General features: G+C 38.7%; 1 protein-coding gene across 1 annotated transcript; it reads right to left on the bottom strand.

Moving 5' to 3' along the window:
• Positions 1-13,536: 13,536 nt before the first annotated feature.
• On the bottom strand, positions 13,537-73,971 carry CALB1 (calbindin 1). Its single transcript, XM_063451267.1, has 11 exons — positions 73,815-73,971; positions 73,277-73,353; positions 69,282-69,356; positions 38,001-38,081; positions 37,161-37,217; positions 34,486-34,563; positions 29,468-29,523; positions 23,904-23,943; positions 23,764-23,817; positions 17,452-17,523; positions 13,537-17,071 (listed from the first exon to the last, which is right to left on the bottom strand). Exons 1-11 carry the CDS (start codon positions 73,891-73,893, stop codon positions 16,958-16,960), a joined length of 783 nt encoding a protein of 260 aa, XP_063307337.1. The 5' UTR covers positions 73,894-73,971; the 3' UTR covers positions 13,537-16,957.
• Between the last annotated feature and the right edge of the window lie 60,842 nt (positions 73,972-134,813).

Below are 134,813 nucleotides of genomic sequence, written 5' to 3'. Positions count from 1 at the left end.
TTGTGCTCTAGGTAGACCTTCAAAGTCCTTGTGATGCTAGTTTACATCACTAACAATGATAGTTATGGTATAACCGAGGCCTGGCATAGGCTCCACTAAGCATACAGGCATGGGACCAGATGGCTCAGCAGAAAAGTAAAGCTAATTGGTTTAGGAAGACTTTGATTTCAGCCAAGTATATCTTTTAATTATTCAGGTTTTACATGCTTCAGTGCAATTAGCCCAGACAGCCACGTATTTGTGTCAAGACGGATCAGAAACAAACCTAGTTTGTATCTATATCATGGGATTGCAGTTCTTCAATTCAGAATAATGAACAACGCATTGTACTCTTTCCCAGAGCATCCGTGATGACCACTAATGGCAAAACAATTTCCCCAGAAGGAACCACAGTGACTCAGCAACTACACTTATGTTACTTCGCTTTGATCATTAATTTCATCCATTCAATAAATCTCTATGAGGAGATGCTGATTGGCGCAGTGTGCCGTTTTGTTGTGCATGGGCAATAGCCTCCCAATGTTTTCCTGTGGGAAAGCACTTGATTGGTTGAGATCATCATAATTGATGATCTCAGCCATGGAGGCTATGGTGAGACCAGTGTGGTGAAACTGTAAGTTTAAATACCTTTTAGCAATATTCTGGGGGGTGGGCTAAACATGCACTCCAGCCCTATAGTGTTCCTTTAAATAATATCTTGTATGGAATAAGGCATTCTCCTTCCTACTCATTTAAACGAAGACCCTGATAAAAGGTGAAAAGCTAAGGACGAGAAACAAATCCTCATGGAATAATGACTGTCACTGTCACTGAAAGTGAATCAGTGCTCTTATATCTCACTAAGGAGGACGCAGCTGTTAAACTATTAAAGTTTTCTAATTACGGGGTTTACGAAACTGATATAAATATGTGTGCTGGCGAGTTCTCGTAGAATGACACTATGTTATTGTTCTCATTTCACAATACAAATATATGCAGCACACAGGGGCCGTCGAAGGGACATGGACGTCCCGAGCGCGCAGCCCGCATATTCAAGGATTGCCGAGAAAGATCTGATATACTGACCACACAAACTGAGAGTTGGTGAGGCGATCATCTGTGGATCATTACCATTGTATATACAAATATTATGAACTTTACCTTATACAAGGGAGGATTCTGTGTATATAGTTGTAAATAGCTCATGTATATAGGATGAAATGTATGTCACCACGATAAAATACTATACCTACCTTTATAAGCATATTTAAAAATAATATTAATTATTAAAAGTATGAATTAATTGCATGATTATTGAGTGCGGTATTCATATTTATTTATGATTGAGATTAGGAGGTTGTTTTTGGGTTAACCTTGAATACCTGCACCCCACGTAATTGAGTGCCAGCACATTTTGTATTTTTTCAAATATATGGACACATTTAAGACATTATTTCTGCTCATGCAGACATGGAGTAGAAGGTATAAATTAAACCATTATTTTTATTTTTAGTTGTTAGTTGGCCATTAAAGTTGGTGCAAGAAGGTTATTCCGTTATAATGCTTCTGTAATTTTATGTAATAAAACCATTAAGCAAGTTGGCATATGTTAAATGTTTTTGTTTAATATTCTCTTACCACTTTGCCTTCAATAATCTTGCATCGGAGCTCCCCACGCTTTTTAATTATAAGCTTAACACTATGTCTAACTCTTAACATGTATCGGGTCCGTGCACTGAATACAGAATGCGAGAATGTGAAAATCCAATTACATTGAAAAAACTAACTTTTTATAAAAATAAAAAAGATGACTGATTTGTGTCAATTCATCATATTTGTTATTTTTGGCCAGCTTAGGCTTATGTATAACTATTTTTTATTTTTAAGATTTCTATGAAGTTCCTACTTTTCAGTGTACCCAGAAAGTCTAATGGAAACAAAAGTCTGTCAAAATAATGCATTTATCAGTTTTTGTTTCTAGAAAGGGGGAATTACAGTTTATATTTAGTAAATCGTTTTCAGGATAGTAGGCTTTGGTTTATATGTTAAGAAAATGCCTTAGAGGCAATGAAACCATTTCTTCCATGGTTTTATGACTGCTAAGGAGTCCATACAAGGGCATTGCTAGGTTCCAGAAACACTTGGGGCTGCATCGAGGCTGAGGGGGCCCATTGGTTATGCACTTAGGGCCACCCGATGGACATGTGTCTTCAGATGCCCGGTTGTGTACTGAGCCCTTTAACAGCACAACCTGGCCCCTTTAATAATGGCAGCCAGTGCTGGTAGGAAGTGAGAAATGGTCGCTTCCTCTCAGCTAACAGACTGAGTCATGCGGGAGATGGGGGCACGGTCTGGGAGAGCCTCTGACTCCCAACAGGTTCAGCCAGCAGACTAGACCCAATTGAAGCCACACTGCTGCACTCAAAATGTAGGAAACAGAAAAATTGCTAAAAATGTATACATTTTGCATGTGTGTCAGTGTGTCTATCATTGTTTCTGTGTCGGGGTACTTACCTAATCGACGCACTGATGGGACTTTCCTGAGCGAGCTACAATTGGAATTACTGCGTCCCAGTTCACTTTTGCTTGAGACTTACATTCAAGCTTCCCAATGCACCGATTGGGAGGCGAATGCTCTTAGGCTGCCTGATAGAGAGAGGGATGCTGCCCACTCGCCACGTCCCTCTACCTATACTAATATGAACAATTTGTGTGTCTGTGTGTATATATGTTTGTGTATGTGTGTGGTAGTGTACATGTTTATGTGCTTACATCTCAGCATTCAAGCTCCAACACTAAACATGAACACGCCCCTGCATTCAAACATAAACACTTCATACATACACCCCCAGCAATCAGTGGTAAACACTACACACAAGTAAACCACTGCTTTCAAATGGCAACAGTAGATAAAAACACACAACTGTACACACAAATACACCTCTACATTCACACACATACTTCATGAAAAAACATGCTTACATTCGAACACACAAACATTGCTCAGTACTAAATACAACCATGCAAGGGTGAGCAAATGGTAGATCCACAGCTGGCAAAGCATTGTGGGAGATTATACGACAGATGGGATCTACCTTTTGGCCATCCTCGCGATAGGAGGGGTACAAAAAATGTTTGCAACAGAGTCCTCTCTACTTTATTTCTGCCACTGGTTCTACAATAACAGACAGGTGGAGATATGTCATTATATATTCCTGTCTTTTTATGTTATGTCAACTCCTCTTTACCCATGAAATGAAAGCATAGTTGTAACTAAGTGTTATACAAACCTATCTTACCAGCTAGGGCCTAATTAATTGATGGGTGTGCAGCAAAGTTATTCCAACAGTCATCTGTGGACACCACCACCTCCCATAAGTAGCCTAACAGTATTCAATAACAGCACTATACAATGATCTTTCTTTATATCATAGCCAACTGATTTAGGAAGCAGCTGCCTAATGTAAAATAAAATGAAAAAAAAAAAAAAAGATAATATCCTCTTTCTAATTCCACCAGCTGTAGAAATCCGGGCCTACAGAACCCTATATACTGAGCATCAGCCTCCAAAGTCCCGTCCTTTAGCAATGTCTATGCAATGTCCATACAATATGTGTAGTGTATTTTTTTCTGTCATATGGTGGCAGTCACATATGGGTTTTGCTCCTCCCTGTGGACAAGACTTTTAACAAGCTTATTAAAAAGGATCCTCCCCCTTTGGGTATAAAGGCTCAGACCGCAAAACCTACCCCAGTCTTCTTTCTTGTCCCGATAGGGATGGACAGGACTTCGTCGTTGGTGAGACACACAGGTTGCTGTCTGGGGGATCCGGTCCGAGAGCTGCCCGGGTGGTAAGCTGAGTGGCCCATGCTCCGTTTTCTTAATCGTTACGGAGCATACTGAGGTCTGTAATTTATGCCGAGAAAGTTTCCGGCAAATACTTCCGGGAGGCGGAGCTCGCTCTGAGCAAGCGCACAGCGGTGGAACGCACGCCCGGGTGGTGTTTGCGTTCCACCTAAGCTTCCGGGTGCGCAAAGACGCATGCGCAAACGGAAGCTTAAAGAGATATTGCAAAAAAAAAAAAAAAACGCGAAAATTTGAATTTAAAAGCTGTGCTAGTACCCACTGACAGCATGATGCAGATCAGAAGAGGTACGCCGTGTCACCTGCCCCCCCACACGGCTCAGAGGTATTTTGAGGTAAGATTTACAGAAAATAGATCTTTACTTTGAAATACTTTCTGAAGGAGAAAATACTTTCTAAGGAGTATCCGTTTAATTTTTACAGATATGTCTAGTCCACCTGAGATGGATAAAGAGAAACTAACTCCCACGCCTAGAAAGGCTACGGTGAAGTCCAAACATATTGTTTGCAGCGAATGTGCAACTCCCCTCCCAGACGGGTCTAGGAAGAAAATATGCAGTCTGTGTACTGCAAACTCGTTGGAAAGAGAGAAGCAAAAGGATATGCAATCTTTCCTATCCTGGTTCCAGGAGAGTTTGTCCCAGACCTTGGACACGATTAAGGATTCTAAGAGGGTAGAAGCCCCCAGTCAACGAAAGATCAATAAAAGAAAAAGAGTTTCCTCATCTGGATCATCTTCAGGGGAATGTTCTTCTTCTGTCGAATCAGAGGATTCGGGTTCCTCATCCAGTGAACCAGTGGGTTTTCCATCAGAGGCAATCCGTAAATTTGTTAAAGAAGTGAATCTGACCATCCTACCTCAGGGAGCAGAAAATCCTAAGAGAGGTTTTTTTGTACAACAGAGCCTAGTTGATTCTATTTTTAGGGAATGGAAAAACCCGGAAAAACGTGCCTTTATTTCCAGACACTTCAAGGACATCTTTAAGCTGGCTAGCGACGTTATGTGGGAAGATCTCCCAAAAGTCGATGTTCAGGTGGCACAGATTGCCAAGAGAACCACGATCCCTATTGGAGAAACTGCAGCATTAAAAAATCCCATGGATAAGAGAGCCGAAACCTCGTGTAGATGAGCTTATCAGACAGCCGGTTTCCAATGTAAAGCCCTTCTGGCAGGGGCAGCAGCAGCCAGAGCGAATGAAGTTTGGCTAAATCTAGTACAAGAAAATTTTTCATCTGGCCAGGTTGTTGATCTTAGTCACATGTTTCAGAACATGCATTTAGCGAATGAATTCCTTTTGGATATGTCAGTAGAAGTGATAAAATTGGCCTCCAGGATCATGGGTTTGACTTCGGTGGCAAGACGTGCCCTATGGTTGAGGTCTTGGTCGGCAGATACGGCGTCCAAGGCAGTCCTTTGTGAACTTCCTCTGGAAAAGGCTAAATTGTTCGGCGCTCCCTTAGAGGAAATCATACGTCAGATGTCTGAAACCAAGAAGGCACTTCCTCAGGATCGAAAAATTTCCTGGAGAGCAGGCTACAGGAATTATCAATCCAGGGGTAGACGACCCTTTCAGGAAAGACCACACTATTTTCAAAGAAAAGAAAAGAACCGAAAATTTGAACAGAGTAACGAAGTCAAGAGAAGCTTCAGAGACAAAGGGAAGCGTTTTTGACGCCAGAGGTGTAGGAGGACGACTCCAATATTTTTTACCGACATGGGAACAGACCACAAAGGATCCTTGGGTTCTAAGGATTATCCGAAAGGGACACAAGATTGTTTTTCTGGAAAAGCCAAGATCAAGGTTTCTACTTTCATCCTACCAGTCCAGAAAGAAATCTCGAGCTCTAGATTGTCAGACCAGGCTGCTTCTTCACAAAAGGGTAATAGAAAGAGTGCCACAGAAACGGGAATTTCGAGGAGTCTATTCAAGACTGTTTCTCGTTCCAAAACCGGACCACTCATTTCGGCCCATTCTGGATCTGAAGAGGATAAATCAGTTTATCCCTTATCACAGATTCCGTATGGAATCAATCGCATCAATTTTTCCCCTATTGCAAAACGGAGACGTTATGGTAAAAATCGACTTAAAGGATGCCTATCTACATGTTCCGATAGCCACTACTTCAAGGAAATATCTAAGATTTGCAATAAGAAGAAGAAGTCACACCGTTCATTTCCAGTTCAGGGCTCTACCTTTTGGTCTGTCCTCCGCTCCAAGGATCTTTACCAAAATCCTGTCTCCTCTAACTGCTCATTTAAGGGAAAAGGGTGTTTCAATTGTCCCATATTTAGACGACTGGCTACTGGTGGCACATACCGAAGATCAACTGCACGAGGATCTGCGGATCACTATAAAGTTTCTTCAGGACCATGGTTGGATTTTGAATCTAAAAAAATCAGTTTGCATTCCAACAAGAGTAATAGAGTTTCTCGGGTTCAAGATCGATTCAACCACCATGTCAATTTTTCTGCCCAGACGGAAGAGAATAAAGATCCGAAGATCGATTTCCAACCTCCAGAGAATGAAAAGTTGTTCATTCAGAGAGGCCATGAGTGTGTTAGGGCTTCTTACGGCCACTTTTCCCGCAGTCAAATGGGCAAGATCAAAGGTCAGACCTTTACAGTGGAACATCCTGACGTCTTGGTCAAAGAAGGAGGAAGATCTAGACGAAAGATTCCTACTGTCCCCTCAGGTGAAAAAGCAGCTAGATTGGTGGATAACCTCAGAGTGCCTGTTAAAAGGCTTGTCCTTTCTACCAAAGGTCTGGCTGATAGTCACCACAGACGCTTCAAACTCAGGTTGGGGAGCCCACTTGGGTTCCACCATGTTCCAAGGAAAATGGTCTTCCAAAGAAGCAGAGGAATCCACAAATTTCAAAGAATTGTTGGCGGTTCTGTATGCTCTTCATCACCTCAGACCTTGGTTACTTCAAAGAGCGGTCAAGATACAGTCAGACAATCGTACGGTAGTCTCTTATATCAATCGACAGGGAGGAACCAGAGCGAGAAGGCTTTACAGTCTTTGTACAGCCGTTATGGAATGGGCGCAGCGAAATCTGGAAGACATTACGGCGGTCTACATAAGAGGCAGCGACAATGTTATAGCCGACGATTTGAGCAGGGGAAAGTGGGACCAAAAGGAATGGTCGCTAAACCCGGACGTATTCAGAATCCTAACTGGGAAATTCGACGTACCAGAAGAAGATTTGATGGCAAGAAGATCAAACAAGAAGGTTTACCACTTCGCCTCCCTATTCAGAACGGATCAACCCAGTTGGATAGACGCTCTATCAATAAGGTGGGATTTTCAGCTGGCTTACTTCTTCCCACCTCTGCCCCTGATCCCAAAGGTTCTCCTCAAGATACGAACAGACAGGGCAAGGATATTGGCAATAATCCCTTATTGGCCAAACAGAGTCTGGTTTGCCGCCCTAAAAGAGATGACCATCAGCTATTGGGAACTTCCCATTTCAGCTCATCTCATTGTGAACAGGAACCTACCCTTGAAAGTACTAGAGATGTTCAGATTGACGGCTTGGCTACTGCAAGGCTGATCCTTCGAAACAAGGGATTGCAGGATGAGAGAATAGCTGTCTTACTCCGCGCCACTAGAGTATCGACTTCTAGGATATACTTTAGAATTTGGTCCAAGTTTCTGCACTGGTGTAGGGATCACCGGTTCCCGATCTTACAACCATCAATTGATAACATTCTTCAGTTTTTGCAAGAAGGCTTTGACGCTGGCCTGGGAGTCTCAACTCTCAAGGTCCAAATATCAGCTTTGAATTTTTTTCTTCTAAAGGATCTGGCAGCAGATGTTTTTGTCAGAAGGTTTTTTAGGTCTATCAGCCTCAGGAGGCCTCCTAAACGATCAGTGTTTCCATCATGGGACTTAGCCCTAGTCCTTCAAGCCCTTAGTGCTACCCCGTTTGAACCTTTGGAGGAAGTTCCTTTAAAAATTTTATCTCTTAAGGTTTTGTTTCTGGTGGCCATCACCTCAGCCAAAAGAGTGGGAGAACTTCACGCCCTATCCTCCTCAGACGAATTCACTATTTTCCATGAGGACAAGGTGGTTCTTTACCCGAGACCATCTTTTCTTCCTAAGGTTTTATCTTCAAAGAATGTGAATCAACCTATTATTTTACCTTCCTTTTTTAGTGCGCCCTCATCCCTTCAAGAACACAGATGGCAAAAGTTGGACGTAAGAAGAGCGTTACGTATATATTTAAACAGAACAAAGGAATTCAGAGTGTCGGATCACCTGTTTGTTAATTTTCAGGGTCACTTAAAGGGTAAGGTATCTTCCCGTGGTACTTTATCTCGTTGGCTTATTCAGGCTATCGATTTGGCATATTCTTCCTCAGGTCTTCAGTCGCCTGCTGCTATCAAGGCCCATTCTACTCGAGCTATGGCTACCTCATGGGCAGAAAGAGCACTTGCATCTCCAGAAATCATTTGCAAGGCAGCATGCTGGTCATCTTACAATACCTTTATCAAGCACTACCGGCTAGACATTTTCTCTGCCTCTGAAGCTGCCTTTGGGCGTAAGGTGTTACAAGCCGTCGTGGCATAGGTCCCGCCCAGAGGGATTCTTGCTATATCCCATATGTGACTGCCACCATATGACAGAAAAAACAGAAATTTTTACTTACCGTAAATTCTTTTTTTCTTAATATGGTGGCAGTATTATAACCCTCCCTCTTTATTAAAGTAATTTTGCATTGGATATTGGATTTGTCTGGTTTCTTTACTTGTCACGTACTGGGGTAGGTTTTGCGGTCTGAGCCTTTATACCCAAAGGGGGAGGATCCTTTTTAATAAGCTTGTTAAAAGTCTTGTCCACAGGGAGGAGCAAAACCCATATGTGACTGCCACCATATTAAGAAAAAAAGAATTTACGGTAAGTAAAAATTTCTGTTTTTATTTCTATTTTTAATTTTTAATTATATCTGCTGCCTCAGTTTAGTATTTTTTAATTTCAACTTACCTCTGTAATTGGAAGAACTTAAGTACAGCAATGAATTTGTGGGCAATTTAAATACAGTTTCGTGTGTTTGAGATATAATGTATAAATTGATCCCTATAGAAGATCAATATGTTGGGGAGCTGGCAAAAGCATAAAAAGGTTGTGCGTTTGAGATATGTGCAAATTCTTACATTCTGCATGGAATACAGACATTTGTCAGTCCATTTTTGGCAGGCATCAAAATGGTCAAAATCAAATTTGCCGTTTGCACAATTATGCAGCATAATTGGAATTTTATGTCACAGTCACAGTGTAATATGAAATCATATTTGGGTCTAAGTAATTAACCCCAATCAGAGTCATTGGGTGCATGGTAATCTTACATATGAAATTAAACATTACTTTTTCCATATGTATAAATAAATATATAAATACCGATAGACAGACATTAAATACACATGCATAGGATAGATGTTAAATGAATATCTTTATTAATCTAGTGACATAGATACAGAATAATTATTGTTTTATGAGTTCCATTAGACTTGATAAAATAAGAAGACTCCGTAAAGCTTGTTGGCCTGAAATTCTGTTAGTCAATAAAGCAAGATATAACCAGATCTTTGGAGTAATTATATTTTGGCATCTCCATTTCGTACAAATGGACATATGTTCTGTTTAATTTCCTTGTTTAGTTTGCACATGTATCATTTCAATTGACCAAAAGTGAAATGGTTAACGTCTTCCCAAAAGCAATCACTTTTTGTTAATGATATATTCATTTGGGTAAAGCAAGGAGTGTTTTATTTAGTGAAATACCTTGGTGGATTTCCAAATGTAGGACAGAGAAGTAGGACGGTAAGATTTAGGATGAATCAACATTAAAAAAATCATCTAGGCCAGTGAATATAATATAATGCAAAGAATGAAACAATGATGGTTCCGGTAGGAACTAACAGGACTCTAAAATGTCAATTCAAATTAATACATAACATATAGAAGCCAAGCTGTTGTAGAAAATAAGCTCAAGCAGCATTTATAATGTTAAATGAGAAGAAAATGTATGAAATTAAATGAGTAAACTCGACAGAGAAATGTTAAAAATAATATTAAAGATCAAGATATAATGGGTTATTCAATTATTAAAAATCAAGATACACTGGGTTATTCAATAAAGTGTGAATTACTAGGTTTTCAAACCGAATTTTAAAGTTTTAGCCCAAATAGCCAAATTGAAAAAATTCTAGTCATTTAATATAATGTTTTTCAATTTTCCCAACAAATCACGCTTTAGTGAATAAACCTTAAAGTGTAAGCTCCTTTGATAGAATAGTAGGTGTTCAACATGAAGAAAATTGACTTCATCCTAAAATGACAAAGCTGCTGTGTAATGTTCTGGGAGAATGTAGTGTGCAGTCAGAATATGTAAAAAAATAAATACATGGCCAGCGGATGCTTTTGCTGTGAGCTCCTCCAAAACTCCTATAAAACGAGGCGACATCCCTGAAACTTAACCAAGCAGATTGTGTCCTGCTACCGACACACGGGGTGCCCTCGAAACTCAACTTGGAGCCGCACTTACTGATCCGGGGGCCAGATACAGCTCCTGTTGCCTGCTCACCAGTGTAGTCCCACGGAGGCAGGATACGGCTGATCCTCCAGCGTGGGGCGGCGGGTGTACCACAGCTAACCCGTTCCCCAATATAGACAAGGGGGATATTATCCCGGTCCCCACAGGGGGTCAAGCAAACACACACATACGGCAGCACCATGACAGCTCCTGTAGCTACCACAAGCCTTATGCTACTCTCAAAATGGCCGGCGAGCCTGAAAAGCAGACTGAGACGAACTGGCAAGACAAGTTCCTAGCCGCCTTTTATAACATATGTACGGCTTTATGGGCTCAAATTGAATCCCGAGCAGCACAAAAACCACTACCCGCAACTTTAAAAGCACAGCCTGTGACAAAGGACTTTGCAACAAGGCCAGAATCTCAGCCGGGGAATAAGGTGGCGCATGGCTGGCAAAACTCAGTTACCTTTGCCACACGACGGAGCACCGCTGAAGCCTGGACTGCATGCTCTTCTTCTGAGCCGGGTGCCCACCTGGAAATACCCCTCCTCAGGCATTCATACACCCAGGGAGAAGACCGAGTTATGGGAAAACCTTGGGCCCACGATCCTGATGATGGGATCAATGGACATGTGGCAAGGGCCCACATCAAGGCCTCGGGCCAAAGACACGTGGCACGCAGGTGGCACAAACCCACAAGACGCCGGTGATGGAGCACGGTGTGGAGGGCCAAGCAACGACACAGAGCTCCCAGCTACCCTGGTAGAGCTCTGCAGACCCATGGCTGTGCTTTGGGCCAGAAGGACAACCCCACACAGCCCGATGGACTGGCTTCCCCTGCCGACAGCACCATCTTGCCCTCCGGCATAGGCTGAGCTCCCATGTAGACATGCTGCGAGGCTTAGTCATCCTACATTCATGTGTCATTAAGTATCTATCTTCAAACTAAGCTAGCCTTGAGTTCTTACCTTATCATGATTTGATTTTATAAGTGTAAACAGTGCAGGGCTTACTTTAAGCTGCAGCCCCAGTAGAGAGTGGGTGTGTGGGGCCTCAGTGGTCTATATATCTTGTTTGTTTTGATCTTTATAGTTAATCCTGAAAAGCACAGTTTAGCACGGTTCCTAGTTTATATTGTCTTATGCCTGATTAGCCATTATTCATAATGATAATACTGTGTAGTTTTAAGCAGAGGCGCACTTGGTCAGCCTGATTATTCCCTTATTAATTAAAAAGTCCCCTGGAAGACCCTTAATGGCGAAACGCGCGTCGAGACGTTATTTGTATGGTGTGGCTTCTATGATGAGAGAAGACATGCTTTAATATATTCAGACTATACCACCCATACAAGATTTATCATTTTATATTTATTTATTTAATTTGCATTTTTCCTTTTATTCTTTATTCCAGTTTTCGTTCTGTGACTTCTAAACATCCTGCATTTACTCTACTTAGAGGAGGGAAATGGTTATTAGTGTTTAAGGGGTGCCTTCAAAGGAACAGCAGAGTAGGGAAGCTAGTCTCTCCACTTTTAGCTTTCTCTCCTGCCTATATATACAATCTTTTGCAGGGCTTGCCGTTCTGCTAGTATTCATGTGTTACTTTTGCTAGCAGTTACATTTGCTGTTATTCTGTATCTACTTTTTGCAGTATATCCTCTATAATTACTTTATTTTTTCCTTATGTGATTTTGGAGTTTTATTTACTCCTATCTAAGCAGGAGCCATATTGACTCTGCTTATTCTTATTTTTTTTTATTATGACATCAATTTTTTTACACTGTATTAATTAAAAGTTACGTTTTATCTGGGTTACTCGGCACTCAGAAGGGTTCACCTACTAAATGGTTCACCCTTTTGTTCCTTCTCTCTAGTCTTTAGTTCCCTTATTAATGATTCCACAAACACGTGCGACCTCTTAAGATACCACGCAAATGTGTCCTCAGATACGCTGCCTGATTTTCTGTTCTTCTGAAATTAACCCCCTTGTCTGCCATTTCCGAATCCTGCTTAGCATGTCATTGCTTAACAATGCTCTAACGGTCACCAACCTGGGACCTCCCTGGGGGCTTACTCTTGTCCCCAACCGTTTTCTTACTAAACTCATTAATTTACCATGTCTTTAGCATGACCACTTTACAACACCTATTAATGCATATCTAACTTGATAAAACTATATCCTTAAACACATAAAATGAAGCAGTCACTCATGAGAGAATGTATCGCTGTTATTGTATACTGCATATGTGTGCATTTTTGCTGATATATATATATATTGATTATTTTTTTCTTCCTTTCTGTAAAGTACTCACATTGCTTCAATAAAACAAAGATTGACAAAAAAATCAATAAATTAATAAATACATATACTAGCAAACTAATCAAATAATTTATTGGCATTGGAAACTGATGTGCAAAATACTCAATACAAATACTGTTAGCTTGCCAATGTTTGGGGCTTTTTTCCATCTTTGCTCCATTACAGTACAAATAAATGTATTACAAAAACACCTAGCCAGAGGCTTATTTAGGTTATGCGAAAATGCATGTTGGCACCTCCAAATTGTCTTACACCCCCCTTGTGTCTATTATTCAACCCTTGCCTCTATGTGCCCTGATATGCCTCCTACCCAGTCTTGAGTGCCTTTTCCCCTTTGGGTCTCTTACCCATCTCTTACGTCTTATTCCCCCTGGCTTCTACATGCAAAACCTGTGTTATAGACCCACCTTGTGTCTCATATGTCCTCTTGCATATTTTACGCCCCTCTTGCATCTTTTATCCCCTATCTCTTATGCCCCCATTGGGTCTCTTAATCAACATTTGTCTCTGATCCCCATGTGTCTCTTATCCCCCTCTTGTGTCTCCTGTCGCTCCTCTTGTGTAACCTATATTGATTTTGTTTCTTTTACCCCTGTTCTTGTGTCTCTTACGAATTCCCCCATGTTTCAAACCCCTTACTGTGTCTTCTATCTTCTCATTGTGGCTCTTGTAGAAAAAAAACCTGGCATATAGTATATATTCTTGGCACTTTGAAATGCCATTTGAGCATTTTTACAGTACACTGGGTAGGTTCAACTATGCATACTTCTTTTCCTTATAAATACCACAATACCCACAGCAGTATTAAAAAAAGAAACACAGAGTACAAATCGAATATTTTGTGCGTTGTCTTTAATTTGAGAATACAGAGAACATGGTGTAAAAACATCAGTTCACTAGAATAATCATCACAATCTGCAAATCAGTGCAAATTATCTAGAAAATGGATTGATGCCGGTCATTCTGCACATTGTTTGCATGAGATGTTTATACAGTATCTTGAATAGGATAGTTTATATGTTTTAGAGTGCAGCAGTAAGTCAGTCTGACATTCCATTGGCACATACATGTGTTTGCCTTAGTCCTTTCAGTACCAGAGCTGTGCCGTTTAAATTGCACAATAACGAGCCTAGCGCACTTCTGGGCCTGAAAGGATTCACGTTGAAACACTAGGTATAGAAATCAAGCATCTCACAAATCTATACTTACTGCACTGTGTGCTGTTCTCTATAGAATAATAATGGAAACATTATATATTCCTGCGTAACATGCATAAATAGTGATTGTTTCCAACAGCCAAATGAAAAACCGATAGAAGTCTTATAGATACAACATCGAGATTTTATTCACTAAATTGCAAATCATGGTGAATTCAGAAATGATTTATATAATTAAGACCAAAATAGCTGAATTAGAGAAAATAATTCAGTTTAACGATGTGAAAATTTTATCCATCTCGGCTATTTTAGTCTAAATTTTGACATTCAGTCCTTCAAGTCACTAGAATTTGCAGTTTGATGACCTCAGAGTGTTTTAATATCCCCATTGTTAATAGTATGAAATATTGTGTTTCTGATTTGCATTTGTATTATAAATAGATAGTAAGTGGAGTTGATTTTAATTAATTATTCTACACACATATTTTCCTGCTTAATCTGTGAGTTTGACATTTAAAGTACAGTGGAGGTAACTCGCTTTATGGTAATTATAGACTGGAATTGCCATCGTAGTTGCAAAATAAGGGAAAAAATATCCAGGTCGGGAAACGAAATCTGTGCTGGTGGGTTTGGGAGTTTTTCAACTTGACCATTTCAGCCTAAATTTTTGAAGGTTGGGGATTACTCACTAGACACTGAACTGTACAGAACTGAAAAATTAATTGCAACATTTTGACAAAAAGTGATGATTTGGAAACAATCTCCCTCTCATCTGAAGTCAGAGCTTTGCTATTTTAGCTGAAATTTAGAAATTTGGTTTTAAATCCTTTATAATTTAGGGATTATTAAATAAACCCATTTGGGTCTCAGCTATCTGTTTAGTGAATAAAGCATCACTGTAATAGAAGGGATAAGTGAAAAGCCATTCGTTGTGGAAATGTTACTACCTATAACTTAGTACAAGAATTATTTATGTGGACCAAGGGCCCTAAATTCTCTTCATCATCATAGTTGAATGAAATATCCTTCTCAGGTAAAAACTGGGCACTTTAATGCATTTGATTGGCATTAATGGTAAAACAAGCTATCTTCGTCATTATCTGTTTTATTCATTGATAAATGTAAAAATTGTTTGTATCCATTCCAGTCAATTCTTTTTTTAATGAAATGCACTTAACAAAAGGCACAGCCTGGCATACAATGTAAATGATGTAAATAAAATATTCCCATGATGCTATATATTGTGGGAAAGGATGCGTGAGTGCACATGTGCATGTCTGGTGCATCTTGGGTAAATAGTGGTGCCTGCACTTGGATGTTCAGTATAGGTATGTATATCTTATACATACACTACATACCCCACACTAATAAATTGTATGGCTTCAGTACACTTTGCTAAGATGAGGGATAGAGAGACTGTCATGGCCACAACCTGACAATTACCAGGTTATAACCAGAACTGGCATTTTATAAAAAAAACCTTGACAGGCACAGATATGGGATATTTACATGCAAACCTTGTAATCTTGTGTATATGATTTTTGTGAGTGTTAGGCAATGGTATTTTTGAAACTTTAATTTCACTTGATTTGTTTCATAAATGTAGTTGCCAGTTCTTTACTTAAGCTTTGACTTTGGGCATTCGGCCTCATGGTCATCACCATAGCCTTTAACCCTTTGGTGTCATCAGCAGTTCAAGCCATTAAACATAAACAAACAACTACAAACAAAATAGATAAATGATACAATTCTATCACACTCATTGAATAACTGGTAATTACATAACACGCATAGTACTTACAAAACAGCCATAATTGAATGTGGTACTTTATTACTACACAGTGAGGTGACAGCTAAAGATTCAGGCTCAGCTGACAAAAATATTCAAGAGAACTTTTCCACAAGTGTTATGAATAAACCTATTATAGTGAATTATTAAAAAAAAATATCACAAGTCGCTCAAAAAAACATGTAAGGGTCCTTGTAGCAAAACACTTCGAATCTCACATTTTCTGCAATACATGATGTGAATTACTTTGGTATAATTGTATTCTAGTATGAGACGATCAGAGTGACTAGTTGAATAATTTCACATAATATTATTCTCGGTTTCTTTAGAAAAACAAAATAAAAACATAAGCTTAGGTGACAACAGACGTTGCAGACATGGACCTTAATTTTATTATTTTTGGATAATCTTTTCAAATTTAATATTTTTGGATAAACTTTTAAAATCATCTAATATTATGAAAAAAATATTTTAAATTGTGTAATGTTTTAATAGTTTTTTTGTTATATTGATAAACCTTTTATACATTATCCATTTTTGATATTTTAATATTTTTAAAAAAAATATTTAGAAAATGTGCCATGTGTCCAGAAAGCTTGATTGGACAAAAGTAATCAGAACTGGTGACTTCAATGAAATAGGATCGGCTGCTTCTGGGGGACTGTCCTGGGCGCAGGAATCAAGGTAAGGGTTTTTACTCATTTGAATGAATTATAAAAAAAGTGGAGGGGACCAGTAATCGAAACATAAAAGAAAAAAAATCTAATTAAAATATTTTTTTGTGTGTGTTTTTAGACTGTTTCTTATGGAATAACCCTGAAAGTCTACCAGCTTTCACACCTTGGCACCTTCCAACTGTTTTGGAAAAACAACTACCATCACCTTAAGCCAATCAAAAGCTGGCTTTCAGTAATAGGAGTTGAAGCTGATCAAAAGGCCAGCCTTTGTTTGAACTCACTTTGCTGGCATACCTCCTATCCGATATTCTAGTAGCGTGCCCAGCATTGTAGCTGCCTTTTTGATAGTGCAGAGAACCCTATATTGTGTTTTCCTTATAATGTCATCTTGAAAACGTACATTCCAGATCTAAGTGTAGACACTCTTTTTTTTTTATCACCTTGCTTATAGTTACAAAAACTGTACATTACAAACAGTATAGAAACAAACAGAAAAAAATTGCAGCACATTCTGGCTAATTATCTATATGCAGTTAGATTTACAGATAAAAAAAGAACTAAGATAGAGCTTTAAATCCTCATAGTGCACACTAGATACAGTAGATCACCATACGTAGGAAGAATTCGGTGTTGCTAGTTTTCATCTGCGCAGAGCACTAACGCCAGTTCTGTTCTGTAGAGTTTTCCTCCGTCAGATAAAGCCATGATACTTGTCTTGTATGTCGAAAGGCAGTTGATGTCTAGCTCCTATTTAAAGAACAGATAATTCTTTGTAATCCAGTTTACTTAACCAGATGATCAACCCAATTTACACACAAATCAAGGCGAAATGTTTCCAGTTAGGATGGAAGTCGCCCTTTTGTAATCAGTGCTTTCAAACTGATACATTTTTGCCAAACTCATTTTAAAAGGTTGTTTTTTTCGAGTATTTGAAAAGCATCTCCAAACGTCCGTGACCAATGTATTCACTGAAGGATTTTCATCCGCATTACTGCGGCTAAGGAGATTTAATGTGTTTCAGCAAATTACGGCCAGTTTGCTCTTTATCCGACTTTCTAAATTAGCCAGATTTTTGAAACCTAATTTAAATCCAAATTATCCCTTCCAAAAATAAAGTCAGTGATTACCTTTTTGTTCTTTTCACAAAGATCTTTCAGCAAGGCGTCCAATTCATTTTCATCTATGTAGCCGCTCCTATCCTGTATGGTAATAAATGAAGCACATTCGAGTTATGAAAGACTTGAATTTAAAGTGCTTGATGCATATTCCATCTTTTGGAAGTAAAAAAAAAAAAAAGAAAAAGCCTGAATCTTCTTTAAAAGAATGTTGGATGATATTTTCAATGAATTTATTTTATATGGTATAATGCGGATCTAACCTGCGGAACGTGGTTGACAGATAGAAGGAAAGATTCCAGGCTTACATAGAAAATTGCATATTCATTTTCAGTAATCTAACTTTCTTTTTTATTTTCCAAAGTTGTTTTTTTTTTAATACTTTTTTTTTTGTCAATCAAATTTTATTGAAGCATGAGGTTGTGGTACAGGCGTCAACATTTGTATGTGCATTACAGTAACAAACATAGTAAGTAGTCTTGGTGTTCTGTCATACGTTTCAGAATAAGTGTTACCGTAGATTCCATGTATGATTGCGGTGTTTCGTTTTAAGTTGAGAATAAGGGGACAAGTACACGTATACAATGTTATACATACGGATTGTGTTTGAGAAAAATTGGCTGGTCTTACCCATTGAGCGTTGGATTGGCATCTTTGGGAGTCCAGATGAGTATATACGAAGGTGTTAAGTAGGTGAGTGCAATAATAAGGTGTACTTGTTAGCCAAATAGCGAAGTCGTAACTGCCTCGCTGCCACTGGGTGTTAAGTAATAGAAGAAGTATAATGTAGTGTGTTCCCCCACCATCATCCCTCCCTCTCCCCATGAGATTGTCCCTATTTCGTTGTGTCATGTATTACACCATGCCGTGTAAAAGTGAAACATTTCAACAGGAGTCTGGTGTGGCGTTACTGTGTCATCCCACAACCCGGCCCCAGCGTTGTGTCTACAGTTAACTGAGTAGATAGCGTAATACTTTTATTTTTAAACACCTCTTTAGAAAAAAAAAAAAGGATGATTTTTATGAGTTAAATGTTTTTTTTTTTTTTTTACCATGGTATCATTTGCTTAGAAGTTAAATAGTTAGGGTTTCTCAGCATATAATGAATTGTGATGAAATGAGAAACAAATTTGATGAATGTAGGGTAAATTAGCCAACCCACGAATATAATAATTTTGCAAAACCTCACAGTAAACCAGGACAATCCCAATTTCTCATACAGTTTCCCTTCATTGGTCTTGCAGCAGGAATTCCTTTGGGATTCTGATCACCTCTCCATAACCAAATATGGCATCAATTTAATTTTGTTGGATAAGCTTTCCAAATTAGTTCATATTTTAGATAAATGTTTATCAAAATACATTATACTGCTTTGCCCTTATCTAAAATATCATACTCTGCTCAGGACTAAACATATTAAACTACCACCTCCAGTGGGACCTGAACTACGCCTGGTCAGACACGGCGTCACATTAAGGATCCCAGTGACGCAGCGATCCAGAAATGTGCTCCACTGGTGGATGGAGGATATGACATCATCAAAAGGAGACGGAAATTACATTGTGCCCACAATGAATAGCCAGAAATTGGAAACATTTATGTCTTATTCGTAGAAGGTATAAAAAACTCAATATGGAAGGAATAAGTCCGCACTGTAAAAAGGCTTTTTGGTAGCCGAAACACGTTTGCTGTATACTAATAGACTTGTGTATAGATACTTTCTGCTTGTTATCCTGGGTTACTATTAGGTGGTGAAGGGGATTTTAAATTATATTTTAAACCCATATAACCATTCTTGTTTTTAGTACCAATAGACTATTTTATGTTTGTTTAAGAAATATGTTTTGTGAATCCTCTGAATTCTCCTGTATTTCATCTTTGGTACTGGATCTTGTAGCCAGAATTGGCACCCTTGACCCTATATACAGAGCCTGGCACTGCTCTGAAGCAAATGAGTGATATTACACCCTATCCTTTAACCTTATATATTTAACAGTTCACTCTATGTCAGGGTTCCCCAACCCAGTACTCGTGGACCACCAACAGTCCAGGATTTATGTATGTCCCTGTTTTATTCCAATTGAGATACTGACAAAACCTGAACTGTTGGTGTTCCACGAGGACTGGGTTGGGGAACATTGCTCTATGTGGTATATATATATACACACTGAGAAAATAATGCTATCTGTTGCTATGTTGACTAACTAAAAATGTCAGCAAAATAGTTCTGTCAGTATGGAAACCTGCAGGGCCATTGGGTGAAGCAACTGCTCTTTAATCAAAACTTAAACATTATAAAGAAAATTATAAAACAGTGCGATTTTCACATAAAGTATGCACAACTATGTCACTGAGTTCCTTTCCCCATCAGAGACAAAAGTCACTACTCTGGTGACATCTTAGGAATGCGTAGAAGTAGATCTGGGGCATTTAGAAGAGGGATCAGCCAGGCCCAGAGTCATAAGAAAAGTAGTAGCCTCCGTTGGTGTGTAGCCTTGGAATGTCTTTCCCTCTTTAGTCACCAAGATAGTCCACGGTAAGCAAGGTCAAGCAAAGTCAAGAAAGGTCAGCTTCTAGGAGTTTTTTTTTGTAATGGGATGCATGGATCACTGCCATTGCAAAGTTGATCTGCTAATATCTTGAAAGAAGATAAGTCTATTTGTTTAAAATTCATAAGGCGCTTTGTCCCGCATAATAGACATAAAGAATTGCTTATCCATGTAGTTTGGCATTTCAAGATGACACCTCGAGAGGTATTATTGTGTGCCTGAGGGAATTTAGCTATCCAATAAACTCTATCAAATAGAAATTGCTTAGCCAGCCTGGCAGGGGTTACTGATGCTATCAGTTGTTGCATTAAATGAAGTAACTCTTCAGGGGCAAAAGAGTCCGCAACTCTGCAGATTTTAATATTTTTTCACCTGCCTCTGTATTCTAGGTTGTCAATGCAAAGTGAAAACATGGCAATTGATGATGGCAGCCAACTGAAACGGACGCACGATCAATGAGCTCCTCGCTCACGGCTACTAAAAATACATATTTGGGCTGGAATAACGAGCCACGAATTGAACCCACAGACCCACCAGAGGCATGGGGCGAAAAACAAAGAAGCAAAAGCCAGACAAGCCCAAATCGGGACCCGACATCGGAGATTTATTCCGCCAGGCACAAGGCACACATGGGGCCAAGATGAGCTAAGCCTAGACGAGTGAACCAGCGGAAGGTTCGCCCCGTTAGCACTCCCACCCGCACCCAAAGGGCCACCTAAACCGGTTACCACGGATACGCTGAAAACCATGCAGTGTGAGCTGCATCGGGTGCTCCAAGCTGATGTGGCACAGCTCCGGATGGAAGTGACAAGGCTGGTGGGACGCATCAGAGCCATCGAGGCCTCCTCAGACAGGCAGGCCCAGGTGATGGCAGATCTGCAAAATGAAGTACAAGCGCTCAAGCAGTGTCAAGTGAATACAGACCAACGCTTTGCAGCCCTTGAAGACCATAGACGCCGCAACAACCTCAAGATTCGAGGTGTCCCTGACAACATCCCGACAGAGGAATTCCCACACCTGATAAGGATGCTCACGGGGGCACTACTAAAGCCACAACAGGCGAAGGCCATGAGCTTTGAGGCGATCTTCCGTGTCCCTAAACCGAGGAAGGCTCCAGACACGGCCTCTAGGGACCTAGTGGTGAGGTTCCGATCAGGAATGGACAAAGCGGCCATACTCAAAGCCCTTCATGGGAAGACACCATCCAATTTTGAAAACGCCAACCTGACCTTCTTTGCTGACCTGTCCCTGCAATGGTGCAGGTCCCTACAAGCGTTCACGACACTCTTGAGGCGAAACGAAATAACCTACAGATGGAGCACTCCAATTGCCCTACAGGTCCTGAAAAATGACCTGACCCACACAGTCAGAGACCTGCCAGAAGCTTTGCAGCTGTGCCAACACTTGGCTTACCAGGGAACTCTCTCACGCCTCCAGCACAGACGGGCGCGAACAACATCAAACACAGATGGGACCCATCAAAGACCACGCCGTTCGTGCCTCAGAACAGACAGCTGAACAACCCGCGATAGCTCCATCCTCAACAGAGGCACTCAACACATTCCGCAGTGCCCTACTTCCTCAGGATACGCCACAGCCGCGACCTGCAGCTGAATCTGCTTACCACCAGACTTTTATTTGTTATTTTTTGTTTGCTACCATTGACTTTTCTTTCATACCTCGTTGCCAGACACTACTCTACAATCTAGCGACCCTGCCAAACTTGGGTTCACCCAGGCCCATCACGTGGGACTTCGGACGAGTTAGAGATAAGCAGGCCGCATAGGCCCTGCACCCCTTTACGCCCAACCGCTTATGGACACTCCTTACCGCTGGGACAACTGACCCATCGCCAGCAAATGTAACACTGTCTTTCACACACCCGGATTGAAGCCCAAGGGTCGCAGGACCAGAGCTCACTGCCGCTCTCCATGACAGCACCTAGACCCTCCTGGCAGCAGGACACAAGACTTGTAACCTCTCAACCGACAACCCTGATTACCAAACGAACTGGAGGGAGCTGCACAGTAAACCGGGTTCACATTGACTCACGGTAACCTCTACGCTGGCCCTTACATGCCCAACCGCCTACGGCAGTCAGTACACTACATCCTGAGACTTCCTGCCCACCATGCAGGCCCACCCACGAGGATCCCTGATGTGGATCACAGTTTCTAACAATTTATAATTGTTTTATAGATATATAATTGTTAATCTTCGTGTTGATACTTAAATAGCTGGCATGCCACGGAAAGAGGTCAACCCTGACAACACAACATGACATACGAGCCTAGACAGAATCCCATACCTGGCCCATAGCCATAACGGACCTCTCCCCCCCCCACTCGCCCCAATTCCCGAGCCCACTCTAGCAGCACTAGACGACCGACACGAGTTCACATACACAACTTCTAACTGAAGACCGCACCATAAGCCAAGATAGGATGTTATTGCTTGACAATCAGAGATAACTCCCTGTCATAGCCAAATAAGACAGATTGCACTGCCCAATGCTACCCCACTGGCAGCACTATCCTGGAATGTTACGCTCAGACAAAACACCCAAGCCCAGGGAGGGCTTATTCACTATAGCTCGAACTATGACCCATCCGTGTTTATTACACTACACAATTCACTCATTAACTTGCATTTAGTATATTGCATGACCCTACCGAATGCAACCAGCAAACCAGTAATCGTGCAAAATATACAAAAAATGTTCCTACCACTGTTATTATATATTTTAAAATTGTCTCTATCATTACCTTGAATGTAAGCATTGTATTGCGAATCCTTTGTCACAAGCTGTTGGGGCATGACAAATTGCGTGTATTTTTTCTGCACTACCAAAATAAAGAATTTTAAAAAAAAATGGCTTGAGTAGGCCTGTATTTGATGAACCGTTTCCTCCAATACAGCTAGTTCCTGTCTAAGGTCGGGAACATCTTCTTCTGTAGATTTTATTCAGGTTGTCACAGTTTGAACCTCTGCCTTCACAACAGCCAACCCGGCTGCAAATAGCTTCTACATGTCTGCAAATAGTTGTTTAATATCCTGCTTAATAGCTGTGGTGTGGCCATTGTGTTCCATTATTGCTTCGACCTCTATGACCGATGTATTAAAGGTCGGCCTTTATCCACCGTATCTTCATCCGGTGGTGAACTACAGGCCTCAGGATCTACTGAGCTTGTAGCCTTGTGATACAGAGTACAATGGAGCTTCTGACCAATGTCAAAGTCTTCTTAGTGGAGGTCTGTGGAGGTTTCTGGGATCTTCTACCAAGCTCTTGGTGGAGTGGGCAGGTAAGTAGTTACTCCAACCTGTGTAGATTTGAGGAGATTCGGCCGGTCCTCTAAAGCCACCAGCGTGCTGGGCCTTGGGAGTCTGGTGCCGGATGTAGAGAAAATTAAAGGCTTCTGCTTGTTCCTTGTACTATCCCGAGTGGAACCCAACAATGTCTCAGGTAGATGAGGTAACTAGTCAATGTAATCATTCAGATTGGGGTTGAAAGGTCTGTAGCTAGGAGAAATGGCGCCAATACTTGTGTGCTGCCGTGCTCCACACCCCTTATAGAACTCTATTTTGTTGTTGAAAAACATATACTGATTGGCTAGCAGGCATTGCAGAGAATATAATATAAGCAAAATATTGAAAATACAAAACACTAATTTCTATTTGGCTTACATACAACCACTATATCATTCCCTGTTATATATCCCACATTTTCTAATCATATAGCTTTAACAGTTAGTAGTGTTAGTAGTCACGATCTTACCTGATCATATAACTCAAATGCCTTATTGAATTCCTTTCCACACATTTTGACACCCTGAAAAGAGAACATTTTAAATTTTGTAAAACTTACAGGATTTGTTTTTACAAAAGCTTTTCACTTAAAGTAAATCCTTCTCATACCTGGAATTTTAGGAGGAAATTCTCTTGCACAGGAAGTAACCTATGGGGAAACATAGAATACTAATTAGTAAATCTAATAGAAGAAGAAAATGAAGCCAAATTTAACATCACCTAAAGCACGCATGCTGATAAAGTAATTAGCATGGAAAATTAAAGCAACCGTTGTTGAGGTGTGGGCAGCCACCAGGCACTCACCATGGTGATTATATTCAATTATCAATTGGAAAGGGGTTAGCTATTTTTTCCCCAAAGATAGCAGCAACGTGTGTTTACGGAGTGTACAAGGATATAGAGGACACTTGAGTGTTTTAATGTTTTTTGCGGCAACATGACTTTACAAGAAAGTAATACGTTTATTCATAATGAAATTACAAATCCAATGTATTAATATTAAAGGATTAATCAACCCAATAGAGGTCATGTATAGAAAATAAGGTCAAGCAAAGTACTAAAAGTTCTGACAGGGGAGCAATCAACAGTAACATTCAATATTTAGAACTTGGCTCCGTAACTTTTCATACATAACCTGGGGGTACAAGATTTACATATTTTCTTTATGATGCACCAAATCCATACTTACATAGTTTATAATAAGCTAATCTCCATGCAGTTTTGGAACTTAGTTGATTGTTACAATATTTTATAGAGAAAATTGCTATTTGCACTTCATACTGTGGGGTTTTGCATGAAAAGCACTCACGAGAATATGTAGCATTTATACACATTTTATTTAATCATGAAAGTTTTTACATTCTCATTACAGGAATCTCAAAGCAAATTCCATGATTATTTGTTTTTGATCTTGCGGTATTGACTGATACACACTGCTGAGAGTTCCTTTCATACACAGTCCCACAGCCTGAGGGACCCATAAGTGCAAATAGCTAATTTTTTACTTATTATAGCATCAACAACATTCTAAATCCCTTGTGGGATGTGTTACGTGTGACATCATGCATGTATAATAAAACCCCAATATCCCCCTCTTGAAAAATCAAAACTAAATGTTGGCAATTCTCTTTCTCTTCATCTTTGGCAAAAAAAACAACAAAACATGATTTTGTCAAACTATGACAACATTGGCAAAAATACGAAAGTGTATACAAATACACATCCAAAGAATGGGTAGAAAATAGTATTGTTTTTGGAGGAGTGTTATATTTGTCCAAAAGTAAAGAGAGTGCAAGTGTAGGTGAAGAATTAAAAATCGGAATGATCTGACAGCTCTGCATTTCATTCAGTGGGTGTATGACAATAATTAGTGAATTTGCTTTACGTTCCCTTATATTCAAAGCCTAATTTCTGTCACAACCTGTGTGAGTGTGCTTAATCTCTCCTCATTCTAGATATTGCACTTTCAGTTTGTGATACCAGTTTCTGGTAATGTAGGCTTGTATTTCTAAGACCTAGTGTTTGTACCTAAGTGAGCTTGTGAATCAAAGTCTGTAAATGGCAGCACGGTTATGCAGTCAGGGAAGGTACAGATTAACCTCTAATAGCATAAGCTTATAAAATAAAGAGATTTCGAGGTTGTCAGAACTCACTGCCATTGATTTAGCCCTGGGAGAGCTCCTGTGGCTGCTTAACACCTGCTGTGAGTATATTAGAATTATATACACTGCACAATAATTACAATTACTAATTGATTCTGAATTCATGGCTTTACCATGCTTACTTGACTCCCAGGAAATTATTTTCTCACCATACCTGCTCATATTTATTAAACAGTACTGGCCAACACTCAATAATGCTAACAAACATACGCTTGTTAGCGTTATCTCACAAACATAGTTGTCGAAGAGCCAACATAGTTTTTCTAATGTACGCTAACATTACACAAGGACAAACAAATGGGACGAACAATAACAATATGCAATAAGTGCAATCAATGTTTTATTATAGAAACAAGCATCCTCCAATGCTTAGCAAAAGCAATTCAAATGATCTTCATTTCAGTAATAAAAGTACTAGACTATGGGTGATATGGCTGAGGAGGAAGAAAGCAACGGAAATTAGCATTGCTCACGTGGACACTGAAACTATAAAAAGGCACTTAAAGCTTCGAACAGCATGATTCCTCGAGAGCCATTTAGGTTTTTTTTAATAAAGAGTAATTACTAGCCACAGCATGGAACCGTCTCCTTCTTTAAATGGCCTGTTGGTTTATTGTTAAAATATTCGAAATGCTCCACATATATAACCCGAATTACTTGTGTTTAAAAAGAAGAATTTGAACCGAATTTAAAATGAAAATTTTCTTAGGTGTTTTGTAAATATCTGTTAGCCATTCTCGTTGTTTCCTATATTGCACATTTTATTTTATATGTAAATAGCACATTTACAGAAATTATTGTTTTATGATTTGTAATTCATGACATTCTATGATTTCTTATGATATAAAAAAGATATTTAGATCAGATTTGCTTTAATAAATCAAATATTAATGACCCACAATTGGAAATAAACACATTAGTAATAAAAAAAAGGATTTACAATATCAGGAGCTCTCCCAACTTTTGAGGGCCGCCCAATGGAACTGCAATATGACGTCATTTAATACCAACCAAACAGAAACTATATGGCTTTCAGAGGAGGTTGGAGGTTGACCATGGACCCTCTATTATGGTTGAAACTGGACTCCTCGGGTACTATGGCTAAAAATCCAGATAGTTATAAAGATTTTGGAGTTTCTATATATTGTGGTTGGACTTGTGTTAAATGTATTGAATGTCCAGTTTGCAGGTTCCCTGTCTCCCCCATCCCTGCCTTGTTTTTTTTTTACCAGGAGGGTGTTGTCCCATAGTTACAAAGTAGGGCGTCCAGACCAGTTCAAACGTACTGCCCCGATAATTCCTTAAGTTGCCCTTGGTTTGACATTATTGATATATATAGAAATGGCCATATACCCTACATATTTGTAGCAGTCCTGGTATAATTATTAGCTTCCTGAGATGCCAACAGAAAGTGAAACTAATGTCTGTGTTTGAGCATAATGCTCACATACACTAGGTATGAATATATAATCTGTTTGTAAAATGCAGGTATTTGCAACTTACTAACATACCTACATGAATCCCTGTATTGCTCTGAGTTACATCAGAGACCTCCCCTATAAATTTTGGAATGCAGTGATAATGTTTTGCTCTTTGAATCTTCCTTAACTGGGAGAGTATGGATCCCTTATGGAAATATGTGTTTCTCTACATGGAAAATCATCCAAGTAAGTAGGGATTTATGGGATAAAACTTAAATACATCTTTATACACGAATCTGGTAGAGATGGGGTTCATTTAAAAGAACAGTATGGGCACCAACACTTTGGATGAACAGCAAGATTTTATTTATAACTATGTAGGGGAATGCAATGATTGTAATATTATTGCTAATTTCCACCTAAGAATGTATGGAATCAGAAGTTAAACTTGAAACCAGTTTTCCATTTAAAACTATGTTTGAAAATTGTGTTTATATTTTGCCTTACTAGAACTATTGGGCATTAACCCTGGCAGGTGTGAAATTATACAGCAGCTAATATGTGACAATCACTTGTAACATATCTGGCAAGACAAAGAAAAGTGATATTTTGTTTAATATTGATGTAAAAGCTACAAAGATACCGAATATGACCAGTGATCTCTGGCAGTGGTTCGGTTTTCAAAAGTTTTCTGTGTACAGTGCAATGCGACTTTTATTGCCCCAAGTCTGTACTACACTGATAATGCACTAATTGTCCTCATACAAAACCATTGCTTCACTCTGATTGGCTCAGAAATGGAAACTTGTTGAAATCAACAAACATAAGAAGAAATGAGCAACTAGCAGCTGAGGAGCTGCTAGTTTGCAGAGAAACACATAGACAAAATTAATTTACATTTGAAATTTCACAAAACTATTTATGTAACTGCAATATAGTGATGGAAAAGTAGCAAATACACATAGCTATAAGGGGGTGATATTTAGCACCCGTAGTCCCTTAATTAATGGAGACAGTTCCAGCATAGAATGCAGACATGTAGAATACACATGTAGTTAATATACAGCTAAGCAAGCACAAATTTTCATTAGAATAACACAAAGAGGAACATAAGAAATTTAATGTCTAGGGAAGAAAATATATTTATTTTCATTCTATGCCGTAATAATTTTCCAATAACCGTCAGATAAAAATTCTGCTCTTACAGACTACAACTAAAGGTTTTAAATTCACCACTGAGAAAAATAAGAACAAATAACAGAAATGATGAAATAACAGTAAGATATATATGCTAAAATATCTTATTTATAGTATTTACCATATTCATCATCATTCAAATAATTTTTTATTCAATGCTTTCAATTGGTAAAGTGTTACTTAATTGGGGACATAAATCACCCAGCTAATATATTTAACAGGCAAAAAAGAAGCCCCTGGTAACCTATCAATAATCAGTAATAGAAGTGCTCCCCTCACTGCTCAGAGCCCAAAATAACAATACTTATATATCCTTAGCTCCACGTGTTAGTCTGAATATTAGAAAAGTAGAGGGTCAAATTCTGGTTGCTGCTAATTTACTAATTGAAAAATATTGCTGTCCCAACTAAAAAAGGAATTCATTTTGCAAGTCTCTCTAAATTGCAAATATGCGATGATGGCCTTGGACTAGCACTGGGTGGGGCAGGTGACCTGGGATGTATGTAAGATGTGGGAATAGTTTTTTCCGAAAGGGATAAAGAGAGATGCCAAAGACGAGATCATTGTGTATGTGAGGCAAATTAAATCTCTTATCAAAACCCACTTTTATTTTTAAATGTAATATCTTGCTGCTGTGGTCCAAGGTATATACTAGGTGAGGTAGTTTTGGTCTCCCACCTACAATAGCTTTTGATTTCCACCATGCTGTTGACTTACTGACTCTCCTTCAACGCCATATCCCCTTCCCCTGTCTTCCCCTAGTTTAAGACACCCATTATGGTCTTTTGTGCTTTTCTTATTACACTTTTGTTTTATGTGTGATTTAACAGCATATACAAAGAGAATCTTTTAGAACATTGCTCATCTCAGTTAAGCTGTGAGGTGGAAAGACACATACCTCAATTGGGAGCTTTAAGTATTCACTAAACATGGAATTGTTTGAAATTGACTAAAAAAAATAAAATTTTAGGCTGATAAAGCTGACTTGTAAAACAGCTGAGTTGTAGAATTTCTCAAATTTGCGTTATGAACAAACATTTAAAAGTTCCCTTGTTAACTCATGATAATCCACAGCTCAGTGAAAATCTCTGCTGGTGTTGTTAAATATAGACCTGGCATACGGTAAAGTTCTAAGTGCGTTCAGTGTGAAATATCATAACTGATCGCACTTATCATAAGGTGATTGATAAAACAATTAACAGAGAATTATGTATAATTACTCAATCATGTTAAGGAGGATAGAGGGAAAAATCTAGTTGTAATAAATGTTACAAAATGACTAATTATCACGTCTTTAATAGCAAACTATAACATTACATGAATTAGTGAAAGGTATACATCGGCAGAAGACAAATACAAATATCAATATTAAATATTAAATATTACATCTTACCTTGCCATTTCCGTAAGACCCAGTTTTCCGTCATTATTGGTATCAAACATCCTGAGCTATGAATGATGAGAATAAAATGATAAAAGTATGGATAATTTTAATAAAATATTTGTCAGAATTTTGACATATAACGATGGCCCACACTGACTTGTAAAGATGATAGTTAACTATAAAAACCGTACATATATATCATAAAGTCATGAATATATATTTTTTCTATGCATCATTATGATTCTATGCATATTATCTTGTGACCTATAATCAATATAACTGCGCAACATGATATTTCAGGATCACAGACATTGCAGCTGGTGATTAATTAGAACTCTATTTTACCACCAAGTTCCATATTCCAAGACAGACTTTGTGATATTGGAAAACTTTTAGATATCACCATTCTTTTGGGGCATGTTCTGTTAAGGTCGAAGGGGCTCAAGGGGGTGTTTCAAGGAAGTAAATTTGACAAAAGTATATGATTCATTTTAAATTATTGGAATTGGAGTACTATCGTTTATTTGATGTAATAGATTTTATCTCTGGCACTAAAGTGGGTAGAGAGAACTGAACATAAAGCATATGGGCCTCAAAAGAGAGAGCTGGACCTCATAACAGGGACCTAATGAAAATAAAAAAATCAGGCCCTGAAATTTGGTAAAGGTTTTTCAGTCTCAGGGTAGGTTCTACAGATAGTGATTGATCTGCCCACCACACCAATTACGTAATATAAATAATCCGTTGACGGACTCTGTTTTCTAGTACTCAAAGGTCGGAAGAACTCGTCAGCTCCAGGCTCCATTCACCAAAATAACCCACATGTTATATTTTAAAGAGCATCACAACACATTTTTTTTTTAAAAAAAGGTAATATAGTTTAATTTAAATTGTATATGCAAAATGTGTTATAGTTTTTTTTACGAGAATAACTATTAGACTTTTCTTCCATTTGCAATATAATGAAATTCTCAAACACAATGTATTTGAAGATCCCCTGGGCATAATATTATATAGTACCACGGGCATTGGGGAAAATATAATCTGCACCAAATACTTTCCCAACTATCCCATCAGAAATAGGATATACTCTTATTGTAATGTTAACAGAAGCTTTCAAGGCGAAGATTGCATGGGAGCTCTTGGAACAATATCACCAGGAACAAAAACTAATTTCCAGGAATTATTGGATAAATTAGTTTATTTCTAAATTGTCCATCCTGTTTCTGTAATGCAAAGCAGTTAATGTAGACACTCATGTTCTTATTGCTATATCACTCAGCCTAACACTACAAAATGAGTTATTGCAATGTAGAAAACACAAGGCTCCATCAGGGGTCATCTGTTGTAGCAACCATCATTTATGCTTACTTATCTCTGCTATAAAGATAACCAGGGCAATTCTTGTACGAATTGCAGCCAACTGATGTGAACTAAATGACTTCCATCTTGACACAGAAAAGAAAAAACGAACCCATTCACTACTAAAAACTTATAACCATACCATAAAACCAGCCATTTTCTATGTATATATTTCTGTACAGTAAAGGAGAGGGTAGAGAATACTATAGAATGAGGCCCAGTGATGGCTTGAAGAAAATGGTAGGAGGGATTTTAAAATAGATAAATATACAAAGCAAAATAAATCTTTCCCTTGTATATATGTAGTATGTAGTACAAATACAATGGAATTTAGATTGACAGTAAGAATTCAACAGATTACGGAGATAGGATGCATTATCCTAAACGTATATCAAACAAGTAAAATATAGCATTGCACGTTCTAATAAGGATATATACCTGCTTGATAACCATATTCAATTTTTATAAACATTTTGCACTTCAAAAACGTATATTTTTCTAGTACTTTATTTCCATTTAGCCTTAGTCATTTATCACTTTCATATTATTAAAATTATATAGCCAAATCATCATCTTTATGTTTGATAGTTATGCTACTAAATACCTCTATGATTATGCTATTATCTTCAATTTCTTTCAGAACCTGCTACAACAAAAGGTGTTGATGCCTTTGAAGTGTAGAATAAGATTTAGCTATTAACCAGAATTACATTTTTTCACTTTGTATCGTGTTTGAACATTTTAACCATTCCTGCAAAAAAGGCAGAAGTATGAAGATACGTTGAAGATCCAACATTCTTGAAAGATGTTTTAAATAAATAGACATAAGGAAGGACAATGGCCTGGGAAAATGTAGTTAAATGGACGTAAAAGAGGATTTTAAATATAGATGAACGGCTGATGAAATTATTGGGGGAGATATTAAAAACATGGGGGAGGCTCTGACGAAAACGGTATTTAGTTATCTTTGGTAATCTTTCAGAACTTATTCTCTAAATGATTTTTATTCATGATTTACGAGGCCAACATGCCCTGATTTAAGCCGGTACTGTCCCTTTTTCACAAGGGTCTGCAGCTTTGGGAGGAGCCAGTGACTAATTCAATTTCAAAAACTACTAGCAAACTTTCAGAATATCAATAAATACAAAGATGAAGGAAAAACCTTGTGAGAAAAGACTATTTTACAAGCTACATAATACTGACAGTTATTCTTGTGGAGACGGCATTAGACTATTATAGAAATAAAAGTTTTACTCCTCATATAAATAAAGCCGGCACAGCTCTAATGAAATGTATTTAACGAAAAGGTATAATATATGATTAAAAAGTGGGACTTTGCCAGATTGAATAAAGCACACGGGTATTATGTGTTAAATTATGCTGTTCCTTTGAAAGTATACACAATATGCTTCTCGAGTCTCCTGTGTTTTTTTTTTTCTCTTTCATATTACATGCATTTTTCACTCATTAAGAATTAGGGCACTTAATAATAGCAGAGTGAGCCTTTCAGATGAGACTATAACAGCCCGTAATGACTTTGCCTTTGGAGCTGCTGGCTGTATAAAAGACATTTCTGACTGCCTCTATTAACTTTTAGCACATGCATAGCAGATCACTTCTAAATCTATAAATGTGATACTATTATTAAACTTGGTTGCCCATAATATATCATTTTATCCGTATGATGAGGTCCATTTAATGAACAGACCAAATTAATGTGTCAGCTTGAATTTTTTAATATTTCATATCGGCTCCATGAAAATTATTTTTTTTGTCACACAGCATTAATGTACTCTAACATGTAGATGTTATCGATGTTGGAAAATTCTCTAACAAAGAAGGACATTTACCTGTCGTGACTGTAGTTCACTCTACAGTCATAAAAAAAAGTACAGTAGATGCCCAAGTACTTTTTTTGTTGGACAGGAGGACTATATTTCTTAAACTTTTCTAAGAATCCAGTTCTCAGACCTATCTATATGGTGTCCTGTCATTATGTGAAGAATGGGTCAGTCAGTCCCTTCCAAAACATGTTTAATAAAACAGTGTGGCATGGTGGTGACGATATAGTTTCTTCACAATATGCAAGTAAATTCTTTTACTAGAACAATTTGCCACCGTCATTGTTTTAGGGAATGGACTTTGTTTCAAAACGTTTGACATACTCAGAATAAAGGTATGCAAAATACAACATTTGGTGCCTGGTAACAGCACTTTTTAAAAACTAATGGGTTGTTTATGTGTTGATATTTAATTTCATGAAGATTGAAATTTTATCAATTTATCAAAGAGAGAGCAGAGCGTACACAACAAGGAAAATGTTGCACAAGCGAATAACATCCTGATGGATCATTCTACCCTGATGGTCATGATGGAACCAGGTATCCTCTACTCCATAAACTAAAATATATTCAGGGTATATTCAGGCAAGACAAGCAGATGCTACTGATTTAAATATTTATTATGGGACCAACAGTCCTAAACCACATTCAAGCTCAGGGAGCCTGGCTTAACCTTTATATTTACATCTTGCACATTAGCCTTCACATTAGGCTCTTTGAGCTAAAACATTGTAGTTTGGGAATGTCTGTCCTACAATTAACATTTACTTTTGATCTTCTTATGTTATGTTCCATAAGTAAATGAAGCATGATCTTGTAGGAAGCATAGAAACATAGAATGTGACGGCAGATAAGAACCATTCGGTCCATCTAGTCTGCCCAGTTTTCTAAATACTTTCACTCCCTGGCCTTATCTTATAGTTAGGATAGCCTTATGCCTATCCCACGCATGCTTAAACTTCTTTACTGTGTTGACCTCTACCACTTCAGCTGGAAGGCTATTCCATGCATCCACTACCCTCTCAGTAAAGTAATACTTCCTGATATTATTTTTAAATCTTTGCCCCTCTAATTTAAGACTATGTCCTCTTGTTGTAGTTTTTTCTTCATTTAAATATAATCTCCTCCTTTACTGTGTTGATTCCCTTTATGTATGTAAATGTTTCTATCATATCCCCCCTGTCTTGTCTTTCCTCCAAATTACATGTTAAGATCCATGCAGGTCCATGTCCATGTTGGTGATAAATAATACCATATTCAAGAAACTGAGCTATAGTCAATTGACTACCATGTAGTACTGTGGAGTTCATTTAGGGCTCTATGAGAACACATGAGTGGAGGTATTGCTCTATCCCCAATAAAAGGTATGGGCAACCTTTGGCACTCCAGATGTTGTGGACTACATCTCCCCTAATGCTTTGCCAGCATTGTGGCTATAAGAGCATCATCATGTTCAGGATCTTCATAATACTCAACCATCCTTTATTTAGCATCACTTTATCAGGAAATTCACAAAATAAGGAGTTCAATATTGCATAATTTATTTACAATGTATTTCTTCAGTGAAATAGTACTGGATATATGAATTAACTAAAACCCCCAAAAAGTTACCTATGCACTACCTCCAAATCCCAATGCTCATATAACAGGAATGTGGAATAACCCACCAGGAAAAATATTACAGTTTGTGCAGATTATCACAGTAAGTAAATTGAAACAGTTGAGTGATGGACAGAGAGCTGATGTTAACGTAAGACGAAACACGTTGGACAAATGAATTGTTTTTATTCTACATTGCTAATCATTGCTAAGGGCCATTCTTACCATTGTTTGGGTATATTCCTCTAGTTTCGATTCTTCAAAAGGTTTGTTGGCCTTCTTTAACAAGTCTTTAAGAAAGTTCTATTAAGACATAATAGAGGGAATAAAGGGAAAGATAACCTTGTAAAAAAAAAGCAGAACAAGCACAGTACAGCAAACATGACATTAAAGGACCACTCTAGGCACCCAGACCACTTCAGCTTAATGAAGTGGTCTGGGTGCCAGGTCCAGCTAGGGTTAACCCATTTTTTTATAAACATAGCAGTTTCATAGAAACTGCTATGTTTATTAATGGGTTAAGCCTTCCCCCAAATCCTCTAGTGGCTGTCTCACTGACAGCCGCTAGAGGCGCTTGTGTGATTCTCACTGTGAAAATCACAGTGAGAGCACGCAAGCGTCCATAGGAAAGCATTGTAAATGCTTTCCTATGCGACCGGCTGAATGTGCGCGCAGCTCTTGCCGCGCGTGCGCATTCAGCCGACGGGGCGGAAAGGAGGCGGAGAGGAGGAGGAGAGCTCCCCGCCCAGCGCTGGAAAAAGGTAAGTTTTACCCCTTTTCCCCTTTCCAGAGCCGGGCGGGAGGGGGACCATGAGGGTGGGGGCACCCTCAGGGCACTCTAGTGCCAGGAAAACGAGTATGTTTTCCTGGCACTAGAGTGTTCCTTTAAGGTAAAGGAAGTATCAGCAAAACCTGTTATGTTCTATCCTTTTCAGAACAGAATAAAATGAAACATTTGCTTTTCAAAGAGCAACCAAAAGATAACCAGAAAAAGATCACAACTGTCAAAAAAAATAAAAAAAATAGTGTTTGCTTTTGATATAAAATTGATTGTAAAAAATGTGTTAATGAGTCCATAATAAAGGCGTGCAATGGCAAAGTGTTTGTGTACGAAGCAAATAGACATCTATTGAAGCCGCATTAATTGTGCAGGAAGCACATAGACATCTATTAAAGCCACATTCATTTTGTTTTATCCAAAGAAGGGATTTAACCTTATATATTTTGGCTACTATGAGTAATATTTTAGGATCTAGAGCTTCTTGGATACTATGATTTTTTAAACTCAGGTAAAGTTATCAAAAACATCTCTATAAAGTCTCCTTTGAAAGACCAACCATAAGTGCTTTATTGGTGAGAGGTATTCTATATTCATTCTAGTTTCGATGATTTACATGAGAAATCAGCACTCTAATAATTAAATTATGAAACACAGGTTTGCTTCCTCCTTCCTCAGGAGGGATAACGGAATTGGCAAATGTGCTATACTTGAGTGCTCCTGCTTTCTCTCCCATTCCTCCTTAGAGATCTCACATCAGATCCGCGTTCTTCCTGAACTCTGTTGCAGTGTGTGCAAACATGCGCTATCATGGAGGCTTTCCAAACCTGTCTCTTCAAGGTAAGATCTCTTTTTAAATACACCCTCCAATTACAACATGCAGCAAATAATGTATTCATGTTTTCACGTTTGTTATATGTACTAAGTAGTGATTTCCCCTTCTATTTTGGTGGGGAGTGTTCCTTTAGTAGTGTTATTGTTATATTATTATTATTATTATTTATGAAGCGCCAACAAATTCCAATAGGTGTGTTCTTTAGATTTTTTTTTTTTTTTTTGTATATCCTCTCTTGAACTTTTTATGGAAAAAGTAATCAATAGACTTTTGAAGATCCATGTAAATCTACTAATGAAAGAACGATCCGTGATCTCTCCAGAAATATTACAATGTTGTAAGGTTCTTTATTAAAAAATAAATACAAATACTACTGTGAATCTTTCCTGTATACTAATCACCTGTTTCTACAGACACAATGTACTATTCTTGAATTTCTTTCAAAATGCTTAAATATACAACTGACTTTGACAGATGATGTCAGTATACAGTTGGTTGCATTGCTTTGTCACAGTGCCACCCATGTAGCTTTACATAAAGTATCAGATGCTTCAGTTAAACCTGTGTGTATTGTCATGGAAATAAAAAAACAAAAAACGATAAATTCAGGATTTAAAGAATACACAGCCTCCAATGAATTTTTAACCACATCCAAAAATACATTTCTAATCTCTCTTTCCTTTTCTAATACTGCAGGGAAGGGATGTGACAGGTAGAGGAGGGGAAAATGTGTTGACCCCCAATTCCTTTATACAATATGGAGATTCTGAAATTATTCAACAAAATAATAATAATATATTTCACTTAATGGCCAGCAAACTTGTAAAATGTTTAAACAAATAATATACAATATAATTTGCTCTGTGATAATCCTTAAAGGAACACTCCAATCACCATAACAACTTAATTTACATGAGGCTGTTATGGTGCCAGAGGCCCTTGGGCACTATCTTCTCGAATGGTTTACCAACAAAGGTTGGCTCCAGCACCAGATATTCAATTCGCCCGGTTGCATCTGGCTTCTAAAATTGAGTTTTGGGAAGCATGGAGTGCCACCAGGAAGGAGCGCTGCGGATTGGTAGAACAGTCTGCTGAAGCACTAAGCCAATCAGTAGCTCTATATTCATAAAAAAAGGTATGTACCTTTACACCTTTATAGCATTCACTTTGATGTCTACAGAATAGAGTATAAGCTTTGAGCTCTCGCAAAACAAATTTGAGAAGCTAAATATGGAAAGCATAACAATGCCTTCATAACTATACATTTTACAGTTCTGTTTGTGTTACCTTAAGTTCATCATTTTCTATGAAACCGCTGTGATCAGTGTCATATCTCCTCCATGTCTGCAAAGGAAAAACACTCTTAACTTCACAATAAATCAAAAGATTTTGTGATAACATGCAGTAGAAGAGGGAGGTGTAAGGAGGATATTTGTGAAGTGTGAAAAGTTCAACACTTAAAAACTCTTCTACTATTTTACAGAAAATATGATGGTTTTGCCCCATTTGGTACAGGCCCATTCAGATTTTAATGACTAACCCTGCAGTTATGTTCTGATTTGTCACCAGACATGCAACGCAAGAGAAATGTTAAGGGAATTCATGTTTGACTGCTTTTTGCAAAAATCTATAATGATTACAAATATTTAATTAAATAAAACAAACACGTCCTGTGACAACCTATAAACCAGCAATGTGGACCATCTTACTCTCTCACAGCAAAGGTGGTACTGTGAAGATTTAAGGGGAACTCTAAGCACCATAACCACTACAGCATAACTGAGTAAAACTGGGAAAGATACAAAAAATGTTAATCTGAACACAAGAATAATGTTCATTGAGTTGTAGATTGCTAAAACCTTTGCAAATTCCTTTCAGATGTACTCCCAATAAATACATGTATGAAAAATATGGATGCATGTATTCATTGGGGGGTATATCTGATAAACAGTGATTTGGCCATTTTTGCCCATTTAGTCAGTAGAGTGACCCTTTAATCCAAAATAACACTTCATAAGCAATAACCTTAACATAGAATAAGCTTTCTAAGTACCATAAGTTGCACTGTGGAGATATTACATAAGACCTTGCAGATACATGTAGACTTCAAACACTGACTTGACATACCTGCATGAACTCCTCACTTGACTTCAACTGCTGTCGAAAAAATAGTAAGAAATTCTCTTCAGTGGGTAAGATCTGAGCAAGCTGAAAAATAAAGAGATGGTAGATCACAAGAGGGAAATGTGCGAGTTGCTTATAAGAACTTTATTTCTGTTTTGGAACACTGTGAAGCAATTCTTTGAAGATCGGCACATACAGAACTGTTTGACGGCGAATCGATTGCTCTTGCCATGAATGAGAAAAGTCTCTATCCTTTTTTATTTTAAGGACAGTAAACTGTATTTCAAAAATGAATCGGATTGTAGATCGTTAACAGATGGACAATTCTGTTTTCCTATCACTGCTATAAAAACGTTAACATAATTTAAAAAAATGTAAAGAGACGATTTTTCCCCAAGAAGCAAAAAAATGTGTTCTGTTTAAGTACAAATATCCCTAACTAAAGGGTCAAATTTTAGAATGCTGAGCAACATACTCCTGACGAAGGCCTGACTTTAAATAATTACCGACCAAAAATATGAAAAGGTGATGGAATTTGATATTGTGCAAATGAACACAAAGTGTACTTGCTGAAGCCACGTAAAATGCTTAATAAACCATCTGCACCAATTTATCCATCTGCAGACAGGTGGATGAGTATTAACTTGTCTACAGGGTGACTTATAAAGGGACACCGAGTAGTTATTGATTCTCTAGGGAAAAAAAATATAAAAATGCATATATACAGCCTTGTTTTTTTTTTAATGCAGAATATGCCATTGGTTCACAAACTTTAATGGACTAAGGTACACTTCGATGTAAGAAAATGTTTCCAATGCACTCTTTTTTCTGTTTTTACTTTTATCAGCATATTATAAATGTCACATTCAACCTTCCTAGTGAGATATGCACACTTCTAGTACAAATATATTCTGTAAATAGATAGTAGATGAAGGATATTTCATATAGGTTGGGGTGTAAAAACATGTTACCATGTACACAGTATTCACATAAAGTCAGGCATTCACACAGAATTGCATACTTGATTATGTACATCCAATGGCACAACATGCACAATCATTCACATTTTATACAGGACAATACAAACATGCACACTACATTTAGCACATACTTTCACACAGCACATCCCAGACACACACGCATACGAAGGCTAGAAACAGAAGTGCTCATATGTATTTACATATTACATGCAAATATATATATTTAAGCAGTAACATAAGTTGCACTGCACATTTTAGAGGGACCTTTTATTGTGGCCAGCCTAAGGCACACCTGTGCAATGATCATGCTGTCTAATCAGCATCTTGATATGCCACACTGTGAGGTGGATGGATTATCTTGGCAAATAAGTGCTCACTAACACAGATTTAGACAGATTTGTGAACAATATTTGAGAGAAATAAGCCTTTTGTGTACATAGAAAATGTCTTAGATCTTCGAGTTCAGCTCTTGAAAAATGGGGGCAAAAAGTGTAGCATTTATAATTTTGTTCAGTGTATATACGTGCATAAACACACAGCATGCAGAGGCAAAAACATACTACAAACAGACACATACACATGCATTGACACACAGTCATTGAGTGGGAGAGTTGAGAGGTCTCTGGCAAATATGTGTACATATACTTTAATCTGTTAATCTGCCCATGCAGGATTGCATGCTTATATTCATACACCCGCACACATACACAGAAGCAATCAGCTACATACATATAGGAAGGAAATGTGTATTTTCAGAGCAAAGTGCTAATTTTGGATCAAGAGACAGAAATGTTGCATTTTTTAAATGTCTAGAGTGATAGTTTCAGATATAACATTATATACCATATTATTACACATTTACAATAAAACACCATAGTAATTAAAGCTTTGATAAATATAACCCATGTTAATTCCAGGGCAGGATTGCTGACTACATTGTATGGGATTTTAGTCAACAGCATCTGCGCCAGAAAGGTAAACCTACAATATATCTGGAGAGCTCTCTTAATATCCATATCCAATCTACAGAGCAGCAAAGATTCTATATGTGTTATACCTTAGGAAGTTGCTTAGTAAAGCTTTTGAATCTATCCACACACACACACACACACACACACACACACACACACACACACACACACACACACACACACACACACACACACACACACACACACACCATGTATAATTCCTCTGTCCTAAACTCTCTGCTTCACCTTTGTCAGATGATTTACACTGTAACCGTTAAAGATGGAATGGTGCCTGCCTTTGCACTTTAAGATAAACATTATTTGTTCGTAATCGATTTTCTTGTGTTTTTAATTCATTTAAAATATGGGTTAGGACTATATTTGCATTTTTTTCTATTTGCTATATGCTACAGGTTCAGAACAAACATGACCTTCGGTGAACTCGTTAGATACATATTTGAGTCAAATGGCAAACAAACAAAGTCACAAAGGAAGCTGTTTCATCAATGTTGATTTCCACATCATTTGCATAAAATCATTGTGAATTGAGAATTTGCATGCTACATCACAAAGAGTAATCTACATTTTAAGTTCAGCGTCTTCATTCCAATCAGTATCAAATTTTTGTCCGTAGAATAATTTAAGCAAAATATTTATTGGAAGCAATTTAAGGTGAGCTAACACACATGCAAAACATTAAACTGTAAGGATACCTAAAATATTTTTGCAATAATGCAGAGACTGAAAAATCAATGAATCAGGGCTAGTATATATTTGAGTACATGTAATAATACCGTTCAGGGCCGGATTAAGAGCCCAGTGGGCCTGGTGCTGACAATTGTGATGGGCCTAATTACAGAATCTTACCGACAGAAAACACTAAACCAGGTACCTCCCAAGCGTCATGTATCTGGTGGAGATGGTGCTGGAGGGAAACTGACAGGATATAGCTATCAGAAAACACATACCCTATGCTAATCTCTTGCTTTCATCTTTCAAGTAAATCCATACCTCCAATAGCAGTGTTTGGTGAAGCAGGATTTCGGGGGGCGGGGTAAAAGGGTGGGCCACTGATGTAAATCATGTAACCAGAACAGCCCAACGGGGCAAACATGCCCCAAAACAGGGAGTGTCTGCACAAAGAATTAGATGGTCAGCCTGGTGTGAATGCACGTCAGACTACCTGCCAATCGTGCAGGGTGACCAACCAAGGGCATACTGTGCAGACAGCACCTTGAACTTGGCATAAATGTGTCTAATGATATGCTGGCTGCATGCTTTCTAAGGACTGACCCCTAGCACTCGCTGGTCCACTCTTCTCATAACCTTCTTACTAGCAGGCAGAAGCTCACGTTATACAGGCTGGGACAGAGAAAAGGTGTATGTAGTGAGTGTAGAAAAAATTTAACATGCCACAGTGTTAGAGAGACTGAAGCAGCAAGAACTTTTGCATAGTGCACAAAGTCAGCTTTACCTTAACTAATTTCATTGTCATCCAGTCCACACCAGTTTTGTTCCCCTACATGCCTCTTACGTTTCCATGCTTAACTAAGCATGTGAAGAGTATAACAAAAAAATCCCATTATAATTGGTAAAGATACACCATACAACACTTCAGTGCTATATTTCTCTCCCCTTCCCCTTATTCCATTACAACACAAACAGACTCACTGATAATGAATGCTGACTGTCTGGATAAGCTGATGAGCTCCACTGGCCATGTGCAGAATTCAGGTTGTTTTTTAACTCTGTTCCAATAGCGATCAACTCAGATATGCTCAGATATTGTTCAAAAGTCTTACTGAAAAGCTTTACTTACAAGGAATCCTAAAGTTGTGCACTGAGTTTATAATGCAAAGGTTGTGAGTTTAATTCTTGAATGATAAGGTTTCCATTTTCTGCTCATTCTGTGCACATCAGATTCTGAGGCTGTGAATTGAATCCCTGCATTGTGATGTTTTGTTTTGTTTTCTGCTCCTTTGTTTTCACAAGTTTCATGTATTTGTTACAGTTATATTCTCTTAATATATTTAGTAAATATCTGTATTGAAACTTGGGTAAACTATGTCACTAACGCACCCTACTTCAAGAGCGTGCGTGATGTAGTTGTGGTGGTGAAAGAGTTAAAGTTCACTATTTGCCTGCACTAGCCCGGAAGTAATGATAAAATGCCACTTAACACCACCCACACTTAACCATATTAATATAAATATTACTATTTTAACGCTGCCTCCACCAAGACAATTTATAAATGGGGTACCTTGGTCCCCCAGGTAACTTAATAATAAAACCCCACCAAATTAAACTATGCAATTGCAAAACACTATTTAGTCTCTTCATGTAACGTGATTCTTTACCAGACAAAGGCAGAACTTAATAATAGTCACAGTGCATATAAAAAATAGATGATAAACAAGTTATTTACACCAACAACTGATAAGAACAAAAGGGATAAAATAACAGAAGTCCTAATCACTTACTCAGGTTTTCAAAGTAAAACTTCGGCCTCTGGTAGGAAAGATGGTGACTCACTCAAAATTTGATTTTGACCCCAAGCAAGTACAATAAACACTTCAGTATCACTAGATATATACCCTGTGGATTACCAAGCCTCTCTTCTCTTATGTACTTTCCACAGAAATAATAATTGCATCAAGAATTTGTTACAATTTTTCCATTCCATAGATAAGTCACACTCCTTACTTGTGACCCAATATAGCGGACATCACAATCCCTTCCCCTATTGTTAAATTACGCAAATCATGTTTGGGCTTGATTAGAAGATTGTGCTTGTCCCATTCTAAATATAATAGAAATGAGGTTTAATTATTAATCTGTGGGTAAGTATTAATGTTTCTTTTGGATATGATACTGGAACACAAGACTAATGGCTATTAACATATCAAAGGAATCAAGTAATCAATTAGGAGGTACAGGCCATATGGCTAAAGCCAGCTAGTTTACATTGGAACTAGACATCCATGCATCTCAAGTGTAGAATCTCAGACCCTGCAGAGCCTTTGATAAATCAAAGGATCAATCCATTTTGCAAACCATCTGCCCCCTTCACATTTCTATACCATTTACATTATCCCTTCTGTCATCTGACCTTGCAACCAAGTGGCCAATTCATATATGCACTACACAAATACCAATAAATGGCAATACTCTATTGTGCAACAATGAAATTTTGCACCCTTGGCGTGACAAACTACATTTATTAAACCTATTAATTTTCTATTGTGTGAACATTGAAGAGTGAATAAAGTATTTACTGCCTGTAACACATTTAACCACTTTTGTTTGCATCTGTTTTAGCACAAATTATAATAAAAACAAGAAAAAATATTGTATATCCATAACAAGATTTGAATCCTAGTCAGCTACATACATGAAAACCACTAAGACATAGAGAAACTGACACAGCTCTACCCCACTAAGCCATAGAGAAATACATAAAGTCTTCTTTTTTTAAATTGGATTTTTCCGTGCTGACAATTGTAATAATTCCATATTTAATATAATTTATTGTGTCAGAGCAGGAATGTATAACTCAATAGCCTAAGCAATTTCCTGCATACTAAGTAACACATAATTATATGTTAAACCTTTTCAATGCCTTGGGCATGCCACTCACATTTCTTCACAATGTGCTGCCCATATCTCCTGCAGGTAAAGGGTTAAATTAATTAAATAAAGATTTTTTTCAAGTGGTCTGGGTGACTTTAGTGGCCCTTTAAAACTTCACCAGCTGAAAGTGAGTAATGTATAATCAGCTTATTTTCAAAACAGCTGCGTTAAGGACCTTCCCTGGTTCTAACGGAAAAAAATATACGGTATGTATAATGGTGGTACACTCAGTTCTGTGAAGAGCTTAAATGGCATGCAGTAGCGTGATACCTCAGGATAATACCGTGAATTATATGAGTTAAATATTACACTCACAAACACAGAAAAATAAAAAGACTTGAAATTATATAACTTTTCCAATTAGATCTTGCGGAATTAGACAGAAGGGAATTAACCTCCAATAAAACGAACACAAGGCAATGGTGTAGGATGTTAAAATGTATAAAAGAAAAAAAAATACATGTAATATAGTATCATATATTTAACATTTAATCTCTAATAAGCAAATATGTCTGAGACATTTTTAGTTGAAAAACAAAAGAAAATAAACTGACTGAAATCAAAACGATATTTTAATTGGTTGTTTGAGGTTTCTGCGAAATTAAAATACATTTGGTCAGTGACCAGTAAACCCAGAACTAAGAATAAACTAATGGCAGTCCACAGTCTGATTTCTTATACTATACTTAAACAGGACAATTTTTTAGGACAGGAACTACCAGGCATACCTCAGGTCATCTACAGAAAAGGAAGGAACTTCTCAATTTATTTAACACCTAGCTTGTTTAGGGATAAGAGCAAAAAAAAAACCAAAACAACAATTACAAGGAAGGGATTTTAAACTTGTGGAAAATGTAAGGTGTGCAACTTCATACCTATTCTCTCTCAAGTACCATTACTAAAGAGAATTTTAAGAATCAGGGGAAGGAGAGACGGGTTCTTCCACACATGTCGTGTACCTCCTCACATGTGGGTGTGGTGCACAATATGTGGGAAGAAAGGGGGGGGGGGGTGGGAGGCCAAAAACAGTTTTTTTGGAGTATATTAACAATATTAGTAAAAAAAAACCTCACTACACACTCCATCCCTGTACATTGTAACACATGCCCTGTGTTTAAATTGGAATATTTATTTCGGATTATTTTAGAACAGGTCATCGTGGATGTGAGAGGCGGTGATATTACAATGAAACTTAGACAGGGAGGGATTTTGGATACACAGATTGAAAGCAAATTAAATCAAAATCCACATTCGGCCCTAATGGTTGAATTTGTTTTCTATAATTCATATTTTATTATTTTTTTCATATATTTTTAATATATGTTTTATACTTTTTAATATTTCTATTCTTTACATATATATATATATATATATATAATTTTTATATTTTTATTTTTATTTTATATGTGCATATGTATTCTATTTATATGTACATTTTGTCATCACATATTCTATATTTTTTGTAATCAATCTGTGCCTCCAATTGCATACATCACCCCCCTTAGCTTTTTCAACTTACCTCTTATTCTTATACTTTTCCACTTATATCTATTGTATTACTAACAATATAGTATTTTGGGATGTTTGTATCTATGCCACCATTTAATAAGTCTTTGTAATATTACTAATAGGTTTTTATTTTGCCTTTCTGTTTTATTATGGGCATGCATTGTCAAAATGATAGACTTTATGTGAAGAGAGACCGATCATAATTATGAAGGCAACCGGCGCACCATGTGAAACGAATTTGCATCCCAGACACATATTGCAGACGTCACTATTGATCGCCGCCCGAGATCCATCACTTCCGGGTTGGTGAAATGCGTTTGGTTCCAGGGAAGCCGGCCGGCTCCTTTTAAGGACATACCAAATGAACTGATTGGCAACATATGTAAAGAAACAAACGGATTGGCGGAGAGCTATTTGCAACAACACTGAGGGACTTTAAAAAAGGAGGTTTGGGTTCCCCCATGGACTACAGCACTCATGCACATTATAGCACTTTTACTCCTGATGACGTCTAAATAATTAGACGAAACGTGTAGAGTTATCATTTTTTATTATTTTGCATGCTGTTTTATTGTTCACTCACGGTACCTGGGACGATTCCAGCACCCTATATCGTTGTGATCAGGACTGGGGACTACAGTAATATACTGATGGGCGTTTTATCTACTTATTTCTTGTAAGTGTAACCATTACAAGTGTGTATTTTACTTTACATCAGTGTTGCACTATGTTGTTTTTAATTTTCTCTTTATGAGTCATACAACATTTGAACATGCTTAATCTGCCGGAACCTACAAACTTTTGATGAGCCTGAATTATTCATAACTCTGTGAGTGCAACCTTGAATTCTGGAGATTATATATATTTAAACATTATTACCCTATATAGTTTTGTTCTTCATTTTGTGTTTTTAGGTATATCCTACTTTTGCTATTTGTATTTAAGGATTGAGAGGAATCCATTATTATACATTGTATTTGAAAGGGGTAATTACCTTTTTGCATTTACTATATTCACACTGCACCTTGGGTGGTCTATATATTCACCTTTTAGCTTGGGACAATGTTACCAAACATTACACAATAGAAACTATGATAGTTATTCTTAAATTTTATCTGTACCTTAAATGCTTTTATAATTATAGTGTTGTTTTCTGAAACATACACAACACACAGTAAAACAATATATCCATAACACGGAATAAGAAGGAATTACATTGACCTTATTTCATGGAGATGTTTTATTTACATCCTGAATATTGACCTGTTAGTGACCAAATACATATTTTTAAATGAAAAGAAAATACAGGTCATAGAAGCTCTGATTGATTTTGTCTTGCAGGCTAACACAAATCACCCAAGGCTACCTTCAAGGACACACTTTTGCATTGCTGCATCATTCTTTTTTTTTTTTTTTTTAATATTCAGTTGTTTCTAATGATAGAAGCCCTATAAAATAAGATACATATGATTAATTATTAATGCGCAAAACACAATCCCCAATGTTAGTCAAAAACATTTCATCGTGCCAAGTTGAGGACAGCCATAGTTAAATTTCTATTTAAATCGGTACTCTCAAATAAATATAAATTAGTAGTAATTTCTTCTTTAGAGAAGTTCAAAATAATTTGAATTTACCAAAACCATACCAGAATTTGAGTATATGACTTAACCATACCTCTTAACAGACCCAGATCTGATGGGACCATCTCAAATTAGGGGTTTGCACCTGCCATCCTGGGTTAGACTCCTGGTGTCTTGCATCTGGGGAATCCAAGAAACTGTCCCCAGCAAGTGCAACTCAAGCACATTATCAGACGCACTTGTGCTGTGTTGAATGGTGTCAAGGCACGAGGACCATTCACAGAGCACCCCAGCAGCAGTCTCTGGCCCACCAACCCTCATTTCCGATTCTTACAGGGAAAGTTAGAAGGTATGCTTAGATACTTGTGAATTCTTACACAAGGCTTTCAAATTGCAGCTTTGGACTTGTTTGGAAATTGGAGATTTATCCACAGGCACAGCATGCATCAGTCACTGGACATAATAAGGGGGTATCAGAGTCTGTACAGATGTTTAAACAGCTACTAGATGCATACTTGCAAAAACATAATATTCAATTATATAATTTTTCAACTGTAGGATAATAGCTTCTTGATCCAGGGATATATCTGACTGCAATTCTGGGGTCTTTTTTCCTAGTTTGTTGCAAAATTGGAAGTGCTTCAAACTGGGTTTGTTTGCTTTCTTTTGGATCAACAGCAAAAAACAGATGGGAGGAAGGCTGGACTTGATGGACACATGTCTCCATTCAGCCTTTGTAACCATGTAACTATGTATTGATAATTTGACACGATTATGATGAGCCAATACACTTATTCCAAATCATACCCACCAGTACACCTCTGCACTCCAACCAATCTCTCAACAGGCTCAGTCGTGCCTCTAGCACACACATCTTACAGCATAACAGATAAGCCTTCTACGCACAACATTAATTTACTTTCATTTGAATGCACTATTAAGATCTTCCATAAGTAAAATTGCAAGCTATGCCATTTTATAGAATAACATTGTTCTTTTCAGTGCTCAGTAATATTGTATATATCACAATACATCATGATATTATATACTCTGCTTTAATGTTTGTTTAACGTTTCAAAGAACATGTGATGGCTTACACACTTTAGTTATAATGCAGTTATGAATAAAATGATTTCTGTAAATAAGCTGGCTTATAAGATAAGCAATTACAGTGAGACAAAGCGAACAAAGGGAATACTCAAACCTCATTGATTTGAAAAAAGTAGATTTTGCAATACATAGTGAAAGACTCAGTAACCGTCTGACAAAGGAAAATCTACAAAAAACCACCTGTGTCCACATAGTACAACACACACATGTCTACATAGTCAGGCTACCTTCCTTCAGACAAACCAAAACCCAATCTTCACCACCAGAACACCCAGGCTCACACGCTGCCCCTCCAACTCCCTGGCTGAGATCATCAAGATTGATGATCTCATAGGGAAGCATTGGAGTGGCTAGTGCACATGTGTGGCAAAACGCTGCGCTGCACCAATCATAAGCTTCATTTGACCTATAACTGACCTACAACGGACCTTTAACTTTGTTACAGCTGAGGAAGCACCTCTAGAGGCGCACTAATCGTGCAATAAAATTATTGCTGTACTTGCAAAGCGGTAATGTTTTTAGTTTCAAGATTAGAACGACAAGGGGATGGTACACAGATCACTTCACTGAGATGAAGTGGTGTAGTTGTGTATATAGTTACTTTAATAATGCATTATTCCATTGGAGATATGTCTAAAAAAAAAAAAGCAGCAGAGTTCTTGTCTGAAGCCTTTACAAGCCCTCCCCTTCTAACAACGCCCGGACTTTTGTGGCTGTCCTATCACAGACTTTATAAGAAGTCTTTGCAATGCATGTGCTCTGAGCAATTGCTGCCTCTTGAGTTTAGCACCACTGAGCTAACCAACCAGGAAGTAAAAGGACCCGATGTCCGATTGTTAGCCAGAAGGGTGTAACACAGTTAATTCATAAAAGTGCCAATTTCTGTTAAAATCTGCACTTTTTAGTTCAATAAAAAGATGAGGACACACTCTTTAGGCATCAAGCACTTCAACAAGCTAAAGTACTTTAGGATTCCAAAGTGTCCCATTAAGCTGGAAGGAGTTATCCAGAAAACATGATTGTGCCACCAAATTCAGGGTAATTTTGAGCATTTAACATAGTTGTAATTACACAGAGTAAATATCTATATTGCATCAGCTTCTGTACAAAAATGACTTTCCATAAGTGAAGATCAGGTTTCCGCTGTCACTTTAGAAAATGTTTTTGAAATCTGTACACCAAATGCGCTTTGGGAGGTTATTTTACTGGGTCATTTATCTGGGGTTGTCCCACGTGTAACTCTATGTCACATGATGCAAAGAGTATGATCTCAATGTCCAGGCATCCGACATCCATGAACACACAATAATCAATCCCTGACATATACTTAGATACTATAAATTATAAATAATATATGCTACTAAATTAATTTTACTCTACATTATGGCATTCCAGCAATACTGAGATAAATGCAGCTTCCTGTTTCAGTGAAATAAAACTCTACTTGGAATACAAAAATGCATTGATTTTACTAATGCTCCCTAAAAAGAACATAATACATTAAATGTATTTGTTTCATTAAACATGAACATAACATGAAATTGAAGGGAAGTAACAAATTAAAGTGCTTTGTCACTGAAGGTCACTGAAAGATCAGGCTGCAATTTCAACATTAGATGTACTTATCCTCATTGCTCTGCCTACATTATTAGCATGGTTATTGAAGCATGATCTTAGGAAAGCCTGTGATCAAACCTTCAATTTTTAAACATGAAATTACCGTTATATAAATGACTGAAAGGTTGATGCTTTAATGGGTATTTGTCATCCCCTGAGGTCAGCTTCAGGTATCCATACCTCCCAAGTGTCCTTATTTAGGAGGGACAGTCCCTATTTTTATCCTAAATACATCTATCCCTTTTTTCTATCCCAATGTCCCTCTATTGTAGGAGCTAAGAATACTTGGTGCTTCTTATTTTACACCAAAGCTCCATAGCAATAATTTACACAGTAATGAGTCTTTAAATTACAATAAATCGGTTTAGAAACCAGTGTTAAAAAAAAAAAAGAAAGAAAGATAAATATTATTTGTTCTAAATTACATTTTAGCTAACAACATTATTATTAGCATTTCATTTAAAATTCATGAACTGTTTGGAGGTATGGGTATCTATATAAATGTAATTTTCACATTGTGCTGTCAACAGGACCATTCACCGGAGCTTCCACCATGGGGGGTGATCATGCCACAATGTCATAATACATCCAATAATACACACCAAGTCATTGCGGTCATTATATTAAAAATATATTCAGTATATTAACATGCCTACTGGTGAGCAGTCAAAGTAGGTGTCACATGATAAAATATTATATGTTGTGTAGCCTATAAACATTCCATTTACCATGTTCTAATGGCTAAAATATTTAGTATTAGATTGCATCTCTTACCTGATATTGTGTCAACAAAATCAGTTTAAAACAATATTTCCAGAATTTTTAATCTAACCTAACTAATTTTAGCTCTTATTAAAAATTGATCATCTGATGCTTTTTAAGTAAGGAAATGACCCAATCTCATCCTAGACCCTGCACATATAAAACCCATTCACACCTCCTGTCACTATCTCTCCTCCTACTTCTAGCAGCTGGTGATGTCTCACCCAACCTGGGGCCCTTCACCTTGTCTGCTCACACTAAGACAGCCAGAAACCACACAAACCTCATCCACATACCCTGCAGTTTATCCTCCTTTACCAACATTCAGTGTGCACTCTGGAATGCCCATCCCATCTGTAGTAATATTAAATCAACAGCTATACACGACCTCACTCACGACATTGGCTCTCACTGAGACCTGGCTGTCCCCCACTGATACCGCTACTCCCGCTTCTTAATGTTTAGGTGCACTACAATTCTCTCACACTCCCAGACTGTAAAGAAGGCAGTGTGGGAACCCTTCTCTCCCCTCAATGTACCTTCCAACCTATCCTCCCTGCACCTGCCCTTTACTTCCGTTGAAGTTCACACTGTCCGCCTTTTTAAGCCCACTCCTTTAAGAATTGCCATCATCTATCGTCCCCCACCCCCCGTCATCCTAGACTATTCATTGAACACTTTTCTTCCTTGCTACTCCACTTTCTCTCCTCTAGCATTCAAAAGACTTTAACATCCCAATCAACAACCTCAACTGCCCTGATGTCCCCGTCTGCTCTCTGTAACCTCCTCCTTTGGCCTCATGCAGTTGTCTACTTCAGTAACTCATACAGCAGGAAACACTCTTGACCTCATCTTCACCAATCTCTGTTCCACCTCTAATCTCTCCACTGTTCCATTTCCTTTGTCTGACCACATTTTACATCAGAATACCCCATACCCAAAATTCACCACCCTCAACTCTCCAGTCTCGCAGAAACCTCAACTGCCTTGATCTCCAGCAATTCTCCACCAAACTCCAAACTCTCCTCTTACCCATCTCAAATCTAACTTGCCCTAACTCTGCAACCTCACTCTACAACTTAACTCTCTCCACTCAACTCCACATGATGGCACCTCCTACAATTAAACGCAGCAAGTGCCCCCAATTACAACCCTGGCCCACCAAGCTGACCCGTTACCTTCAAAAATGTTCCAGAACTGCTGAATGCTGTTGGAGAACGTCTCACTTTGCATCTGACTTCCTCCCCTATAAATTTATGCTGCATTCCTATAGCCTGGCTCTTTCCTCTGCAAAAGTAAATTACTTTAACACCCTCATAAGTACACTGTCCTATCAACCCATATACCTATTTCACACTTTTGAAGCTCTTCCTCGCCCTTTTACTCCCCCTCCTTCTACCACCTTGTCCACCATAAACTTTGCATCTCACTTCACTGAGATCTCTACAATCAGAGAATAGTTCTAATTTATCTCGTTCCCCTACCAATACATCACTCAACTCCACTCCCTCCACCATTCTACACTCATTCGCACCTGCTACAGCAGAAGAGGTTTCTGCTTTGCTCCGGTCCTCCCGCCCCACCACCTGTTCCCTCGATCCTATTCCCTCATATCTCATCTGCACTTTGTCTCCCTCTCTTGCTCTTCCTCTCACTAAAATTTTCAATCTCTCCTTTTCCTCTGGCACATTTCCCTCACCTTTCAAACATGCAACTGTAAACCCGATTCTGAAAAAGCCCAACTTGACCCCAACTCCCCATCCAACTACCACCCTATCTCGCTACTGCCTCCAAGATCCTCGAGAGAGTTGTATACACCAGATTGACTGACTTTCTCAAATCCAACTCTTTGCTTGACCCCCTTAAGTCTTAATTGAGCGCTGGTCATTCTGTCGAAACGGCTGTGACCATAGTATCAAACGATTTAATTGCTGCTAAATCTCGCGGCCATTACTCTATCCTAATTCTCCTTGATCTTTCTGCTGCCTTTGACACTGTTGATCATCAACAGCTTCTTCACATTCTCCATAATTTTGGTCTACGGGATACTGCTCTCTTCTGGTGCTCCTCCTACCTCTCCCAGTGCTCTTTCAGTGTTTCTTTCTCTGACTCTGCCTCTTCCCCCCAACCACTCTCTGTTGGCATCCCCCAAGGTTCTGTCCTTGGTCCCCTACTGTTCTCTATCTATACTGCCTCCCTTGGTAAACTCATCAGCTCCTTTGACTTCCGCTATCATTTCTATGCGGATGACACGCAAATCTACCTGTCCTCTCCTGATCTCTCTCTGCCCATCTTGACTCGTTTTTCTGACTGCTTCTCTGCGATTTCCAACTGGATGGCTTCTCACTTCCTTAAACTCAACCTGTCCAAAACAGAACTTCTGGTCTTTCCTCCCTCAAGTGTTGCTACTCCCGTGTCTGTCTGTCTCCAAGTCAACGGCTCTACCATCATCTCTACCTCGCAGGCTTGTTAGCTGGGTGTTCTTTTTGACTCCAACCTCTCCTTCACCCCTCATGTCCAATCAATTGCCAAATCCTGTTGCTTCCATCTCAAAAACATAGTGCGCATTCGCCCCTATTTAACGCCGGATGCGGCTAAGGTGCTGGTCCATGCTGTTCTCTCTCGCCTTGACTAATGCAATCCCCTTCTTAGTGGTCTTACGTGTTCCCAGCTTGCAATCTATAATGAATGCGGCGGCAAGGCTCATTATCCTGTTTGCTCGCACCTCCCACGCCTCCCGCTCTTTCAGTCCCTGCATTGACTTCCAGTTAGATATAGGGCTCAATTTAAGATTCTGGTGCTTGCATACAAATCCCTACATAATGCTGCTCCAACCTACCTATCCTCCCTAATTCACAAATATGTCTCGTCGAGGCCGCTGCGCTCTGCCAAAGACCTACGTCTATCCTCTATCCGTACTCCCACATTTGATACTCTTCTGTGGAACTTCCTTCCCTTCTCCGTAAGTCTTTCACCCAGTGTCCACTCACTCAAAAAAATCATTGAAAGCTCACTTCTTCAAGAAAGCATATCAATTAAACTGTTACATATTTACATAGTTACATAGCTGAAAAAAGACTTGCAGCCATCAAGTTCAGCCTTCCTCACATATGTTTTTGCTGTTGGTCCAAGAGAAGGCAAAAAAAACAGTCTGAAGCGCTTCCAATTTTGCAACACATAGGAAAAAATTCCTTCTTGACCCCAAAATAGCAGTCAGATGTCTCCTTGGATAAAGCAGCTATTACCCCACTAATTAGAAATGATATCCCTGTATCTAATGGTTTTGCAAGTATTTATCCAATTGCAGTTTAAACAGGTTTTTATCCCCCACCCCACATGACTCCTCTCCGGCAACTGTCAAAAATTACCTACTAAGCCCTCAGTGAATACTTTTCTAACAACCTACTTCGTACCCCTACTTTTACCCTTTGTGTCACTATACCCCCCACTCCCTCTAGCATGTAAGCTCATGCTTGAGCAGGGTCCTCAACCCCTTCTGTTCCTGTATGTCCAGTTGTCTGGTTACAATTACATGTCTGTTAGTCCACCCATTTTACAGCGCTACGGAATCTGAAGGCGCTATATAAATAATAATAATTTAAAAAAAAAAAAATAATCTAGACAATGTGTAACATTTGAAGCCTCTCAGTGACAGCTGATGATAAAGGCTGCAAAGATAATTGAGCTAACCAGCCAATCACAATTTGTGATGGCCACAGTTGATCTGATTAAGTTAGTTATGCAGTGCAGGAAAGAAAAAAAAATGTTTTAATGTCTAAAGCAGCTCTTTCCAAACTCGTTGAAATCTGTTTTTTTTTTTTTAAAGAGACTCTTTGTGAATAGATGTTAAATGATGGTACAAACAATTGATCTACAGTAGCTCAAAAGAAGCAACTTAATTGTGGGTTTTCAAAACTGAACAAACTGTATTTACTTTTAAACACAGACCATGACCATGACCTATTTATAGGATTTAAAGCTTTGAGCGAAATAAAACGAACAAAAATCAAAGCCTTCATTGAAAACTATTTGAGCAACCTAATTTTCCCATACATGAAATATATCCCACCCTTACCTCTGTGTCACTTTACCCCACTCTCTCTAGAATGTAAGCTCGTGCAAGCAGGGCCCTCAACACCCTCTGTTCCTGTGCGTTCAACTTGTCTTGCTACAAATACATGTCTGATAATCCACTCAGTGTACAGCGCTGTGGAATTTGTTGGCGCTTTATAAATAATTATAATAATTAGGTTTGTAATACGGAATTAGGAAGCACTTCCAGCTCTTAACTGTGTCAGGGAGCAGAGGTCTTAATGAGAACATCTGGTCCCCCTAAATGAAAGGAAATACAATATGAATTCAGAAAAATCTAATTATACCTTTGCGATATCAGGTATGGGGCTGATAGTAAATGTTATAACCATGACCTAATTTACTGTCTCACCAGCTTTTTATTTTGCCTCCATCCGGTCTGGCAAAATAATGCACCTTGTAATTCTACAATTTAAATCACAATGATAGTCAATGGTAAGTTACACACACATACTATACTGCACCTAACATTTTATTTTTAATGATAATCAAAATAAAGACAGTTTTTCTTTAAGCAAGCCAATATTTAATTTTTATGTTCAACATGCCAATTTATATAGGGCCTAGAGAAAGATCATCATCTCTCAGTGAGGACCTGTTTACCTGTGTAGTCCTGTTAAGCTGTGTTCTTGGCTGATACTACTTATTGAACAAGTGTCTAACTTAATCTCTTCAAGAGTTTTCAGAGCACATCATCCCTAGAGATGTGTATACTAGACTTGTTTCAGTCTAAATTCGGGCCGATTGGGTGATTGGTTGAATTCCCAAATCCAAGCCGAAATGTTCCAGAATCACAAACCAAACAAGACTCACAGTGGCTTAGCATATACATTCTGATGCATGATTCTGCCCTAATTCTGCCCATGAAACAAATGGAACAAACAGTGGCAATGGACAAACAGCTTTGGTTGTTTCGTGATTCGACGTTCCTTCCGTGGTGCTAAAGAAGTCAGGACTGGTAGGACAAAAGATGATTGATGTCTTGGGAACAGTCACTAAATATTTATATTATTCACAGATCAAGTGAGAAGTTACCAACAGAGGGAAATAAAGAGGTGCACTAAAAATAAAGAAAATTTATTTTATATATTTATATTATATATTTAATAACTATGTGGTATATAAATATTGATTTTTAATTTTTTTTTTTACTGCTCCCCCTGATTTTCTCCCTATTGGATACTTTTTCTTACTTGAGCTACAAATCAAATGGCAGGAAAATGCTCCTATCAGTGTAATGCAAAATATATACATGATGTTTATAGTATGTATATATTTTGCAGTACACTGATTGGCCCAATTCTGCACCATTCCGGCACATTTGATTTGTTTCCCGAATCAATTTTTTGTTGCCAAACCGACATATGTCTGCTGTTATTTTTTGGCCAAGCACAAATCTAGTGTATTTTGAATCTCAATAAAGTATGAGGGGTTTCCTGGACTTCAAGAATTTCCTTGTGTATCTGTGCATTGTGGGGGCCCTCTTTGTTCAGAAACACCACAAATCTGCTAAGACTCATCCAAAGCAGCACAAATTCGAGACGCCACTTATTTGCGCATGACACTGATTATTGAATGTATACTAGTTTTTGGTTTCCTGCATGATGTTTGGTTGGATGAACCATGCTTCTAAGAAAATAAAATTTAGGGGACAAGAGTATCCAGGAGTAGACCCAGGAAAAACAATGAATCCTCCAAAGTACCTTGTATGACCAGTACATGACCTCAATGTCCACACCCAATAAATGTCTAGGAAATGTGTGTCCCTAGTCTGAAATAACACTGGGCAAAAGAGTTAGTTTGGGTTTAATGAACGATTGAAGTCTACCAATAAGAAAGTAACTGTTAGATAGGAGAAACACTGATAGCCAAGAAGAAAGGGGTCAAGTTCACGAACCAAAACTCATAATCCGTGGAGACAATTTGTGTGGCTAATGTCAGAAATCGATTCTGCAAATTCTGCTTATTAAATTAGTTTCTTTTAACTGCATTTTACCGCCTGGATTCTGTGTCAGAGAATTAGATCTGTTTCTCATAGACCATTAGGAGGAAACTAGATCCAAGGTGCATAAAGGGATAGACCTGACCACTCTTACATTTATAACTTATATGACTGATAGTTTGGGTTTACAGCTGTAGGTATGTTTGCAAATTTGTAGTTAAAAGTAACTAAGAAAAGGCAAGAAAAGGCAAACAGTGGTAGTGGAGCTCCTTGCACAACAACCTACTTAATTAAACAGCGTATGTTCATTTGGTACTTGAAGGGTCTTTTTGAATAAGGGTGTACACTGAGTTAGTTTGTTTTGTCCATTTACACAGGTTAGAAAAGAGGCAAGAGTAATGAATTTGCGAGAAATGGGAGGGTACATTTTCTGCTAAAAATAAGATAAAGTAACTTACAGTAAGCCTGGGCTAAATGGGTGAAATATTGATGGTCACATTAAAAGTGCAACAGAAATGCACTTCCCTAGGCTCCTAATCCTGTTTGAGTCCCAAAAGCAACACTGGTGTATTTCACGTAATTTCCAAAACTTTTTATGCCATTAACATTCATTGGATTTGTTGTTATATCACCAGCTTACATTTTGGTGAATTAAAGGGACACTATAGTCACCAGAACAACTACAGCTTATTGAATTTGTTCTGGTGTGTAGAATCATTACCTTCAGGCTTTTTTTCTGTAAACACTGTCTTTTCAGAGAAAATGCAGTGTTTACATTACAGCCTAGTGATAACTTCACTGGCCACTCCTTAGATGGCTGTTAGAGATCCTTCCTGGGTCATGGCTGCCTTAAATGCATCCAAACATTCAGTGTCTCCTCCCTCTGCATGCAGACACTGAACTTTCCTCATAGAGATGCATTGATTCAATTAATCTCTATGAGGAGATGCTGATTGGCCAGGGCTGTGATGAATCATTCTGACTCTGCCCCTGATCTGCCTCTTTGTCGGTCTCAGCCAATCCTATGGGGAAGCACTGTGATTGGATCAGACTACCACTTCTGATTATGTCAGCTGACTGCTTGGTTTTCTGAGTCTAACAGCATGCAAAGTTACAGCTTCAGGCTTGAATACAGTAAGATTTTACTACATTTATGGAGGCATGAGGGGCCCAGGGGGGCTAGATGGTGGTTTTAACACTATAGGGTCAGGATTACATGTTTGTGTTCTTGACCCTATAGTGATCCTCTAAGTTCTAGAAGCATCAATTCATTATTTATGTTATCATTAATCACTATATCAAAAGCTGGTATTAATTAAAAATGATAGAAAATAAAACTTTTGTAATTGGCAATACTTTCTTTGTTGGTAAAATGTGCTACATAAATGAATAACAATATTTTGTTAGGAGATTTTACTGAACAAGATGATGTTGTGTTAGCAGATCAATTCAAGCCTTTTCAATAAAAATCAATGAATTAGCAAAAGGATATGCTCTTTAGTAGTTATTGTATACTCCATAAATTCTCAACAATGTAAGTAGAATACTTTCTAAAAAGCACTGATGCTATAGGCACATTTTTAAGTTCTTTAAGGCACATACTCTTTTGCATGTGCTTTGCTTCACGATCATCGGTTGAGCTGTAATAATTTTTAGATGAATATTGGAAATGAAATTGAGATGGGGAATGGTGTGCATACAAAAGTATGTCGGCAGACTCAAATACTCAGCTGTGTTGAATCAAGAGGGGGTGGGCAACAAAAATGGCATTTCAGCATGGTGCATGTGCTTGTTCAAGTAATGCAAAGTATGTTTTAAAGAAAATGGAATTAGCCTTAATGTCAACATTTAATGTACCGTACCAGAAAGTAGCAATGATGTGTTATTGTTTTTTTCATTTTTGGGGGTGAGGATTATCCTAAAGTGAGCAGTGTACCCACCCATATTAAAAGAACTGTCCTGATGGCACAGTTACGAGTTGTCAAACCCAGAGCTGTAACTACAAATCTGAGTCGATCTCAGATATGCCAACAAGGAAGGAAGCGTAAAATGTGAGATTTGCGTAATCAGATACACACATATATTGATACCTGGCCTTATTCCACCAAAAAGATAGATCATTTCCAGGTCACTTGAAATCAAAGCTTGCTTATCACTGCTATCTTTGTAGTTATGCCGTTGTGTAGTATGCTTCTGCTCTTTAATAGTTACGTATCCTATGGTTGTTTGTCAAGAAAACTGTCACTGACAAAAAATATCTAGTAGGTACGTCTATAATGAGATGCATTATAGTAGTGCGATTATCTGCCTACAATACCAGTTACAATTACTTTTAAAGCGACACTATAGTCACCAAAACAACTTAAGCTTATTAAAACAGTTTTGGTGTGTAGATGAGTCCCCTTCAGTCTCACTGCTAAATTCCCTGCCATGTACGAGTAAATCACTATGTTTATGCAGCCCTAGTCACACCTCTATGTACGTAATGTGCACAACCTTCCTAAACCCTTCCTGTAAAGTGAGATCTAATATTTACACTTCCTTTATTGCAAATTATGTTTAATTTAGCATTTCTTATTTCCTGCACTGTTAGTAGCTTGCTAGACCTTGCAGAAAACTCCTGTGCGGGTTTAAATGTCAATTTACAGAGCAGGTGATAAAAACTTCAAAAGTAAGTTAACATCATGCAAGCTGTGTCAGTCACAGCAGGGGGAGGTGTGGTTAGAACTGTATGGACTGAAACAAAAGTGATTCAACTAATAAATGGCAGAGAATTGAGCAGTGAGACTTCAGTGAGATCTATACACAAAAATGGCTTAATTAAGCTAAAGTTTCTTGGTAACTATAGTGTCCCTTTAACTCTAGTATGACAATGCATTTAAATGATTGCACAGTTTGGTTTGATTAGTAATTAGTACTCTTTTTAGGTCCATCATGGTGCCTCCCTAGTGTCAGGATTACGAGTTGATCCAGCACGCAGAACTGTATTACACCTAGGACTAAAGGTAACGTCTTACCGGGCCTTAGAATGACCGGACTTAACATACCAGAGAATAGTCAGAATACTTGCCGAGGTCGGGGACACAGAATGAGACAACACGATGAGGGAAAGCCAAAAGTCAAGGATACCAGAATACAGGGAAGTCAAAACGAAGCCAAAGTCAATAACCAGAAATAAACGCTCAGGAACACACTCCCGGACAACCACTAAGGGAAACCATGACAGGGCAATGAGGGAAGGCAAGAAAGGAGTTAAAATAAGTCTCCTTTAAATACGATTGGCCGTACCCAGCCTATGACCCCCTTCAATCTAGCTTCCGCCCTCTCCACTCTACAGAGACTGCCCTTATCAAAGTTACTAACGACCTAATCGCAGCTAAATCCAAAGGCCACTACTCCATACTAATTCTTCTTGACCTCTCAGCGGCCTTTGACACCGTTGATCATGCTCTCCTTCTTCAAACTCTTCAATCGCTTGGTCTCTGTGACTCTGTCCTCTCGTGGTTTTCCTCTTATATCTCCCAACGCTCATTCAGTGTCTCTTTTTCTAATGATACCTCCTCCCCTCGTCCTGTCTCGGTTGGATTCCCCCAAGGCTCCGTCCTTGGTGCCCTTCTATTTTCTCTTTATACTGCCTCTCTTGGCAAACTTATTACCTCTTTTGGATTCCGCTACCACCTGTACGCTGATGACACCCAGCTATATCTCTCCTACCCGGACCTCTCCCCTGCCGTCCTGCAACGTGTCACTGCTTGCCTTTCTTCCATCTCTGACTGGATGTCCTCCTGCTTTCTGAAACTCAATCTCTCAAAAACTAAGCTCCTTGTCTTTCCTCTTCCTAATACTGATCCTCCTCTTTCTACTCTCTAATCTTTTCCATCCTTTCTCCGATCATTTCCTCTTCTCTTCCTCTTTCCTACTCTGTCTTTCTTTTTTCCATCTATTTTTAACTAGTAACCTAAGACAAAGTAGGGACTACTCATTATTATGACCTGATAAAAAATTACCCTTGTTATGACCCAAACACAAAACACAAAAACTGTTTCAGAATTGACAAAACTTGCTTGGTTATTTAATCATCAGCCACTCACCAAAATCCTTCTATTATCTCCACTCAAACATACATCAAAACCATATATAAAGCAGAGACCTAGAATTAGAGAGGAAAGGTGTTTCCAGTGACCAGGTTGCATTCCTCCTCTGGCTGTTAACCCCATTTCACATGCCCAGGCGAAAACTAGCCTCCATCCATGTACGAGGAAATATCACTAGAACTATAATTATGCTTTGTATTGGGTATAGTGCCTGTGTAATAATATCAGTAACCCAATACTGTATGAATATTCTGAGCATATTCTTCCTTACTTTCTACACAAAAATAAAAGTGGCACAAGGGAAAAAAAGGAAAATGTAATACTTTTTATTTATTTAATTTTTTTTAGCAAAAATGTGTTTCAATATTAATAAAAACTACACAAATGGTATTGAACAGAAAAACTGATGAAAAAAGGCAAAAAGGGAAAAGACCTTCATAACAGATCGTTCACAACAGTAAAAGTCCCCAGAAATGTGGTGCTTGTCCAATGGCACTTTGATACATGTCCCTCTAACTGTCTCATCATGAACATTGTCTTTCTGAACTTAATATACTCATAGTACTTTGACTTTTACCTTAATGTTACTTTACGTTGCCCTTCCTCGAGGCTGACTTCTTCAAACTTTAATATATAACACATAAACATAGTCCCATTTTGAGGAACAAAATGAACTGGACAGTTGACTGCACAACTGTTTTTGGTTGTATTTGTTGATGCATCTTTATTTCATACACCTGATCTAAGGAAGGTTTAGAGAAGCTTCTAAGTGTGTATTTGTATGTGATGTATGTCACTGTTATCTCTTGTCACAGGAAACAAAAATGTCAGTAAAGTAGGCCAACATGAGGCTGAGCGTGAGAATAAAAGATCAATTCTTAGCTCATTGTTAGGAACCAACAAAGAACTGCTGGGTTCTTGTGTATCAAACAACCTACTAGTCTACAGAAGACTTCTGTAGTGGGTCTGTATTGTGATTTAAAAAACAAACAAACATTTTACACAGTTTTTAACAGAACAGGAACACTCTCCATAGATAAAATTATCAAGGAACGCCAAAAGGGGGAACACTAAATCGGCATAGTCTAACAGGGTATAAGACAGAAACTATCTGTAAGTCTCAGAAGAACCAAGTAACAATTTCCTTAAAAGCACATTAGAACCCATAGAATTCTGGAACAAAGGTATATGAACAAGTGAAATGATAATGATTATAGCAGAGAGAAGGAACTGGACAAGAATGGACAAAGAAATGCACATGATATAATCTAGAGCAGGGATAGGCAAACTTCGGCACTCCAGAGGTTTTGGACTACACCTCCCATGATGCTTTGCCAGCATTATGGGTGGAAAAGCATTATGGGGGATATAGTCCACAACATCTGGAGTGCCAAAGGTTGCCTATCCCTGATCTAGAGAATACCACCACATCTGTGAAACAAGGCAGAGGTACAGAGAGTGAACACAACACCAGACAGACTATATGAAAAATGTGTTTAACATTTAAGTAAGTAAATCACAATTGCAAATTTGACTACAAAAGTGCAGAGCACTAGCTAGATTGACAATTAGAGGTGTGTATCAGCCATAGAGAGGTCTGATAGGTGAGCTTTAAAAATAAGCTTTAAAAATACAGGATCTAATGAATTTTAAAGAAAAACAAACTAGTTGGTGCTGAATTAAGGATCAATCAGCAATCATTAGAAACGAAAGAAAGTCAAAAGGAACCGTTTCAAAAATAACCATATTATATGCTGCACACAACCAAACTGTATCAGTATGGGGAGCAGTGTAGGACGCTGAAAAATAATTAACAATGATGGTATAACAAAATACATCCAAAATACCAGAAAAAGACAGCCTCAAAATGAATAGTGGTGAGATTAGCCTCACCACTTCTGTGACCAATCTGAACAACAACTGTATATTCAGAGTTTCATAAAGATGTAATGTATGTCAGGCTTCAATTTACTATTTTTTATGAATGATTAACCTACAAAAATATATAATCTGGTGTAAAAAGCCAAAAGTCTGGAGTTTTCTATATTCAAACATGTTTAAGGTTCGGAAAAAAAGGAGGCATTCAACCCAGAATGTCTGTTGTCAATTGTTAAACAGGGTAGGAGATCAGAATGGTAAGAGCAGCTTAATGTAAAAGGCATTTGGGGAGATTTATCAAAGTGTTCTGTTCTAAAAAGTGGTCTAAAGTGCTAAAAGTGGGGGCAATCTCCATAGAAACCATTGGAAACAACTGGCACATTCCATTGGTGACTGATCCCCTTTTACTTCTTTGCACCACTTTTTACAACAGAACTCTTTGATAAACCTCGCTCATTAGGTCTGAGGAACACAAAAAGTGGGACAGCCTGTGCATGTTCTCCTCGACCATCAAACCAAAACATAATTTAACTTTATTAACACAATTCTAAACTCAGAGAATAACATAGGGGTCTATCCACTGAAAATCTCAACTGTGAAAATCTGAAATTTGAGCGAGAAAATCTAGGCTACCAAGCTATGTGAGAATGTTTTCAATTCAGCCATTATAGCCTATTTTGCTATTGACTTTCCAAATTGCTACAATGTGAATTATGGTGAATTAACCCTATACATGTATTCTTCATTCATCACCCAAATGGAGATTTTACTTCTTAAAGAACAATGAAACAACTTTTATGACAGCATTTTAAGAACAACTGGAGCTGCTCTGAATGCAAAGTCTGGCCCTACTCATTATTAGATGCTACATTTTATATGTTCCCCCTTATTTTTCACATCCCTTGCATGTGTATTATATGTTCAGTTTTAAAGGTGTGTATGTGTAAAATAAATGTGTGTTTAATTCCTGTGTGAATTAGATAAGCCATTTGTTAGCTGACATGAATTGTGCACGGACTGCATACATGTTTTATTTTTTTTTCAATTTGATCATTTTTATTTTTGCTTGTAGCCGCCTTGAGGCAGAAACAGGTTACAGATTAGGCAGTGGCATGTCTCCAAAATTCACATCACATGCTGGTACACACGATTGTGTTAAATAAGACAAACTGTACACAAGTACAGCATATTACAACTAAGATTTTGTCGTAAAACAAACAGAAAACAGATTGATACAATTGGCATTCCATACATTAATCTATTCGTCTATGTAATTGCTATTGAAGTAGATTTGTTTAACCCCTTAAGGACACATGACATGTGTGACATGTCATGATTCCCTTTTATTTCAGAATTTTGGTCCTTAAGGGGTTAACCTTGTCTGACTCCATACGTTTTACTTGCCAATTGGTGTCTGCTGCACTGTACACACTATATAGCAAATTATTTAAGCATAAGGAACTGACTTATCAAATTAAATCCTGTTCCCCAGTGACTATATTGTGTGACTCGACAACCAATGACTTCCTTTTTTTTCACTTAACCTAATCCATCAGTAACTAGATTATTCAATTTAGTGGGCAATTGGGAAGGAAGGGAGGAGGGGGGAGTCAGGAGTGGGGTGCATAGTATTCAACAAAATAGGTACCCAATTATTAATGCCCCAAGATTTAGTGCCATGTGTTGGATCCCATGATAGTCTGTCCAATGGATTATGTGTCAAATGGACCATACTGTCTCAACCAAAGTGGTGTTGGTCTATAGGTAAATGCTTTTAAAACAACATGTACTCAAACGGGTGCAACATTCTTTGCCACAAATGTGTCCCTTGCCTGTTTGACTCATTATTCACTTCTATTCTGATCTGTTTGTGCACCATCCCCTCGTAAGACCAATTTAATGAGATCTGATGTGACTGCATGAATTATTGATACATTATCTGACAAATTGATTTACCGATTATCCAATCTATATGTATAGAAATGGAAACCATGAGTTACATGGCAATCTTAGGACTCGGTGTTAATTTAGAACACTGTTTTTATTTGTGAGCCATCATAGTTTGATGTTAAACATTAAATGTATATCGAATCCAGCCCACGAACGCTCTAATTCATTCTACTCTATCCAGCCACTGTGCCCTCTAATCCTTGTTACCCATTTTACTGAATCTAGTTACTATGCCCTCTTATCCACATTACCCATTTTACTGAATCTAGTCACTGTACCCTCTAATCTATTTCACCAAATTAGTGCACTGTACTATCTAATCCATTTCACCAAAGTCAGGCACTGCACCCACTTATCAATTTCACCAAATTCAGACACTGCACATCCTAATCCATTTTACTGAATCTTGCCAGTTGAGATTACAAAACATTTTTCAATTACTTCAAGATGAATACAAAAAACATTCTAGGTTATAGTGAAATGAAAGATAGTAATCTTGTGAAAAGTCAGCTTGGCGCAACCATTTTTCCCTAAGAAAAGAAAAATTTTCGGGGTTGCCGAAATTTTAGTTCGGCAGAATTTCTGAATTGAAAAATGAATTTGGGAACCAAATGAAACAATACAAAAGTGTATGAAAATGGCCAATCTGTGCGACAGATATACATAACATAATATTATGCATATATTTGGCAGCACACCGATGGAAGCATTTCCTGCCATCTGATTCACAGATCAAGTGGGAAAATATAACTAATACGTGAAAAAAGAGGAAGCCCAGTAATAAAATCTATATTTATATACACATAATATATAAATATCATTTTTTTTACTACGCGGTCTTTTTTCCCTCTGTTAGTCGCTTCGCATGTGATCTGTGAATAAAATCAACATTTACTGATCATCTTTTTTTCCAGTTATCTCTTTTTTTGGCACAGTGGACAGAATGACAAAGCAAAACGAACATGCACGGCCATTGTACGTTTTAGTTGGTTCGTGATTTGGGTACAAATCATCTGATTGGCCCAAATTCTGACAAATATTTAAATCTATACATTCAGATTTTTATGCTTAGAAAGTAGGGCAAATTAAACATCTAATGAGGTAATTAAAATTATTTTGAAATCGGTTAATGAATAATTCAGGTTCTACTTCATAGCAGAGATTCTTCAAACAAGGAAATATAAGGGGACTCAGCATGTTTCTACGGCTCCATTATAGTGGGTGGTTTAGCGTAATGGGAGTTTTAAAGGGTTATTTAATAAAGTGAAAATTGAAAGGAACTCAAACTGAATTCAAACTTAATTTCAAATGTAATAGCTGAACTGGAAAATGTATCCAAGTAAATTGTGCTTCCAGGCTATTTTGACCTTAAATGTGAAATTCACTTTAGTACAGGCATCTCAAACTCTGGCACCCAGATGTTCTGGAACAACAACTCACATGATGCTCTGTCCATCTTTTGCATTCAAAGATTTCTGGGAATTGCAGTGGGACAGAATTTAAAATCCATGCTTTAGTAAATAGCCCTATGAGTCTATGAAAGGATCATTTTTGAATTTATGCTCAGTCAGCCATCATAAGAAATGCAATCAACAACAGTTAGATCTCTAATGAGGTTTGGTACACTGTATAAAAATAAATAATTAAATGTCTAACCAAGTAACCAAGAATTGTCTAGCTGGCACTATGCATATAAGGTATTATTTACTTAAGATAAATATTTTAAACTAGATACCTCATTCGTCACAAGCAACCTTAAGTATCACTTTACTGCTATCGAAATCACATATGTCTAGGGATTAAATGTTACATTTCAGAATGAAAACAGCTACAGTGTGTTTATATATCACCTTCATTAGAAGCTTCAATACCAGACAGAGAAAATTACAGACTCAACCGCATACGTGATCTAATCATCATCACAGCCAGTAATTTACTGTATACCATAAAATTATCTTCAGATGTAAATGTGTGCTTGTTTTACTGCAAGCCATTGCACTTTCAAGTAAACATATCTGTACCTGAAATCTCTTCCCTTTCAAAGGTGATTTTAGTTTTGAGAAAAGCCAGATGTTGCAGGGCACCAAATCTTTCAACAAATTCTTGACCATCTCTCAAGCGTTTGTGCCACACTTCTATTTGTGCTCACTCAATGTATCATCCTCGAAAGCCTTCTGAATCATCTGATTAATTTCCACGGAGGAATGTTCAAGATTAATGCAAAGTTTGATGCAGATTTGTTGCCCTACTTGCTTAGTCATTTTGAATGCGACGGCTACACAGTACACAAGATCACTCAGCGACCTTCTAGCGACCCACTGACTAGTACATTGAAGTCATCATTGTTCATCCACTACACTCTCCTTGGCTGCTAGGTTACACCGATGTCAAGCAAACCATTCTCACTATATTAACAATGGCCGGGGTTTTCCGGACAGGCCTTGTGTGTGTGTGTGTGTGTGTGTGTGTATATATATATATATATAGTATCTCACAAAAGTAAGTACACCCCTCACATTTTTGTAAATATTTTATTATATCTTTTCATAAGACAACACTGAAGAAATGACACCCTATTACAATGTAAAGTAGTAAGCGTACAGCCTGTATAACAGTGTAAATTTGCTGTCCCCTCAAAATAACTCAACACACAGCCATTAATGCCTAAACCGTTGGCAACAAAAGTGAGTACACTCGTAAGTGGAAATGTCCAAATTGGGCCCAAAGTGTCAATATTTTGCGTGGACACCATTATTTTCCAGCACTGCCCTAAACCTCATAAGCATGGAGTTCACTAGAGCTTCACAGGTTGCCACTGGAGTGCTCTTCTACTCCTCCATGACGACATCACGGTGCTGGTGGATGTTACAGACCTTGCGCTCCCCCACCTTCCATTTGAGGATGCCCCACAGATGCTCAATAGGGTTAAGGTCTGGAGACATGCTTGGCCAGTCCATCACCTTTACCTTCAGCTTCTTTAGCAAAGCAGTGGACTTCTTGGAGGTGTGTTTGGGGTCGTAATCATGTTGGCATACTGCCCTGCAGCCCAGTCTCCGAAGGGAGGGGATCATGCTCTGTTACAGTAAGTCACAGTACATGTTGGCATTCATGGTTCCCTCCATGAACTGTAGCTCCCCAGTGCCGGCAACACTCACGCAGGCCCAGACCATGACACTTCGACCTCCATGCTTGACTGTAGGCAAGACACACCTGTCTTTGTACTCCTCACCTGGTTGCCGCCACACATGCTTGACACCATCTGAGCCAAATAGGTTTATCTTGGTCTCATCGGACCACAGGACATGGTTCCAGTAATCCATGTCCTTAGTCTGCTTGTCTTCAGCAAACTGTTTGCAGGCTTTCCTATGCAACATCTTTAGAAGAGGCTTTTTTCTGGGACGACAGCCATGCAGACCAATGTGATGCAGTGTGGCGTATAGTCTGAGCACTGACAGGCTGACCTCCCACCCGTTCAACCTCTGCAGCAATGCTGGCAATACTCATACGTCTATATCCCAAATACAACCTCTGCATATGACGCTGAGCACGTGCACTCAACTTCTTTGGTCGACCACTGCGAAGCCTGTTCTGAGTGGAACCTGTCCTGTGAAACCGCTGTACGGTCTTGCCCACCGTGCTGCAGCTCAGTTTCAGGGTCTTGGCAATCTTCTTATAGCCTACGCTATATTTATGTAGAGCAACAATTTTTTTGTTCAGATCCTCAGAGAGTTCTTTGCCATGAGGTGCCATATTGAACTTCCAAAGATGAGTATGAGAGAGTGTGAGAGCGATAACACCAAATTTAACACACCTGCTCCCCATTCACACCTGAGACCTTGTAACACTAATGAGTCACATGACACCGGGGAGGGAAAATGGCTAATTGGGCCCAATTTGGAAATTTCCACTTAAGGGTGTACTTAGTTTTGTTGCCAAAGGTTTAGAAACTATAGGCGGTGTGTTGAGTTATTTTGAGGGGACAGCAAATTTACACTGTTACACAGGCTGTAAACTTACTACTTTACATTGTAGCAGAGTGTAATTTCATCAGAGTTGCCACATCAAAAGATATAATAAAATATTTACAAAAATGTGAGGGGTGTACTCACTTTTGTGATATACTGTAAATAATACTAATATAATACCAATGAAATATTAAATCATTTGAAAAGCTAAGCCTAAACTATTAAATATTATGTACGTTTCTCGATAGCTCCTAGGAGTTAACCCTGGGGCAGGCAACCTTCAACACTCCAGATGTTCTGGATTACATCTCTCCTGATGCTTTACAAGCATCATAGTTGTAAGAGCATCACGTAGTCCACAATACCTGGAGTAACTAAGGTTGCCTATACCTTGGGTTAGGTAAAAAGTAATGAGTAACATGAGAAGAGGTCTTAATCACTTTGAGTCTGGTTCACACTTTGATAGTCCTTAATGGTTCTTACTACACTACAACAAAAAAAGAATGTAGGGGTGTATTGGGTAAAAAAAAAGAAGAAAGTATGTAAAGGAGGCCTTTAACACTGTTACAATGGGATGGATAGCTAGATAGATAGAACAAATATCAAAATTTCTTACACTTTTTAAAATTGTACTTATATTAAATTACGTTTTATAAATTAATATTTGGTGTGAAATGTTTTTGGGATTTTTGTTTCTCCTGAACAAAATGATACATAATAAGCGGGGTGCACTTAACGGAAAAAAGGTAAGTTATGGTTGAACAGACATATAGCTCAAACTCTAGGTTTTGTTTTTGTCCGAACTTGCCCTAGAACAACTGGTTAGTTCCCAAGAACCAGATATACAAGATTTGGTAAAATCAGAGCCATTGGTGCTATTTCTTTACTAATCTTTTGAAATATTGATCTATAGCCCGGGATATAAAACTGATCTTTCAAAGCATGGATTCATGAATTAAATATAACACTCCAGCAAAAATAAATATATATATATATATATAATTTTTCACAAAAATAAAACAGTTTTTAGCAAATTTTAACATAGCAGATGTGAAACTGAAAATGACTTTTGGGGATATTTGAATTACTCTTGTTAGATAGCTACAGCTATAAAATATGTTAAAGAGACATTTTTGATAGTTGTACCATTGCCGTATATATATATTATTCACACAATTCTTCTATCTAATTCAAAACCTACCTCTACTATCCCAATCTTGGCATCACTCTTCTGCCCATATTGATCCACAAAGGCCTTCATTTTGTCTGATAAATCCTGAAATAATAATAGATGATTATATCAGAAAAACTATTTTAGTATTATTTATTGCACACAAACTATTTTTCAAAAAATTTAGTAGCATGCAAACGAGTTCTTGTGCCACACACCGCGTAAGGATTTAAGTAAATATTTATCTCACATTAATTTACTAAATGGGGAATTGTGGTTCATAAACCATGTATATAGCGCTAACATGTTTTACGTATTTACAGGATAAAACAGTGGAGATATAAAACAAAAATAATTGACAAACAAAATAATGTTGGCAAAGAAAAAAGGTGATGACAACCATGCTTAAACACATTTAACCCCTTAAGGACACATGGCGTGTGTGACATGTCATGATTCCCTTTTATTCCAGAAGTTTGGTCCTTAAGGGGTTAAAGGGACACTATAGTCTCTAGAACAACTACAGCTTAATGTAGTTGTTCTGGTGTCTACAGAATGTCCCTGCAGCCTTTATAGGCAGTGTTTACATTACTACATTACTCCCTAGTAACACCTCTAGCGGCAGTCGCTCAGACAGCCACTAGAGGTGCTTCCTAGTCCAGTGCTGCAACAGTGGGCACCACTGGTATTCAGTGACTCCACAATCTGCCTGGAGGCATTGGATGCTTCCCATAAATGTGCATTGATTTGATGCATCTCTATGAGGAGATGCTGATTGGCACAGCGCAGTGTTTTGACGTAAATGCACAGTTGCCTCCCAATGCTTCTCCATGAGAAAGCATTGAATTGTCTGAGATCATAAGCCATGAGGGTGGGGCAAGGCGGATCCAGTCGCTGCAAGACCTGCACAGTGTTGCAAAAAAAAAGTGAGTAAGATCATCCTTGTAATGTAAAGACTATAGTGTTCCTTTAAATTAATAGTGGAATTAACCAGAGAATTATGGTAAATTGGTACATGAACTGAATAATGTTTGACCCAAATTGGCATTTTTTTTTTTTTTTTTAAATGACAGCTTGGTGAAATTTCTCTTTGGCTGTTTAGTGAAATACCCCCATCATTAATGGTGTTCTTTCAGCATATTCAAGATATGCAGTGTACTCAGCAAAATAAAGTTATTTTACGTTTTATTATCACCCAAATTGTTTGCTGCTTTGGCATTTGAATATAAATTATATTTTTATACGCAGCATTTCATTTGACCTTAGCATAATGAAAATCTAATTACATTATTACATGTCACTGGTTTCGAATTGAATGGTTATTTCCTGATCTGGGTATTATCAAGATAGAATGCTTTGTTCCGAAACCTAGTTGCAATATTTCAGAAGGTTCTATTGTGTCCTTCTCCTTACAGCTCTGACTATTTCCTTTTAACATTGCATTTCTTACTGTTGCAAAGCCCCTTATAATAACCTCTTCATAAAGAGTATATCTAACTGGAAAAGGCCACCTGGTAGACAAAGATTAAAGAAAAATATGGATGAAGGAACCTCGTTTCTCAAACTTTGAATTAATCATCAAGGCCACCCATGCAGCCAAATGCTCTCATCATATACCGTGTGCACCTTTGAATCATATTTCTCAGACAAATATGAACATCTCAGCTTCACTGGCACTTCTGAAATGTATATTAACTGATGGTATCCAATCAATTTGAGGCATCTCCTTCAGTTGACAATCAGCATAGTGTTATGATAGATACATGCTGCAGTACTTCAGTAGTTAGTTTGCTGACCTGAACTATGTACTTTTATTTATTAATTTTTTTTTAATATAAAACTCGTTTCATAATTGCCAGTTATACAGACTATATGTTAACCTTTGTGTCCCCCAAAATGACTCCCTTCTTAAAATGCAAATGAAAACTGTTAGTTTTGCCAATACACATGTAAGTGTTGCACTTTTTATATAAGACCAAAATCACACAATAATGTTAACAAGACTCAATTTAAAAACAATAATCACAATCAAAAAGATGCACACGTTATATTATTTCTCTTCTAACTGCACAGTATATTTCATATAGAGTATATATAATCAGAACCAGCTTGTAGCTACTGCGGCACCTACTGCATCAGTGCATCAGTGGAGAGGTCACAATGCAAGGTTACACAAACCAAAAACCATTCCCCTACTGCATTGCTTTACAATATTTTGCACATAAACTTTATAAAACAATCTGACGCTACCAGTGCATTATAAAGTAGCCACTAGCCATGCATGTGGAGATTTATACTACGCATGTTATAGTGTGTGATTGTACATGTAGTTTTATTCACTTTAGTATTGATCTTATTATTTTGATTCACTAATTATAGACACCTATCCTCTCTCTCGTATACACTCTTTGTCCTCTCTCTCATACACTCTCTCTCAGTATCTCTGTCTCTCTCTCATTCTCTCACTGTCTCTCTCTCATACACTCTCTCTGTCTCTCTCCCCTCTCTCTACACACTCTCTCAGTCTCTCTCTGTCTCTCTCCCATACACTCTATCTCAGTCTCTCTGTCTCTCTTCCATACACTCTCTCTCATTATCTCTCTCTCTGTCTCTCTCTCCTCTCTCATACACACTCTCTCAGTCTCTCTCTGTCTCTCTCTCATACACTCTCTCTGTCTCTCTGTCTCTCTCCCATACACTCTCTCTCTCATTATCTCTCTGTCTCTCTCTCTGTCTCTCTCTCCTCTCTCATACACTCTCTCTCAGTCTCTCTGTCTCTCTCCCATACACTCTCTCTTATACACTCCCTCTCCTCTCTCTCAGTCTCTCTGTCTCTCTCTCTTATTCTCTCTCTGTCTCCTCTCTCATACACTCTCTCACCTCTCATACACTCTCTCTCAGTCTCTTTCTGTCTCTCTCTCCTCTCATACACTCTATCTATCTCTCATACAGTCTCTCCCTTTCACATACACTCTCATCTCTTACACACACACACACACACACACACACACACTCTTACTTTCTCTCCATCTCTCTCTTGCACATACTCCTACTTTATCTCCATCTATCTATCTCTCTTACACACACACACACACACACACTCTCTCACTGTCTTTCTGCATCTCTCTTTATTTCTGTCTATCCATAGATGTACAGTGTAACATCTTATAATTGCATTGAAAGTAATAAAGTCTAAACAGAACTTTAAAAGCCACAATACAAATACTTTGGTAAATAATGCGAGATTTTAACAGCAATGGAATAGCTTTTTTTTCTAACAACATGGGATTTACAAACGGGAAAATCTAAATTGGCATTTCAGAAGCAGTACTGCATAAATGCAATCTATACAACTTTACTAATGGATAATTAATCATATTGTTCAAGTAAAACTAAAATCTGACATAAAATTCATGAATTGGGATTATTTCAGTTGAATACCCATGGAAACTATTTAACCCTTTGAGTCTCAAACGTGTTTCATCTTTTTGTTCACAAAGAGTGGTGAGGAATTGGTTAAATAAAATTAAGTTAATACAATGAAAAACAAATATTCACGGAAAATATATGCCATCAGATATTCTGTGTAGCTTTATTTCAACCTCTGGGCTGAGGAATACATTCTGGGTACTGCTATGTCAGATGTAATCTGGTGACAAAGTAAATGCTGCTGGTAATTCTTAAATCGATGCAGAGTTAAGTCTGCTTTGCTGGCTGCAATCAGCCTGCCAATATGCAGCATTGTATCAGTGGCCCCCCCAGACACTCACTGCATTACTTAATAAGAAGCAGATTACAGGTTTCAGTACATCCATTGGGAGCAGAGATGATCAGAACACAACAAGTGATAAAGAGGGAGATACTGAAACAGACACCTTGGATGCCAGGGTGATATACATAATAATGCATTCCAAGTTCATCTGGCAAGGTTGGGGTTAAGGATAGTCTATAGATCCTGCACTGACAGCTGGTTCATGGAAAGCAGAATTTGCATTTTTCTTTTACTAGAAGAGAGAATCACATACCAGTCCTGCTTTCTTCCTGGCTTGCTGAAGCTCCTCAATAAAGTTCTGCAGCTCTTTGCCTTCAATGAATCCATTGCCTGCAATCAGAAACCAACATTGATACTTTATAACGGGAGAGGTTCCAGTCCTGGAAAACACACACACACAGCGACAAAAGTAGAACTGGCCAGCTCAGCGTCCTAATAATGGGTTAATGGCTGCAATCCTGCCCTCTGAGTTTGGGTTGGAGGTAGAGATTTAACACATGTAACGCTCAGCCACACAAAGGAATGGATCGCACTGCAAATGCTTGTTATAGAGTTGAGCAAAATAAATAAATAAATAAAACCCTATATATATATATATATATAAAAAGAAAAAAATTAAGAAAAAAAAATCCACTATTGATAATTAAAAATGTGATTAATAAATGGCTTTCAGTGCCAGGGCATCATTTCAGACTGGCAGTGAAAGGGTTACTTGCTAGATAGAAGGTAGTTTTATTTTATTTTTTAAATAAAATGTAAGTAGTCTATTTAGAATGAAGGTATATATTCACCATCAGTGTCATAATGACGCCAGATTTCAAGAAACTGTGTAGCAGAGATTTCAACTCCTTGCAGGTGAGTCTGTGCCATGTTGTATCTGAGCCAGGAATATGTCTGGAGCTGTCCTCAGTGCTGATCCACTTGAAGTTAGAAGCTAAGACCTGCAGCCTGCTGGTGTATATATTGGGAGTCTGTGGAGCAAGCACACTCCCCCTGCACCTTTAAGACCGCCCCATGCCGCACCTCTGCACTCACAGAGTCTCCCCAGTCCATCCCACCAGCCATATCTCCATTTACCTCACCTTGGCTAGGTGAACTGGGCAAGATGTTATCTTGACCTAATGACCTCCACACAGTATATACAGCCTGCAATTTCCACTGCACTCTGCAATTATACAGCTGTAATAAAAAAAAAGAAATATGACATGTGTCACAGTCACATTATGTGTACAGCAATATGGAAAACTAAATTGTAGTATTTGACCTGAGAATTGTGAATGAACTTTATTATGTGTCAAACAGCAATGCATGATAAGCAGTTTTGCACAATAGTGAATATGACTCTGTTCTGGATGATTGGGAGTTTGGTCAATGCTGCAAGGAGGGCTTTCTTCCACAACCAAAGATAAAACAAATCAAAATTAGGACTTGCAATGCATGTAGAAATCCATACTATGACTTTGTCAGTGACATTGAAGGGTTACCCAATCAAGTAGCTTTCAAAGAAGGTATCTGACCAAAACCACAGTAGAACAGGAGTGCCCACTCTTTTAGTTGGCTGACAATTTCCTTTCTAGTAGACATTTGTAGACAAAATGGCCCAACTCTATGTACTGTGTGAGGGATGTGGGATTTAAGAAGGTTTTGCAGTTTAGCCCCTTTTTTAACCCCTTAAGGACCAAACTTCTGTAATAAAAGGGAATCATGACGTGTCACATATGTCACGTGTCCTTAAGGGGTTAAAGGCATACAGACAGACTTATTTTTCAGAAGCATCACGGATATCTTTTCAGTCATTGGTGGGAATGTCTTCATCAATATCTCATTGACAACTGAACTAGTGGCAAAGATTGGCAAAGATTTCACAGCAATGAAAAAAGTTGCCCATTAAGATAAAATAGTTTAACTATAGATGGAAAGTTGGCTGCCGCTGCACCAATCCCAAAATAAAATGCATCACATTGCAGTAATAAATATCAGAAAAATGTGTTTGAAAGACAAAGGATTTGCAGTTTTTTATTTTAACATGATTTCAGTTAACACAGTGATGCATTGATATTTTCCAAGTAATAGCAACTTTGAGGTGATCAAACTCTCATGGGACCATACCTAGTCGAAAAAGTGACCCACAGCAAGAGGACACTAGCAGGGAAAATTCAACAGTTAAAGGGACACTGTAAATACTATAACTGTTTCACTTCATTGAATTCGTTATAGTACCCGGAGTCCCCCGTCACTGTCCCTCCATTTTGTGTTTAATCATTTTGACCAGTTTAACACTGAATGAGAGTCCCTGGCTTCCTATAGTCCTGCATCTACTGGGTGTATGCCTAACGCAGATATTCCTTGCAATTATACCTGCAATGGAACTATGATAGACTGATTGTGGTCAGGTGACAGTCTCAGCCAAACACAGCCACCCATTGCTGCACAGGTTAATTCTTCCTCATTAGTCTAAATAGCAGAGAGGGAATGGCCTGCAGGGGTCTCCTATTAAGCATTAAAAGACTATAACCACTTCAATCAGATGAAGCTGAGATTGTGCCTACAGTGTCCCTCTAATTCATTTTCCAAGTTTTTTTTGTGCCAATATAAAATAGACATTTATAGGCTGTACATGGATTCCTATTAAGTTGGTAGAGCATTCTCGTTGTCTATAGTAAATATGATAGTATGTCTTGTTTTCATTGCTCCCACCTCTCATGGGCTTTCAGTGCATTCTAGTCTACTATTAGCATCAATTTGGGGATGGAAAGATAATTACATCCCAATTATAGAAATCCTAGACATCTAGAAGGAATAGGTAACATGATGACTGATTTTGTGACTCAATGTTTTTTTTTTCCTGAAAGCTTTTAAACATAGCGACTTTGTACAGAGCTTTGAAGTCTGATGAAAGTATGGCTATTGGAAAGGCTTGAAAGAGATAGAGTAGATACGGGAGTAAGTTCATTTTCACATATGGTAATCTTTCCATGTTCCAATGGAAATCTCATTTCACAAGTTTTTTTAATTACATATTAGTTTAGGCCCATTGCAGTTTTAGGGTTTGGGTAGCAGATCCACCCTCACAGAAGCCTAGCAGGCTGTTTGTGTCACAAGAAAATAACTATTTACATATGTGACACCATCACAAAGCTCTAGCAGTAAACCTTACAATCCAGCAAAGTACAATCAAGAATTTAAGCTTTATGTACTTCTGAGTTGCACGTTCCTCTGTTTACATGTGTTGTCAAAATTTGCCTCTGCATTGCAGTCCTTTCATTTTCAATGATAATGTTTTCATTTGTCACCTTCATAGTCCACTAAGATAGGTCAGCCAGAGTAAAAAATAGCCACATGTTTTAAAAAACAAAAATAATAATAAATTCATATAATAATACCTTCAAAGATTGTGAAGTTGCACATTTTACACCAGGAAGAGACTCCACCAATCAGTAGTCTCTAATTGGGGTCTGTTCTTAGCCCATACATTTCTGTCCAATAGGGATTTATGGGATAAGTAGCCTGACTCACATTTTTATACAACCATTGGTAGAACTAGGTGTAAAGTGCTAGATGCTGAGAACAATGTTATTGGTTTCAATGTTGAATGTTCTGTATTTAACACTTTCAGAGTAATTTACTAAAGTGACAATTCAAATTGAATTTTTCCAATTTGGCTATTTTGATTTTAAATTTGAAACTCAATTTGAATTCAACTTGAATTCTCACATTTGTGAATAAGCCTGTTGGCATAGGAATAGCACTTTGCCTTGATAATAACTTCCAATGTATTAACAGTGCCATTTAAATACCCTCCAAGGGTTGTAGCCTACTGAGAAAGAGTATGGGTAGACATCTATGCAAAGTCTTCACTGTACCACAACTAATCCTTCTCTATTTCCTCATTTAAATCTATATATAATGTTACTGAATGCGAAATTAGATAAATTGATGTAATTGAAATATTCTCACCTAAAGAAAGACAATTCAACTTCCAAGGGACACAGCTGTTTTATTTACATTGTCCATGCATATGTTATGCACATACCAATAATCCAGCATAATGGATTATTTAACACGCAGTTCCACATATGGCCTGAGCGTGGCATATAAACTAAAATGCAGTCAGTTCTTTAGGCATCTTTCCTTTACCCTTGTCAATCAACTTTTGTGTGTTCTAATGCATACATTGACCAAGATATGGTTAGTTGCTTTACGTGACATGCCTCTTTGGAGGCTCAATAATTGAGATGTTTTAGTGAGCCAGTAAACAAGATTTTAGCCTGCTGTTGAATAAGAAATATATACATAACATAAAGTAACACTCTGGTCACCAACACAACTTAAATGAAATTGACAGGTTTTGGCACCACATTCATGATGTGTCCTGTCCCTATTCAAAACGGTCTAGTTTGCTTAAAAAAGAGCAATGTTTCCCTGGTTTTTGCAATATAATTGCACCTCCTTAGCCCTCATTCTTTTTTTACAGAATGTTCTGTTTGGAAGGTAAACAGTGTTACTTAGCCAATAAATTATCGGCATGAGTTTAGTTGCTGACTTTACTCTGTCCCTACAGCTAGCCAAGCTGGAGTAAGATTGCCCAGGGTTCTATAGTGGATGCCAGATTAGGACCCCCACCTAGAGATCTTGGTTCTTTAATGTATATAAAGCTGGGTGAGTTTGTGTGGTGGCTGAGTGTCTCTGTGTCTGATGGCTCAGTCTTGTGTTGAGTCTGGGTGTATGAGAGAGAGTGTTTGTGTCTGAGTGTTGTGTTTTAAGGAAGCTGAGCATTGTTTGTCAGGAGAAACTTAACGTGGCTGTGTGGTGTTCAAGTCAGGTGCGTGTGCTAGGAAGGAGGCTGGGTATAAAGAGAAGGCCTCTCCACACATATTTTCCTGTTTTGTTTTGTTGTTGTTGTTTTTTCCTAAAATTAAATTACATTTCTTAAATGCTGCCTAATACTACATTTGACTCAGAGAGCCAATCATTGTTCTCTTAATATCTGTACAGGATTTCAAGAGTATGTCTATTAAGAAAGCTGCATTGTGAAGAGTGGGCATGACTAAGGGGGAGGCGTTACTCTGCAGAAAGCTGAAAAAACTTTTTTTTTTTCTTGTTTTTTTTTTTTAAATCAAAACTAATGAGATTTGAATGTGGAGAAAAATACAGAATGATTGACCAAAACCAATGAAGTAACTTTAAATATATTGGTACCAGAAGTGTCGTTTTAAATGAAAGTTCTTGAAGGTGCATCCTTTTCTTCTGCAGAGAACTCAGAACTCATTTCAGTTCAACAAATGATCATTAATCATGGCATGTTCATCAATCATGCTATTCATTATCAAAAGAAAATCAATGAAATATACAAGATGTTCATTTTGACAGTCCTACTTATTCAGTAATAATTATCATAACTTTAAGTCATTTTTTTTTCTTCAATTTGATATTATTACAAGGGACATATTCTATTCACTAAATTTTCTCCAGCTCACCTATTGTGAAATAAATTGTCAAATTCCTTAGGGAATTCACAGTTTAACAGATATCACTGACTGGACACGCAGTGTCTTTTATAGTTCAGAATATCAATATTTGACTGGCTATGTTTTATGGGAGGTATAGAACACAAAAGTTAGAGAGAGAACGGTTAAATGAATACTATGGTGTCATGAACACAAAGCTGAATTGTCCCCCGGTGATGTAAAGGGTTAAAAAACAAATTTATTTCCCACTTACCTGATTCCTCTGCCGATGTCCCACATAGCTGGGTCAGGCTCCTCCTCCCTGATGCCAAATAATGGGGGTAAACCAAAAACGCGCTGCACACGCATTAGGCCTTTTTCATAAGAAAGAATTGATTCAATGCTTTGCCATGGGGTTTTTCAACACGCTAGACGTCCTGATGCAAAACATGAGGATGTTCAGTGTTGTTTCATGTAATCGAACTGCAGGAAGACAGACAAGAGCCACTAGCCACTGGTAAGCCGCTAATAGAGGACTTCTAGAGAGTTTCTCTAAAAATGCAATGTTTTATATCGCAGGGTTAAAGGACCACTATAGTGCCAGGAAAACATACTCATTTTCCTGGCACTATAGTGCCCTGAGGGAGGGAGAGGAAGAGGAAAGGGGTTAAAACTTACCTTTCTCCAGTGCCTGGCGGGAAGCTCTTCTCCTCCGATCCTCCTCCGATCCTCCCATTCGGCTGAATGCGCACGCGCGGCAAGAGCTGCGCGCGCATTCAACCGGTCTCATAGGCAAGCATTATCAATGCTTTCCTATGGACGCTTGCGAGCTCTCACTGTGATTTTCACAGTGAGAATCACGCAAGCGCCTCTAGTGGCTGTCAGTGACACAGCCACTAGAGGATTTGAGGGCTGGATTAACCCATTTATAAACATAGCTTTCTCTGAAACTGCTATGTTTATAAAAAAAATGGGTTAACCCTAGCTGGACCTGACACACAGACCACTTTATTAACCCCTTAAGGACACATGACATGTGTGACATGTCATGATTCCCTTTTATTTCAGAAGTTTGGTCCTTAAGGGGTTAAACTGAAGTGGTCTGGGTGCCTAGAGTGGTCCTTTAAGGAAACAGGAACATTGCACCCAAACCATTTCAATGAGATGAAGTGTTCTGGGTGTCTATAGTGTCCTTTTAACCAATAGTGGTAATTGGATACAACAGACTATGAGGTTACCGCTGCAAGACCTTCTTAAGGAAGACCCTACACATCTATTTACATACAAGAAAACAGTTCCATATATGATAATGTGCATATTATTTGGAGGGGGTCATGTATTTGGGGTCATGTATTTGGTAGTCATGCTGTGAGTATCAGATGTTCATACACTGTGATAGACTTCATTTAGGGTTCCCTAGATGGTTAGAGCTCTAGTTAGCTGTAATACGGTATGGGGTGCATTAGTGGGATCCTGCACACAATATCAGGGATATTTACTAAAGTGGGAATTCAAAATTAATTTTAAATTTAAGGCCGGAGGAGCCGAACTGAAAGAAATAACTGACAGAGAATTTTTCCAGTTCAGCTTTTTGACCTTAACATTGAAATTCTCTTTAAATTTACTCTGAATTCTCACTTTAGAGAATAAGACTATTAGTTAGAAATGATGAGGTCTGTGTCAGAACAAGTACAGACCTCCATTCCCTCACATCTAAAATGCCCCTATCTGTGTACCACAGCATTCTAAAATATACAGTGTCAGCACACTCACAGTGATTAACCTAAGGAGGCTCCAGTATGTTCATAAACTAATATGTTGTATGAGTTACTGTTACACTTAGAATGGAGTTTAGACAGTAGTTATACATTGCCGTATAGCATTTCTCCTAGAGTTCATATTTTATATGGAAAAAAAAAGTATTCAATAATTATTGTCTGGGAAAGTATTCATTAAAGTCTGTTTATGGAACAAGTATATAATTTAACAATCAGTTCCTGTCGTTAACTAAAGAGTGATAAAAGTTAAGTGATCTCATTTTCAATTGCTTTATAATGCCTTAAGGACATAACATGTTTTGGAAAGCAGCAAAATAACATGTTTGCAGTTTCAATAAACTGTAATAACGGAAAAAAAGATAAATATGCAGGGTAAAAGGTTCAATGTTATAGCTTAATTCTGCTTAGTCCAAAAACCGGGTAAATCTGCTAGTTACCTTACTCAGCATCAGAAGTATTAACCCTTGGAGTACCATTTACCATTAAAGGGACACTCCAGGCACCCAGACCACTTCTGCCCATTGAAGTGGTCTGGGTGCCAACTCCCACTACCCTTAACCCTGCAAGTGTAATTATTGCAGTTTTTTTATAAACTGCAATAATTACCTTGCAGGGTTAACTCCACCTCTAGTGGCTGTCTACTAGACAGCCACTAGAGGGCACTTCCTGGTCCATAGAACATTGCAGCGCATGCCATTAGGTCTCCACGGCCGGGGGGCGGGATCAGTCTCGCCCACCGATCGACGTAATGAGGAGGAGGAGCGGCGGCGACCCGAAACCACCGCCGAGGGACATCGGCGGGGGTCTCAGGTAAGTGACTGAAGGGGTTTTCACCCCTTCAGCAACCGGGGATGGGAGGTGGGAGGGAGAGGGGACCTGCAGTGCCAGGAATACGGATTGTTTTGCACTGGAGAGTCCCTTTAAAGGAAATTGCAATCATAGCAGTGGTACGTGAGTGTTTCCCAATGATGGGAGTTATCCTCTTGGTATTTTGCAGGTGATGGATTCATAAAAGTTGTGATGGTGTCGTGTTTGCAATGTATTGTATTTAAAATACAATTTCATTTTCTTACAGCCAATATCCGCTTTTTTGCCTTTTACGGTTTACAAAAATTTTCGATTATAGATAAAAGATCCAAATTCACTTAAAACTTGTTCTTTTTTTTGGGGGGGGAGGGGGGGAGGGAGTATGCCCCCAGAAAATCCATTATTCAGGTTAATTTTTAATGTTTTTAAGCTGTTCTTTATAGATAAAGATTTTGGTCTGTATTCCATTTGTATGGTAGTATCTACGTATGAGTGTGCATTAGAGGTTTATGGGTTACTGGACATGTCTGTCAATTTCCCAGAGGGCCTGAATCTTTTAGATCAATTATTAACAAGACGCAGATATCAAAGGTTTCTCTTAAAATTGTATCAATATAGGTGAATGCATTTAAAAGAGCACCTAAATTTTGCATGTTATTAATTATGTAAAAGTCTCAATTGCTTTTATCTAAGAAAATCAGTTGTTGAAAGTTGCTTCAGTAAAATGTAATATTCTAAAACAAAAGACTTCTTGGTTTAATAAAGTATATTATTATTTAAAGCGGCACTGTCATGCCGAACTTACCTTTCTTTAATCGATTCCTCTTCTCTCCCTCTGTCATGATCTGTTCTTCATTTCTTCCTGTCTGCTCTAGGTTTTTTTAAAACATAAGACAAAGTAGGGACTATTTGTCTTATAGAGGTTTCCTACGCCTGACCATCTCTGACCAGCGGAGGAGCAAAGTGTGCTTCATTTCCGATGGTGTAACTAGTCCCAGCAGAAAAGTGCCAATAACTCTGCATGTGATGTGTTCCAAGTAGAAATACTGCACTTCCAGGTTTTTTTTTTTTTTATCCATGACCAATTCTAAAGGCAGAAGTTGTGATGGACATTGAAGTAACCCTTTAAGCAAGTTAGTGCACATCTATTTTAACAAACAAAAGGACTATGCTACATGTGTCTGGGATGTGTTACTCATGGGCAGAGTATTCCCAGCAAAACATTTACAGGGTAATTCCCTTAAGTGAGAATTGACAGCAATTTCAAAGTCGATTCAAAGTAAATTTAACATTTTAGACCAAACTAGCCAAATTGGAATTCTTCCAGTTCAGCTTTTTTCTCCTTAAATTAAAAATTCACTTTGAGATAATGTTGAATTCCTGACTTTAGTAACAAATCTGTTTACCACCTACTCCAAGGTTGTATTTGTTTTGGCACCAGGTGTGCCTTAGTGCCCTCCCCCAATTTGATATCAAACCATTTAGTAATGGTTCACCTTCCTATCTGTGGACTGCCAGGTGGAGCTCAACACCTACACTCTGCCAGAAGCTCTATTTGTTGAGTGGGCCGGGTGGTGCAGGTCTTATCATAGATTGTAAGCTTTAATTTCTGTTAATTTTTGTATTTCAACTAATTGTTGTCAAATATCTCCATTCTACAGTTGTAAAGAGCTGCAGAATATGCTGGAGTTATGTGAATTGTAGCTATAATACTAATAATGACTATAGAGCAATCAGCTAATGAGCCAGTCCTACATTGCAGGGTTTAGCTCAGGAGAGCTAACAGACAATCCTGCTTCAGAGCTTCAGGCTATACTTCCAGCAGAGGAGATTATTTATTTATTTATAAAATATTTTACCAGGATGGATACATTGAGATTTATCTGGTTTTCAGGTATGTCCTGAGTCTACAAAACATGGTATTGTTACAACAGGGTACAATATTACAAAAATACAATATACTAACAATACATAAATTGAATACATACAGGTAATACATATATTCAACCATGACAGGTGCATCCTGTGCTGAGGTATAAGAGATAAGAGAAAGGTGCCCGGCAGACCCCAGGTATGAAGTACAACATGACTTGACTCCTTACATTGAGGGGCACCAGCGCATACTTGGAGTGTTCCTTTAAATAAGGAAAGTTTTTTTACTGTTTTTTTTTTCTCGAAAAAATTATTATAGATTCAGTCAGTTTAATTAAGGAGATACTACTACATTGACCACCTCTTTTTTCTCAATGGATTGTTGAGTCTTGTGGAATATTGATTTTATGTTCTGCAATGGGCAGTTGAGTTCAAGCAATCACCTTAAAGTAAGAAGGATTTTCTATTAATCCATTGATAGGACAACACATTGGTCAGGGTTGCCTTGGCATTTGATACGTTTTTTTATGTTCTGTGTTGCATGTGTTTGTAAACTGAGTCCATTGTTAAAATAATAACTGATTGTATAAATGTATCTTCACGTATCCCTGAGTTTCTCTAGTCATGGTTACGTTTTGTTACTTTTGCTAACGGATTTAATGGATTTATTTTATTTATTTATTTTCCTGCCACCATTTTGTTTTCTTCTTAGAAAGTCACTTTATTCCCTTCTCAAGGAATTTACAAGTTAGCAGACCCATGTTCACATACTCTCATCCACCATCAGTGTCAACATCATCAGTGAAATAAAACATTTGGGGAAACTAAAAAGCAGGAAATGGTGCCCATTTGTGTGTTGCAATGCAAAAATGGCCACAGTATTGCTTAGCCTAGACAATATCAGACATTTTTAGTTTGCCAATTCTGAGATGTCACTTTTTCATTATTATATAAAGTGAGAGAACTTTTATTTTTCATAACGATTGTATTTCCCTTTGCAATCTTGTATCAATTAATAATGGAGCTTTTAGCGTTAAAAAAAAAGGAATTAAAAAATGAAAGGAAAAACAAGAAATGTGACAACATGTATATGGCTATCGGACAACTCAGATATAGTACGTTGTCACAGGCATCTCCACCTTAATATCATGACCTTTCTTGTTATATTCATATCTAATCTGTATGGTTACAAAACTATAAATAAAGAATAATATTAAAAAAAAAATAATGAAAGGAAAAAGTCAGTAGGCAACTGAAAACCCATTCAACCGCTTCAACTCTGAGAAAAAAAAAGCTTTCTCGCAAATCCAGTCTGTAGTGTCAGTGAATGTCCTTCAGTTAAAAAAATAATCAATAATAATAAAAAATTAAAAATAATAATAACAAAAACCAACAAGCAATGCCCTAGCAGCAGCAGTAATTTAATTTTGAAACAGGATTTAAAAAAAAAAAGGAAAAGAAAAGAAAAGAAAAAAGAAAAAGTCAGTGGGCACTGGACAATAGACGACCCACTAACCCCTTCCACCCTGAGAAGAATTGAGCTTTCCCATACATCCAGTCTGTAGCATCAATGACTGTCCTTCAGTGTGGGGGTTAGGGGGGGTGGGGGGGAAATGTCCTATCAGCTTCTCCCAACTGCGACTGTGCAGGTAGCAGGTTTAGTGACACTGCAAGACTCAGCCAGGCAAAACCAAGCTACTATAATGAAAGATATTCGTAAACAATACAACAACCAGCACCACCACACTTTCAAATTTCTGTTTTCTACAAATAGGTAAGAAAAGCAAAACAAAAACGGCCAATTTTCACTTTGCAAGTCAGTCTTCTTTGAGGCACTCAGAGTGATCTCAAACTTTGCTTTTCCACAATATATTAGCCTGAACCATTCGTCTAGTGGCTGATGAAGATTCGGGTGAATTTGAAAAGGGGGCAGTGGAACCTGTTGCATCATTAGCCTGAACCCCTATCTCTTGGTTGATTAATGCTAAGCTTAATGTTAATGGAAATGTTGATGATGGTGGTAGTGGTGATGATGGTGGTAATGGTAACAATGACAGTGAGTGAGCTACTTGTGCCAGTGGTAGCAGGTGCTGATTTTTATTTAAATGAGATGATTCAAAAACAGATAGAGATGGATGACATGATGGAGAAGATGCAGGAGGATAGTGCACAATACCCACTGGAGGAAATTATGGGCTGCTGCCTATCGTCTATAATATCGTCTGTAATTCCTCTGACCCATAGTCGAGTTCAGGGGGAACAATAATATCATCATCACCAGATTTATCACAGCCACCACCACCAACACCAGACATTGATACTCCACTCTATCTCTTCAGTAAAGATTGCCTCTGATAGCGCCCATGAAGTATGCTCTGTTGAGATTCCCCTTAGCTGCTTGTAAGGTTGGCTACAAGAAAGTATAATGCTTGAACTAGCTGTGGTTAAAAGAGCTGCAGTGCTAGAGCTGCCTCTTGGTGATTAATCAGACATTAGGGGCATGCTAGTCACACTTTTGTGAGGCCGAGGCCAAGGAAGAGGTGTTAAATCTCTGAGAGACTGAGCCACTACTGCTGATTGTGGATTGCAGTACACGACCCCTACTCTCCCTTAATTTTTTAGTGGGTTTAAGACGTAACATTGATGTTTTAATTTATTTTTAAGGTCAACATATATTTAGCATGAGACAAGTGCATGAGGTGCAGGAACATAAAAAAGCATGTGGTACATAGCAGTAATAGTGCACCATTTTTTTAATTCAAAACCAAATCATCATGGAGTCAAGAACAATGGAAGGAAGCAGAACATTGACATATCAACTTCTAGCTAACAATTGTCCCTAGTTGATAAAACAGACATATGCTCCCTATGCTAAATCATACATATTCGGAGAAACAAAAACAAGAGGCAGCATATAAGATCATAAGAAACATGCTGGTACCAGATATGGAAATAAGATGCATAAAGTGCAAATATATTGCAGATAGGGAGCTTAGTAGGCCTGCAAAAGGCTCTAGCATTGTATAGGAGGTTAGAGTGGGTGGTTAGAGTGGGTAAATATGCATCTAGGATGGAGGCTCCAAACCAAGGAGGCAGTGTGGGGGAGAGGTAAGTAATGCGCCATATAGTAGGATCTGGACATCTGACGTTCATAAATACCTACACCTAATTAGGGCAAGTATACCTGAAAAGAGTACAGGGCACAGCTACTAGTATACAAAACAGATCCTGCAAGTGAGATTGAATTTAGGATCGACAGTCCCAGGTTTCCTAGAAATGCCAAGGCCATCCCCACTAAGAGTATAATATGTAAGGTCCCTGCGTGAGTTACCACCAAAGAGCCATTTGCTCCATATTGATAGGCCATTCATGGTGGATGCAGTTGGACAGTTACAGGACCATAAGAAGGGTGGCCCTCGTGAGATCCTGGTAAAAGGTAAGTAGCGAGTTCTCAAATGTCAGGGGTGTTTTGCCCTTTAGTGCGGACATAATTTGAATCTTGTCTTGTAGGGTGATGTGTCTGAAGATCATGTCTAGGACCCTAGTGGACTTGATTTTAAAAAAAATATGGGAAAATGGTAAGCCCCTTCAATGGTTATTTTCCTTGCTATAGTATGAGGGAGAATAGTAGCCAGTAGCCTTCCGATATAATACGGTATCTCCTCCGTAGAACTCGTTTCAGGGATGCCTTGAATTTTTTTTTATTTTTTTTTTAAATTCTTTATTTTTGCACACGATAGGTAAGGCAATAAGAATACAACTGTGAGGCTTGCGCAGAAGCCAAAATACAAAGAACAATTGTGTAAACATAATAATTGACATCAGCACACATGACAAGCCACTTTATAAATTCTGTACCACTTGCCTCCCATCGAGGATTTTGTTTTTTTATAACCAGGCCTTGTGACCTAAGAGGGGGCCCAAACGCTGACCCTGTAAGCTTGTAATTTAGGCTCCCCCAATTCTCCTCCAATATGATCAGACCTGAGTGAGTAAGGAAATAAAGAGAGAGAGGATAAAGAAAACAAAAAATAGAACCGGAGACATCCAAGGTACCTGAATGTCAGTAAAAATAAGACCCCAGGATACCAAGGGCATAGCAAGCAGGATGTAAAAGAAGATAGACAAAGCAGGAAAGAGAGAGATGAGAAAAAAGAGAGAAGGGATGCAAGAAGATAGGGCAAGAAAAACGGGTGAGGGGGAAGGGTGGGGGGGGGGGGGAGGGGCGAGCGAGGCTAACGGATTCCACCCTGAAACCAGACCGCACAGTGCCAATACACCAACCAAACCATTTACCCAGCTCCTCAGCCGCTACCGGAGCCCACTACGCTCAAATCCCATGGTTCCCAAACCTTCTGGAAATTAGCTGTTGTTCCCCGTTATCTTGCGGTCAGGTCTTCCATGATTCTACCCTCCCTCACTCTAGAGAGCACTCCCCCGAACTCCGGGCCCTCAGGTAAGAGCCACGCCGCTGCTACCGTTCTGCGTGCGCTTAAGGTGATCACCCGCACTAGTTTCTGCTCTCTCCTCGTCCATCCTTCAATAGTTCTGTTTAACAGGTAGATCCATGGGTCTAAGATCAGGGACCTCCCGAACGTCTGTGTCAGAAGGCCTTCAACAGATTTAAAAAATCCTCGGATTTTTGGGCAATCCCACCACATATGGAGGTAAGTGCCTCGCGATCCACAGCCCCTCCAGCAATCGTCCGAATCTATCTTACGCATGTGATACAAGGTGACCGGAGTAGTATACCACCTGAGTAAGGTTTTCCATGCCTGTTCCTGTTGTGTCACGCATATGGAAGCGCTCTTGGTTGCTTCCCAAATCTCCTGCCACTCAATCCCTTCCAGTTCCTCTCCCAAATCCGATTCCCATCTATCAGTGTACTTTAGTTTACCCCATTCCTTAGTTTCGGTGCTGATATGAGCATATAGGAGTGTAATCATACCTCTAGGGGCAGAAACATCCCTACATAATCTCTCAAAGAAAGTGAACTGTCCCTGTGCCGCTGCTTTAATACAGGGTTTCCTGGCGAAATCCCTGATCTGAACGTATCTGAAAAAATCGTCAGGAGTCAGGGATGCCTCGAATTTTTATATGCGTGTAGCTGACAGTCTTTTATGGCCATTAGTTTAAGTGACAGAGTCTGTTGATGATTCTGGATCTGCTGCATTGAGTTGTCAGGTGAGGCTGCACGTGGCCCTTACCTGCACCATGATAGCTTGCACCTCCATTTTAAAAAGAACAGAATCAGCTGCCAGCAATATGTGTATATCAGACAGTAAGGCCTTCAAATAATATTTGTTGGTTGGGGCTGAGTCATCTAGAGATTCAGGAGGCATTGACTGTGCAGCTGGAGAGTGTTGTAATGTCTCTGGCTGCAACATGGTCCCTGACATTCAGAAATTCTGCGGGAGCGGGCCTGGGTTGTGCAGGTCTTTGTAATATAGTCCTGATATCTCTGCCATCAGCTGCGGCATGTAGTTTTTGAGAGTGCCGACCCATAACTGGCACACAAGCTGGTGAGGTAGTCGGTGTGGGAATTGAGGTGATCTCGACACAATCCAATGCTGCGCCACCCAGGAACACCTCAAGGCCCGAAAGTGTGTCAGGATCGGGACAGGGATCCAGCACGCAGAGTACAAAGCGTAGTAGGTACGTATACCGGACCTTAGAATGGCCGGACTTAACGTAAGGAGTAAGTAGAGAATGGTCAGAGACAAGCCGAGGTCGAGGGAACGAGAAGACAGGTAAGCGAGAGACAAGTCGGGTCAAAGGATAACAGAGATAAGCAGAGTAATACAAACAAGCCGGGTCAGAACCAAAGAGACAATAGACATACAAGAGCACTGAGTGACTAGACTGGCTAGAACCACGACAGGGCAATGAGCAAATGCGGGAAGCACTATTAAATATATAATATACAAAAGAAACAGGTTATACCCTTAACCTTTAACTGCAGTCTCTATTACTACAGTAATGTGGATGAACCTATCTTTCCTTGATAGTCAAACACTAATCTGTCACAAATAGCAAAAAATAGAATCAATTATAGATCTTATGTTTTAGATACAACAGACTCAGTAATAAAGTCCAATTTTGGTCTGTGCAAATTTCTTTATCCCAGGTATTCTCTTCGGTAGCAACACTCCACAATAGAGTTGAATATATGAAAAAAATATATGCAGAGAAAAAAATATATATAATTGGTAAAACTCTGTATTATTGTAATGCTTAAGAAGTAGTCAAAATTAATTTAAAAATAAAACTTGCTTTATTTAGCTCTTTGCTGAAATCAATTTCTAAAAGTTCAAGTAAAAGGTTTTCATAAAATAATGACAGAAAAAACTTCATTGGCATATGTCTATCGGCTGATTTGCAAAGTGCATGTTAAGGCAGACCTTGTATTGCTCACGGCGTCCCGGATCAGCAGCTTGATGTTGCCTTGCTGGATACAATAGGTAAGTGTGCCCTAGATGCTGGCTTGCAGTGATCAGCCCTCAGTCCTTCCAGACGCGTTTCTCCGGCACAGCGGCTTTTTCAATGGATGTGGACTGTCGGGCAGTTGCCGCTTATATAGTAACGTATTTTCATCCAATTTTCACATATCGGAAATATGCATTAAAACGGCAGACAAGGGTGGAGGAATTGTGATTATGACGAAAGAATATTACCTGAATGAAGCAGATAGACTGTTGGGAGATGAGGAAACTTATGAAAAACTATCCAAGGATCCATTGGAGAACATACAAATAACACTGAAGGATATGCTTGTGAGAGCTAGAGAGACAGGAATTTTAAAGGAGTCAGAATATAGATTCCTGAACATAAATTTCCCTAGAACACCGACATTCTATTTTCTGCCGAAAATTCATAAGAATCTGAGAGCACCACCAGGCAGACCTATCATCTCCGGCATTAACTCCATTACCTCTAACTTGTCTCAATATATCGATTATTTCTTACAACCATATGTATTCAGGGTAAAATCACATCTAAAGGACACAACACAAATGATTCGTGAATTGGCCTCCGTGGTATGGAGGGACAATTTCGTTCTGGTATCTATGGATGTGACATCACTGTACACTATTATCGAGCACAAATTAGGTTGCAACTCGGTAAAGAACACACTGAGTAAGACTGAAGACCTGGAAGAATCACAAATTGACTTCATCATCGAGGGTATCGAGTTTATCCTTAAGAACAATTATTTCCTTTTTGAAGGTCAATTTTATCTCCAAAAAAGAGGGACTGCAATGGGGACGAAATTTGCTCCCAGTTTCGCCAACATTTTCATGGGTGAATGGGAAGAAAATCATATCTGGAATACCCACCCATGGAATAATAACATCCACAGTTACAGAAGATATATAGACGATATCTTCTTTATATGGGAAGGGAGTACAGAAGAACTGCACAGGTTCCTCGAATACACCAACAACAATAGCTGGGGAGTAATACTCAATACAGTCCATAGTACTACGGCCGTAGATTTTCTAGATCTCACCATCTATATCGATTCAGGCACCATAAGAACTAAGACACACTTCAAAGAAGTTGATGTCAACAGTTTTATCTTGAAAGAGAGCTGTCATTTTCCAGCATGGTTAAAGAATGTACCATACAATGAATTTAGAAGGGTAAGACGAAATTGCACAGATCAAGAAGTGTACATAGAACAGGCGGAAAAGATAAAGCATAAATTTCTGACGAAGAATTATGATTCTAAGGAAGTGGAAGATGCACTAATAAAAGTGAAGAATCTAGACCGTAATAGCCTCCTAAAGGAAAAAGAAAAAGACATCAAGACAACATCACAACAATCCAATCTGTTCCCACCTATTATTCTGGATTACAACAAGGAGAATGGAAAACTCAGAAAAATCCTAAGAAAACATTGGCACTTGTTGGAAAAGGATAAACTATTGACTAGTATTATACCAGACAAACCGAGGGTAATTTTCAGGGGAGCCAAGAATATTAAAAATAAACTAACAAATCAACATCTAAAAATGAACAAAAAAGAAGGGACTAAAAAGAAAGGCTTCTTTTATTGCAATGAGTGCATTACCTGCAAGACCAGTAAAAATACCTCAATGAAAGGAGTACATGAAATTATAAAAAGAAAGTCCAAAGATGATAACGAAGTATTTAGAATTCTGGACTTTATTACGTGCCATAGTACACATGTTATCTACGTACTGGAATGCCCATGTGGACTCCAGTACGTGGGTAGGACGAAAAGACAACTGTACATTAGAATAAGAGAGCATATGCTTAATATTAAGAAGAAGTATATGCAACATACGGTATCGGCCCATTTTGCAGAGTACCACGGAGCAGATATGAGTCTCCTGAATTTTAAAGCCATATGTAGAGTAAAAAAACATTGGAGAGGTGGAGACCATATAAAGCAGTTGGGAATACAAGAAATGAAATGGATATATACTTTAAATACACTGCAACCAAATGGTCTGAATGCAGAATTCGAACTATGCCACTTTCTAGGTTGAATCATCTCAAAACAAGCCAATAATTCGTATATAACACCAATTTGAGAAATAGAAGAATGCTATAAAATTAACTAGGAAGCTCCTTTAATAAGAATCTAAAAGATTTCAAAATATTTCACAATAACAAGAAAAATCGCAATTAAGTAAATGAGTAGGATAGGTCCCTCCAATGTGGGCGGTATTATATCTATATTCTTATCCTCTATTTTATTCTTATTTTTATTTTTTTTATTAATCTTTATTTTTATTTTTTTATTTTTTATTTTTATCTTTATTTCTATTATTATTTCTATTTATTTTTTAGTTATTATTCTTTCATTTATTTCTATTTTTATCTTTATTGGTATTTTTATTCGTATATGTATTATTCTTTATATCTCATTTACTTTCATTTTATATTTTTTATACATTTATGCCACCACTATCTAGTTTAGGAATTTCAAATCCGCAACTATTGATATTGAGAGTCTCACTCTGCCTAATTATGTAGGACATTTTTTGCATTCATGTCTAGGTTTTAATACTGCCATTGAGACAGCTTATTCCTATCTTATAATGTCCCAATTAAACATCAAAAAGAAGACAAGGTCCCTTTAATAAATATATATGGTAAAACATTCTATCCCACTATGTCCTAATTAAAAATTAAAATGAGGACAAGGTCCCTTTAAGAAATGTATGTGGTAAGATAGTGGGAAAGTCCTATATTAACATAGTACCAGTCAGTACTAATTTGAACTAGCAGTTTAGGCACTCTACCCTGCAAATGAAAATGATTGCAGTATTAGATGAAATATATATAAGTACTATCTGTACTAAAATCTGTTTTTCAATTTGTCCATCTAATTACTTCCCTCTTAGATAGGTATGAATATTATGTGAACTGTTACACATTATTAAAATTGACTTTTCTTCCGTAAATGTATCAATGCAATAAGCATCTGAGTAAATGACAGTTACGTTTAAAACTGATATTCAGCGGGAGTTACTATGGTTACAAACAGCAACAATAATTGTAACATAATACTTAAAGATTAAGAATGAGAACTTGAAAATACATGCCAGTATCATGATAATGTAACAATATTAAATGTAAAATGTATGTAAGACAACTAATAATGTGTGCTTACCGATATGTGAAAATTGGATGAAAATACGTTACTATATAAGCGGCAACTGCCCGACAGTCCACATCCATTGAAAAAGCCGCTGTGCCGGAGAAACGCGTCTGGAAGGACTGAGGGCTGATCACTGCAAGCCAGCATCTAGGGCACACTTACCTATTGTATCCAGCAAGGCAACATCAAGCTGCTGATCCGGGACGCCGTGAGCAATACAAGGTCTGCCTTAACATGCACTTTGCAAATCAGCCGATAGACATATGCCAATGAAGTTTTTTCTGTCATTATTTTATGAAAACCTTTTACTTGAACTTTTAGAAATTGATTTCAGCAAAGAGCTAAATAAAGCAAGTTTTATTTTTAAATTAATTTTGACTACTTCTTAAGCATTACAATAATACAGAGTTTTACCAATTATATATTTTTTTTTCTCTGCATATATTTTTTTCATATATTCAACTCTATTGTGGAGTGTTGCTACCGAAGAGAATACCTGGGATAAAGAAATTTGCACAGACCAAAATTGGACTTTATTACTGAGTCTGTTGTATCTAAAACATAAGATCTATAATTGATTCTATTTTTTGCTATTTGTGACAGATTAGTGTTTGACTATCAAGGAAAGATAGGTTCATCCACATTACTGTAGTAATAGAGACTGCAGTTAAAGGTTAAGGGTATAACCTGTTTCTATTGTATATTATATATTTTTCTAATAGGTTGTTAGGTTCCCTATTTATATACCCTTCCTTTCCAATCAATAATTCAGCGCTCCACTTCTTCAACATTTTGTACAGCACTATTAAATACCCCGGTTCTAAGAGGTAATCACACCCCCGACGAGTCCTGGTTCGTGTTCAGGGTTTGAGTGACAGGTCGAGCAGGCTTGGCGTCATGACGTCGGCTACTGAGCGTCACGTCATAAAAGGGCGTGAATCCCTCGCGGCCGGCGTGTAACCGACCGGAGGAACCGCGAGGAACGGAGGAAACAGCCCTTCTGAACGGGAAAACGTCTAAGTCTCTCCTCTTATCAGAGGTAGAGACTACAGGTACCCTGACAAAGTGTTGGCGTGCAGTAGGTACTTCCGTTGGGGTGGTTTTCAGAATGAAAGGCATCTATTAATGCTGCTTGCCTTGCAGAATCTGGCTTGGTGGTTTAGGAAGCAGTATTAGGTTCAGGACAGCATATATCATAAAGATTAAAATGTGTGCTGAGGAGCTGATGGAAATGGCATCCAGTCAGGTCAGTTAGCAAGCTTTGTCCCTCGTGGGTTTGTTTTTATTAAAAATGTTTACATATATTGGGGCAGTGATGTGTTTTGTGTATTATGTAAAGTAACACAACTTTATAAAGCCCAGATAGATGTTCGTATTGAAAAATTAGTTGCTGTTTGTTTACTAGTACTGCACATCATTATTGTCTTTGACTTGAAGAAACACTAGATAGAACACACTGCATTGTACATCCCCCCTCAAATATGATTTACTTTCAACAAGCCATTAACACAAAAAAAGACCTGTCAAGTTTGAATCAGTAAATCAAATTTAGTGAAAGTGGCACTGGCATTGCAGTAGCTAGGAAAGAGGACGTTTTTAAAACATGTTTTTTTTTTAATAAACAACACACTCTACAAACAGTTAACAAAGAAATACATATCAAAACCAGTGAATCAATCAGTGTCACTGGCAGTGTTTGGCATTATAAAACAGGATATAGCTATATCCAACTCAAAGCTTGTGTAAATGGCAATGTGTCTTTGACAGGGGCTACGCACAGCAGTAACCTAACCAGTTTCACACTAGGATCAATGTCCCAGGCTATCTCCCACTCGAGGTTGGTTTAAGTGGCACTGCAGTATCTAGGCAAGATTAACTTTTTAAATTCATTTTTGTTATTTTTAATGAACACAAAAAAAAAGGATTTTTTTTCTACAATCAGTTAAACTCTAATTGAGTGAAACAAACTTGATGCATGTGTAAATGGCTAAGCACAGCAGTAACCTGACCACCAGTCTCACACTATGATCAACTATTAGTGTTAGGAAATCAACACTTATCATACCAGTATAATATTCCTGGTTTGCTTACGCATTAACAGTCAGATGTGAGACATTTTAAAACAGGTTTGTCAACCTTAAAATGAATGTGTTCCAGAGGGCCTTTAGACCTCCCAAACATCAAACTACCTTCAGTCTTCTTCGCCTCACATATTTTCACTATCCGGACCTTTATGTGGAATTATTATGATTCTAATATACCGTAACTCAAGATTAACTTTGTATTCTGAACGCCGTGAGTATTTAGGTCTCTAATTCCCTTTCTATTTAAACACCCCCAGACTACCCATTTCTTTAGGTTGGTGGAATGGCACGTTTACAATTCCAAAAAACATTGGGTGAGATTTAATAGTTAATGAGCTGAGAGAACTCTTCCTTCCCTGCTTTTTTCTAGACTTGCTAGGCCTTCCTTTGACTTAGAGCATTACAGTTACTTACAAATTTGCCCTAATTATCAATCACTCAAAACCCTGGGACTATTTACACCGGAAATTTACTGAATTATTAAAGGACCACTAAAGTCACCCATATCACTTCATTTGAATTAAGTGGTCTGGTTGCAGTGGCCCTTGGTTTTACCCTGCAATGTAAACCATTGCAGTTTTGTGGAAACTGCAAGGCTTCCACTTAAAAACTGAACACACATCTAGTGACTGTCTTCCTGACAGCCACTAGAGGTGCCTCCCCTGTGAGAACAGAGTCAGACTCTGTTCTCAATCAAATGCTGCTCCTAGCACATGCGCACAAACCTTCCATTGCATCCCTATGAAGAAGCATTGGATTGTCTAACATCAATCTAGATGATAAGTAATACTCACCTTTCAAACCCTCATGGGAGGTTGACACACCCTTTAACAGGTAAGGGAACAATAATGCTATAATGTTCTTTTAAAAAGAGCACCAAACAAGTGTGCTCACTATGATCTCTACTATCACGTATTTTATTATGGCGATTGAATCACATTTCTCTGCAATAGACAGTAGAAGTAGCAATATATATCGTGATTAATTATTGAAGGATAAATTATTGGTACTTGTGAGTGACATCTAGTTTTTTCACTAACCTTGTGATAATACATCATAACTTAAAAGAACACTAAGAATACAATGGGATTTGTTTAGTGGGTAAAAATAAACCTCAAAACAAACAAAAAGATTTGTAGGAAAGGGGAGTATTCACTAAATAAATACTCTGTCTCATTAGAGATATCTTTGCCAGAAGCTAAGGGAAGCAGGCTGAAGGGTCAGTTTTAGGACCCGCTTTAGGGGGGTCTGCCTTGACGTTGGCAGGCGGGCATTCCCTCCAATGGCCATTGGAGCAACTAAATGACCTCCATTTGTCTAAATATACATAGGGATTAAGGAGAGAGCGCAGGTGACTTTTTCTTTTCTTTGGTATTCACTAAATAAAGTTCAAAATGTACAGTTCACATACATCTAAACCAGAAAAAAATACCCCAAAACAGATATATATATATAAGGGTAATATTACAAGGAACTAGTATTAGTAAAAAAATAAAAATAACAACAGATAATGTGAAAAAGGAGGAATATCCTAAATATCGCTGAAAAAGCACAAAGTAAAAGGCACAATGCAAATACAAAAGGTAAAAGAAAAAGAATAACCCTTGTTTTGCAAAATGGGCATATGAAATACCATAAAATGCAATAAAAACACCTACAATACTGGGAGAAGTAGCTTGTCCTCTTAGAGGATCTAATCTTCCACCATCATACAATATTTACTGTTATTTTGAGTTAATATATTCAGAAATGTCTTATTTTATGTTTCATTTCACTATTCTTTTTATTTCCATCAGTTAGCCAACCTCGATAAGTTGATTTGGACCGGGGAATAACGTTCCGCTTCTAATCCTCTCACATGGTATATACATGTAGCCTACTATTGAATATCAGGTATGTCCATTTTCTCCCTTACTCTCCCCTCCCCCCTACCAGCTCACTAGGGGAATTACTTTGAATACTTACAAGCTTCTGGTGGGGGAGTGATTCCCTTAAAGAGCTATACTTTCACCTGTAACTCCAAGCCCCCAAGGGGATGCCAGTTAAATGGTTTACGGAGTAATATGTTTTACTGAAGCTTTATATATTATAAAATCTCACACTGCTCGTCGAACACTAATTGTCAATGTCCTGTCGTCATGAACAAAACTTGTGTATTGAAAATAACTTGACACATGTATTGTACCTTTCACGTGCAGTATGAAAAAAAAGAATAAAAAACAAAACAAAAAAACCCCACCTTCAATGGATTATAATACAAATAAATAAAACCACATAAAATGAAGCAAATAGCTTAAGTACAAATACTAAGAGAAAAGAGGAAACAAGAACACAAAGTGACTAATAGGAAACTAAACTGTATCATTGCCAACTGTGTCATATTCTGTTCTCTGACTGTGAGAGATAATCTGAAATATAAAATGAAATATAACACGACATGGCATTTAGAACCTAAACAATAAAAGCAGGTACTGTCTTGATCTTTAAGATGCTCATCTCAAATGATTAACCTCAGAATCTTTTCAGAATGCTAAATCTATACAATATGCCTCAATCCTTCGGAGTTCTAGATGTAAATGTTCCACTATGATTATCAGAGAAACCTATGCAGACACGTAAATTAGGGCTGTAACCACCTACTTCATACTTGTAAGAACACCATTCGATTTCTATATAGCTCAGTCTAACATCACAAAAAAAGATCAAAAAGTTAATTTAAGTTTTTTAAAACCTTCAGCATTCCCTTTAACCAACAGTAACAATAGACGTTTAACCACAGTGCATCAAATGCAATCATTGTCTAAAATTACAATTAAATGCAGCAAAAAATAAATCTTTAATTTAAGCCTAGTGTTTAAATCTAGAACATATTCGTTACATTTCAAAATGGACAATCAGCACTGTTTCCATTGATTAACTATACATTTAAATGGTAAGCTATATACAAAAGCTATAACATTTAATTTGTTATTCAATTCTCTAAGTTAATTAATACAATGAAACATTTAAACGTCGTGTCACGAATGACCTCTCTACACCTTGATAAGAGCAGTATACCATTTTTGTTTCAGTATGGTACAAAGACCTGTAGTGATTAGCTGCATGGAGTATTCCTTTAAGGTTTTTGTAATGTCTACAGCTTTGGAAAAAATCCAGTATAATAGATATAGTGAGACTAGTTTATTTAGAGATGAATATTTAAGAAAAATTTGGATGATAATGAAGATAAAGAGGATATAAGCTTAACTTGGAGTTTGATAACTATAATATACTACAATATATAAAATGGAATGACTAAGATTCAAAGAAAGTTTTGGATGTAATAAAAAGCCAAAACAAAAGACATGGTTAAAGTTTATACACCTCAATCATGCCAATGACAGAGGTAATGATACTACGAAATTCAAACGACAAGTTCTGAAGTAGAACAGTCTAATTGGTAGTAAGTGGTTAGGATCATTTTAATATGTTTTATTGCACAGCGCACCATTACTTACATTTAAAAAAGCACAATTCATGCATGTATAGATATACTGTGTATATACATTGAAATCATCAATATATTATGTATATCAATATGACCAGCAAAATTTGACACTTTTATTTACTTATTTCCCACATATATTGATCTTCTAATGAGAAAATATAAACTGCACTCTGGAGGGCCCAGTGTATACAATTTTGAAACAGCACCAATCACAGTTAGTGAATCCTAATTGTGGAAGATCTGCAGCCTACTCAACTTGTGTGAGAGGGAGGCAGATGATCCCCCCCGCACCTACCCAGCACCTACTGCTAGTGTTGTTGTGCCCAGTAGTACATCACATCTAACAAGCCACAGTAGTGGCATCTCCTCTAAAATGACAGGCACCAAGTGCTCACTGGACTCCAGAGGCCAGCTATCTCGTATTTTGACCAGACATGACCAGTTTTTTGCAGATTTCTAAGCCTAGTTTCACCACCAATTGCTGCCCCTCCCATCAAAGCAGCAGATATCTACATCTCCTGAGAATCTGGTACCAGGGATTCCTTCTAAGCACACAGGAAGGAGTCTATGTTCAATGGAGCAATGATGCATACTCCTACACAACTCTGGAGGCCATGGAAATTGTTGCCCATTTTAAAAGTGAGAACAGAGTACTCTACTGGACTCTGAGGCTCATGGCTCAATACTTATCTGTCAATTTGAGTTCTTTCTGTGAAGCAGTTGCCACTGCAGTCTTTAAATCGCTCCCAACATTCCTGTCTGCCTATACAGCCACCTACACCTGGGCCTGTAGGCATTTGGCTTCAGAATTTTGTGCTTGACAGTGTTCTGGCTTTAGAGGGACACCATTTTTCAGGCATACTGCCGCTTAATCCCCATTGCACTGGGCCACATAACTTTAGTTACATTCAGGGTCGGATTTGCCATAAGAATACAGAGGCCATGGCCTTAGTGTGGCAGGCAAGCAAGGGGTGGCACGGGTTGTGGGGAGATCAAAGATCTTCCTCACCAGCCAGTTTTTCTTTCATGGGGCCTGGCAAGCTGGCAGGTGCTGGTGCTCAATATTGTAACACAGGTTTACCATGGCAACGCTTTGAAACAATCCCACGGAGTTGGCCGTAAGGAACTGTCTGCACCCACCATCCACACTTCTTGGTAAGAGTAAGCACCTATCACCCCCCCCCCCCCACTACAGCCCCTATTCCCCCATCATAGTCCCTATCCCCCACCACAACCCCATCCCCCCACTAAAGTATCTATCCTGCCACAACAACCCGTATCTCCCCACCAAATCCTCTCATCCCAATAGCCTCTACCACTCCATCTCAGCTCTATCCCCCATCATCTACAGAGCCCCTGTCTTTCTCCACAGCCACTATTCCCCCACTACAGTCCCTATCTCCCATCACAGTCCCTACTCCCGCCACAGTCACTAGTTCTGCACAACAGCACCTGTTCCCCTACCAAAGCACCTGTTCCTCCCCCACAACTGCCCCTTTATCTCCACCACCGCCACTATCCATGTATCACAGCCCCTGTACCCCACACTACAGCAACCTGTCTTCCCTATAAACTATCCCTCCAAAACAACCTGTGTTCCACTGACAAATGCCTTTGTCACCCCACCACTGCCCCATCCCCAACGATATCCCCTATCTTCCCACTAAAGCACCTATACTTCTTTTTCCCAACCAAAGCTCCTCCTCCCTCTTAATACAGACATAACTGCCACTATCTCCTCAACACAAACAACAGTCTACATCACCCCAAAATGTGCATTAGAGTCCCTATTTCCTGCACTCAAACACTACAGACCTGACCCCCACCTTCTCTACAACCCCATTTTCTAGGCACAAAAAACAGCCTTAGTTCCCCCACACACACTCTGCAGCCCCATTTCCCCCAAAAAAACATTCTGTATCCCCAATACAGCTGCTATCCTCAACAACAAACAAACAAACAGAAAGGCCCTATCCTCCCAAATACACATACTATAACAACTATCCCCCTTAACACATACACTACAGCCCCTATCCACAAACTGCCACTGATTACACGCCGGCACATACTTCAGTGCAAACAGTCCCATCCACACACAACCCGCAATATCACAAGCAGCATCTCCCCCACAGTATCTCCCACACGCAACCCTTCAAGCAGCTTCCCCCACATACACAACACCACAAGCAGAATCCCCACTACACACAAACACAAACAACCCCACAAGCATCATCCCCAGAAACAATCAACCCCACAAGTAACCCACCACACAAATGCAACACAACAAGCAGCCTCCTCACACATGCAACCCCACAAGCAGCATCTCAAAAAAACCTGCCATTAACATATCCAGTCGCTTACCCCAATCTAAACATGTATGGGGGTACATTGAAAAAATGTAAGGGGGTAAGTCCGGCCCTGGTCACCTTACCAGATTTCCTCATACTCTTTGTTGTTTTCTTAATGCTTTGTCCTCTAAGCAATTAATTCATATTAGTCTATGCATTATATAATTTACATTATTGCATATTTTCTTAAACTTTTTTTTGTTCTATGATTATTATTATTATTTATAAAGCGGCTACAAATTCTGCAGCACTGTACAATGGGATGACATGTCTTTACTGGTCTGTAAGATTGGCATTGCACTACACAAATCTACACCTATGTTATTAACATAAATGCAATTATTACATGGGAATAATGAACGATTATTGTAAACAATGCTTTTCTTTAGTCTACTTGATAAAAATATCAATGGGGAGTTTATTTAATTAAACAAAGCATAGTATAAATGTATAAATGTAATCTATACCAAAACTAAAGCAGACACAACATATTCTAGATAACAAATAACTGCACACATTTTGAAAATTTAAAATTAAACCCTTTCCATTTTAAGGAATTTATAATGAAAGGTTGCTGATGTGTTAAACTATACAAAGGCAGTTAATGCAAATTAGCATCTTGCCTTACAACGAATAGGCTCTGAGCCCAAATGACATAAAAATGGGGGCCTTCGTAAGCCTGCTTTTAATAAAACTTGAAAAACTTGTGTATTTATCGACTAATTGTTATACCTATATTTTAAGTAGAAAGAACACTGGGAAACTAAACAGGCTTATTTTTTACATGTTATGTTGTACACAATTACAACATGTGTGGTTTGCAATAAAAGCTGGTTTTCACTATATTAATTTTCATTTATTTTATATTATTTAAAAAAATATTTTTATATATTAGCTTTCATAACGATGTCTTTGACATCAGTGTAATTATTAAAAAAATATATATATATATATATATATATATATATATATATATGATAATATATGCAAATAGCAATTATTAGTGAAAACCAAGTCCCAAAAATTATATATAAAAAAAAGTACATTATTTGAGAAAAATCATAGTCAAAACAAACCAAGTGCAGATGTATGTACTCAAAATATATATGTATATTATATAGGGAAATGCTACTGTTAGAGTAGGATAAATGCTACATGTATCTAATAAAACAATGATTATAAAAATGTAATTTAGTTTAGAGCTTTTCTGATGTTGTGATCTAGCAACTTTCCCTTGAGGGAGAATGATAATGTAATATACAATAAGGCCATATTAGAAGGCCCACTTATGTTTCCCACTTATGGTGCCACTAGAGAAAAAACAAACTAACAAAACATAGGAAATAATGAAATTTAAACAAATGTGTTTATAAATAGATGGATGCAACCAATGCATGAAATGGAAATCAAGAGATTCTAATCCCCATGCAACTGGAAAGCTGTGGACTTTTCTTTGTTTGCTTAGATCAAAAATGGCAACATATTCACAAACAGTCAGGGATATCACAAACAAAATACTCAATATAAGGTCAAATAATATGATACTAAAGTGGGTCAAAATGGAACGGGAAATAAAAAGCTTTGAAAAGTAACCTAAAGATGTTCTTGCTGTATAAAAATATTTCTCTTTTGAATTAGAATTCTGTTTTTTCAGAAAGATACCATCTCAAAGAGAAATCACTTCTCAATAGAATGCTATTTTGTCAAGTAGCATATTCGGTTTTCTAAGCAGTGTCAAGAGAGGTAAAAAGAATTTTAGAAACAGTCAGCATTCCATTTCTGATGGTCTACAATCCTAGAGCAGCAATTTCTTCGTCTGAAATTCACAATCTTTAACAAATGAATTCTAGAAGAAAGTCTGGTATTTTAATGCTTTACTATACGGAGAATACTTCTGTTACAATTTTAGTTTTTAGGATAATACAATGTTGTGTTAAATTAATTTATTTGCTATTTATAAAACATTTTCTTTCAAAAAGTTTGTAATATCACAAAAAATAGTAAACATTTATTTAAGGATAATATGCTTCTTACTTTTGAAGATCAAGCTAGAAATACACACTGATCTACTGCAGCATTTAAAGCTACCAGATTACTTAAAGCTGTACTACCTGAGACAGTTTGTCATAACAGGTTTAAAAAAAATATACTATATAGGAATTATAAGACTCAATAAAGAGATTACTACAATATTGCCCTATGAGAGTCTCTCTCTCCTTTTTGTTTTACTTTTTAGGTATATCTATATGGATATCTCTATGTTGGGGTATATATGTTTTTATTGCTCCACCTATTTCCCATTGATATATCGTATACTGCAATGCGTGTATTAACTAATGTGATATACACCTATAAGTGTCTTTTAATTATCTCTATGCGCTGCACACTTTTTTGTGTTTTTTTTTAATTGAATTTTAGTGGGATTGGTGTGATTGACCCCACTACTGTGTACCAGCAGCAACCACTTAGCGCCTAAACTATTACATCTTGTTTTACTATTCTTTGTACTTATAGGATCTATTGGGCTGTTTTCAGTCAGTTTCATAAAAAGACAAAATATCTACAAGTGTAGGAAAGAAACCATACATAGCATAAAAAGACAAAATATCTACAAGTGAAGGAAAAAAAACATACATGCATTCCTTTTATTTTTTTCACCATACTGGTGTTTTAAACTGTCATTTGTGGGTGTGTGTGTGTTACCGAGTTTCAAACTTATCTGGATAGTAAATATAGTGGCATACCTCCATAACTTATTTTCAGAATTCCCCCCGATTTCTATAGAACAACTTTTGTCACGATTTGCCTTGGCAATTTCTGACCTTAATGAACAACACTGTGCTTTCCATAAGCTGTTACATATTAGATTAAAGTTAGGGGATGGCCATACAGGGATGTAGCTAGATACACACGTGGTGTGCGGTGCATTGTGCAAGAAGAGATCTATTTGCATTTGACTTTGCATGGTCCCTTTGCATCGGCTTTGCTGGGAGCCATGGCTAAGTAAGGAACTTGGTTACTCAGTAGAAAGGAAGTACATGTCTTATTACTACATCTTGTTTATGGGATGTTTATTGGAAGACACAAATGCAGCAGGAGAAGCATGATGCTTGATAAATGTGCATTATGATTGTCTGGAGCTGAAGACAAAATTACCTCCAAATTGGCAAAAAAAAGCAATAGTTTAAAATAGCTGGTCATTTTAAAAGAAACACTCCTTGCTAAAGTGCTTTAGTTGTGAAGAGAGGGGTCCTCTTTTCTCATTTTTCAAAAAGTGCAGATTTCAATAGAAAATCGTATATTTATAAATTTCACCTTTTACAACCCCCTAGCTGTCAATCAGAAAACTGGTCCTGTTGGAAAGACGAGACGGGGGGATATGATAGAAACATTTAAATACATAAATGGAATCAACACAGTAAAAAAGGAGAGTATATTTAAAAGAAGAAAAACTATTACAACAAGAGGACATAGTCTTAAATTATAGCGGCAAAGGTTTAAAAATAATATCCGGAAGTATTACTTTACTGAGAGGGTAGTGGATGCATGGAATAGCCTTCCAGCTGAAGTGGTAGAGGTTAACACAGTAAAGGAGTTTAAGCATGGGTGGGATAGGCATAAGGTTATCCTAACTATAAGATAAGGCCAGGGACTAATGAATGTATTTAGCAAAAAAGGGCCGACTAGATGGGCCGAATGGTTCTGATCTGCCATCACATTCTATGATTCTATGTTTACTTTCTGGTTGTTTAACTTAGGAACTAAGCTCAAGATGCATGCAATTGTCCAGAGCTTCTGCCTATCAAAAACTTGTTTTTGAGCTGCATTGGGCAGGCTGTGATTGGACAGTCACCGAAAGTCTGGGCTGGGGAAAAATGGGAGGACTTGTACAAGCTTCAGATAAGATATCTTCAGTTTTTGCAAGCTGGTTTTATATATACCCCAATTAAAAAATGCATAATTGAATGCATGTATGTATGTTTTCATTTTGGTTTGGGAACTAAATTGTTAAAGAATAATACAATTTAAATATATGCAATATAGTGTCCCCAGCATGTAAAATTAAGAGTAGGACACATATGAAGCTATGTAGTTAATCCTGAGTCTGTGATTTGCTTGAAAGGTAAAGACTGATTTAATAAAACAAGAAAAACAGACTTTCGGTTGCTGTCCAATCACAGACTTCTCAATGCAATGAGAAGTGTTTGCAAGGCTCTGAGTAGTTACTGCCCCTTGAGTTTAGCTCCACTGAACTAAACAATCAGGAAGTAACAAGACGGGTTGTCTGATTGAAGGCCAAGAGGGCCTAACAAAGCTATATTATAAAAGTGCAAATTTTTATTGAAATCAACACCTTTTATGTAAAACTCTTTATACATAAACTCTTTATACATAAACCACTTCAACAAGCTAAAGTGTTTTAGATGTTTGGAAAGTTCCTGTAATAAAGAATGCTTCTAAAACATATTTAAGGTTTGCTTGTAACTTTAAGGCCAAACTAGTAACTGAAAGATGGATATAATTAAATGTACACACACATTGCAATGTTCAGTTAAATCAACAAGAAAATTAAGCATTTCCAAAATTCTCAGACTGAATGATCTAGTAATTAGAAATCCTCCTTTGTGATTAATATTCAATAATTAAATTAATAAAGTAGATTTAAAATTTATAGCTTTCGTTTAAAAAGTACAGTTGTTATCATGTGCTATTAGCAACAAATATTTTCCAATTAGAAGGGATCTTATGTCAAATAACACTGTAGCTTATGTAATAAATCCCGATGTCGTACATGATCTAGCAGAAAGTGTCGCATTGTGCTCTGTATTGCAGCCTGAGTTATTTACACTTCATTAAGGAATATTGATTGTATCCTTTGAATGTCAACTCGAACAAACTCATTCTGATCTTATCCGAGCCTACACATTAAGGACAAACACTTAAAATGGGAATAAATCAATATAAGTAAAATACTGATAATGAACACAACACAAATTCTTTACTGAAATTGAAGATATAGTCTGCCAACTTGTGCAACAGAGCAACCAATAGTAAAACTCCTACCCTTATGTGCAGCAGCTTAGAGATTTTACCAGGGGCAATTTAGCAGAGGGAAGCCGGTACACGGACCTCTCAATCTGTGTGGTTTCTTTAAGATAGAGTATGGACTAATGAAAGTGATGTTTTGCAGACATTCCATGCTCCTATCCTATCGTGAGCTTTGGTTGTACAGTCAAGGAATCAGTACACCCAAACACAAAAGTGCTTATAGACAAAACAGTATTTGCTTCTAAATATTAAAATAAAACCTCCCCAAAAAAAGCCAAATAAAAAATGTAAAAAACATAATTAAGGCAGGAGGTAGACGTTTCAGTGCAGGCCCTGACTGTGAAATGAGAACGGGTGTAAACCAAACCAAAACCATCTTCACCAATAAAAAGTAAGTATTCACACACGTACAGACCCGTTAAGATATTTTATCTAAAGGGTTGGGTGAGGCAATCATAACACACTCATTCACTGCTGTGTACTGTGCTCCTTTTCTTATGATTTTATTTTTCTTTTAAAAAGAATTATTTATCCTTCTAACATCTTTTTAAGCATTTCTTTGGAGCACAGCCAGTGTGTATAATTATAAATTTGTGGTGACCCAATTTGAATTACAACTCAGACCTCTGCATAATTAGCAAGATTTTATGGGATAAATATCGTTATTCAACACACAGTAGGCAGCTATATTGACCTTTATTAAAAATAATGAGAAAGTATCGTACACACACATTTTCAAGCGTTTAAATCCTGCAAAATAGCAGAGCAGAACCTTCTTACAATACACAGCTTGCTTGTATGCATGAAAATTAGGATTTTGGTGAATTCATCACTGGAACTTAGAAAAGGATATAAACTCAGCAGGTGACATGAATCAAATGAACCAGGGTTTGGCCAGTTACGGGAACAAGGAAATTACATTTTATCAACACGAATGAAGCAAAGAGATAAAAGAAACAAAATATCAGTGTTCTTATTGTTTTATCGTTTTATTCCTAAATCTTGGCACCTATTTTTCTGCAAATATACCAAACATATAACCCAATGTACACTCTGGTTGACTATAAATTAATAAGAATTTTACTAATAGACAAAACAAAAATCACCTCTCCTACAATTGGGCAATCCAAGGACTAATTGGTTCACCAAACCTCGCTAATGAATTAATACTCAATGTATTAGCATCTCACACTCAGCTTCTTTCATACTTGTCGAATATATTTGGCCTCAATAGTCTGTGTACTCCCAGCGGTTTTACATCAAAAAGCAGGCTTTGATGATGTCCAAGACCCATCTTTGCAAAGTGACTTAAAGGGGAACTGTCACTTCTCCGGAATTCACACCACTGAATAATGCATTAAAAATAAAATATAACTTGTGTTAACCTTTTTTTTCATCAGATGCTTTATTTATTTTTTTACATTTCTATGAAATAGTTAGCAAATAACATCACATACCAGTTCAAGCAAGGCAAACACAGAGCAAACATTGCAAACAAAGATGAAAAATAGAAACAATGTTTTTTTTCGTCTTCTTCTCTGTATGCTTTCTCAATGCTGATTGACAGGTACAAATAACAGAGTTTATAACAATGATTGACAGGGAGGTAAAATGGAGAAACCCAGTTAGAGTATAAAAAAATGTATATTTCTATTTGGGTTTTTTTTCACACCTCACAAAAATATAATTGTTAAATAAAGTGATAAGTAAACATAATATTAAAATATTACCACTGCTCTAGCCAGCCATATGGAACATACATTTTATTACAGAGGGAGTCTATGCCTTCCCCTGATAGTTTGATGCTGTTCAGGAGTCCATAAGTATTTCCTTCTGCTGTCATGCTCTTCCCATAAAAAAGGAAGACTTTATCTTTCAGATTTAAATCAATTTAAAGAAACACTATAGACTATGGGGTACCAACATGTATTCTCGACCCTCTAATGTTGAAAACACTGTTTAGCCCTCTGGCCCCCTTTGCTCCCCTTAAATAAGGTAATAACAACTTACCTTTATTCCAGTAGCGAGCGGGTCTGCCGGCACTGGCCCTGCCCTAATCCGCCTCCTGGGCTGACATAATCAGAATTGATGATCTTTCCCATAGGAAAGCATTGGATTGGCTGAGATTTTTTATTCGTATCATCTCAGCCAAGGAGGTGGGACTGGGGGGCAGAGCCAAATGCCTCCCTGGCCAATCAGCATCTCCTCACACAGATGCATTAAATCAATGCATCTCTATGGGGAATGTTCAGTGCCTCCATGCACATTGTGCAGCACTGACCCAGGGAGCACCTCCAGTGGCTGTCTGAGTGACTGAGTCTGAGTGACTGCCACTATAGGTGTCCATAGGGAGCAATGTAAATGCTTTTCTCTGAAAAGGCAGTGTTAACATTAAAATGCCTGCAGGGACAGGATATAGACACCAGAACAACTACATTAAGCTGTAGTTGTTTTGGTGACTATAGAGTCCCTTTAAGTAAATTTAAATCGAATCGCTTATCTTGTGGTCCATAAAAAACAATATATTAATTGAACATGAGGAGCATTTATTTCAATAACAATAAACCATCGACTCCAGAAAATGTGTTTGCTTGTCTGTCTGTCTGTCTGTCTGTCTGTCTGTCTCTCTGTCTATCTATCTATCTATCCATCTATGTCTGTCTACCTTCTCCCTCTCTGTCTCTCTCTATTTCTATTACATGTAGTCCTAAAAATAAACCTAAAGAGGAACTCTCCTTTTTTTTGGTCAAAATGATTCACATTTTGGCACCTGACTCTGTGTTCTCCATATCAAACTAATTATTTTCCAATTCCCCGTTAGGATATCCATATGAAGAAAACACAGCTTGAGGCGTTCCTGTCAAGCTCATTAATGATAAAATCAGGTACTAATTTGAAAATGTTCACAGACCTGTGCTCTTCTTTAAATTGTGATTTATTTTTTCTGGTTTTCTTATAATTCCTGCTGTCATGCCAACTGTCAAACTTGACAGTGACCTACTCTAGTTTTGTCCTGCAGAGCACAAAAACACAAACATAGTATACAGCTTTTAGCTCCCAGTAGATGCATTATATTTAAAGGGACTCTGTCACCAAATTCCGATGAAATCATTTTTACATTTTAACACATCAATAAGCTGGGTTTGGTTGGTTGTTTGATTGAGGGCAATTCATTTTTTTTCTTCTAGAATTCAGGATACTATAATATTTATTTTATTACAGAGCTGTTGTTTTGTATCAATAACCATTTTATTAATTTCTGTGAAGTTTCCTAAAAATGCTACCAGAATGTAAAAATAATCATGTGTGCATAGAGCATTTTTAAAAATACATATTTAAACAAAGACTGGGGGTGGTTGGAGGGTGTGAGACGTTTGTGCCTACTGGTGATTGAGATGTAATTATGGCCCTAGGTTCACCAAAGCTTGTTGATTGTATATTTTCTACTCTTATTACCAGATAACCTTTTTCCTTCAGTCATTTTTTGATTCAATAGTTTAGACTTTTCATAAATGCTGTAGAACTAATTCTGTCCCTAAATTTAAATTTCTTTAATCTTTTAGAGATATATGATATAAGCCTGCTTTGGAATAACTTTGCCCCTGCCAGCCTTCATTTATCAAATTACATATGACAACTTCTCCCTCACATTATAGAGAATCACAGTAAGTTGCAAACATTTTGCTTACTTTTGCCACCCAGCCGTACAAATTAAAATTGTAATTTGTCTTATATTAACATCTTAAAGCCATTAGGGGGTGCTATGCCGTTCCGCAAAAGGAGGGCTTTAACTTCGTTAAGGCAAATTTCAATGTGCAAAAACTGAAATGTGCAAGCCCTATATTTGACCCTGTAATTTTTACTGAGCATGTATCAGGATGATATCATCAGTTAAAGGGTAGTGTTTTTTGTTTTTGTAAAAAAATGCAAAAAACAAATATGAATACTAACTTTGGTCAGGGTTTGTGGCAAAGTGGATACTAAAAAGACTGGACATAACCTATTTTGAATACCCTGGGTTGTCTACTTTTGCAAATGGTATGCCACGATGGCAACACAGGCCCAGCAATTCAATCTGGCAAATTTCAATGTGTAAAAACTGAAATAGACAATCTTGTTTTTTGACCATACAACTTTCCAAAAACACCATGAAACATGTAGATGGGTGGCATCCAGGGATGTATTTACCACAAGGCAAACAAGGCATTTACCTAGGGCGGCACTTTCAGGGGGGGCACCAAAAAACGCCACCCCAAGCTCCCAGACAAATGCCTTGTTTGCCTCATGTTCTGGGGATGTCCACCTTACTGTGAGTGAGTCAGTGAGTGAGTGAGTGTAGCTGTCAGTATATGTCTGTGAGTGAGTGAGTGAAAGTGTGTGTCTTTCAGTGAGAATGGGTGTGCCTGTGAGTGTGTGTCAGTGTGTGTATGTTATTTTATGTTTATCTGAGAGTGTGTGCCTGTCAGTGTGTGTCTGTCAGGGAAAGTGTGTGTTGGTTAAACAGTGTGCCAATGACTGTATGTGTGTGCCAATGACTGTGTATCTATCAGTGAGTGTATATCAGTGCATGTATCAATGAGGGCATGTGTCTGTCAGTCAAAAAAGTGGCCTTGACACGAATTGGGGGGCAAATTTAGATTTTGGGGGTGCCCGAATTTAGTCGTGCACAAATCCAAAATACACCACTGGTGGCATCATTGTACACATGGGACAACACAGCATACAAATATGTGCTTTATTGCAGTAAAAGCTAACATTATAACGACACAGTTAATCGGCCATGCAGCATATGGAAAATATGTCCTAATTTCTCACACTTTTTTTTTTACATTTTATATTTATATTGAATTATGTTCCATACATAATATTTTCTCCTGAACACAATGATATCTAATAAGTATGGCTGCACTTAATATGAATGGTTTTGTTTTGGTCAGAACTTGTACAATTGCCTCTGTCCTAAAGGGGTTAAATAACATTGGAAAAAGCGAGCAGCAAAAATCCTGAAATAGGTGCAACCAGATAGGAACTAGGATGAAGTATGAATAAATCTGACGTTTTTTCCTAGCTAAAAACTTTCAGTTCAATTTAGTAAATTAATATCAAGCACAAGTGGCCTGGAGGTGCAAGAGTGAGGTAGATATACTTACCTGAAACTGTTGCACAAGAGTACAGCACTGACGTCTATTTAGGATCCCGTGGATGGCTTTTGGGAACTTACAAAACGTAATTGCGGAAGCAATTTTGGTCAACTTGTTTGGTCAACTTGATAAAGTTGATGTCTGGTCAACTTGATAAAGACCTGAGTACAGGTCGAAATGCTGCAGGGTCCAAAAAATCTGCTTGACTTATCACAGTGAGTGTCTTGGATTTTCTATTTATACTTGTATTTATGGGATATGCTGACCCATAGTCAGTTTTCATCCTGTATTTATTTTTATCATTGAGTGGAGTCCCCTTCTTTATAGGTCAACTTCAGACTTGTCAAAGTCCCTATTTTGTCTTATACTTTCTATACTATCTTTTGACTGTGTTGGAATTTCATTGAAATCCCAATCTTTGTGATAGAATCTTTATAAAATGCCAATATTGACTGTGTCTGTGTTCTAGTAAGAGGGCTTTAACACATGCACATGTTGTAGGTTCTATAATCCATATCTTGTATCCACTCACTTTAATTTTATTTATTACTTTTATTGACATAGTATTCTTTTCAAGTAACATTACAAAGCATTTTCCTGGATTTATATCTCTCTGTTGAACATATATATTTTTTAAGTATCTGTTGCTCATGAAGGAGTCAGCAGCAAAATATAATTTGAGAATGAAATAAAACCACATCCATACAATTCCTAATCAACTAAATCAGTCCCTTAGGAGGTGTTCCAGATCCTATTCCTTATTATAGCCTCCAGAGGTTCTGCACTTCATCTTAAAATTTCAAAGCATGTATTTTATAGACAGGTTATTAAAGCTGTCACTGTCTTGTTCGTATGTTTAGTAGGACAGATAGGTATATCGAATTAGTGACACTGTTTTTTTGAAGAATAATTTATGCTCTGGAGATGTATATATACACATTTATATTTGTGTATTTTAAATAATATAATTAATTGCTAATCATGGGCCGTATCTAATTTAGAATGCTAAAGTGTGTGTTGACTGTACACATTCAGAAACGAGAAAATGATAGTCATGTTGGTTGGGATATGTTATAAACCACCTAATTTAAAGGAACACTATAGTCACCTAAATTACTTTAGCTAAATAAAGCAGTTTTAGTGTATAGATCATGCCCCTGCGATTTCACTGCTCAATTCACTGTCATTTAGGAGTTAAATCACTTTGTTTCTGTTTATGCAGCCCTAGCCACACCTCCCCTGACTATGATTGACAGAGCCTGCATGAAAAAAACTACTGGTTTCACTTTCAAACAGATGTAATTTACCTTAAATAATTGTATCTCAATCTCTAAATTGAACTTTAATCACATACAGGAGGCTCTTGCAGGGTCTAGCAAGCTATTAACATAGCAGGGGATAAGAAAATCTTAATTAAACAGAACTTGCAATAAAGAAAGTCTAAGGAAGTGTTTATGGAAGGCTGTGCAAGTCACATGCAGGGAGGTGTGACTAGGGTTCATATACAAAGGGATTTAACTCCTAAATGGCAGAGGATTGAGCAGTGAGGCTGCAGGGGCATGTTGTATACACCAAAACTGCTTCATTAAGCTAAAGTTGTTCAGGTGACTATAGTGTCCCTTTAAATATTAATGAGGAAGCTTTAAATATTAATGAGAACAGCTTTTAGAGCAAATTGGGAAAGCTGCAAATCAGGATAACACGTTATTTATTGGTGATTTTAATTACCTGGACATAAATTGGGATAGAGGGACTAGTACTTCAGCAAGGGGAATCAGGTTTTTGAACTTGTTAAATGACGCCTTCATGTCACAACTGGTACAAGCACCAACTAGAAAGGATGCTTCTCTGGATCTCGTTATAACAAAAAATGTTGATCTTTTGACCAACATTCAAGTAGGGGAGCATTTGGAAAATAGTGATCACAATATGGTAATTTTTAGAAATAAACTAAAAAAAGCAAAAGCACGTGGGGTATACTAAAATGTTTAATTTTTAAAAAGCCAATTTCAATAAGATTAGGGCAGCTCTACAACATATTGAATAGCATAAACTCCTTAGTAAAAAAAACACTGAGGATAAATGGAAACTCTTCAAACAAATATTAGTAAGGTACATTTCTCAGTATTTACCATTGGGTAATAAATATAAAAGAAACAAATTGAAACCAATGTGGCTTAGAAGAGAAGTAAAACAAGAGATTAAAAATAAGAAAAGGGCATTTAAAGCATTTAAATCGGACAAATCAGAGGCATACTATATAAGATATAAGGAAGCCAATAATGCTTGTAAAAAGGCAATTAAAGTGGCTAAACTAGACAATGAGAAATTGATAGCCAAAGAATCCAAAACCAACCCCAAACATTTTTTTCAAGTACATCAATTCTAAAAAAAAATAAAAAAATGAAAGTGTAGGTACACTGGAAACAGAGATGGGTCTGTTAGTTAATGAAGACCAGGAAAAGGCTGACATTTTAAATAACTATTTTTCTTCAGTATATATTAATGAGGATCCTATGGCAAGAGATATGCAAATGATTGCTGCAAAAAACTTGCAGATAACTTGTGATTGGATGACTCGAGACAAGATGCTACAGCAGTTAAAGAAAATTAATGTACATAAAGCTCTGGGGCCTGACTGTATTCATCCACAAGTACTTAAGGAGCTTAGTGGGGAAATAAGTGAACCCCTGTATTTAATCTTTAAAGATTCCTTGTTTCAGGTATTGTATCAGAGGATTGGAGGAAGGCAGATGTTGTTCCTATATTTAAAAAGGGTTCAAAATCCTTGCCTGGAAATTATAGACCTGTGAGCTTAACTTATGTGACTGGGAAAATATTTAAATGGCTATTAAGGGATAATATTCAGGAATTCATTGGGAAAAACTTTGTCATTGGCAATAATCAGCATGGTTTTATGAAACATAGGTCGTGTCAAACGAACCTAATTGCATTCTATGAAGAAGTAATTAGAAGTATATATCATGGTGTTGCAGTGGATGAGATCTACTTAGATTTTGTCAAGGCATTTGATACGGTTCCTCACAATAGGTTAGTCTTCAAACTAAAAGAAATTGGTCTAGATGAATATTCTTGTTCTAGGGTAGAACATTAGCTTAAGGATAGAGTACAACGAGTTGTCATTAATGGTAAATTTTCAACCTGGAGAATGGTAGTGAATTAGGGGTAACCACACACGAGAAAGATTTGGGAATTGTTATAGTCAACAAATAAGGCAGCAATATGCAATGTCAAGCTGCAGTTGCTAAGGCCAGTAAGGTTTTGTCATGCATAACATACAGGGATACAATTTCTAATCAGTGGGGTAATAGCTGCTTGATCCAAGCAGACATCTGACTGCCATTTTAGGGTCAAGAAGGAATTTTTCCTAGTTTGTTACAAAATTGGAAGCGCTTCAGATTGGGTTTTTTGCCTTCTTTTGGATCAATAGCAAAAACATATGTGAGGAAGGCTGAACTTGATGGACGCAAGTCTCTTTTCAGCTATGCAACTATGTATGAAATGCAATTACAAATCCTACTATTCCGATACACATCTTGATATAGTTCACAACTGAATATTGAAGGAAACATAAGAAATACATTTTTAAGCTTTTACAAGCAGAAGGTTCAATACAGCATTAAGACAAATTGAACAGGACATTTCTCTTTACAGACTAAGTTATATACTGTTGTGAGACATAATCTCATGTTATAATAAATGGAACACACCATTGTTCAAGAGAACTCAGAACCTACTATTCATTGTGCTAAAAAGACAATGATCTTCATTTATAGAGCTTACGAATAGAGAGTAGTTTGAAAATGCCCTTATTATTTAAGAATATATAATTAATGATATCCTCTCATCTCCTGTGCCCTATATATACATATATACACACTGTTATAAATGCTGGTATAGTAGATACCCTGTTCGCCTATTCCCCCTGAGCTGCTGAGCCTGAGTGATTATAGCTGCAGTTCGGGTGTAGATACGAATAGTTCCAGACGAATGCAGCATCCAAGTAGTTTCTCCCCAGCAAGAAGACAGTTACCCAAACATGAGCCTAGACTTCATGAAGGGTACAACAGGAATGAAGTTTAATGGTGCCACACTGGCTTTTATGCAAGTTCCCATGCAAGGGGCACCCCACATGAACCTTGTGGAGAACAGGCACACAAAGTTTACAACCAATAACAATACAGTGACAGAGTGTGACACTCCCAATACAAACAGATAATTCCCTCCTCTTTGCCTGTGAGATAATTGAGTCAGCTAGATTAATAACTCAATTATCTCCAGGCAGTAAAAACATATTTTACCCAAAACTTGGAAAGTACCCTAAAACACATCACATCCCCATAAAATCCCCTCATATCTCCTAATAGCCCTGATCTGGGAGACCAACATATCCAAAAATCACCCAGATCAGTTCAGGGGTTTTCTAATCTTATGGAAGTCCCATTTGAACCGACCGCACACAAGGCTCCTGCCCAGAAATAGTTCAAGGCTGTGCAGTCGTTCTATTTAGAAAAGTCACAAAAAACTAAAGAATACACGAACGGATCCCCCTGGCTCATAGTAGTGATTGTTCCCCTTGTTCGTGGGAACTAAACTATCGAACAACGCTCTACTAGCTGTTCGGTAAAAGGAAACAGGCGTTCGTATGGTTTGACCAGTGTTCGGGAAGGTGAGTGTCCGATTTTACTTCCAGACACTCGACGACCAAGTCCCGCTTCCTCCTTTAGTGCAAACAAGATGGCCAACATTTTCTCTTGCACGTGGCGTTCGGCTTTACGAATGGCAGCCACACAGGGAGAGCGCTTAAGTAACGGTTTTCCTTTGAAGTTAAAGAGCCAGGTGGGTGCAATGTGAGAGTTTAACATTGAATGAAAACTTTCATTAAAATAAGCAAATATGGTTTGCTCAATCCTATAGGCATAGGTGGAATATTTCCCCGCCAAGGAAATGCTGTCGAGGCAGTAGATAGCAGCATAGGAAGGTCCAGATTTTAAAAAGTACTTTATTTATAAGAAAACAATAAAAAATATATAATAAAAGTTTAAAAAACAAAATCTGTAATACACTAACATTCATTTTAATGTAACTAAGCTTTCATTCGATTGTGTACTCTCACATACAGTGTTCACAATTTTCCACAATTCATTATGTCATTCCATATCCATATGGAGAGGACCGGCACCACCTATATATCCCAGAGTGGGAATCATACCACTCCACGCTACACATTACAAGACACTACAGGTCTCCAATAAATGTGAGTGCATATATATTTAGTTACCTACATAATATTATTTTGTTGCCATGCTACACCATATTATTTTCTTCTGTTCTTCTTCCATATATCTGAGAACTTCCACTACTACTCACAAGGATTAACCCATAGAGAAGCAAGATGCTACACTATATCCTTAAGCGGGCATCATACTGCCCAAGTTAAAACGTGTGCCTGGGGTACAATGTGTGTGTGTGGGGAGTGCAGTGTGTGAGAAGGTAGAAGTGTTTGTGTGAAGGTAGAAGTGTGTATGAGGGGTTCAATAAGTGTATGAAGGGTGCAGTGTGTTTTTGGTGGGTTCAATGTGTGTGAAGTGTGCAGTGTATGTGTGAGGAGTTCAATGTGTGTGTTAGTGGAGCAGTGTGTGTGAGGGGTGCAGTGTGTTTGTAAGAGTCGCAGTGTGTGGAGTGCAATGAATAAGTGAGAGGTGCAGTATGTGTAAGGGATTCAGTGTGCGGGAAAGCAAATGTATCATTTTTCTAATTAAAAAAATATTAAACTTTATATCCCCACTCCCGTCTTACCTTTGGCCTGAAAGGGGAGCATTGCAGCAAGCCCCATGGTCAGTTAACTCTAGCCTGCAGCTTCTCAGGCTAGAGTTTACTCTCATGAGATCCAGCCTGTCAGAACATTGCCATGGTAACCATGGCAACTTTACAACCTCGCAAGAGGAATTGTCAGAAACAAGCAGAGCTGCTGGCTAGAGCCCCTGTGTTCTCCTCTCTAGATTGAAGTGCCAGAGGGCCAGTGAGGGAGATCTACCAAACAACCCTCGCTGGCACACAGTAGGACCAGTGCTTGGGTAGTGCTGGCTAACAGGGGAGAACCTCTGATTTCCCCTGTTGGTCGTGGGCCATGGCCATCTTAACTCACCGGACATTTGCCCAGTTTGCCCAATGACCAGTCTAGGTCTGCGTTGTATGTAATAGGAGGTCAACTCAAGGATGACTATCCCACTTCAAATAATAAGCATCTATTTAAATGAGGATACAATTTATAAATAACTGAGAACTAGTGCGCCCCTTTTAATGTTGCGTATTCAGCATAGTAGCATATGTAAGAATGGTAGAAAGCTTTGGATTTGTGAATAAAATTAAGTATATGTAAACAAATGATAATAACAAATCCCTACAGTTAACATATAACAGGATCCTTCAGCCATAAAGAACGCGCCTTGGGTCAGACAGTGTGAAAATCGATAGACTCTTGGATCATTCCTGCTTCTGAGCAGGGAGTGAAGCGAGGAAAACAGCTAGTTTTCAAAAAATCTGTCTGACCCAATATGCATGTACAGTATATGGCTCAAGGATCTTGTCATATGCTAAGGTAGGGATGAGTTTCTCATTTTTTACATACACCTCATTAAAAAATCTATTTCCTTTCAATACTTGCTGAAAGGATGACTATATTAATAATAGTTCTGAGGTGACAATTGTCCTTTTGGAATCTTGAATGAAATAACCTGTGCTGTACCTGTTAAATATTGCACCAACCTCAAGAACAACAATTTCATTCTATTGCCTTTGTACAAACACTTCACCTGATTTATGACCATTTTCCATTCCTTAAGACCATGTGACAGGTCAGTGAGTTCAAGCATTACTTGTTAGATCCTTATATTCATTCATTCTCCCTTCCTTCCCGTACTAAAACCTTGAATTACCCTGTAAGTCAGATTATAATTTTGATATGCGCTGTGTTATTATTCCAAATCTTATCTTTAGTTTCATTGTTTTCGCCTGGAGTAAAACAGAACCAGACTGAAGTCATAATGCAATAAATAAGTAATCTGGTCTTCCAAATCACTACAATGCCACAAAACAATATGTTAACTCCTGCCATGTTTTATTACTATAATTATCATTATCATTACTATTATTAGAGCATTTTCCCATGCCTGGGAAGATTACCACTGTACTTTCCAACTTCATAAAAGTAGAATAGCAATTTAGTTGGTTTGCAACCCCTCTCCTTGAGGTTCAAGCCATACAAGTCAACTTTTGGTGCATCTTACAAGTGTTCTGATGTCTTTTAGAAGGACAAATGCATAATATAAATACAATATGAAAAGATACAGTAAAAAAAAAAAAAAAAAAATTAAGCTCTGAATTATTATTTCTTCTAAGTTTGATAGCCACTCATCATCCACTGTCCAGGGTATAGATTATATCCAGTTTTGCTCATCTGTGTAAGCTCCCTCCCACTTACCTTATCGGTCAATCTGCCGACGCCGGGAACGGTCGGACCACCGCTCCCACGCTGGGAGAGGTTCCACTCAGCCTCAGGGACGCCAGCCGCTATGCGCCCATCCCTTTTAATGATGCAGAGCATGCGTGCCGGCGTCATGAACTCAAGAGAGCTCTATACTATAGAGCCCAATGTACACAAACCTTTTGGAGGCGTGGTTATGATAATCAAGCTCCCAATCATATAAAGCCCAGTCTTCCCTCAAAACGGTGCCCTGTTGTGGTTCTCAGTGTGCCTTGTGTCACTGGTGATCTTCTAGTGCATTTCTGTACCCTTTTGTGATAGTTCTTTGGTTTTGACCCGGCTTGCTCTTGACTATTCTGACTTCTGGGTTCCCTGACTCGGCTTCGTTCCTCGTTATTGTGTATTTCTGGCTTCTCTTGACCTTGGCTTGTTTCTGACGTTTCTTGTAGTTATCTCTTTTATCCGGCCATTCTAAGGATCGGCTTAGGGACTTTCTTTCTGTCTCTATTTCTACTGGTGGTTTTCACTCTGCGTGTTGGGTTATTTATTACACACTGCAGTTTAAGTTCACTGTAAACGTGTCCTAAACCATTGTTCGAATTGTTCCCAGGATCTATCGACAAGCTAGAAACTTATGCATGTTCCAGGTGAGTTGCAGAGTGAATGGATTATTGCCTCTGACATAATTGTGTACCTGTACATATATTCTCAACTTCTAGACTATTTAGGCCCAAAAAAGTTATACAAGCTTGTAGTTATCTCCAACTCAACTATTTGGTCATTCCACCATCTCACTCATTGTTTATCAAAAAAGTCATATGTATAAGGCTACTATCTTTTGCTAAAGCCTAATACGGTGGGAATATGGTTGGCCGAGTGAATCTGCAGCAATCACCAAGATTCATTCAGTGCCCAGATTAAAACCCTATAAAATATGGGATTTGGAATAGTCACAAAGCATAGATTTTAAACTGAATAGGGGCGAAATGCATCCAACAGGATGCACATTCAAAAATTATCATTCATTTGCTTTAATGCAAGGGAATATTAATTTTAATTACTGGTTGCCCACTTGCAGTGCTAGCAGCCAACAGGCAAATAGTTAAATAAAAATCAAAGAAAAACTAGAATTGAATTGGACCTACCAGGACGATTCAAGTGCTTAACCCTAAGAATTACCAACAAAAATAAACAAGCACTCTCCACAAAACATGGGTAGCGCTTCCTAGAGAATATAAAAAAAAAAGTGTAAATATATGTTACTGAAAAGAAAGATAACTCCAAAATTGAAGGGTCAGTACATGAATTCTGACACACAAATTGCTTAGTGATCAAAACACTTATTCTGTAAACAACTCCACAAAGCCTCACCAGTCTCTTAAGGATTAATGGAATGATGGGTATTGCAAGGCTTTATTAAATCAGACCATTTTACTCCGTCATTCGTTCAGTTTAACATCCACCTCCTATAGAGGGACTAGACTGGTAAGGGATGAGAGTATAAATCAAAGTAAAAAGTATTTACTGTTGTCTAATCAAAATGTAACTGTACAAAAGAACTAGCTCATCTACCTATAGAATCAGAGACCTATTGTTAAATAGATAGGAAGTAGTTCTATAGTATACACAGGAAAGATATAAGGTTTCCCAATATGTATCGTAAACCACAGGTAGAAATTAAAGCATCCCTCTCTCCCTTGAAAACTAGCTCAACAGAATAAAGAAAAATGAAATATTAAAAAAAAAAAAAAAAATGATAGTGAGTATTGCATCACGTGCAAAAAAGGTGAAGGATTGAAACACCGCTGACGAAGGTGCATGTGTGACATTTAATGTGGATAAGTGTAAGAGAATGCACCTTGGACGTTAAAACCCAAGGGCAGAGTATAGGATATTTGACACCCTACTAACCTCAACATCTGACGAAACGGATTTAGGAGCAATTATTTCAGATGACTTAAAGGTAGGCAGACAATGTAATAGAGCAGCTGGAAATGCTAGCAGAATGCTTGGCTGTATAGTGAGAGCTATTAGCAGTAGAAAGAGAGAAGTGCTCATGCCATTGTACAGAACACTGGTGAGACCTCACTTGGAGTATTGTACGCAGTTCTGGAGACCGTATCTTCAGAAGGATATTGATACCTTAGAGAGAGTTCAGAGAAGGGTTACTAAACTGGTTCATGGATTGCAGGATAAAACTTACCAGGAAAGGTTAAAGGATCTTAACATGTATAGCTTGGAGGAAAGACGAGACAGGGGGGAAATGATAGAAACATTTAAATACATAAACGGAATCAACACAGTAAAGGAGGAGACTATATTTAAAAGGAGAACTACCACAACAAGAGGACATAGTCTTAAATTAGAGGGGCAAAGGTTTAAAAATAATTTCAGGAAGTATTACTTTACTGAGAGGGTACTGGATGCATGGAATAGCCTTCCAGCTGAAGTGGTGGAGTTTAACACAGTGAGGGAGTTTAAGCATGCGTGGGATAGGCATAAGGCTATCCTAGACTTAAGATAAGGCCAGGGACTAATTAAAAGTATGTTGAAATATTGGGCAGGCTAGATAGGCCGAATGGTTCTTATTTGCCGTCACATTCTATGTTTCTATGTTTCTATGTTCTGCAGTGAAACACGCGCCAACCCTTCACTTTTAGCATGATGCATGATGCACTGTGTATACCGGAACCAAGCATGTGGCATTATATGTGAAAAGGAGCTATACGAAATGCTGGGAAGGTGAAAAGGAGACTTCACCACGGCTCACATGCTGATCTCGGAGGATTACAGCGTGAGGGAAAAGGCCATGTGGGAGAGGCGCATGGAAAGATGAGTACTTGACAATGCCTGTTTATGTGTCCATGTGTGTCTAAGCCTGTCACTGAGTGTGCCTGCCTGAGTGTGTGTACGTCTGTTTGTCTGTGTATGCCTGTGCCTATGTGAACCCTGTCTATGAGTCTGTGCAGCCTATGTGTATATGTATGCCTGTCTATTAATGCTTGTTTCTATACCTTTGTCTCTGTGTGTCTGCCTGTGTATCTTGTTTGTGTGCACCTGCCTGTGTATGTGAATGCGTGTATGTGCCTGTATCTGTGTATATGCTGGTGGCTCTATAGGTGCCCATGTGTGCCTGTCATCGAGTGTGCCTGCCTGAGAGTGTGTGTGTGCCTGTTTGTGTGTGTCTGTCTGTGTGTAAGCCTGAGCATGAGTCTGTGTAATGTATGTGTATGCCTGCATGTAGAAAAAAGGGGGGAAAAAATCAATGCTTTGATATACTGGTACAGTTCTAACAGGCAGCTCAACAGCAAAGTCCAAAGTCTCTCTTCTCCTGAAAGTAGAAATGTGGTCAACCAGGGGGAGTAGATGTAGCACCTTGAATGTCTTTTGTAGTATATTGAATTTCAGAAAAATACAGGACTTGTTGGTGTAGTATCTCTCAATTATTTGTAAGAAATAATAAGGAAGTGTGCTTACACTTTTTTGGAGCTATAGCACAGCTTCACACCCCTCACAAACCCATCAAATCTCTCAAAAACACATTGAACCCCTCACAAACACATTGAACCCCTCACACACACATTGAAACACTCACACACACACTGCACCCTCACACACACTGTACCTCTACACACTAGATCCCCTATAGACACTACACCCCTTATTTACAGACTACCACTTACACACTACATTCCAGACACACACACCACATCACTTACACAGACTACATTCCATACAAACACATACTACATCCCTTATACACTCTTTGGATCCCTTACACACACACTAGACTCCCTACACACAATACACTACCTACATACACCACATTCCTGGATTCCCTATGCACACACTAGATCCCTTGTATGCAAGCACACAACACATTCACTAAACACAAACGCTCTACAGTCCCTACATACACTACATCACACACACACACACACACTACAGCCCCTATGCATAAACTCGCTACATCCCCTGTCCACACTAGGTCCCCTATACACATACACTCCCTCACTCTCTTAAGCCCCTAGCCACATGTATTACACCACAAATGCAACACAGCTGATATTGACCTATTTACACAAAATACCCCACCGCAGTCAGCTCACTCTACAAACACGCAATCCCATAAGCAGCCTCAAAACACATGCACAAAATGTTTTGTACTTTAGTACCCCACTTATGGAAATCACAAGCAAACACAGTGCCCGCATACCATTAAATTAGATTGCGCTGCGCAGGACAAATACAGGGCCTTTTTCTCATGCGAGAGCTTTTCAGCAGCGGGCTCTGCTCGTGATCTGCCCTGGAAGAACATTGAACAAACATGCTTACTTTGAGAGGGGGCGTGCTTGCCATTGGTGATAGCAAAACATCCTCTCTCTGGTTCCGCCCACTTCTCACAGGGCCACTGTGAATAAAAAAAACGCTTGGGCCGAATTCTTTTCCCAGTCCAGCACTGATACAATGTCATTGTGACCAGCAACTGTTTGACACAATATCCATGTTTCCTGTGAGCCATTGCGTTACAAAAACGTATTCATCTTATCCAACATCTCCTTTCTTTTTTAAAGTTGCTGGATATGCACACTACATAAAAACTGTTATATCAAATGTATAAATAAACTGTGTGGCATAACTTCCAGAAATACCTACAAGAGTTCGTACTGTTTTGCACTGCTCTCAATTAGATCTGTAAGAATTAAAAAGATATAATCTTTATGAAACTGCTAATTGCATTTTTCCACAAGTGGAACATATTGTTTTATTGACTTGAAAAAGAAAGCAATCCATAGGCATTATATGAGGTTCTTTTACCGTGTTTTATTACTAGGTATAAAATACAATATTTCCATGACTTTAAGTTTATGTAGTAAAAGTTCAAACTCACTGATTGCTCACAAGACAAATTTTCAGGGCAGCATTGGAAAAAGTCAGCGAATGCTAACGTGTAAAGTTCAGTAACCAGCATGTCTTGACTGCTTAATGGAGAAAAATAAAATAATATGTATTTTTATTTGAGTTACTTTTAATGCAAAGTAAATTTATATGACCTATATTTACCATATGATAAATAACTTGTAATTACCATGACCTGATCTTAGATATGTTTATCATGGAGACAGCATGTTCAAGTTTGAGTTCAATTTTGAGGCCCTGCTATATCAAGGTGTTAACTCAAAAGAAACCATATCCTACTTTGGCCTCAATTCTATTCTGTTGGTCAATAAATATCACTTTGTTTGGTCTGATACTTTTTTTAAATTTTACTGATAAACAGGTGAGAGGCATGAGAAATATTGTCTAAATTCATGTGAGAACCCCTGAGAGAAGACAGGTCGAGCCTAAATTTCTCTGGAACTGTTTTGGGGCTTCACCTTGTGGCCGACCAGTCAAAACTTCACTCGAATGGCGTTCCCGAACCAACAAACAGATCTGAGTGATATTTCGACAAAGTGGGTGATCAGATCCCAGCTGTTCGGTGATGTGACTTTCGTGTGGCTCTGAAATATTAAAATGTGTTTATGATGTTTGTAAATATTGTATATTTTCTGTACCTGCGAGATAATTTTATTAAAGAGCTGTTCTTACTCAATTATCTCTCAGTCTTGTCCCTTGTCCCCTCTCAGGTCCATCAGGGAAATGCCCCTGGAATATGATTTAAGAAACCCCTTGCATGGGGCGTTGCATAAAAGTCAGCTGTGGCTGAATAAAAATCAGTTGACTCCCAGAACTGTGTGTCGTCCAGTTACTGGGGGTATTTTGCCTTGGATATTTGATTGCTTCCTCAGCTAGAAGGATTCTACAGCAGATATATTTATGCTGGAAATTGGAGCTCTGCTACAACCCTATTGTGCTCTTACTACCCCTGATGAAGGTGCACATGCTAGTGCACCGAAACACCCATCAGTGTCATTTAATATAGACATGCAGTGTTCTCACTGATTTAATTATTTTCTCACTCTTTTTATTATCTATCTAGCTAGCTTACCAGGGAGAGAGGCTTTTTATCTTACTGTCCTACAAACTTTCTAATTAACCTTTGTTAGGGCTGTATATTTCTTCTTAGATATTGTGTCTACTGGTCTCGGACATCCCCACCAATAGGGGTTTTATTGTCACCCTGGTATATTTACTTTAATCAATATTGGGGTCAGGGCAAATTCAGAGCTAAAACAAGCTGTCTGATAAAGCTACCATTAGTTTAAGCAATTTACTGGATGACCCTATACTCACATTTAGTGATGTCGCGAACCCGAAATTTTCGGTTCGCGAACGGCGAACGCAAACTTCCTCAAATGTTCGCGAACCTGGCGAACCGCCATTGACTTCAATGGGCAGGCGAATTTTAACACCAACAGGGACTCTTTCTGGCCACAAAAGTGATGGAAAAGTTGTTTCAAGGGGACTAACACCTGGACTGTGGCATGCCGGAGGGGGATCCATGGCAAAACTCCCATGGAAAATTACACAGTTGATGCAGAGTCTGCTTTTAATCCATAAAGGGCAGAAATCACCTAACATTCCTAAATCACAATGGATATGGATTGACACCTGACATATGACATATTTACACCTTGACATTTGGATTGACACCTTGACTTATGGATTGACACCTGTCCTCAGAGACCCTGATGCACACGGACACAGAGCAGAATAGGGACTGTTCCCACTACATAGGGTCACTTGGCAGATATGGCGTGGTCGTGGGAGGAGGAGGAGGATCACTTTCACCTCTTCCCCTGTTAGATTCCCGTTGTGCTGTGACATCACCCTTATACGCTGTGTAAACCATACTTTTTAATTTATTTTGCAAATGCTGCATCCTTTCCGACTTGTAATTCTGTAACATTTCCGCCACTGTCTGCTTATACCGGGGGTCTAGTAGTGTGGACACCCAGAACAGGTCGTTCTCCTTCAGCCTTTTTATACGAGGGTCCCTCAACAGGCACGACAGCATGAAAGACCCCATTTGCACAAGGTTGGATGCCGAGCTACTCATTTCCCGTTCCTCCTCCTCACACAGAGCAGAATAGAGACTGGTCCCCTTACATAGGGTCACTTGGCAGATATGGATTGACACCTGTCCTCAAAACCCCTGATACACACTGACACAGAGCAGAATAGAGACTGTTACCCCTACATAGGGTCACTTGGCAGATATGGATTGACACCTGTCCTCAAAGCCCCTGATACACACTGACACAGAGCAGAATAGAGACTGTTCCCCGTCCACAGAGACCATGATACACACTGACACAGAGCAGAATAGAGACTGTTACCCCTACATAGGGTCACTTGGCAGATATGGATTGACACCTGTCCTCAAAACCCCTGATACACACTGACAAAGAGCAGAATAGAGACTGTTCCCCGTCCTCAGAGACCATGATACATACTGACACAGAGCAGAGTAGAGACTGTTACCCATACATAGGGTCACTTGGCAGATATGGATTGACACCTCTCCTCAAAGCCCCTGATACACAGTGACACAGAGCAGAATAGAGACTGTTACCCCTACATAGGGTCACTTGGCAGATATGGATTGACACCTATCCTAATGATCCCTGATACATACACACTGACACAGAGCAGAATAGAGACTGTTCCCCGTCCACAGAGACCATGATACACACTGACACAGAGCAGAATAGAGACTGTTACCCCTACATAGGGTCACTTGGCAGATATGATTGACACCTGTCCTCAAAGCCCCTGATACAAACTGACACAGAGCAGAATAGAGACTGTTCCCCGTCCTCAAAGCCCCTGATACACACTGACATAGAGCAGAATAGAGACTGTTACCCCTACATAGGGTCACTTGGCAGATATGGATTGACACCTATCCTAATGATCCCTGATACATACATATTGACACAGAGCACAATAGAGACTGTTCCCCCTACATATGGTCACTTGGCAGATATGGATTGACACCTGTCCTCAAAACCCCTGATACACACTGACACAGAGCAGAATAGAGACTGTTACCCCTACATAGGGACTGTTACCCCTACATAGGGACTGTTCCCGTCCACAGAGACCATGATACACACTGACACAGAGCAGAATAGAGACTGTTACCCCTACATAGGGTCACTTGGCAGATATGGATTGACACCTATCCTAATGATCCCTGATACATACACACTGACACAGAGCAGAATAGAGACTGTTCCCCCTACATAGGGTCACTTGGCAGATATGGATTGACACCTGTCCTCAAAACCCCTGATACACACTGACACAGAGCAGAATAGAGACTGTTCCCCGTCCTCAGAGACCATGATACACACTGTCACAGAGCAGAATAGAGACTGTTACCCCTACATAGGGTCACTTGGCAGATATGGATTGACACCTGTCCTCAAAGCCCCTGATACACACTGACACAGAGCAGAATAGAGACTGTTCCCCGTCCACAGAGACCATGATACACACTGACACAGAGCAGAATAGAGACTGTTACCCCTACATAGGGTCACTTGGCAGATATGGATTGACACCTATCCTAATGATCCCTGATACATACACACTGACACAGAGCAGAATAGAGACTGTTCCCCCTACATAGGGTCACTTGGCAGATATGGATTGACATCTGTCCTCAAAACCCCTGATACACACTGACACAGAGCAGAATAGAGACTGTTCCCCGTCCTCAGAGACCATGATACACACTGACACAGAGCAGAATAGAGACTGTTACCCCTACATAGGGTCACTTGGCAGATATGGATTGACACCTGTCCTCCAGCACTCGGAGTGGTGAGTTTAGTAAATGTTCATATCAGTTTAATACCTTCCGCGTCTCCTGTAAACCTCTCCTGGATATAATGTACAATTTCTATGGATATGGCAGTGATTTCTGTAACAGGGAGATGGAAGAAGATGCTTGGTCGGTCCTCTTACTTGAAATTTGGGGCACTGCGCGGGCAAGCTAATGTGCCACCAGATAGGAGTGGTGAGTTTAGTATTGTTCTGATCAGTTTAATACCTTCCGCGTCTCCTATCAGTGGACGTGTATATGGCAGCGATTTTTAATTGTGGAATCATCTCCCCTTTTTAGGCCAAGGTGGGAAGATGCTTAGACCACTGGTATATTGGTGCCATCTTGGAGGATTTCAGTCACTTGGTTGGAGCCGGGGGTGGGCTGAACTTCACTAGTGGTAAAGTGACCCATAGTAATTTTTCCCCTTTTAGAAAATGAGGGTGGTGAATTGTATGACTTAATTTACTTTAAGACTTAATTTACTTTAAAATATAGAGACGGCTACAGTTCTGCGTCTGTTTATTCAGTGTTTTTTGAGTGGTGGTGCTAATGTAACCTGTGAGTTTGCATGTTTCCTCCATCTGCAGTTTTGCCTCATTGACTTGGGTCAGATTACCATACACACCAGGTTTCTAGTATCGAACAAAGTGTTTTTTTTTTTGGTGGGATCTCCTTCTCTAAAACATGGTTAATCCTGAAATCCTTAGCTTTAATTAGCCATTTGTACCCTGCTTATGATTTATTTTTTCCCTAATTTTTACTAAAGGTATTACAACATTTTGTCAAATACATCTCTTCTGGAAGGATATCCTGCTGCAAAGCAATCTGACGTTATTATAACATTTAACAGGTTTTTAAATGCAAGCTATTGGGACACCGTTCAAGCTGCTCGTTAAAGCTGCTCTGGTTCCTTGATGAGCCAGCTGCCCGCGAGTTAACATGTCCCGTGGAGAAGCACTCTGTCCTGTAAAGCCTCATCACAAAAAAATTTAATAAATAACAGCACTTGGAGTGGTGAGTTTAGTAAATGTTCATATCAGTTTAATACCTTCCGCGTCTCCTATCAGTGGACGTGTATATGGCAGCCATTTTAGGAACCGCACACCTGGGACCTGAGCAAGGTCACCTCTTTCAACAGGCGACAAGATTTGGCCCTGTAAAACTCTCCTGGATATTATGTACAATTTCTATGGATATGGCAGTGATTTCTGTAACAGGGAGATGGAAGAAGATGCTTGGTCGGTCCTCTTACTTGAAATTTGGGGCACTGCGCGGGCAAGCTAATGTGCCACCAGATAGGAGTGGTGAGTTTAGTATTGTTCTGATCAGTTTAATACCTTCCGCGTCTCCTATCAGTGGACGTGGATATGGCAGCGATTTTTAATTGTCGAATCACCTCCCCTTTTTAGGCCAAGGTTGGAAGATGCTTAGACCACTGGTATATTGGTGCCATCTTGGAGGATTTTTTTTTGGTTTGGTTTTTGAAGCCACAGTGCTGCACCAGTGGGCCTAAAAATTAGGCATGTACACATGCCTGAAAAATTTGGTATTGTTGCAGCCGCTGCTGTAGCAGCGGCCAGAAAAATTGATGTTTGTTTCACAGGCAGAAAGTGCCCTAAAACATGCGACTTGAACCCTAGTTGGTGGCGGATAAGTCACGCAAGTCAACCGGCATTCAGAGCTAAAATACAGCAGCGTGTGGACCATTTTTAGCCCAAGGCAGCTCATCTCATCAGGCCTTTTTTAATCGAATGTATCGCCCAGTGTCAGTCCCTTTGGGATCCATCCCTCATTCATCTTAATAAAGGTGAGGTAATCTAGACTTGACCTAGGCGACTTCTCTTCTCAGTGACAATACCTGCTGCACTGAAGGTCCTTTCTGACAGGACACTTAAAGCGGGGCAGGACAGAAGTTCTATCGCAAATTGGGATAGCTCAGGCCACAGGTCAAGCCTGCACACCCAGTAGTCAAGGGGTTCATCGCTCCTCAGAGTGTCGATATCTGCAGTTAAGGCGAGGTAGTCTGCTACCTGTCGGTCGAGTCGCTCTCTGAGGGTGGATCCCGAAGGGCTGTGGCGATGCGTAGGACTTAAAAAGGTCCGCATGTCCTCCATCAACAACACGTCTTTAAAGCGTCCTGTCCTTGCCGGCGTGGTCGTGGGAGGAGGAGGATGACTTCCACCTCTCCCCCTGTTAGATTCCCATTGTGCTGTGACATCACCCTTATACGCTGTGTAAAGCATACTTTTTAATTTATTTTGCAAATGCTGCATCCTTTCCGACTTGTTGTAATTCGGTAACATTTCAGGCACTTTCTGCTTATACCGGGGGTCTAGTAGCGTGGACACCCAGTACAGGTCGTTCTCCTTCAGCCTTTTTATACAAGGGTCCCTCAACAGGCAGGACAGCATGAAAGACCCCATTTGCACAAGGTTGGATGCCGAGCTACTCATTTCCCGTTCCTCCTCCTCACTGATGTCATTGAAGGTATGTTCTTCCCCCCAGCCACGTACAACACCACGGGTACCAGATAGGTGTCAACGAGCACCCTGGGATGCCTGTTGTGTTTGGTCTTGCTCCTCCTCCTCCTCAAAGCCACATTCCTCCTCTGACTCCTCTTCCTCACAATCCTCTTCCAGCGTTGCCACAGGTCCAACAAGCGATGCTGATAAGGCTGTTTCTGGTGGTGATGGTGACCACAACTCTTCCTCTTCCTCTTCACGATCATCTACGGCCTGAGCCAGCACTCTTCGCAGGGCATGCTCCAGGAAGAAAACAAATGGTATGATGTCGCTGATGGTGCCTTCGGTGCGACTGACTAGGTTTGTCACATCCTCAAAAGGACGCATGAGCCTACAGGCATTGCACATGAGCGTCCAGTAAAGTGGCAAAAAAATTCCCAGCTCCTCAGAGGCTGTCCTAGCACCCCGGTCATACAAATATTAATTAACAGGTTTTTCTTGTTGGAGCAGGCGGTCAAACATTAGGAGTGTTGAATTCCAACGTGTAGGGCTGTCGCAAATCAAGCGCCTCACTGGCATGTTGTTTCGCCGCTGGATATCGGCAAAGTGAGCCATGGCCGTGTAGGAACGCCTGAAATGGCCACACACCTTCCTGGTCTGCTTCAGGACGTCCTGTAAGCCTGTGTACTTATGCACAAAGCGTTGTACGAACAGATTACACACATGTGCCATGCACGGCACATGTGTCAACTTGCCCAACTTCAATGCCGCTATCAAATTTTTTCCGTTGTCACACACCACTTTGCCGATATCCAGTTGCTGCGGAGTCAGTCACTTTTCCACCTGTGCGTTCAGGGCGGACATGAGTGCTTGTCCGGTGTGACTCTCTGCTTTCAAGCAAGTCAAACCCAAGACGGCGTGACACTGCCGTATCCGGGATGTGGAATAGTACCTGGGGAGCTGGGGGATTGCCGTTGATGTGGAGCAAGACGCAGCAGCACAAGAGGACTCAGCCAAGGAGGTTATGGAAGAGGATGGAGTAGGAGGAGTAGAGGAGGTGGCAGCAGGACTGCCTGCAAGTCGTGGCGGTGTCACCAACTCCTCTGCAGAGCCACGCATTCCATGCATGGCATCTGTCAGCAGGTTTACCCAATGCGCAGTGTAGGTGATATACCTGCCCTGACCATGCTTTGCAGACCAGGTATCAGTGGTCAGATGGACCCTTGCCCCAACACTGTGTGCCAGACATGCCATTACTTCCTTTTGCACAATCGAGTACAGGTTGGGGATTGCCTTTTGTGCAAAGAAATTTTGGCCTGGTACGTTCCACTGCGGTATCCCAATAGCTACAAAATTTTGGAACGCCTCAGACTCCACCAGCTTGTATGGTAAAAGCTGATGGGCTAAGAGTTCAGACAAGCCAGCTGTCAGACGCTGGGCAAGGGGGTGACTTTGTGACATTGGCTTCTTACGCTCAAACATGTCCTTGACAGACACCTGACTGTGGGCAGATGAGCAGGAACTGCTTAAGGCGAGATACGGAGTGGCGGATGGTTGAGAGGGGGCAAGGAGGACAGCAGTGGTTGACGTGGCTGAAGATGCTGGACCAGGAGGAGGATGGCGGCTTTGAGTTTGTGTGCTGCTTGTACTCATGTGTTGATCCCATAGGCGTTTGTGATGTGCGATCATGTGCCTTCGCAAAGCATTTGTACCTAGGTGGGTGTTGGACTTCCCACGACTCAGTTTCTTTTGGCACAGGTTGCAAATGGCATCGCTGTTGTCAGAGGCAGACACACCAAAAGAAATGCCACACTGCTGAGCTCTGCAATGACGGCATTCTGGTGGTGGCAACAGCATGCGTTGATTGGTGTGCTGTCTGGCTGACCCCGGGTCCCGATGCATGCTGTCTGACTGTGCCACTAGCTCCTTGCAACAACCTCCCCCTGCTTCCATCTCGTCTCCTCCTCCTCTCTGTTTCCCCATCTTAACTTTCCCCCTGTTCTTCTTCTCTTCTAGCGGGCACCCACTTGACATCCACGGACGCATCGTCATCATCAACCGCTTCACTTGTATCTGACAACTCAGCAAAGGAAGCAGCAGTGGGTACAACATCATCATCATCACACCGTACGTCCATGTGTGTGTTATCTACATCCTCTGGCAATAATGCTTGCGCATCACTCATTTCTACCAACTGATGTGCAAATAACTCCTCTGACATATCAAGTGAAGCGGCTGTGGTGCTAGTGTTGGTGGTGGCGGCAGGCGGGCGAGTGTTAACTTGAGAGGTGCCCGAAGCTAAGCTGGAGGAGGATGGTGCGTCAAGGTTCCGAGCGGAAGCTGTAGAAGATTGGGTGTCCTGTGTTAGCCAGTCAACTATGTCCTCAGAACTTTTCGAGTTCAGGGTACGTGGCCTCTGAACACTGGGCATTATTCTAGGGCCAAAGGGAATCACAGCACCACGACCACGATGGCCCCTGCGGGGTGGCCTGCCTCTGCCTGTCATTTTTTTTTTCGATTAGTGGTACTATGCGTGCAAGCTACTGTGACAACAGATATGAGTGGCACTGTGCACTGGCAGAAGTTGGCACAGTAGACGCTGTAGGCCTGACACACACGCTTGCAGACAACTAACTGCTATTTAATCTATTACAGTCCAAATTTTATTTTTATTTTTTTAATAATGTACACTACTGTTACACCAGATATGAGTTGCACTGGTGTGACACGGTGCCCTGGCAGGCCCTGAAACGCACAGGTGTGAAGGAAACTGACTGCTATTATTTCACAGTCAAATATCTAGTTTTTTTTTAAATGTACACTACTGTTACACCAGATATGAGTTGCACTGGTGTGACACTGTGCCCTGGCAGGCCCTGAAACGCACACGTGTGACGGAAACTGACTGCTATTATTTCACAGTCAAATTTCTAGGTTTTTTTTAAATGTACACTACTGTTTCACTAGATATGAGTTGCACTGGTGTGACACTGTGCCCTGGCAGGCCCTGAAATGCACACGCGTGAAGGAAACTGACTGCTATTATTTCATAGTCAAAAAAGTGTTGTTGTTTTTTAAATGTACACTACTGTTACACCAGATATGAGTTGCACTGGTGTGACACTGTGCCCTGGCAGGCCCTGAAACGCACACGTGTGAAGGAAACTGACTGCTATTATTTCACAGTCAAATTTCTAGTTTTTTTTTTAAATGTACACTACTGTTACACCAGATATGAGTTGCACTGGTGTGACACTGTGCCCTGGCATGCCCTGAAATGCACACGCGTGAAGGAAACTGACTGCTATTATTTCACAGTCAAAAAGGTGTTTTTTTTTTTTTTAAATGTACACTACTGTTACACCAGATATGAGTTGCACTGGTGTGACACTGTGCCCTGGCAGGCCCTGAAACGCACACGTGTGAAGGAAACTGACTGCTATTATAGTACAGTCAAAAAAGTTTTTTTTTTTTTAAATGCAAGCTATTGTGACACCAGATATGACTGATGTTCTAGCCCTAAAAAGGGCTTTTTGGGGTGCTGTCCTTACAGCAGAGATCAGATGAGTACTTCAGGACTGTAGTGGACACTGAATACACTAGCCTAGGTATCAATTTCCCTTTTAAATCAGCAGCAGCACACTGTCCCTCCTCTCAGTAAGAATGCAGCTTCAGAATGAATCTAAAATGGATGCTGTCCAAGTTTACTCAATGATGACGAATAGGGGGCGGACCGAACATCGCATATGTTCGCCATCTGTGGCGAACGCGAACAAGTTATGTTCGAAAGGAACTATTCGCCAGCGAACCGTTCGGGACATCACTACTATTAAATTATTCCTACAGTGTATAGTTCTTTTACATATTGTATTATAGTGATTTAAGTGGCTTAACCCCTTAAGGACCAAACTTCTGGAATAAAATGGAATCATTACATGTCACACATGTCATGTGTCCTTAAGGGGTTAAATATGGCAGTAAAAAAAATGCATTGAAAAATCTGTCATCTTTCCGTTTTTGTGACTAACGTACTTTGCATCTTTTGAGCCAACCCATCTAATCTAAATATGCACTGATGACAAAGTAAACTTTAAAAAAAAATTCTACTTGGTACTCATATTGACTGCCTATATGATTTGTGTCCATCTGTGTGTACAAAGGTCTGTGCATGATGTGTGTATGTGAGCGTGTGAATGTAGGAAATGGTGGGTGGGTGGTTAAGTGAATTTGACTACGTTGGTATATTAGCAGGGCCGTCGCTATTATAAGGCAAATAAGGCATTCGCCTGGAGCACCGACCTGCAGGGGCGCCTACCGGGAAGATTCCTGGTGGGTTGCCCTGCTGTTGTCCGAGGCTGGAGTGCTGGGCGAGTGTCTCCTTAGCCACCCCCCAGCACAGCCATTCATCTCAGGGAGCGGAGTTTACTGTAACACCAGCATCTGAGCAGAGCACTCTGCTTCCTGCAGACAGGGAAAGCCAGGACAAGACCTGGTATTCTGGCTGCCCACTGACTGTGAACACTGGAAGCATGGTGAAGGGAGCAGGAAGCAGCCTGTGCGCAGAGTATGTAAGTGACACTGTGCGAGTGTTAGTCAGAGTGTGCAAGTGACACTGTGTGTTAGTGAGAGTGTGCAAGTGACACTGTGTTAGTGAAAATGTGTAAGGGACACTGTGTGTGTTAGTGAAAATGTGTAAGGGACACTATGTGTGTTAGTGAGAGTGTATAAGTGACGCTGTGTGTGTTAGTAAAGGTGTGTAAGTGACGCTGTGTTAGTGAGAGTGTGTAAGTGACACTGTGTGTGTGTTAGTGAGAGTGTGTAACTGACAATGTGTTTGTCAGTGAGTATGTGGTGTTAGTAAGAGTGTGTAAGTGACACTGTGTGTTAGTGAGAGTGTGCAAGTGACACTGTGTTAGTGAGAGTGTGTAAATGTATATGTCAGTGAGTGGGTGTGTGTTAGTGAGTGTGTAACTGACAATGTGTATATCAATGAGAGTGTGTAAGTTGGAGTGTGTAAGTGACACTGTGTGTATGTCAGTGAGAGTGTGTATGTTAGTGAGAGTGCGTGTGAACGTTAGTGGGAGTGTGTAAGTGGCACTGTGTATGTCAGTGAGAGTGTGTGTTAGTGTGAGTGTACAAGTGACGCTGTGTGTTAGTGAGAGTGTGTATTTCAGTGAGAGTGTGTAAGTGACACTGTGTATGTCAGTGAGAGCGTGAGTGTAAGTAAGAGCGTGTAACTGACAGTGTGTATGTCATTGAGAATGTGTGTGTTAGTGAGAGTGTGCAAGTGACAATGTGTATGTTAGTTAGAATGTGCATGTGTTAGAGTATGTAAGTTAGAGTGTGTAAGTGACACTGTGTATGTCAGTGAGAGAGTGTGTGTATTGGTGACAGT

This window comes from Pelobates fuscus, chromosome 4, assembly GCF_036172605.1.
Source record: "Pelobates fuscus isolate aPelFus1 chromosome 4, aPelFus1.pri, whole genome shotgun sequence".
NCBI lineage: Eukaryota > Metazoa > Chordata > Amphibia > Anura > Pelobatidae > Pelobates > Pelobates fuscus.
This window is presented reverse-complemented; position numbering and strand designations above follow the sequence as displayed.

What these genes read in the sequence shown, in the direction of transcription:
- CALB1 (XM_063451267.1), bottom strand. Translation starts at nt 73,893, where the DNA reads ATGGCACAGACTCACCTGCAAGGAGTTGAAATCTCTGCTACACAGTTT. An exon ending in CCAAGATTGGGATAGTAGAG is followed by an intron (nt 38,082 to 69,281) that starts GTAGGTTTTGAA and finishes TTTATTTTTCAG; the next exon opens with CTTGCTCAGATCTTACCCAC. An exon ending in CAAGTGAGGAGTTCATGCAG is followed by an intron (nt 37,218 to 38,000) that starts GTATGTCAAGTC and finishes TTTCCTTTGCAG; the next exon opens with ACATGGAGGAGATATGACAC.